This window comes from Argentina silus, assembly GCF_951799395.1.
Source record: "Argentina silus genome assembly, chromosome: 10".
NCBI classification, from domain to species: Eukaryota; Metazoa; Chordata; class Actinopteri; order Argentiniformes; family Argentinidae; genus Argentina; species Argentina silus.
Window position 1 is genome coordinate 17,367,037 of NC_139664.1, and position 125,000 is coordinate 17,492,036.

Here is a 125,000-nt window from a genome sequence, read left to right on the forward strand (position 1 = left end):
ATCCATCCTGTCCACGTCTCTCTCTCTCTCCCTCAGTGATCGAGCAAACCCTCAGATTTGGGACCACAATGCTACAGGTATACTTACCAGGGCTGAGATGACAGTCTTTATCATGGTTATTATCATCGTACCTGCACCCGGAGGAATCCCCATAGAATAGCCCACATAACACACACACACACACACACACACACACACACACACACACACGTAAGTATAACTGAAGGGAGAATCGCAGAGAGGCTCTCGCTGCTGTGCTAACATTCTTGACGTCCATTTTCAACATTTCAACATTTTATGAAAAAAAAACAGGGGTTTCCTGTGTGTATACTGTACACCAATCCTACAGGAAAAAAACCCATCTGTAAGGTGGATACACACGTTTTTTTTATTCTTACTCAATAAAATGGAATTGCCTGGTGTGCACAATACTGTACTATACAAGAGTTGTTGACATCCAGAGTGCTCTGTGTTTTATGAGGACATTGAGTCACAGTTGCCGGTCTTCTGTAGGTCAGCGGTCAGGCCAGCTCACGCAGCGTCCTCCGTATGAGGCTGTTGTTCCTGGACCAAGCAGAGCTGGACGCTGCCTGTCAACATCTGAGGAGGGGGAGGAGAGGGAGAGGGAGAGGGAGAGGGGGGTGGGAGAGGGAGAGGAAGGGAAGTGAAGGGGGCCTGGGTGGGGGGTGGGGGAGAAGGAGAGAGTGAGAGAGAGTGAGATGGACAGAAAGAGCAAGAGTGAGTGTGAGTGTGAGAGAATGAAAGAGGGAGAGGGAGGGAGGGAGGGAGGGAGGGAGAGGGAACCAGCGCTGTCGAAATACCGTCCAAACTTCTGTGGTCGTCATGCCAAGAGCCTAACAAGCGTTTTGTCGGCTTCTGGGGCTCCAGATTTATTCTGGTGTTGTGAGTTTCTGTGCCGTAAATCCTGGGTGTGTTAGCAGGCCTGAGGAGAGGCCTGCCAGCCAGCCTGCCAGCCAGCCAGGCAGACAGGCAGGCACGCAGGCACGCAGGCAGGCAGACAAGCAGACAGGCAGACAGGCAGACAGGCAGACAGGCAGACAAACAGGCAGACAGGCAGACAGACCGACAGACCGACAAACAGGCAGACAGGCAGGCACGCAGGCAGGCAGGCACGCAGGCAGGCAGACAAGCAGACAGGCAGACAGGCAGACAGACCGACAGACCGCCAAACAGGCAGACAGGCAGACAGGCAGGCACGCAGGCAGGCAGACAAGCAGACAGGCAGACAGGCAGACAAACAGGCAGACAGGCAGGCACACAGGTAGGCAGACAGGCAGGCAGGCAGACAGACAGGCAGGCAGGCAGACAGGCAGACAGACAGGCAGGCAGGCAGGCAGACAGGCAGGCAGGCAGGCAGGCAGGCAGGCAGGCAGGCAGACAGACAGACAGACAGACAGACAGACAGACAGACAGGCAGGCAGGCAGGCAGGCAGGCAGGCAGGCAGACAGACAGACAGACAGACAAACAGACAGACAGACAAACAGACAGGCAGGCAGGCAGGCAGGCAGGCAGGCAGGCAGGCAGGCAGGCAGGCAGGCAGGCAGGCAAGGCAAGGCAAGGCAAGGCAAGTGTCAGCAAGCAAAGTTTACAAAGGTTCACACTCCACTACATGACGTCTAGTACTATGCGTGGCCCATCCACATCTCCAGGTCAAACAGTCAGCTTGGACTGCAGTAGAATAGAAACCACTCTGCCGTGGGAACAGGCGTCGTCAGGCTGTCTCCCACTACGCTGGTGATACCGCCCGACCGGCCGCAGAAACATCTAACAATGGATGTTTGTCGCTTTGCATTGACCGCTTCTGACATGTGTAGCTACACAGTATGCAGTATGATGTCTATAATTGTACAGTCGCTTTTGGATAAAGGCTTCTGCTAAATGCCATAAATGTAAATGTAAATGTAAATGTACACACTTAGCAAAGCCACAAAGGCTAGGTTGAAGGCGTCTCTGGCAATGGAGATTCCTCCTCAGCTGAAGCAATACGGAAATCAACGCGCCTCGTCTTGCATCTCCTCACAACGCCACGCTGTGCCACGCCAATATTCTGTCCAGGGCCTGGCGGTGTTTTGTTTTCCTCTCCTCCTCTTCCTCCTCCTCCTCCTCCTCCTCCTCCTCCTCTTCTCTCTCTCTATTGTGTCAGTCGCTCCACATGTGTTTGGGCTCCAGATGAGTTCTGAGGAAATTAGCTCTGTTTCTTGGTGACCGGAGCGGAAGTGACCCCCATGTCGCACCGCAGCCAACCGTTCAACCCCCCTCCAAACCATCCAGAAGATGACCAAGGCAATAAAATCACTTTCAATTAGTCAATACATGATCTTGGGTCTCGACTAACTCAAGACATGGACATTTTTGCGTTTGTGTTATTACTGATAATTGTGTGTTTTTTTAAGAAGTCAACCGTGAGCGAGCAGCGGTGAACCTGACCACAACTGTTCTGACTGCGTCTCGATCTCTTTTCTCTGCTTCTCTCTTTATCTCATCAAAAGAAATCACGGTACAGTACATCAATCGCAACTCCAATGGCACTGATTGTGAATGATAGTCTTTTTAACTGTGAGTGGGAGCTGCTCTCTTTTCTCGTGCCTCTAGACACACACACACACACACACACACACACACACACACACACACACACACACACACACACACACATGCACAGACGCACAAAAGCACCTACAGTACAGCCAACCTGAATGCACAAGCGGAGACCCATAGGCAAGACCCATAGGTAACTATAACTACATTACTATTCTGTATAAGACTATATATACTGTATATAACTATATATAACTATACTGTACCTGTCCTACATTGTCGTAATACTGAGCAGGGTACTGAACCGCAGTCTAGGGTAAGTGTGAATTGACTGTGTATTTTGAATGAAAGTTAGAGACGGGCAAAGACTAGCCCCTGCTGATTTATAGCAGAAGCTTTCCTCTGCTCCCGTTCCAAGCATCGTAAAATCACATCAATGTGTCTACATGAGGACGGAAAAGTCTCTCTGCAGAACTAATACTCCTGAAATAATTAAGTTTGTCACCTCAAAACAAAAGGCGCTGATAAGACAGAACATTAGTCAAGGGAAAGCATAAACTCCCTCTCAAATCAACACACCATTACAACAACAACTCCCTGAAGTTACCAGTAAGTTTAAGCGTCTGATCAGTATCTTATCGCAGAATTCCAGTAAATATGGGAACCTCCCTCCTTCAGTGTGACTTTCAGGACCTAAAAGGCATGTACTCCTACACCCCAAACCACAGTGGTAAAGGGATAGTTCACCCAAATTACACAATAAACACATATTTGGTTCCTTACCCTGAAAGGAGTCTATGGACAAGGACAGACTTCAATCTTCACACTTTAGTTCTGTTTGTCTGAGCACTGTCACTAACTGCTAACTGATAACATTTTTAACCCCAAAATAGTCAATGTACCCTAAAATGAGCATCATCTGAATCATCTGAACATCATTTAAAACGAGCCATTGAGTCTCTTTTCAGAGAATTTGAAATGAATTGGAATTGAAATTCAAACATGCAATCTTTCTCTTTAATATGTGAGTGAGACATTTTGACGTACGATCCCTTTAGGTGAATGCGATGGCTAGCCTCCTCATATGTGTGAAATTGACACTGACATTCAAAGCAGTGTGTGATAGCGTGCAATGAGCTACTGCCTGTCCCTGTTACATTCGCAATGCTAGGGTACCACCTCCATACTAATGACCTTCACTCACGCATTCACGCAACTGTGTATTCCCCTGTCTCTGTGCCAGTTCGTCTTTGTACTTTTGTCAATGCGTTCCAGTGTTTATTCCTAGTGTTTAGCTTTCCTGGTTTACGATCCCTGATAGTTTATTCTGACTTAGCTTTTTGCCTACTCTTCATCGGATTATCTGCCTACCCATTGACTGCCTACCTGTGTACCAACTCCTGCTTTTTGGAATTAAAGACTATTCTTTTGGATTTTAGTTGTTGTCCTCTCAGGTTGTGCATTTGAGTCCTCTGCCTGCGTACTACAGCCATTACACAAGATAAATGTGACTGGCAAAAGATTAAGATGGATTAAGCAGAGGACACTGAGGACTTGTACAAATAAATACATATACGGTACAAGATACACAAGGCGAAACACTGACCACTCACACTGATCACCCTGAACACCGACAAAACCCCTCTATGCCTAAATCTACGGCAGGGGAGGTTGGTGGAGGTAGAAATTGGAGGACGGGCTCCATGCACTACAATTGCTACCTCTGCCAGCCTCCCCTGGTATGACCCTAGATTGTGTGTGTGTGTGTCCCCTTGTGAGTGTATGAGTCTATTTCAGCTTGCATGGGCCTGCCCTGGAATCTCCCCAGGTTTCATCCTCTGCCCGGGTCATTCAGCCCTGTTACAGCCGCACAACTCAAGGACTATACTTGTACACTTGAGCCGAAGCCCCGAGGTAGAGAAGTCCAGCTGTCTCCCAGTTAAAAGGGAGACGAGGGGAAGAGGAGGAGGAGGGAGAAGAGACTGTTTTTTCCAGGACGCTATAAATGAGGCAAGCTATGTGGCGTGTCGAGACATGGAGGAGAGTCAACCGGCATGAAACAACCAATTTATGAATGGAACAGGAGAGGTTTTGTTCACTTTATTTCCACCGGAACATGTCTCTATGTCTCTTGGTGTCTTTCTCCTCTTCCTCTTTCTGGGGGCAGAACGTCCACGGCCTGTCTTCCCTTGGCTTCCCAGGTCCGCCTGTGGCGGCCTGTTTCTACTGCACACTGACTCTGTACATAAGAAATGTTCTCCTCCAGTTTCTTGTCAGTCACGGCGGTCATATAGTCTGCCACTGTGTCTCTTTCGGGCCAACTAGAATTTCAAGTTGACTTTGTTTCTTTCTTTGATGTCTCATTCCAATACAGTGTGTGATATATCTTTTCTTTTTGTTTTGTATTTTTTCCATTCGGTTGGGCCAGATTGTCTGAGTCCTGTTCTGAGGTTTAGAAGGGTTGGAAGGATTAGATCAACAGAGCTTTATAGGGCTTCTTTATGGTGTGTTTGGGGGTCATTTTATTAAGGGGTGGTGAATTTGGATTGCTCTTATTTGAGTCTTAATTAGCAGGGGGTACTGGCTCTACATGCATTATTTGGTGTTTTGCTTTGGCCATGCAGAACTGTTGGGGTTTCAATAGGGTGTTTGTCCCATTTGGGGAACTCCTGATTAGTGAGTGGAGCCCATACTTCACTACTGTATAGAGCAATGGGCTCAACCATGGATTCAAATATTTAGCTTATATATGCCATTTAGCTGACACTTTTATCCAAAGTGACTTACATTGTAGTAAGTGCATACATTTTTCAGTATATATGGTCCCAGCAGGAATCGAACCCACAACCTAAGCATTGTTAGCGCCATGCTCCACCAGCTGAGCCACAGGGGCCACAGTTAGTTCACAGTCAAGCAGAAGTTTCCTGTGCTGCTGATATTTATGCCTAAATACTGTATGTATAATTCTTTGTGTGTTCTACGACCACTGTGTCTAAATAGAATTTGTGGTCTTGGCATACAGACTTTTTCTGGAATGTCTCTCTCTCTCTCTCTCTCTCTCTCTCTCTCTCTCTCTCAGTGACCCATGACCTCTTTGTGGTAGCAGACTTCTGAATTATAAAATGAATGTACTACTCTACACGGTTGGATACTCATGCTGGTCTTTTCATCTGCTACAGTCTCTCATAAATCTTGCAGAGAGAGAGACTAAACTGCTTACGTTAGCCAAGCATGCATTTTGTGGGAAATTACTAGTTTTAGACATGTTGCAATAAAAACATTAATGGTTCTCTGTTGATATAAAGAACAGTTTATTGCTATTCAATATGAAGGCCAGACAATCTTATATTGAATTTAAAAAGACACATGTGATACATGCCCTCTTCCAAGGAACAGGATAGAGAGGGAGCTTCAAAGGCCTTTATGGGAGAGACATTCCTTGGTATTGGGCTAATATTTGGCCAGCAATGCTGGGAGAATACAGACCCTAGAGAAGATGGCAGAATACACAGAAAGGAAATCCAGGAAGAAGTGATGAATGATTCTGTCCTCTCCTGACCATGTCCTCCTCCATATCCTCCTCCACCTCTCCTGACCATGGCATCCCCCATATCCTCCTCCACCTCCGATTTCTACCTCCACTAGCATCCCCTCTCAACAATCAATTCCAAGGAAAGATTTGATATGCCATTCACAATACTGAAGAACGCCTGGGGGAATATTGAAATAAATCTGTGGAAAGTAATCTGTTAAAAAAAAAAGGGTTATTTCACCTCCTCTCCCCGTTCTCCCTTCCCTGAAGCACGGAAGAGATGAAGAGATGATCTACAGCTCCCAGCTCCACGCTTGTTATCCATAGTGTTATTACAACCATCAGCAGGTCAGCTCAGCAGTGTTAAGTCTCTCTGTGGATTGTCCGGCACCAGAGTCCGGTCCAGCGGATGACTCTCTCTCTTTATCTCTCTCTCTATCTCTCTCTCTCTCTCCCTGGAGGGGCGGCGGACTGAGTGATGTTACCGTGGAAACAAGGGCTCTCCCCCAGGCAATGAGCCAGTCGACAGGAAGAGAGAGTATTTCCCAGGATCCGTCAACCCTCACCCCCGCCCCCCCCCCACCCCCCACCCACCCCAACCCCCTCCCGCCCCCCCGCCACCCCCCCCCCCTCCGCCTAACACACACACATACTCACTCACACACACACACACACACACACACACACACACACACACACACACACACACACACACACACACACACACACTAACGCTCGATTCACTGGAGCCCCCCCCCTCTTCCTAGTGAGCCTGTGAACCCTCACCCCCCCCCCAACCCCCCCGCCTAACACACACACATACACACACACACACACACACACACACACACACACACACTAACGCTCGATTCACTGGAGCCCCCCCCTCCCTCTTCCTAGTGAGCCTGTGTGTGTGTGTGTGCATGTGTGTGTGCCCGTGCGTGTGCGTGTGTGTATGTCTGTGTCTGTGTGAGGGTGTGTGTGGTGCGTGGGGAGATCATTTATGACTCAGACATTAACTTTTGCGATTTCACACCTCTCGACAGTAATTTCTAATCATTACCCGTCTTTGAGAGTCTGAGTCATAGGCCACCAAGGAGAGTTAAAGTGTTAGAACTCCAGCACAGGAGTGTGCAGGGACCACATTATATTATCCCCTGATGAGTACAGGAGGCTAGAGAGAGAGAGAGAGAGAGAGAGAGAGAGAGAGAGAGAGACATAAAAGAGAGAGGGAGGAAGAGAGAGAGAGAAGAAGGGAGAGAGAGGGAGGAAGAGAGAGGAAGAATGAACGAAAAGCAAACTAGAGGTGTTCATCTTAAAGACCCAGGGGGTTATTTGTGAGACAAGTGGAAGAAGGTAAAAAGGAGACAGCCGTTGTAGAGGGGAACGGAACTAAGTATGAGCTTTTGACCCTCCAGCAGAAGAATGAACCTGGGCAGGGAAACGATTAGTCTAAACACAAAATGGTGTGGTTCATTTGAAACAAAAGAACAAAAGCTTCAAGCTCCTGTTATTGTAATGACTCTTGGTCTATAGACAGAAGATAGGCAAGTGTTATCAGGGTGTGTGTGTGTGTGTGTGTCTGTGTGTGTGTGTGTGTGTGTGTGTGTGTGTACAGTAGGCAAGCATAAGCATCTGTGTGTGTGTGTGTGTGTGTGTGTGTGTGTGTGTGTCACCTAGGTGATGTTTATGACTGTCGCTAACGCCCTCCACGACTCGTGACAGTGCGTATCCCCCTTGGCATCTCAGCATCACTTCACACACACACACACGTTGGCGCTCCCCAAACTCATGGTCTGTGTCACTGTCACAGAGCACGCAGACACACACATCAAACACACACACCCACACCCACACCCACACCCATACCCATACCCACACCCATACCCACACCCACACACACACACTTCACTGAGCTCTAAACAGATCTGGCCCAAGGTCGGCCTCTTGACGTCAGCCTCTGTTTCAGCCCTTCGCTGCTGCTTAGTAACACACTCAAACACACACAGACACACAGACACACACAGACACACAGACACGCAGACACACACACACACACACACACACACACACACACACACACACACACACACACACACACACACACACACACCATGAGAGGAGCACCAACATTTTGGTCCTTATCTTTGGGGATGTGGGGGTGCAGGAGGTTACCATAGCGATAGATAGACATAAGGCTTGAATGAGCTGGCTCCAGTGGACCGTGCAGCTGAATAGGACTGACATAAAAGCTGTACTTACTTGGAAGCAAGTCACACTAGAACTGAGGCCAATAACAGGAAATGGTTTCTCTGAAATAGTCTGTATGTTTGTCTGTTGGGAGTGTTCTTAGTGTTACACTAACTCCAGATGCACGAAGTAAAAATGGATGATATATGAAGGTCTATAAAGTTCTATGAAAGTACGATGATTTCTTGCAGCTCACTCTTCGGAGAAATGCTCATTGATAAGTGGATTATCAGATAAAGTTGTCAGTGTTTTATCTTGAATTGAATTGTGTTGTGTTGTGTTGTATTGTATTGTGTTGTCCAGCTGTAACATCAGCCAAGCACTTGGTTCCTCAAGGCCAGATGTGGTTAGTCATCAACCCAAGAACCAGGGGTTCTAACCAGGAAGGTCAGAGGTCACAGGTCAGAGGTCAGGAGGTAGCCAAGCAGGGGGTAAAATGGGTAGAGACCAGGAGAGGTTCACTGACTTTTACTATGTTGGCAGTGAGTCTGTTTGAAATGCGCTGACTTCAACAGCATTCAATCATCCGGTCTGTAGGTTTCTCTAGGAGTCCAGCCTGAAGCTGGCAACAACCCACCAGCTCAGCTGTAGGGTTCAATGACTTAATCAACATTAGTCAAGGTCGAAATGTTTTCTATTTTCATAGTTTTTATTTAACCTCTTTAAACATCTGCTTGCCACGTTGCAGTCGAGTAAAGCTGTGGGTATGTTCTTTTTTTGTGCAGTGCCTTCTTGCTCTGTTTGTAATGACAACCTGATCCACACAGTGTGCAATTGATTCCGATGAAAATCAGAGACCCTGTAAAAACAAAGATGTTAATTCCAAAATTACATGAACTATTATCCTAACTATTATAAAACGTGTTTTTGCTTTGTCATTCTGGGGTATTGTGTGTGGATTGATGACAAATTCTTTGAATATAATCCATTTTAAATTGAATTTATAACATAACAAAGTGTGGAAAAAGTGAAGGGGTCTGGTCTAAATACTTTCCAAAGACATTGTATTTATAAATATCGAAGGACATATTAAATTAATTAATATTAAGGCTGTTGACGTGAGACGAACCCTGACCTCAGCGAATAAACATATGAGCTGAAATTGAGCAGAACCATACACACAGACTTGCTGCAGTCTCTTAATCACTTTCAGATTCTGTCCAATATTACGTAAAGCGGATATCTGAGAACCGATTCTTCCTGGCCGACGTTTTCATTGGCCTGTCGATTGTCACTATTTGTGGTCTCGTGGTTTGTGAGTCAATCCATTTGGACTGATATGATGTGGAACGACTTCTTCCAGTGGTAACACCAAAACAACAGTTAAAGCAACAGAGAACACAATGATACGCTGAAAGGAGGATTGCTAAAGACAGTGGGGACTGAGGAGCATGGATGCACAACAGGGAAACCAAATGAAAAGCAGCTTTCCACCAACATGCCTGAGTTATCAATTCTGCCCAGACTTAACAGTTAGCATTACACATCTCAAGACCGTCATCCACACTGATCATTATAAAGCACACTGTCATCTGGTGTACCGCAGCACAGCAGGTCAGGGAATATTCTAGAACAGAATAGCTTAGCATAGCATTTAAATCGATTTAGATGGAATAGAACACAATAGAACAAAACAGAATAGAAAATATGCCCACTTCCTCTGGTTGTGAACACTGATGCTATCTGGCAACTGATATATCAACAACTCACAAACAGTTCTTGGATTGGGTTTTATTGGACTTACCAATAAGGAAAAGAATATATAAACAACAACCAAGCCTTCGTACAACAACCCAAAAGAGTCCCAAAACAAAACACAACTTCAGAAACCCTCTCCAGATGTGCAGTACCACACTATGACGTGTGAGAGCAGAATTAATATGGCGTCTCTCTCTAACCTCATTGTGGTCATTCTGCCCTTCAGGATACAGACATGATGTCTACATTGTAGTTCTGATCATCCTTTCTGATGGCACAAGTCATAAAAGAAAACAAGATGGTGCATCTGAAAGGGTTTAATCCTGTCACCACAATTTTAAATAAATGGATGAATGAAAAGTGATTCAGTAAAAAATAATGTGTCCAGTCTACATTATGCCTGATCAACACATTAAGATGAGTGGCCAAGGTTCAATGCTTTGGCTTCTGTAGATGTCTGTAGACTTCCTGGCTGACCTTCAGTGGTCAGTGACCAGGTACTGTAGTAAGTACCTGTGTGGGCTTGTCTTACCAGGAAGTGGAAGTGGCCTTGCCTCACCGTGCCTGGATCAATGAGTCACACTGCCTTTCGGTCTTGATCCTCACCATGTCACCATGCCTCGCTCTCTCTTTAATCTCTCCATCCCTCTCACTCTCCCTCTCTCACTCCCCCCCCCCCCCCATTCCCCCTTTCTCTTTCTCCCTATCAGTGTCAGACGGAGAGAAATTACAGGATGTACCTCACATCATGTCACCTTGTCCCAGCCTTGAACAAAGTCTGAACAGCCACCGGATAAAAAGAAGAAAAGGTAAAAGGAAAAACTTTACGAAGGAGAGAATGTTCAACCTGTCATCCTTTCACGGTCATTTTAGTGAGTGCTCAGGGTGTTCAGGGTTGACAAATCTCCCAAACCTTGCAAGCTTTAATATCCCAAGCTATTATTGTTGTTGTTGTTGTTGTTGTTGTGATGGTGTAGTCAGGTCACCCAGGAACAAATTATCTTAATACTGTATCCACATGCAAAGGGTAAGGCAGCAAAGCACTGTGACTGAATTGGGGATTAGCTTAACAAAGGGAGGTATCCTTGGTGCCTGTGCAGGAGAAAAGTGAGATAAAGAGAGAGAGAAAGAGAGAGAGAAGGAGAGAGAGGGGGGGGTTGGGGTTTCAGGGTTGTCAAAATGTCACAAAATGTCAGTGTATACGTACATGCAAAATAACATTATATGAACAACACTTCTCATCACTGGTCCACACACAGATACCAAAGACGCAAATAATGTGAATGTGTTTGATTGAATTGTTGTGCCACGTCAAGCATGACAGCAAACCTCGCTCTCATGTTATCTCAGCCTCAGAGAGAATAGGGGGACTGCAGCTCTCTCTCTGTTTGAATAGATGAACAGGTTAGGTTGCCAGACTGTGGCTGTAACTGAAAGCACACTTAGTTTGGCCTCAGCTCAGCATGTCATCCCTGCCTTTGAAGCACAGCTGTGGATAGAGTGTTAGGCAGAGAGGGAGGGAGGGAGGGAGGGAGGGAGGGAGGAGGGAGGGGGAGGTTAGGGAGGGATGTTGGACTTTGAGGCCCATTCGGGGGAAATCATACCTTGCCCTACTACTGTACTGTACATACTTCTACTTGCAGTGTGGAATGTCAACATCACCAATTGCATAGAATAGACATTCTTACTGGTCATCTCACTTTCACAAACAAACCTATCCTATCCCCAGCCTAAACATTTGAGGCTGCAGTTATACATCAAACAGCCCCATAAAGGCAGAATGCAGGGTTGTCCACCTTCCCCCCTCTTCTTTGCCCTGACAGTCGTGCTGTGTGGTGGGGAGAGAGGATGACAGAGCCCAGGCAGTGTGGGATTGGCTGTACCACAGGGCGAGGTTTACAGTAAGGTAAGGTATGGGAGGGTAATACATACCTTCACTGACAGTAAATGTTTTTAGATCTGAAGCAGGCAGAGAGAGGCTCTAGTGTAATTACACAGCCTGTGAAAACTAAAGAGGATGTTCCCCACAAGAGGGGAACTGTAAGGTCAGTGCAAAGTGGAAACCAGACTGTGAAAATGGGAAATTGTAATGGTCTGTGTGTGTGTGTGTGTGTGTGTGTGTGTGTGCGTGTGTCTGTGTGTGCATGACTGACTGACTGCCTGCGTGTGTGTGCGTGTGCGTGCGTGCGTGTGCCTTCTCTGTGATAGATTGGGAGCAAAAGGTGATACCGCTGTCTGTTTGTTGGAGTTGGAAATGAGACCTAAAGTTCAGTTTCTTCACAGATCTTCTTTGGATCTAAAACTGCCCTTAATTTCAGTCAGCTGTTTTATGAGCGTCCTCGTGCTATACTGTTCTATTTAGCTTTGTCTATTGCTGCCTTTTATTTCAATACTAATAAAAAGTGTCTTGGTTCATCAGGAAAATTCCATCAAAGCTGTATTTCTGTTGGGTGATCTTCAACCAGCTGTTTAGATTACACATTCCCCAAGCTACATGATGCTGGTACTTTAGGGGTTTGCCAAGCAAGCTATTTGTAAGCAGTACAGGAACTCTACTGATCATTATCTGATGAATCACAACAGATTGTAGGCCTAAATTATATTAAGCTAAATTTGTATAAAAACACATCACATTTCATTGAAACAATATGGGGTCCTGAATATGAAGCATGTGTTTTCTTGCCATTGCCTTTGCCTTTGACCACAATAAATGTCAGCAGGGATTAAGTTCTGCAGGTCATCGGGTGTTTGACATATCATTTGTCATATAAGACATGGAGACAAACACACCTGAACTTGAGTAATATGATGTGACAGGAGGACAGAGGATACAAGGATAGAATAGGATTTGGGGATAAAGCCAAGCGATTTAAACAGTGAATCCTTTCAGCAAGGTATGCTGAAAGAATGCAGTAATGCCATATTGTAAAGCAATATTTCAGAGGAGGAGAGTTTATGGGCATTTAACTGCAGGCTATGTTTTTCAAGTTTCAATGAAATACCCATTTAATTCTAGGATTCTAACAGCTTTACAAGAGTACGGAAGGACAGCTCTTGTTTAATTAGTTGAAAGTGATCTCCAGACACTTAAAACACTGCAAGACATTATTACTCATCAATACACATTAATCATCTCTTCAAACAAAAACCCCAAAAGGGGAATCAGCACCATATCCACAAGGGAAGGACAAAATGATTAAGTGCCATAGCCCTTGCAGGTGCACCTACAAATGAATACGACTGAATGCAAGGGCTTTCTAGAAGAATCCGATTGTGCTGTGCTCAGATGCCTTGATGGGCATTGAAATATACAGTTTTTTTGTGTACAGTAATTGCTTAGAACTGTTATGGATTTCACGTTTTGTCAACAGGGGGACAACATTAAAGACATAGTCATGTTCTAAGTATCCCACACAACCACTTTAAAAGCTTTTTTTTATTGCGATGCCCCGGGGAGGCAAGCAAAGACGACTGTTTTTTCCCCTCAGTCAAATCTGTACCACATTGTTGTGACGGTTGGAAATATGTTGTTTCATGGTTGGTTAGGGTGTGCTTGATGGGGACCGCATGGAGGATCAGGACTTGGGAAACAACATCCATCTTCTACCCACATCTTCAGAAGCAAGAGGAGAGGGGGAGTGAGGAGAAGGTGGAGGAGAGGGTGGGGGGGGGGTGAGGAGGTGGTGGTGGTGGTGATAGTGGGGTGGGCGGGCGGGCGGGGGGGGGGGGGGGGGGGGCTATAGGGAGGTGGATGCTGGTGCTTTTTAATTAGGTGAGCAGAGAAGACGGTGATCAATGGAAGAACGTTTGCCATGTTGACAGCACAGGGAAAACGTGTAATTATCCTGACACAGCCTCTCTCTCTCTCGCTCTCTCTCTCTCTCTTTGTCTTACACAGGCTCTGTACTAACGTATACTCAACACACACACACCCCACAGACAGGCCCTGAAGCCAGACCTCATGTACACCCACCTTTCAAAGTGGGTGTAGAAAGGCTAATCAGAACACACACACTCTGCACCTTTCTGCATCAACAAGCAGGGCTGAGATGCACTCAACACCCTCATACGACGTGCAGATAGACTTATCACCAGTCTGTAGGGGGTTTAAATGACATGAGCATCAAAGTGCTGTGTTTGTGGTGTGTGTGTGTGTGTGTGTGTGTGTGTGTGTGTGTGTGTGTGTGTGTGTGTGTGTGTGTGTGTGTGTGTGTGTGTGTGTGTGTTACATTTACATTTACATTTATGGCATTGAGCAGACGCCTTTATCCAGAGCGACTTACAACAAATACATTTGTTTAAGTAAGTGAATCATCTATCCATCAGTCATCATAAGAAAAAGTAATCTATGGTAGGACCAGGGGCTATTGGCAGTCACAATGCTAGATTACTTTTTTTTTTTAAATTTATTTATTATTGTTATTTTATTTTTTTTACAGGAGAGAAACTTGTACAGGGGGGTAGTGGGGATGAAGAGGTCTTTAGGAGGGACAGTTAAGATGTAGCCTGAAGAGATGGGTCTTCAATCTATGGCGGAATATAGGTAGTGACTCTGCAGTCATGACAGCAGTGGGAAGCTCGTTCCACCAGCGGGGCGCCAGGACAGTGAAAAGCCGTGCCTGAGTCGTGCGGCTGCTGCATCCACGTAGAGACGGCGGTGCAAGGTGTGTGTGAGTGTGTGTGTGTGTGTGTGTGTGTGTGTGTGAGAGAGAGAAAATGTGTGAGGGTGTGTGAGAGATGTGTGCACATGCCAAGGTTTCAATATCCTGGTGAGGTAGAAATCGGAGGACAGGGGTTATTGGAATGCATGGAATGGAATCAAACACACGTTCCTCAAGCCTCACACCATTCCTCATTCCGTTCCATGCATTGCAATGAGCCCGTCCTCCGATTTCTACCCCAACCATCCCCCACTGATGGAGTCTGGTGTAACGAAAACCATGTGGGGGGGAAGCAGACAGAGAAACAAGATAAAGATCATACTCCACCATAGATCATACTGGTAAGATATAACGCCAAACATGTCTGCATTTGATTCTTCTGCACCGAGATCACATCATAAATTTACTTTCATATCGCTGCCATCAATAATTTGTGCTGACAAATCTTCCCTCTAAGCGCACGACATTAGTCAAACTGTCCAGTGTGTTCGGAGGTCTTAACTCATTGTTTTCACACTGACACAAACGGGTACTGGGTGATGTTTAGTCAACGCTGGCACTCTGACTTAGATGATCACCTAAGAGAGAGCGAGAGAGAGGGAAAGAGAGAGAGAAAAAGAGAGAGAGAGCCAGAGGGAGAGGGAGAGGGAGAGAGAGACAGAGGTCAAAGCAGCTGACAGGTTTCATCATACTGTATCTGCTGTGACAAAACCCTGCTGTGTTTGGCACCTGACGCTCCATGACTCTCCATGGCTCTGGTTTCTCCAAGGGGACAACCAACGGTCATCCTTTGTAAGTAGAACAAGCTGTATCCCAGCCTCCTCTGCCCAGTCCATCGCATCTCCTCATTGGCTGTCCCATGTGTATCACATCTGTCCTCTGGCCTCACCGTGTGTGTGTGTGTGTGTGTGTGTGTGTGTGTGTATGTGTGTATGTTGTCTCTCAAGAGTTTGCATATTCAAAGATATTCCTCATATTGGAACATCCACATTCATCAGTATCTTGATCAACCAAACCCATCCACTTCATAGTGTATTAATGCATTTGTTTTGACTGAAATGAGTGTTGTGTATGTAGAATACTGACATACAGGAATATTCTGTTCTATTCTATTCTATTCTATTCTATTCTATTCCATTCCAAGGTGCTCTCTGAGTGTTGGTCAAAGTGACCAGAGCACAATAGGACAACATCAAATTGCTTTATCTAGCTGTGTCCAGCTCCATCTGTGTCATCCTGGCACAGACTCTGCATCTGAGAGGGAGAATGTCACCTCACATTAGTCTGTTTAGGCTTGAAACACCAGAATGCAATTAGATCACACTGTGAGAAAGTTACTGCAATCAAAATATTGAATATCAACATCAAAAAAGAGGAAGATTCTATCAAAAATGTAATATCTTCGAGGTAGGAGAGGGAAAGAGGGATGCTTGGCATCACAACAATGTTTACAAAAGGGTAGAATGGAGAGGATACACGCAAACATAAAAGGCAGACAGACATAAAAGGTAAAGGGCCTGTTTCCTGTACCTTGTGGTCTGTAATCCATGTGGCAGAAACCAAGACCATGTGAAAGGATATGAAATGGAGAGAAGGAGACAATAAAGCATTGCTCTTTTTCATGTCTCCTCAGTCATACTGTAGATTCCCACATGTAAACCAAGTCTGTGTTGGGTTAGGGTTAGGGTTAGGGTTAGGGTTAGGTCACTCAGTGTTATTGTTTTGATAACCCCCCCAAAGGGACATTGGACCAATATACAAAGTCAATGTATTTCTCATGTTCATCCTGACGACATCAATGATCACGAGGGACGTATTTTTTGTCATTTTGTCTAATCTCTCATACAAGAGATGCTGAAATAGGATAGGAATCTGGCTTTTATGAATCATCATTTGTCTGTCACACATTCTTAAAAAGAGAAATGCATAGACGCTGTCACCAGTCAAAGAAATTGAGTTCTCCCTCACAATTTTTGAAAAAAGAAAAAAAGAAAAAAAGTGACGCACAAGCCGTCGTGGCTGAGAAGACAATGTTCTTGTTCTGACTCATCCCACACGTCACGGCTGAGACGTTGTGCCTGTGATGATCCTGTCAGTCCATGAACACCGTGCCACACCGTCACACACCGTCAAAGACTCTCACAGGGAGTGAGGACAGAAGACGTCAACCGGGGTCGAAGGTCAAGCATGCCCTGGAGTGGACTAATACTAGTGCCACTCCAGCGCCACCTCAGAGAGCAGCAGTGTGTGTGTGTGTGTGTGTGTGTGTGTGTGTGAGCGTGTGAGTGAGTGCATGTGTGTGTGTCTGAGTGAGTGCCAGTGTGTATGTGTGTGTGCGCGTGAGTGTGTGCTTGTGCGTGTGTGTATCTGTGTGTGTGTGTTTGTGTGTGTGTGTGTGTGTGTGTGTGCACGCGCATGAGTGTGTACTTGTGCGTGTGTGTGTGTGTGTGTGTGTGTGTGCGTGTGTGTGTGTGTGTGTCTGCCAGTGAGCAATCCTACTGTTTATAGGCCTGATTCACACAGTGCCACGTCATGTACATCTCCCCTCCAGATCGTCAGGGAACCTTCTGTTGTGGTTGGTTGGGACTGGTTGGGGCTGCCGTCTGCTGATAGGAGCTGGCATCAATCAACTCTAGCTCCATGTTTACGGATGAGTCACCTCTCAGTGGCATGACCTGGTTTCTACTGGGCCTGTTATGGTGCTGAGGGCATCGTTCTCATAACCTATGACTATGTTAAACACATAGCACTGGGTCGCATTGAGATTTGTTCCCTAGAAGACTCTGTGACCTCATGTATAACCAGGCCATAGAAAAAAACGGATCGGGATACATTCGCGGGGACAAATTTGTCATCCCTCATCCACATACACCCATAAAGACATGGGCCAACGTTGCAGTGTAACATTTTGGTTTTTACCCAGGGCAAACATTTTGGTTTCTTACCCATCAATGGTAATGAGGGGTTACATCACAGCATGGTGCTGCGGATATGTTTTTCCCCTTGACATGGGGACACATTCATGGGAGACCACTCTGGGAGGCTTAAATCACGCAGAGAGTGAGAAGACGGTTGTCTGGACTAATTCAAACGGTATGGTACAGCAGGAACCGGGGCTGAAATCACAGGGAGGTACTGTCAGTCAGAGAGCTCACAGGGAGGTACAATGAGAGTCTAAGGTTCGCTAGAAGGTTCTGGCACAGCTGCATTCAGGCGAAGCCTTAAAGCCATTGGGACGGGACTCTGGTAGTCAGTGGCTGGGGTGGTATGATGCTCTCATGGAAAAACCCCTCTCCTCTTCCTTTCCTCCTCTCCTCCACTCTGCCTTCCTCATCATCTCTCTTCTCCATATTCTCAATTGAGGTCTGGGAAGATGCTGGTGGTTGATAGCAGGGTGTGGCAGCATGACAAGAACATTTACCCCCTATGGTGCTACTGGCAGATGGGGAGGGGAGCAGAGGCGGGAGGATGAGGAACAAAGGGTTTAGTTTGGAGGAATTTGCCTCTCATCTTGTTTTAGAAAAACACAGGCATTACGTGCGCAAAACAACTTACACGATGGGCCATACAATTACAGATTACAAACAACAGATGTGTTGAACTATGAGTGCCATTATGGGGACGGGGTTGGATTCAAGCATTGATGGGTGGGGTTGTCCCAACAGGTTTGCAGTGGGGAGAGGACGATGTGAAATTCCCTATTTATTTAAGAAAACACTTAAGTTTTAAGTTGTAAGTGTCATACATGCTTTTATTCATCCCTTGAACTTTCTGGGACAGAAATTCGTCCCAAATGAGCGTCATCCAAGCCAAAGACGGAAAGTCAAGACATTTTTATCGTTATAGGTCTCCGGCGGAAGACAAATACGGGGGGGGGGGGGGGGGGGTTGTTCTCGAATGTCAGCTGTTTTCATTGTAACCCAGTGGCTTCCCAGCCCTACCCCATCAACCACCACCACCCCCGCACATCAACATTCAAGACTGCCCTCCCAGGTACAAGAGTCAAACATCTTCACGATTCACGACATGATTATTTTTGAAGGGACTGAGTCAATATTGTAGATGGCAGAGAGGATATGGAATGGGAGAACAGAAGAACAACAGATGGATGGAACCCAAGGGAGATCAGCAATTATGACATCAGTGGTCTGCTCTTTAGGAGCCCCATGGCATGTTGCCATTATCTGAAGTGACCCTGTCTCCAGGACGGGTTGGGGTTGGGGTTGGGGTTGGGGGACTGGTGGGGGTATTGTAGTTCTAAGGAAAAGCCACTGGATTAGGAGGAAGTCAGAAAATGAGGTTGAAACAAAGAGCTATGGCCAATGTATCCAGGGGAAATCCAATGAAAATAAAGCATATGCCATATTACATTTATAAATTGTCATCACAGTATGTGGTTGTCCAAGGCCAGAAAACGTTATTTGTCTTTCTCTCTTCTTACCCAGAAAGTTCTCAAATTCTATAATGAGAGTCGTTTATTACTGGGAATACATTGGTATTCCTCCTGAAATTCCGTCTAAATCCCTGACATGGAGCGATCAATCACTCCGTATGTGTGTACTTTATGTAAGAGCGTGTGTGGTCTTAGTATTTATGAACTTATGTATTTGTGTGTGTGTGTGTGTATGTGTATGTGTGTGTGTGTGTGTGTGTGTGTGTCTCAGAATGAGAGATTGAGAGTGAAGTAAATGAATGTGTTTTGTAAATATTAGTGTGTACAGTATAATACTGTGCAGAGCAGTGAACACTCACATGTCGAGGTGATGAGTGGAATGTAGGTACAGAGAGGTCTTGATCAATGGTCCTCTACCAAACTCTCTCTCTCTCTCTCTCTCTCTCTCTCTCTCTCTATATATATATATATATATATATATATATGCCTAGAAGGGGGTACGGTATCTGGAAATTGAGGGAAAACAGTACATGTTTGTCCCAGCTGTATTTGCTGATATGTCAAACAGGGTCCGTTATGATGCGAACCTGCTCTCTGAGCTGGAAACAGTGAATAAACAAAGAAAAAGACAGACAAACAGAGGGATAAGAAAGGAGATGTAGGGATGACAGGAGGAAGGACATGAACTGAGGTAAAAGGGGGGGGGGGGGTGCAACTCAATAATCTAAAGAGGCTTCCTCTCCTTGTCGCCTCTTCTCCATCTTCTCAAATCTGAGAGCAGAACAATATGGCGGAATTCTGTTATGTCATTTGCTTTGACCTGTCTAGTTCCTGTCACATCAGTGCAGATTAAGCAAAAAAAAAGAAAAAAAAAAGAGGAAGCCAGTTGATATACATGTCACAGTAGGTGCAAACAGAGGAGAGAGAACATATCAAAACTATAAAAAAAACTATATATAAATAATAATAAAAAAATTAAAAAATCCATGCAACACTGCTAACTTGCAAAAAATCACTGTGTTTAACAATCACTGACGTTTCGGTCAAGAGACCTCCGTCAAAGCGTAAAATTGAGATACACCCAGAGATAGAGGAAGATGAATGTGTACAGTCTGAGAACAGGAGTGAGAGAGATGACAGAGGTGTTGAAAGGGTTGAGTCAATCCTCTCATTCTTCTTGGTCTGCTCCAGCAACACACCTGGATCGTACCAGCAGCTGTTTCCCCCCCATCCAGGATTGCACCGTGTGTGTGTGTGTGTGTGTGTGTGTGTGTGTGTGTGTTCGAGAGCAGATAAAGAACAATAGAAAGGGGGGGGGGGGGGGGGTTGTTTACGAGTCAGGGACAGGGGGGGGTAATGGTGTGTTAGTGACTAAGTGGTTAACACTGTCCCCTCACCCAGCTGCCTGCTCCACAAACCCCACACTGCCTCTTAGAAGCACAGCATTCCATGAATAACTCCCTACAGAGCCAAGGGGAAACAAGCCATCCCCCTAAATATTTACCCTGGGAGAAGGACCAGTCAGGGCCCAGGGCCAGGGTCGAGGCTGGGGTGTTGGGCCAGGGTGTTGACGAGGCTGGGTGGGGGGGCTGTGTGATGGAGGACGAGGAGGAGGAGGAGGAGGAGGAGGAGGGCGTGACCGCTCGGTGTCTGGCCCTTGTGTAAATACCGAGCGAAGATCAGAGGCCACGGCGGCACTAATTACAAGCATGTTTATGCCTAAACATCTGGGCAGCTCTGCCAGGCGCTGAGCGAGGGCTTACGTTGGGACTTGATTATGGGAACAGACTGTCATCACCACCGCTGAGTACAGTGAAGCACCGCATCGTGCCGTCGAGGGAACAGTACACCGCCACTCAGAGCTGAGAGGCGAGGGGAACTCATATAAACTGCTGTGTGTGAATGCGATCAGGGAGTCAGTGACATCCTAATTGCATAGTCGCTGCATTAAAAAGTGAAATCTAAGAACTTGTCTGGGTCGAGGGGTATCATTTCGAATGCCTCCAGGCTCATCGGAAATTAAAACGATGTAAATTAAACAGAGTAATTCCCCCCCAATTACAGTGCAGACGAGTTCTCTTCTGCTTTCTAATTTGGCACTGGGACCGCAGTCTGTGTGTGTGTGTGTGTGTGTGTGTGTGTGTGTGTGTGTGCGTGTGTGTGGAGAAAGGAGACATCCATCTATCTCCATGTGCTTGTAAAGGGAGTCTGCAAAGGGAAATGTCTGTAGGGCTCACTCACACTTCCTGTACAAGCCTGCTTCCAGAAAATACAAACCCCAAACACTTCTCAAAATTAAGACACAGTTTCCTCTAGTCAACACCACTGAGCGATTACTACAGCCCCTCAGTTCTCTTCCAGAATTCTCGTTATGAGACAATAAATCAGCCTCTCATGTTCCTGATGAGAGGGGGGGGGAGGGGGGGATTTACTTGTTACATGAGTATTAACGTCTATCTTATGATGACTGATGGATAGATAATTTACTGACTTAAACAAATTTGTATTTGTTGTAGGTTGCTTTGGATAAAGGCATCTGCTAAATGCCATAAATGTAAATGTAAATGTAAAGTAATGTGGCAATATACATGTTGCGAGACAAATAACCGTGACGACTGCAATCCATTTCTCTCAGAAGAAGTTGCTTTGTTCTGTACAGTAGGCCTGCAGTGGGTTCATTACTCTTCCATGGACATCTGTATGAGACAAGCAGTCTCATCTGTACTGTCCACAGTCAAAGCCTGGATCGACTTTGTTTAAAGTCGAAATATCTTCTGCCGGCATTGTAATTGTTTCCCTCATTGTTCTCCCATCTGACTTAAATAAAGAGTTTCTCAAAAAGCCACACCACTCTAAATATGTAGTCCTCCTGTTCTAATTAGAGGCTCTCTCTCTCCCTGAGCCGGGCAACGAGCCCAGCTTCAGGATGGGATAAATATACCAGAACGAAAACAAAAACTTCTACAAATGAAAATTATAAACATTCTGACATGAAATCACAGACGAAAACCCCAAATAAAACAAGATCAGAATTATTTTGAGATTGTAGGTTTAGAAAACATTTCACGTTTATGTCTTAATGTGTGTGTGTGTGTGTGTGTGTGTGTGTGTGTGTGTGTGTAAGACAATGTTCGATCTGTGTTCATGACACTGGGTGGGTTGTCATGGGGAAATAACAATTGGTTAGGTGTGCTTGGCAGAGGGGATGGGTGTAACCATATCTACTGTCACGTCATCTTGATGTATGTCCCGTGCAACAGTATGGCCTTGAATGAACTGTAAACTAAAGTGTAATCTAGAAAACATTTCCCGTTTATGTCTTAATGTGTGTGTGTGTGTGTGCGCGTGTGCGTGTGTGTGTGTGTGTGTGTGTGTGTATGTAAGACAATGTTCGATCTGTGTTCATGGGGAAATAACAATTGTTTAGGTGTGCTTGGCAGAGGGGATGGGTGTAACCATATCTACTGTCACGTCATCTTGATGTTTGTCCCGTGCAACCGTATGGCCTTGAATGAACTGTAAACTAAAGTGTAATCTCTTGAACCCCATTACTGTCCCACTCAACAAAGAGTCTAATTCTTTCACATGGCACGCTCCTGCTATCTTATTGAACACTATCAAATATTGTATTTCCTGACATAATGTGCAACACATACTGCATAAGTACGACACATTTCAGTCTAGAGTTATTTTGTAAAAGGCTGACTCAAACATTGATCTCTCAGGAAAATCTCTGTCTAAGAAACAAATGGTGTGTGTCTTTTTTGATCTAAACTCAAATCACTGCCCCTAAATTGATCTTCTTCTTTTAATTGTTTGGAAGATGTTTTTAAAGTGATGCTTTGAAATTTTTGGACGATTAATATGTTTTTCGGTTTGAACCTGTAAACTGTCTTGTGGATATCCATTATCGTCTTAAACTTGAACTTGAACAACCACAAGGGGCCAAGACAAATTGCTGGCAACATTATGACCTACTGGTTCACTAGAAATTTGCTGGAGGTTTTCTCGAACTCGCATTGAATTCCCAAACAGATTATATACATGGCAGTCAACTGATAACTTCTGATCTCAATAATCCTCAGTAATCCTACAACCACTCGTCACATTCCATAGGACAAGAGTTAGATTTGTCATCATCTATGTAAACAGCAGCTGTACATGTCAACATATTTCACATTTTAGGGCTTTTCACATAATATGTTTTTTTTTTTTTGTATGATTCCAATTGCAGTAAAATGGATGGACATTAGCAAGGGGGGGGGGGGGGGGGGGTACTACAGCTTGTAATATAATCAACTCCTCCTCTCTCACAACAATATCAACTCTTGTCTCGGGTCAATCCGTTCCCAGCGTCCCCAGCTGTACAGTATTTACCGGGTCTCTCTCTTCTCTCTGCCAGGCGTTGATACAAGTGGCTGTATGATTCAGCCTCCAGGAATGTGGAATGGTTTTTCTGTTCACACATTTCCCTCACTGACCTCAAATCACTCCTCTTCCCTCCTCGCATAAACAGGTCTCCTTAGGATCCTTCAGCACCACCACCGCCACCGCCGGCACGATCGGACTGATCTGGGTCATACAGGAATGGATTCATCTGTGTCTACACGTGTGTGTTTGTGAGAGTGAACTGCACAGTAAGTGTGCCAGGAGGATAGAAAGCCGTTCCACAAGCCTGGGCTGGCACGTTATGCCCACTGGAAGTACAGTATGTGATCAGGCAAACAAAAGTGTCCGGTACACAACAAGTGAAGCTGGGTTGACATGGTTTCTTTGAGGGGATAAGTGGTGTCCTGTCGAGGTTAAAGTGTATCAAGTTGAAGATTAAAAAGGAGCGGCCTCATTTTCCAGTAAATTGTTACATATGGGTAGTCATGCTGCCTTGGGAACAGCTTTGTACAGTATAAACACACAGATTAACGGAATGTAACAAATAGATATCGTATGACCATCATTTGAAACGGATCAGAAATTCTCCTACTCATTCTTCCAATCATGTTGTTTCCTCTGGAGTTGATAAATTGTGTGTGTGTTTCCTGTAGGAAGCTCTTAATCTCTTGGCCGTCCTTCTAGAAGTGTGAAGACACATCTGTGATTATAAATCAATAAACCCTAAATCAAAACAGCAGTCATGAGGAGTGATTCAGGTTCTTTGGCGTGTGCAGGACTCTGTTGAACATGTTCTACCAGTCAGTGGTGGCCAGCGCAGGGCAGCATCAGGGAAGGTGACACCAAGAGGCTGAACAAGCTTATTAGGAAGGCTGGTTCTATCCTCGGTGTCACACTGGACACTGCGGAGGAGGTGGCCAATAGGAGGATGAGGACCAAACTCCTGGCCATCATGGACAATCCCTCCCATCCCCTACATGACACTGTGGCAGAGCAGAGAAGCTTCTTTAGCAACAGATTATTACAACCACGTTGTAAGGAGCACTAAGGAGCGCTATAGGAGATCTTTTCTGTCTGCCACAATAAGACTGTACAACTATCTATCTATCTATCTATCTATCCATCTATCCATCCATCTATCCATCTATCAGTCCTCTGTTCAGCGTGAGCTCAGCTTGGAGAGAGATTACATAGAACTCATCACACGTCTCACTGATGATCACTCGCAACCTCTGAACCCTGAGCACTTGGCCACCCAAAAAAACTCTCCCAGCTGTTGGAGAGAAGCAGCACTGACCACGCACACATGTCACAGAGAGACACACAGACACACTTATGCACGCACCCACATACACACACACGCACGCACGCACGCACGCACGCACGCACGCACACACACACACACACACACACACACACACACACACACACACACACACACACACACACACACACACACACACACACACACACACACACACACACACACACACACACACACACACACACACACACACACACACACACACACACACACACACACACACACACACAGAACACACACACAGAACACACAAGCAAGCACAATCTGCACACATCTGGTGAAAGTGACCAATAGCCAGCTTTCCACAGCACAGCTTGTGCTTTGTGTGCCAGTCAAATTGCTTTTCCACAGTCAGTCCCGGCCTTCAATGGTGCTTACTCCAGGCCTATTCCATGCTTACAACTCCTCCACCCCCCTGGTCCTTATGAAGCCAAACAGAGCGAGGGGTGCGGTTGAGAGCTAGGGTGGGTTATTCTTATCATCCAAGAGCTTTAGTTGGCTTGCGAACATCATCTAAGTTAGCTCGTAATGGAATGGATTTGAATAGCGCTTTTTACAAATAAAATTGTCATAAAGTGCTTAAGTTACCAGAACCTGTTGAGAAACGGGAGAACTTGAGTCTCCATCATTGGCCACCTTACATAATGTAAACAAACTGGAGATCATACAAGAAAGCCCAACTGTGGAAATTCAACCAGGCTTGTTCACTAGGCTCAAAGCATCGGGCTTTGACCACTAGTTGCTAGTCAGCCTTGACTCGCACCGGCACCACTGTCAAAAAGGAGCTATTGTTGTTTTATCATCACCAATTTCCCCATGTTATGAAGTCACCTTCCCGCTAAATTTGTTCATGTACTAAACACATGAATTGTTTAGACTGAACTCAATGGCAAAGCTTATGGCTAAGTCTGTACAAACACTATGTTCCCGCTGTGCGCAGATGGTAGACATTTAGGTTGTATCAGTTGTCATAGACAATACCATACTTGCTCCAAGCAAGGATGGAATAAAAGTTGTCCTTGGTGAAGAAAGATTTTCCGGTGGTTTAGACACACACACACAAACACACTCGCCACTACCTAAGCGCGACTCGAAACCATGCTTTCCTTGTTTGCCATGGGGCTTAAGTGTGGAGCATTACATGCAAGGGTCCATCAATTGGAAATGGAAATTATTCCGTTGCCCCGCAAATTAATGTCACTTACGTCACACACAAGACTGAGCCTACCCTCTGTCTTAAACAGGATGTCATTGGTATATAAACAATCGCCCTGTCAGAATGCCAGCCAAGCCAAATTACCTCTGCCGGCCAGAGTGTTTTTGTGCCTCCCCATAGCAACCATTCGTTAGCATGGGTCCGGCGACACGCAAACAGACATGATTCAGGAAGAGACAGGGAAACCTACAGTATGAGTCTCAGCTTCACCTGTGGTCAACTGTTTTCACTCAGTGCGTGTGTATGTGTGTGTGTGTGTGTGTGTGTGTGTGTATGTGTGTGAGTGGGGGGGGGCATATGTGAGAGAGAGTGGTCATGTCAGAGAGAGTGGTCATGGTCAGTGTGTGTGAGTGTATTCAGTTGGAGTTTGAAGGTCGCAATACGCTGCTGCTAGGAAACCAGTGTACCCACCAAACCCTCTCCACTGATCTGTAAGCTTTACCATCAGTGCCCTAATGGGTGGAAAGCAGTGTGTGTGTGTGTGTGTGTGTGTGATCTCAGGTAAATGTTTGATAGAGTAATGGAAGTTTAAATAAAGGGGATGAGGACAGAGTATTCTCCAGCAGTCCCCTGTGACTGTGTGTCAACAAATAGACAGAGTGTGTGTGTGTGTGTGTTTTTGTCTGAGAGTGAGATCAGATGTTGCTTGTTGGTCGGCTCCTGTCAATTCTATTTTCACTGAATTATGTGAATTTGCAAAAACATTGACACTCAATTTTCACTGAATTATGTTAATTTGCAAAAACATTGACACAAGTGGTTTCTGTGTTGAATTTGTACCACTCTCTAAGGGTAAGATTTCTATCAAAACACAGATTTGGTATCTGGGTTGTGAATATAATACTAGTGGTTTCAGACAATAAGGGCACTGGATCTTTATAAGTAAAACCTTCTATTACAATAAAAATCATGTTGATCTGTAACTCATGAGTTGACCACAAAAAAAGGTCCAAATTCAAAGTTCAAATTCCTTTTTTCTTCTATCCAAAAAACACACCAACATTCTTCCATGACAAGGAAGTCATAACAATAAATAACATGTTTTCCATTAACATCCCATATGTGTGTTCTTGGATATCGACTTCAGTGTTCCCAAATCTGAGACGGACAGAGACACAGGAAGGATGAGGATTACGATTGGAGCTGAAGGTCATGGTTGAAGGACATCTTGGTGTGACTGTGTGAGAGGTTTGATGAATCAGGACCATGTCTGGCATCTGTCTTAAATTGTCTTTGTCCTCACTGTACCTGATTCCAGCTGCTAGATAATCTGTGTGCATTAACAAGTCATGGGTCTGGAAAATGAGTATAATCAGGATGACTAAGGAGACTTGCTGTGGCTGTACCGCTCTGTGTGTTGTGACTTTGGAGAAGTTCAAACACCTAAAGTGATCCAGATTATAAGATTTCTCAGTAGATGAATGCTCATGTTATAATTGATTGTTGTCTGTACAAATTCTATACATTGCCTGTGTGAATTAATTTACCCTTGACAGGATTCTGTTTCAATGTATCAATGTTTCAATGAATCTCAATGTAACAATAGCGATGTGCTTATATTTTCTGTAATCAGGGCACCCTTGAAAGGGACTCCCCTGAATAAATAGGGGTACACCAAAAAAAACGATACATAAAATAGATTATCAACTGACACCGTTAAACTATTTTCATTGGAGTGGCCGTTTAAGAGTACACAAGTCATTTGAGGATACTGCTAAGACAAATATTGGAAGCAATGTGGTCCGAGTGAGTGTTGGCCACCACATCCTTTATTATCAATTCTGACAAATTAGCTTTTTAGGAATTGGAATAGTCGACAGCTACATACACAAGAGAAGATAACATCTATAGAGCTTTGGACATGTTTTTTTGTATCAAAGGAGAAGAGCATCTTTCTTGGGGATGAGTTCACCAAATGCAATTAGCATGTTAACGCTAGACTGGCTTCACAAGGAACACTGATATCCACAAACCTGTTTTTTTGCGGCACAATCCCAATGTCTTTGGGCTAATTCAGTTAAATCTTAAGCATATCCAGAGCTTTTGTTTTTTTAAATTTTATTTAACATGTATTTAACCAGGTAAGACCCTTGAGGTTAGAAACCACTTTTTTGAGGGCGACCTAGCATTCTATTTGTGAAGAAAAATATGTGCATTTTTTGTGACCATACGCAATTTTTCAGGGATACAGCAGTCCTCCTCCTTTTATAGCACACTGTATCTTCTGACACACACTATAAACTACATCTCTTAAAACGCTTGATGTTCCTTTTTTCCCCTCAATAACCACCAATTAGACTTGAACAGAGAGAAAAGAGAATCCTTACCCCCTGCAGCTTGAATTGTGACCTACTGGGTTAGTGCTCCATGTAAATATAGAGCCTAATGACATAGCATAGATGCTCAGTCAGTGCATAGATGCTATTATCCCCTCCCAACCCAACCAGAGGTCATCTCTGCTGCCACACCCCAGGGAGGGGCCGCCTCCCCACCGCGGTTAGAGGGCCCTGCTTTGGCCCTGACCAAAATGACAGACATTACTTTATCTTTACATTTTGTCCGGTGGTTTGCGGTCGGTAGCTCTGAGAATCTTCTCCGAAGCTTAACATGGGGTTGGCTGATACTTGTTGATTAGTGGCATTGTTGTAATGGTTTAGCGTTCGTGCTGCTGTGTCTGTTTATTTGGTTCCCTTTTGATGCTCCAAGCCGCAGCTTCCCCTTGCTGTGGACCACAGGAACTTCATGATAGGTCATGTTAAACTGGATGAGGCTGTGGTACTATGTTAGTTCTTAGTAATAGTGAGGGCAGTGAGTGTTTGTCATGAAGACAAAAGCAGCACAAGCTATTGTTTTCCAGACTACAGACAAGGATAGATTTAGCAGTACATTTCTCTTTGAAGGTTCTTCAATAGAGAAGATGATACAGTATTTCCTTAGTTCAATGTTAGTCCAAAGTTCTGTGAGGCATACATCAATTAATTTCAAAACCAGCTTTACTGTACTGATTTACTATAATCTGTACTTTAATTCCCAATCACATCTGTTGACCAGATCTGACTATACTGTATACAGAAGAATTAACTTACATACAGTGCCTTCAGAAAGTATTCAGACCCCTTCACTTTTTCCACATGTTGTTGTTATAAACTCAATTTAAAATGGATTAAATTAAAATAATTTGCCATCAATCCACACACAATACCCCAGAATGACAAAGCGAAAACAGTTTTTTTTTTAGAAATGTCAGTAAATGTATTACATTTGAAATACAGAAATACCTCATGCAAGTATTCAGACCTTTACTATGACACTCTTAAATGAGCTAAAATGCAAAAATGTCATCAACAAATCACTTAGTAAGTTAAAGTGAGTCCATCTTAATGCAAGCATAATAGTTAATGTAATTTTGGAATTAATATCTTTGTTTTTATAGGGTCTCTGATTTGCATAGGAATCAATTACACACTGTGTGGATCAGGTTGTCATTATGAACAGAGCAAATGGAGAGGAACAAAACTGCTCAGGAATGCGACCCTGAGGCCTGGGGAGACTTACAAAAATCTACAAAGTTGAATGGTGGAGAGGAAAAAACACAGTCGATGGGACATCATCTCAGTCACTCTCAAAATTGATCTATAACCAAGTGGCCAAAAAGAATCCCGTAATGGAAAATAAACCATCTCATATCCATAATTGTGTTTGCAATAAGTTGAATTAATTAAGTTTGGTGAAAATCCAGCACATGCAATGCAGTTTCCGCACCATCTCTCGTGTGAAGAATAGTGGCAGCTGCATCAAGTTATGGGTATGTTTGTTACCAGCAGGGACTGGGGAGTTTGTCAGGATCAAGAGAAAATTCAGAAATTTGCTGAGTTGGTGGTGACATCCTAATCGACGCAGGGTGTAATTGATTCCTATGCAAATCAGAGACCCTATAAAAACAAAGATATTAATTCCGAAATGACATGAACTATTATCTTTGCATTAAGGCACACAACATATTGAAATAGCACATTCGCCAAATGTACATCTCTCCATGGGTCCATCTGTCCATTGCTCCATCTCTTCTATTTGATCTCATATGGTGCTGGTCATGCCATGAGGGATGCATTAAGTTCAGTGCTGGTAAATGCTGCTTTGAAATGCTGCTCCACCTTTCCAGAAGTGTTCTGATGGTTTAGGGTTTTACACTTTGAGAGCAAATAAAACTTGACAACCTCCAAGCAAGAGGTCGTACGATGTATGTGGTCCAGGCTGCTGCTTTCACTTTCACACGCACACGCACACACATACCATTCTAACCTCTAAAAAGGGCTATATTCTTATCTCATCATGGCAGGATGTTACATACAGTAAACTTCCACTAAACAAGCATGTGACTTTCCTGAAAATCTATACTGTAGATGTGTTTTAGATCTGCAGACTGCCTTCTTGTCCTGATCCATTCATAGACTTATCCTATACACATAGGGGTAGCTTATCCCTTTATAAGAGCTATACACACCATACTGCACTGTACATGAAACTGGATAGACAGGGCAGGGGAGGCTGGTGGAGGTAGAAATCGGAGGACAGGATCATTGTAATGCATGGAATTGAATGAGCAACGGTATCCAACATGTGCCTCCATCAGCCTCTCCTAAGACAGAGATATGCTTATGAAACCTCTGTGTGAGCCCCACCCTGGCCTGTACTGTCAATCACACACTAACACATTATAAGTCAACTTGCGAACGTTAATTAAACACACCCAGCCTACGCTTGGAGCATTCACCACGTCACCCTTCGACTAGCTCATCTCTTTCTCATCAAATCTCATTTGAGATTGATCAAATCTCATTATGAGAAATGCTGCAGCAAGGTAAGGTGCTGTTACAGCATGCTGTTCTAATGAGAGAGAGAGAGAGAGAGAGAGAGAGAGAGAGAGGTTGAAAACCAATTGAAGCTGTGAGGGAGTTGACTGCAGAAGTCAGTGGTCTGTGTGTGTGTGTGTGTGTGTATGGAGAAGTGCTTAAACGAGTATGCGCCGTGGTTACAGATTTTTCAGGCTCTTTCCAGGGAAACCTTTAAGTATAACTCACACTCTCCCATATAGCTACACCCTACAGAAGATGCCTAAATCAAACTATGAGATAACTTGAGGGTCAACTCAACCGCAAAATCACACACACCACAACTGAACTCAGAAAGGGTTTATTGAACCTTGTTCATCCCCTAGCCTGGCTCCGGATCTGTGTGTGTGCTAGCCAACTGCTAAAGTGCCCCCCCGACTAAGATTCATCTCTTGTCTATGGGCCAGAGACGTGGTTGGAGATCTTTGATCAGGGAGGGTCAGAGCAAGCTGTCTCTGGGCTGTAGTAAGCTTCTATTCCCAGCCATCTTTTCATGTGTGTGTGCATCTGGTTGGGCCAGGCCTTGTTGTGTGTGCGTGATAGAGCACTCCCAGGCCTTGGAGGACATGTGGAGAGAGACACACACACTCACCAGCAACACAGCGGTCCTCCTGAAGCATCCCGTCTTCATCACTCAGTTGCGGAGTGTTCGACCCCAGTCTGGGGTCATGGGTAGTCTCCTATATCAGATGGCAGATTCGTAAACAGGTCTGGTAAAAAGGTATCTTAAAGGTGCAATCTGTAATTAAACCAACAACAAAGTGGGCTGGCTCCCCACCATTTGATCAGCTGAGGGATGGGGCTGGAGAAACGAACCACTCTCAATTTCATAGACTAGATGAGCTATGGATGTAAGGACTGACCCTTCATGAGATCAACATTATAGTTTTAACCATATTTTAAAGCTATACAGTGTTTGTTTATACTTGTATGTATGAGTAATTCAAGCTTATATTTGGGTTCTGATGGGGTAAGACAATTAAACTAAGCTCATGAGGCATTTATAAGTTATATTCTTCAATAATCAATGGCTGTATATAACTAATTTAAAAGTCCCAAAATTGATGTACCAATTACAGATTGCCCCTTTAAATCTGATTCACTTCCCTTGTTGGTCACTTCTTGTACTCTCCAATGGCCAATAGTTTACAATTGAAATAAGTATATACAAAAAGCAGCACCCAACAGTTAATTGATAGTAAAGTTACTACTGCTGGTGTCCTGGAAGTGGAATACACTAGAATAATCTGTGTGGGGTCCACATTGTTCATCAGCAATCGTTTACCTTTATAATATCAACTGTCACACACGCCCATCAACACATGGAACAAAAAAGGCTAATGTACCACAGCAATATTTATTGTATAATTTCCTCAAAAACAGGTCCATTATTTTTTAGTACAGTAAAGTCCATATGTCAAACAAAATACAGATTAAAAAGGCAAGAACACACATTTCAATCTGAGAGTCGTAGCTAACAGAGAGACATTCAATCTGTTAACGGTACAAATAGAATTCTCATTCTATCATTCTAACAGAGCACCCATACGATACCAATATAATCTACACAATATTAGTGTGAAAGTGGAACTGTGTTGACAAATATTGACTAATGGAAGCCCAGGGGAGCATATAGAATAGATCAAAAAGGACAGTCACAGGACATTCTTGGCCCTGTTTGAATACTCTTAACATATATTCTTCATTTCTCTCTTCCTTGAAAAAAATCACTGATCTGACATGACTGGATTGGTGCAAGCAGTGAAGTGGAAAAGCTTGCTCTGACCAATCCAATCATGTTTGGTCAGTGATTACAGTAACATTATATATTTTTTTTTTCTTTTTTTTTTTTAAGTATTCGAACAGGGGCATCGATCCCTCCATGTATACAATAGGCTCACTAAACCAGGAGTAACAGTCTGTGCTTGCCACACGGAGAGGACAGGAGAGCATGGGGGTTACCGGTCCCTGATTGGCTGGTGGACTGTGTCTTTTCCTAGATGCTGTCCAATGGTGAGCTGGATAGCCAGAGAGGGTTCAGGTCCACCAAGAGATGGCTCTCTGATGAAGAGGAGAGTTTAGTATGTCAGTTCAGCAGAGGGGGAGGGAGGGGCGAGCACAAACTGGATGGAGGGAAGGGGAGAAGAGAAAGTTCAGTATGTCAGTCCAGATCTTGCTTGGGGGGGGTAGAAGGTGTGAGCAAGAGGAGAGAGAAGAGAGGGGAGGAAGTAGAGGGGAGGAATGTCTGCAGCATTCCCGCCTTCCTTTCAGTCCTTTTTTTTGTTTATTTTTATTTTTTTTACAACTAGTGCTCAAACTGACACAGGCAGTTAATCCCGGAATAAACATAGTCGACTGAGACAAATCTCATTTCACAGTGAGTTTTACTCATCAATTCTGCCACACAGCAAATCTAATTATGTGCAATCCAAAACAATAAAACATAAATAAATAAATAAGAGCGTGAGGTTAGAGAAATATGTTTGAATTCATGAAGCTCATCCGTAACTTCTGAATGCGGTTGTTGACAGTGACAACGTTGTTTGAGGGCAACGCAAACAGTATTGGATAAAATAATGGTTCTGAGAGTAAGACTTACAATGTATTTAAATCAAGCTACAAATAGCAAATAAACATCTAATACAAGTACTTGAAGACTGAAGTCATTGTACTGTCCTATATGAATCCATGTAAAAAAAAAACACAACAATGCCTGGCAGTGGGGGCAGACAGACCTCTCACCTGGGGATCAGAAGTTGATCAACTTCTTGATGGCCTCGAAACACTTCCACTTGTCGGGGATGTAGAAGGGTTCAAAGATATGAGGGAAGGGCGTGTCATAGCCACACACCCTGGCAATGGGGGCCTCCAGGTTCAAGAAGCACTCCTCCTGTGGACGGGGAGAGAGGGAGGTAGAGGGAGAGAGAGAGACAGAGAAAAAATAAATTCAGGGGTGTTGTCAGCGGTGAGACATCACTCCAACCCCCCCCCCCCCCCCCGACATGACAGCACTGCCTCAGCAGACGTTCAGTCACTCACAGCAGTTAACCCTAAACATTTACTTTGTGTTGTATGCCTCACTGGGAGAGGGGGGATTCAGTCAGTAGACACTTTATTAGGTACACCTGTTCAACTGCATTAACGCAAATATCTAATGGTGTGGGGGATATTTTCCTTAGTATCAATTGAGCATTGTTTAAACGCCACAGCCTACCTGAGTATTATTGCTGACCATGTCCATCCCTTTATGACCACAGTGTACCCATCTTCTGATGGCTACTTCCGGCAGGATAACGTGCCATGTCACAAAGCTCAAATCATCTCAAACTGGTTGCTTGAACATGACAATGGGTTCACTGTACTCCAATGGCCTCTACAGTCACCAGATCTCAATCCAATAGAGCACCTTTGGGATGTGGTGGAATGGGAGATTCGCATCATGGATGTGCAGCCGACAAATCTGCAGCAATGATGCTATCATGTCAATATGGACCAACATCTCTGAGGAATGTTTCCAGCACCTTGTTGAATCTATGCCACAAAGAATTAAGGCAGTTCTGAAGGCAAAAGGGGGTCCAACCCGGCACTAGCAAGGTGTACCTAATAAAGTGGCCGGTGAGTGTACAACAGCATTGCTGGAGGGAGCCACCGTAACACTTGAAATGAATGATAGCTATAAATCGGACCAAGCTAAAAGCTAGGCAATGGATTTGAGCTTGAGGATTTGAGCTCGGGGGCCTTTGAAATCGAGGCCAACCTGGCTCATTCAATCTGTTCGGGTCTAGCCAACGCACCACAGGACAGCTGGCCATTGCACAGACCATTTGGCTGAAATGTAAAACAAGCCATCAGTCATGTCTCCTTTGGTTTTTGACCGCCTCCCACTGTGTCTGAGCAGGATGGAGTCGGCCACACTCCGCGGGGGGGGGGTTACAGAGAGACACACAGACAGAGAGACACACAGACCGAGACACACACAGACGCACACATGAACAGATTAAATGAGATCTTCTCGCAGCCCTCCCATCAAAAACAAGCTCAAACAAAAAAAAAAAACGAGTCATTCGACTTGAGAACTCCAAACACAAAAGCGTTGGTCTTTTCGCAGGTCCATTTCCATGTCAGCCTCTTTTCACAGATGATCTTTGACCTGTATTACCTACAGCAGCAGCAGACAGGACGGATAGACCTCTGATGACTTGTATGTACACCCTCCCAGATTACAAACAGGTTCAGCGCTGGGGCAGCATTTGCATGTTACTCAGTGTGTTTTAAATCTCCTACAAAACATCTGGCAGAGGTTGTTAGAGTACATCAGGCTTGATGAGAACGCCTTTGAGCGTCGCCTTATTTCATGGGCTGTAAAAACACAACAGAGAGAGGGGGGGAGGGAGAGGGGGAGGGGGGGGGAGAGAGACAGATATATAGATATATGGATGGATGGATAGAGATAGAGAGAGAGATAGAGAGAGGGGGAAGAGATAGATAGATATATGGATGGATAGATGTGAAGTGGGAGAATTATTTGCCTTGTAATAGATGTATAAGTATACAGTATTATTAAAGCCTCATTTGATTCATTATTTCTTGCACTAAATAAGCTATCAACTAAATATAGCCAAAAGTCTCTGCCAAACACTCATGTGGAAAATATTATTATGCTCTACAGATGGATGGATGGACAGAGAGAAAGAGAGAGACAGAGAGAGAAGTGGCTACAGACGCGAGTCGAGATCTGTTCCGCCTCCCGGGACTGTGCCAGGCCCGCCAGGACTCTACAGCTACAGGTCTCAGGATACGCTGGTTTGCATGAGGGATTATACAGACAGACAAGGTAGCCTACACTCCAGGTCATAAAAGGATTTACAGTACCAGGATACAGGCATACATTTACGTGATTACTACTCCTGTAAAATGTTGGTTGTAAATGGTTCTTTAAATCGTTTTACTAGCGTTTTTACAGGTTTACAAGTAAGTTGGGGCACGGATATGGGATGTAGAGGTCTGTAGGGGATTAGCGGTGTGTGTGTGTGTGTTTAGGTGCGTGTGTGTCTACCTCACTCTGTCTATCTATGGGAGTGAATGAAAACCAACCAGGGGAGAGACAGGAACCTCAAGAGGATCCAGAGAGCTGCCTGCCCTGGACCCATGCTTGGCTTCCCTTACGTACGCTATCTTCTTGGCAGCTGGGGGCCATTACTCACTCACCCCCACCACTGGCAGCCTGCTTCGCTTGGTTAATTAGCACTGATTAGGCTTAATGGATGTCTGTCGTTTAGTACCAGTGTCTTCCCCCCCCCCGGCCAAGTGGGCCAAAATGTTCCCAGGTGAACTCCTCTGTTCTAACAGGCCATGGGAGAGCTGAGAGAGAGCAACCTGCCGGGTGTAGGGGTATGCTGTGTATCTGAGTTCATGTATACAGCGTCCTTTATACCACATACATTCGTCCAAAATACATCAATCTAATCCTATTCATCATCCATTGCACCAACTTGGGGTGCCGATGACCTCATGAATGAGGTATCAATTAAGCCTTCCTAAGGTTTAAATTAAAACCTTACAAGCCCATAGTTACACTATACTCTCACTCTTAAAGATTGGTAATAACGCTGAAGCACATTTTTAGAGGATACACATGCAATTTCTGGTACGAATGCCACAAATGTAAGAAAAACATTTGAAGTTGTCTTCTTCAGATGAGTTAGTGTTTTCTTTGATCAGGTAGCCAATGGAAGGCTTCTCCTACGGGCATGGTAAAAGAAGACAACAGGTGTACACTTGTGTAGAGAGGCCTTGAAGCGAAGATGCCTGGCTGCTTCTTGGACCTGATTGACAGTTAGAAGCCTATAAAGGACACATCAGGATGGACGGTTTAAGGATCTGTCCATTCAGGTCTGCATTTTTGTAGAGTGATGTACAAAGTGGGGTATAAATCATACAAACGGCCCTTTACCGTTCTCTCTGTATATTCTACCCTGAGGCAATATTATTCGTAAGCATGGTGTACATTTTCACTGTTATGCAGATGACACTCAACTTTATATTTCAATGAAACTCGGTTCCACGGCTGGTCGTAGAAGTACAACGGCTGGACGCCTTAGAAGCTTGCGTTTCGAACATAAAGTGGATGGTAGGCAACGTCATACTACTCAACTCGGACAAGACCGAGATGCTCATCCTTGGGCCAAAGAAAGGGAAACCGACTATCCGATCTCACACTCTGTCTCTACACCTGCATGATGACTTCGAAGGAGGCTGTAAAAAATCTTGGCGTTACTATTGACCCTGATCTTTCATGTGATACACATCAAAACCATCTTGAGAATCGCGTTCTTTCATCTCTGTAACATATCTAAGATTAGGCACTTCCTATCATTTAGTGATGCAGAAAAGTTGATTCATGCGTTTGTATTCTCGTGACTTGATTACAGTAATACGCTATTATCTGGCTGTCCAAACTCCTCGCTGAAAAATCTCCAACTGTTACAAAATACAGCGGCTAGAATCCTTACTAGATCCAACAAGTATGTATGCCTGACAGATATAGCGGACCATCGGCTTTTACAGAAATATCTGTATTGGCACATATTCCACCAATGCAACGAAAATGTGTGTCAGCCTTATATTCCGAAATGATAGAAAAATCTGTGTAATATACCATATACATACATGAATTTTTATGAATGAAAAAACTTGTTTATTGACGTTTGTTGTTACTGGAGTGCCTATTGAAATGGCTGTAACATTAGCTCTTTGGACTGCAAATGTTGCTCCTCTTTCTGCTTATCTGTCTGAGCCCCTCAAAACTAGACTCAAGTTCATGAAATATTACAGTGAGTCTGAGTCTTCCACCACCCCCCCTCCTAAATTAAGACCATCTACAGTAGAACAAGTAACAAGCTTTTTAGCACCAAAGAACCCTCTACACTCAGCTCACCAGTGACCAGAACACCTTGTCCAGTTCCCAAGTCCACATTTACTGTCATTTCATCCTCCTGATGGAAGACCATCAGTGTGTGTCCAGGACCAAAGCGACAGTCCCAAACTCTCTCTATAGGCTACAGACAGTAGGCCTAAATCCCAACTGTCATCTCCTCTAAACACACTTACTGGAAAAGGAGAGAGAGAGACACATGGTGAGAAAGATGGAGACAGAGAGAGGGAGAGACAGACAGAGATTGAGACCAAAAGACAGAGATAAAAAAGAGTGTGTGTAGGAGGGAGAGGTACGGGAGGAAAGTACAGTGCAGTTTTTCACCAACACGGCTGGACAGAGACAGAGAGCGGCCAAACAACTCAGATTTCACTCAAATCGCTGTTTATCTTTCTGCAAGTGCATCATTATAGGCAATATAGTTAAATGTCAGAATAACAATATGGCAACATGGCACGACAACTGCGGGGACTCGACTGTGTCTTGGAACGAGGCACAATGTAAAAATACGGTCAGACGGGGGCTTAAGATTTGCAGTTGCGTGTATTTTGCTTCCTGTCACACGGAAACACTTTGTCAAGCGACAGCCACTGATTGGGGAGTGCAGTCACTCCAGGCTAGTGACAAGGAAATGCCAATATCACAGGCCAACGCCGGCTAAAAAGGACAATCACATAGTGGCCTAGAAGGGCCAATCACTCTAGCCTAGAAGGGCCGCTGCTAAACGAGGACAAGGCAGTGAGGACTAGTCTAAGAGGACTAGTCTGAGAGGACTAGTCTGAGAGGACTAGTCTGAGAGGACTAGTCTGAGAGGACTAGTCTAAGAGGACTAGTCTAGGAGGACTAGTCTAGGAGGACTAGTCTGAGAGGAGTAGTCTGAGAGGACTAGTCTAAGAGGACTAGTCTAAGAGGACTAGTCTGAGAGGACTAGTCTAGGAGGACTAGTCTAAGAGGACTAGTCTGAGAGGACTAGTCTGAGAGGACTAGTCTAGGAGGACTAGTCTGAGAGGAGTAGTCTAGGAGGACTAGTCTAGGAGGACTAGTCTAAGAGGACTAGTCTAGGAGGACTAGTCTGAGAGGACTAGTCTGAGAGGAGTAGTCTAGGAGGACTAGTCTGAGAGGACTAGTCTAGGAGGACTAGTCTGAGAGGAGTAGTCTAGGAGGACTAGTCTAGGAGGACTAGTCTAGGAGGACTAGTCTAGGAGGACTAGTCTAGGAGGACTAGTCTGAGAGGACTAGTCTAGGAGGACTAGTCTGAGAGGAGTAGTCTAGGAGGACTAGTCTAAGAGGACTAGTCTAGGAGGACTAGTCTGAGAGGAGTAGTCTAGGAGGACTAGTCTAAGAGGACTAGTCTAGGAGGCCAATGTTAAACAACAACAAGCCAGAGAGACTAACGTAGCAGTCTGATTGGTTTTCATACATGATGCATAAAGATATGGGTTGATTGGCTGAGATGTAGCTAGGAGACCAATGTCAATTATACACCGGTTAGATCCGGCAACTCTGATTGGCACAACCTGATTTGTAAAAAGGTGCAATCCAGCCCTGCTCAAATAATGACAAGACAACGGCAAAACCTCTTTACTATTCTTTTTTGAATGATCACTTGCGCACAATGTGACGAATAAGAAGAATTTCTCCCTTCCCAGGCTTATCTCCCAAAAAATGCACTTGACTTGGCTTGATCCATCAGCTGCATGATTCGTGATTTGTGAACTGCGTCAGCGCAGCGAACCCATTTCCCAGCTGCGCCTTTCGTGCCTTTGACTGCAGCACAGCCGTGCTCAAACCACGATATAGCACACCCTCTCGTGTGTCGTTTAGCGAGGACAAGCCACATAATAGTCTTACTGGGTTTCATATGCGACACCAAGATATCGGTTGCTTGGCCAAGTTGTAGCTAGCATGACATATGGCATAAGAAAAAGCAATGTAAAAAAAAAGAAACCAAATCCGCTGTTTGATCTTTCATCACAGTTTAATCGGAATCTTCTCTGCCTAACTTTCGGCTCTCCAACGGCCTGATTATGAACAAACACACAAGTCAAATTCTGCTCTGAAGTTGTGTCAGCAGTGGGCTATAGATCTATTGTATCAGAACTCTTATTTGACTGGATTTAACAAACAATTAACGAGTCATTGACTTGATGTCATGCTGGGAACTCGGCTTGGTTTTGATGTTGAGTGTTTAATGTGTTTCCTTCCCCTGTGACAGACGCAGAGGAAGACATCAGACAGGCAACTTTTGGGGACAACAGTTGAGAAGAATCAGCTGGTTTCAGGATAAGGATCCAAAATCTACCTCTTGGCCTCTCTTCTGAGAACATCTAATCCAAATGTATGTGATCCTATGTTTAAATAAAAGTCTGTTCTGGACCTCTTTAGATTAAGACCAGTCCTTCTTTGTCTTGAAACAAATCCAAACCATCTATTATATGGTTACCATATCCTACTTCATTTTCTGAACAGAGAACCGGAAGTAATGGGACAACAAACAGAGGATTATTCTGATCTGGATTAAATTTTTAGAAAAAATTGCCCTTGATGTGAACTTCAAACTTGAATGTATTTAATTTTAATCAGATTCAAAAGATACGCCTGCAGAACATATGCATGGGTGCATAGCAACAGTGACCAATGACAAAGTCTGTTTTTTCGAGGCCAGGGTCACTTGACCAATCAACTAGCAGGAAGATGACATAAGCTCAGAGCAATACCCTCTCTTGGTCCCAGCCAAGTCTCCACAACTAATACTCACTCTAGGCTAACTCCACCAGTCTGCATCCAATTTCTATCAGTCCCTCAGCCTGTAACCGGTTCTTCCATAAACAGGCCTTTGAAGAGGGCTTTGTGTAGCGTCTGATGGAGGGAGACAGGGGGGGGGGCAGCCATGGTTTAACAGTGGAAGAGCGAGGAAACAACATCAACACACACACACACACACAACACACACACTTCTTCAAAACAGCCTGCCAGGCAACCAGAGTTCTGGTTCTGATTCCAAATGCATTTATGGCAGAGAAACGCGAGCCTTCATCCTCGACCAACACCAACTGGGCCAGAATGGAGCCAGTGGGGCTTTGATGTAGGGCCCGGAGTAGAGCAGTACCACAGCTCAGTGGGTTGTACATAGATTCTGGATTTTGCTTGAATCAAATGACACACTAATAAAGTAAAGCCCTACTTGGGGTAGGAGGAGGAGGAGGAGGAGGAGGAGGGTGAACCAGGATCAGGCATTCCAATGCGGCTGACAACTGCGGTAGGTCTCCAGCAAAGGTTACGAGACAAGAAGCACTATATAATCTGGGTCTGGGTGTACACGCAGTGGGAAGGATGCGTTACGCAGTATGAACCGTACAAGACTTGAGCGTGCTGTATCGAATGGAACCATGTTAAAATGTTTAAAAACATCTTGTGAATAATGGGTTTTTTGGATTGTTGTTTTCCAGGCTCCAGGGGTACACAAACAGCTTGCTGGTGTGTGGTAGCGATGTCTGCCTGCATTGTGTATGTATTGTGCATTGCAGTACGGGAGAGAGGCAGTGGTTCACCGCAACACTCTTGTGTATCCCTGAGGACCATTCAGACAGATAATGGGACGTCCCTCAGTCCCCTTATTGCTAAGACGGCACCGGAGATCTGAGGAGAGGTCAGCCAATGACACGTCACCATGTTCCACGGCAAAAACGATGATGCAGCACCTCCGCAGCCAATCCAGAAAATGGATGAACTTGTATCCTATCCAACCAAACTCCCTCTTTCTCCAAACAAAGCGAACAGTAAATCTAAATACATCAGTGGAAGCGGATACTCTCTCACAGCCCTGAGGCAGTTGGACTTGACCTGGTAGTCCCTTAGTTGTGGGCCTTCGTGTCCAGTAATAATAGGCTGTCTAATAGACTAACCTCACAGTGGCTATCAGACTATGCTATCAGACTGCTCTAATCAGAGGTCTCCCTTCTCCCCCAGCCACGCCCTAGCCTGGGCCCCTGAGAGAGATATTCCAGGGCAGTGGTGCGATTCTCAACCATTACCCAAAGAGTGCACTTGTTCTCATTCCCTCTCTACCCTCTCCCCTTAATGATTTCAAAAGGAAAGGGCTGGTCTAAGAAGTATGATCAAATCTCCCTCTGGCCCATAAATAAACCAGCTATAAAATGCAGGGGGGGGGGGTTAACAAGTGCTCACCCCGGGGAGGAAATTGGAACGTAGCCCTGACCTAGCCCTTTTACTGTATTCTGGGTTGGTGCTAACCAGGGTCTGACTCTCTGATCTAGATAGTGTTGTTCCCCATGTTGTTGTTATTGTCATTGTAGTTCCCGGCAGTGTTGACCCACAGAGGTTCAACACCTTCCTTCTAAAAGCTCTATTTTTAGACCCTTTTTTCCCCTGTTCCGTTGCCGTTATCAGCACGGAACCCACGCCACATCCCCGGTATTTTCCGTGTCAGTCACCATGGTGACCATGGCGGCCTCGACCTCGCCACCCCCTCTGCCATCTGGACCGGAGGGCAACAGGAGGCCTCCAGAGTCAGCGGCATTATCACGTTTCCGCGGGAACCTGGCCGAGAGAGCGTGAGTCGTGCTCTTGAGTGCGGGGGGGGGGGGGGGTGGGCACGACAACATGACGCAGAGAGGTTTGTGCACCTGGAAAGACTTGAGCCATGGGACTGTTTATGCATTATAGAAATTGCATTTTTACCGAGAGGAAAGCCTTTCTAGTCAACAGTGTTTTACAGTTCACAATGTTAGGGACCTCTGTAGCCTGCCAAACCATGAATATCATCCAATACTGACTTCATTCAATACTGATTTCAATTAAAATCACACTAGCCAAATATAAAAGTCTACAAGATCAACTACACATAATACAATCTAGATACGATATATACCGACAGTACTGCTCTCAACACTAAAACCGTAATATCACCAATCGATTCACAGTCTAGTTGGCGGTCCATCTGCAGCCATCAGGATGGCTGCAATAAGATGACATGCTCCGTCAAATCACACATAAAACATGTGAAAACAAGGCACATGACTCAAATGCATGCAGGCCATTAAACCCTTCAGCACACATCTGTGCTGGCCGAGAGACAACAGCGGATGAGTGACAGCCGGGGGGGGTGGGGTAGAGAGGAGAATGAGTCATCCTCAAACCTCATCTCGGCATTCCACTGTTGACACAGACGCACAGGCCTCCACTTGAGGTAACGCAAACAGCACATACCATTATAGCTGGATGTCTTTGGCTTTCTAGAACCAAGTAGGGGTATGGGAGAGCCATGAGTGACCCCTCCCCATGAGGTCATAGGTCATACAGTAACCACACATGAATAGCCCAGAGAGAGGAGAGACTGACTGTGGTCGACAGCTCACGCCTCGCTCACACCCTAACAAGGGAAAATAACGGCAGCACATACTTTTCATCATCTCCTCACCAGCTCAGAGACACCAGGCCTCATTAGGACAAAGGCAGGGGGAAGGAGAAAGGGGACGTGTATCACAAGTGGACGTGTATCACAAGTGTATCACACAAATCATGTTGTGTGACTCATGCCAACCACTGTCATATCTCACCTCTGGTACCGCATTTCCCCGGTTACGCTGCAGTTCCTGCGTACGACCACCAGGACGTCAGATCATTTTTAGATATTTGCATCCCAATGGGTTTTAATCTTAGTCACTGGAATTTTAAATACATTTCCACTAAATGATCTCATTTGGCTGCCATGGTCATGATCACAGCCCCAAATGGGTTCCCTTCCAGCTGGGTCTCTTCACAGCATCAAACCATGAGTCTGGGAAGCTAGACTACCTCCACTTTAACCCTATGTGCCTAAGACCCCAAATGAATGCTGTACTTTCATTAAAGGGACACTTCACCATTGCTGTTTTCACATACAGTCGAAGTCGGAAGTTTACATACACCTTAGCCAAATACATTTAAACTCAGTTTCTCACAATTCCTGACATTTAATCCTAGTAACCATTCCCTGTCTTAGGTCAGTTAGGATCCCTAGTATATTTTAAGAATGTGAAATGTCAGAATAATAGTAGAGAGAATTATTTATTTTCACATTCCCAGTGGGTCAGAAGTTTACATACACTTAGTTAGTATTTGGTAGCATTGCCTTTAAATTGTTTAACTTGGGTCAAATGTTTTGGGTAGCCGCTTTTTCAGTTCTGCCCACAAATCTTCTGGAGGATTGAGGTCAGGGCTTTGTGATGGCCACTCCAATACCTTGACCTTGTTGTCCTTAAGCCATTTTGCCACACATTTGGAAATATGCTTGAGGTCATTGTCCATTTGGAAGACCTATTTGCGACCAAGCTTTAACTTTCTGGCTGATTTCTTGAAATATTGCTTCAATATATCCACATAATTTTCCTTCCTCATGATGTCATCTATTTTGTGAAGTGAACCAGTCCCTCCTGCAGCAAAGCACCCCCACAACATGATGCTGCCACCCCCATGGGATGGTGTTCTTTGGCTTGCAATCCTCCCCCTTTTTCTGGAAAACATAATGATGGTCATTATGGCCAAACAGTTAAATTTTTGTTTCATCAGACCAGAGGATATTTCTCCAAAAAGTAAGATCTTTGTCCCCATGTGCAGTAGCAAACCGTAGTCTGGCTTTTTCATGGCGGTTTTTGGGCAGTGGCTTCTTCTTTGCTGAGTGGCCTTTTAGGTTATGTCAATATAGTACTCGTTTTACTGTGGATATAGATACTTTAGCACCGGTTTCCTCCAGCATCTTCACAAGGTCCTTTGTTGTTGTTCTGGGATTGATTTGCACTTTTCGCGCCAAAGTGCGTTCATCTCTAGGAGACAGAACGCGTCTCTTTCCTGAGCGGTATGACGGCTGCGTGGTCCCATGGTGTTTATACTTGTGTACTGTAGTTTGTACAGATGAACTTGGTACCTTCAGGCGTTTGGAAATTGCTCCCAAGGATGAACCAGACTTGTGGAGGTCCACAACTTTTTTTTTCTGAGGTCTTGGCTGATTTCCCCATGATGTCAAGCAAAGAGGCACTGAGTTTGAAGGTAGGCCTTAAAATACATCCACAGGTACACCTCCAATTGACTCAAATTATGTCAATTAGCCTGTCAGAAGCTTCTAAAGCCATGACATCATTTTCTGGAATTTTCCAAGCTGTTTAAAGGCACAGTCAACTTAGTGTATGTAAACGTCTGACCCACTGGAATTGTGATATAGTGAATTATAAGTGAAATAATCTGTCTGTAAACAATTGTTGGAAAAATGACTTGTGTCATGCACAAAGTAGATGTCCTAACCGACTTGCCAAAACTATAGTTTGTTAACATGAAATCTGTGGAGTGGTTAAAGAATGAGTTTTAATGACTTCAACCTAAGTGTAAACTTCCGACTTCAACTGTATGTAGACACTGGTATGGTACTGGATAATATGAATGTGAGGTTAAAACATGGTGAAGGGTCCCTTTAATTGTAACTCTAGCAGCTTACTGTGAAGCACAAGTGAAGTAATGTGCCTAACTATGAACCTCATTGTTCCTGTTAATCCTATGAGTCATTCTGAGTCTCTTATGAGTATGATTGACAAATCTGTGAGTGCCCGTTAAGCTCTCACTTATTGCCTCTTACCTGGACATGTATCAGTTACATTAGGAAGTGAGAAAGCCTAACCCATCACCTTCCACACACCCCTCCTCTCCTAGCGCAGTCCATCCACATTCCCAAACCTCTGAGGGGCCCCTGGCTTCCCAACATACACCCCCCTATGGAGATGGACACGGACAGACACACACACTCTCTTACCTGCACCGTTGAGCTGATTTCAGAAGCAAACCCTCCAGTAATCGGAGCCTCGTGACTGATAAGCAGACGTCCGGTTTTCACCACCGACTGAAAAAGAAGAACACACACACACACACACACACACACTCTGATCAATACAGGCCACTCAGCACTCCATCTAAGTGCTCAATGCTTACTGTACATCATGTAGCTCTAGAGCTGGGACTGGGTAGCCTGAGGTTTCCAGGAGAGACATGTGGCAGTACCCTATATTACAGTAGCACCGTGATGAATGCAGAGAGGTAAGAGGATGAGGAAGATGAAACTGATATGAGTACATTTTCCAACATGTTCCAACAGAAAGTCATCAGGAATGGCACATGCTATCTATGTGTGTCAGTATGAGAGCATGGATCTCCAATCATTCGATTGATACAAGCATGGGTTAAGAAGGAGCTGTCCCCCCCATGTCTCTTCCACCATGTCTCCGTCCGTTCATGTCGAGTCTGTGAGGCGGAAAATATACGAGTGCACACGTCAGTGAAAAGTGGGTGAAAGTGAACTAGGCTTCAGACAAGTGGACCTAAGGGTGTTGAGGAGTGGGATGACATAACTAAGTGCAGACCTTGACATGAAAACAGGGCCTAGCCCGAAGGTTATCCTCTCGTGTTCAAGAACGTGGTTTTGAAAATGGGATTAACTTCTCTGTAAAAACCCGATACTCTCTTTTTCTTGGACAGAACCCGTGATGTGGGGGGTAGTGAAGTGAATGTCAGGACGGCTAGGGTGATGATCATGGACATCAAAACCCCCCCCAGAGATCAGGCTTCTCTTCTGGCTTTACTGTAACCATGCATTACAGGAGGGAGAGGAGGAGGAAAATGAAGAGGAGAAAGAATAGGGGGAGGATGAGGAGGAGGAGGTGGTTGCTCCTCCCGCAATAGGCCCATACCACAGCGTATAACCACGACTATCGTATATTCTGATTTCATATGCACCCCCGCTGGCTGTCTATCCTCAACTCCTCCTCCTCATGTGTGTCCTCTCCTCACATCGTTGCCCCTTCATGACTCTTGGCCCTAGTCGAAGTCAGGCGACCTATGCCATTTATGTGACAAAAGCACAATAAACTGTTCCAAGCCAGCTGTAAATACCTGCTTTCACGGCTGTGTTTGTGTGGCTTGCATTGGCTACACTGCAGAAAGGGATTCTACTGGAATGTGAAGGAGCTTGGCTGTGAGTGGAATGGAGTGACATTCCTGCTGCAGGTTGGAATGGGAATACAGTTTCCACTGAGATAATGGACAGAACAGACCAGCAGAGATTCCCTCTTCCATGAGGACACAGAGGCCTACTTCTGCACACATGACACACACGCATGCACACCCACACCACCTGCCTACCCCATATACCACAAAATCACAAGGCAAGTCAAGCCATGACCAAGGAATTTAAACAAACGTTGGACATATGCCACACAGTCATATAGGAGTACGAATTTTCCAAAACCACGACGCCACAGATTTTACAACACATACAGGCTCTGGGCGTCTCTGATGCTGGAGAGGCGAATATTTACATTGCTGAGGTCCCCAGTTTGGCTGTGACACACAGATGAGGTTGGAGATTGAAGTTCCCCACACTTATAAGGAGACTTGGAACCTCACTACAACTGTCAGTGGTATGGTATGAACCTGAGGGTCGAGCATACGTAGACACTTGACATCGGTGGCATTTCCTGGAAGGGGCACTTACTGGGCGGAACGGTCTTCTCAGTTCTAGTGGGTGATAGAGAAATTGGCATGCAACAGATTCTTCTCTTTCGACCACGTTTGGGGAAAAAAACCATCACATCCACCAGACTTGGATGTTTATGACAGTAAACTGGGTCTGAATAAGGAGGTACGGGTACCAGGTGGAAGGAACGCCTGATCACCTGGCTATATCCATCAGGTATCCAAGTTGAGGAATGTTAGGAGAAAATGGAAGACAATAACAGTTCTGTTACCTGGCTGACAGGTAACAGTATCAGGGTTAAGAGGGGAAATATCATGGCGCGACATGTTCCAGCTTACGGCTCATGACGCACAGGTAAAGATAATAAATCAGCATACCGCCCCAATCAACGACCCCACCCTAACACTGACCCCATTCTCTCATCCCCGTCATACAACCAGAAAGTGTTTTACATAAGCCTTCCACTTAACCCATGATACTAGCACCCTACCTCCATACAGGCCAGGAGAGAGGGACACACACATTAGAATGCAACACCAGCGCATTCTTCAGATGCTTCCGACACAAAGGATCCAGCGCTGTTATTACAATATCGTGGGATAGAATGTCAGACCCTGGGGGCCTCGGGAAGCCAACGACCCAGTTAGGGATCACACTCGACATGCCTGGTCAGAGTCTAAAACACTAAGAGGTGGGGCAGCCGTTGGTGAAAGCCTTTTCTACCTCACGAAAGGGTATTTTATTTCCCTGTGGTGTGTGGTTACAGTGACAATGGCAGTACCAGGGTTGAGGTCGATTGGAATTTCAATTCACTCAATGGGATAGGTGAACGTCCAATCGAGTATCCGACCGTGGACAATGGCAGACGGTAAATGGTAAAACGCGGTATCGTAAGGACCACAGGGGTAAGCCGACCGAGAGTGCTAGTCAATGTCCTTTTAAGGTTACGTGAAGTCACTTCCATTTCAGTCACAAAAACTATAGAATAAAATAAACACATTGTGAAATTCAAACGGTGAAGTTCCTTTTAACCTCTCTGGCTTCGAACACTACCCAGTAATCTTCAGCTACGAGGCCGATAATCATAATTTATGGCGCGCTCGTCCGTTTATGGCTGTAACCAGTGCTTAAGCTTTGGATGGTGATTTTATTGCTGGTATCTGTTATGCGTTGCGGGACCGACTCCAAAACAAAGAAACAATGCAGACGGGATGGAATCAAACAGGCTTTTAAATGTCCAGTCTGATTTCCACATCTTTCCCACTGTCTCTATTCATCTGCACTCGTATTTCGGTCTGTCTCTCCGTTTTTCTGTCTATTTCAGTATCTGTCTGGCATTCACTGCCTTTAGAAAGGGCAACTCCGATGCCTGCTGCTGTCAGACCACAGCTTATTCACTGCTGCCCTCAACACTACCACTGTCCAACTCACTCAGTTCAACTTACTGCCTCACCCAAGGGAAGGCAAAGACCAGTGACTTTTCTTGGACAATGTATAGGCACGTACACACACACACACAGAGTCTCACACACTGTCACACACACTCTCTTTCCTCCCCCCCCAGTAGACTGGCAGTAGTGGTGTACTCGTACATAGTGATTGCGGCTGGCCCTTTAACCCTGCTCCTTCCGGAGTTGAAGGAGACTTCGGCGTTCTTAGAAGCAACCCGAGGCTTCCACTCTTGACCGCGTGGCTTGACCCTTCTCTCCAGAGTCACACAGTCCTCTTTTATTCGCCCTTCAGCACCACTCATTTCATGTCTGGAAACTCAGACCCAGGGTTCATAATGTGAATATGCCATATAGACAGTGGTGGAGCCCGCATATGAAGATGAGCAGCAGGCTATATTCACGAGGAAATTATACGCTCCGAAAACGAAGACAGAGAGCGAGCAAACAGACGTGAAGCCATGAATCTTACAGCAGGAGCCCAGCCAGACTGAGACAAAAGGCACGTTGGCTGAAGGCCCTCACATTGTTGCCCTTTTACTACTTGGAGTGGGGCCTAATGAATGCATCACTGTGCGAGTCGTGTGTCTAGGAGACTCCTAGTGGAAGATAGACTTCGGGAGGAGCGATGAAGCTGGGTCAACGGGTACGAGAAACTGAGTTCACTTCTTCTCCTCCTCCTCCTCCTCCTCCTCCTCCATGAAAGAGTGTGGAGAATATGAAATGCAAAAATGTAAAAAAGGCCAGAGGAAGCCTGAAGAGCCAAGAGAGCGATCAAAGGGGAGAGATGAAATGAGGAGGAATAAGGAGAGCTGGAAGAAGGGAAGGCAGCAGAGGTTTGAGATCGATTAGCATTTTTATTCACTCCTTTACTAATTCCCAATGGAATACAATGGGCAACTTTCAATTCATGAATTGAATTTCAATTCACTGCATGGGATTGAGTGAGTTGAAGTTCACAGTGACCCCCAGCCCTCAAGGGCAGAGAGAAGTGGAGGACAGAGAGAGTCATAGTCGTGTGGATGGAGTGGTCCAAAGAGGAAGATGGGTTATGGTATTGTGTAGTAGTAGGTCTTGGTCCTGGGAGGCCGGTCATGGGCCTGGGTGCTGGTCTTGGGGCTGGGCGGCTGGTCATGGGGCTGGGCGGCTGGTCATGGGCCTGGGCGGCTGGTCTTGGGCCTGGGTGGCTGGTCATGGGCCTGGCATGCTGGTCTTTTTTCTTTCTTTTTTTTGCGGTGGCTGAGTTTTACTGCTCATTGTACTGCAGGGCTGTCATTACCATACGCCGCTCTCTCTCCCTCTTCCTCCATCCCTCCCTCCCTCTACTTGCTCTCTGTCTCTCCCCACTCTCTTTCTGTGCCTGCCCCCGGCTGCCCGCTGGATCTGGAAGTTGGAGGGGAACCATGAAATGTTTACTGCCATTCCCATACACACCCAACATAATGAGCAGCACTCAACCTCTGCCTCCCAGAGTCCCAGCCTACGCTCTACGGTCCCCACCACCAGTGACTGACAGACAGACACCACCACAGCCTTCAGAAAGACGGACTTAGCCTGGCTCGGGATCAGACTTCAGGGTCACAGCGGACATTCGCATGCAGGCATGGATGGATGGGATGTATAGTTGTTTTTTTTTTTCTTTGTTTTTTTTAAATATAAAACAGCAGATGCGGCACCATACATCATCCAAATCCATGGAATATTTATGGTTTCGTAGATGCCCACCCATCTCCAGACGAAAAGTAGTAGTTTCACAGGTAGTTTTATTGCAGCTTTGAAAAAAATGCTGTCATGGTGCATATCAGCGAGAAAAACCCCTAGCAGAGGCACTTCAGAAGGAGTGATTGTAGAGTGTGAAAGAGGTATGAGAGACAGTACACCCACACACAAATACAGACAACCACAACCACTTCACGGTTGCTTATTCATATAGGAAAGTGTTTGTAGTCTCAGAGACGGAAACAAATACAGGATTCATTCATATCGCTGTAAAAGACTGTGGTTGCCTATAGGCAATGTTTGTCATGGTTTTCAAAAGTTTTATGTATGCAGCTACAAAAGGGTATCTATATTGAGATACGTTTACTTTTGACACTGCCTTGTTGGAAAAAAAACAAAATAGAACATAAAATAGCAGAGATGACAAAAACAAAATCTCACACGAACGCGAAAACACACACACACACACACAAATATAAAAGTGGCTCCCAGCGTTTTCCTAACCGTCCTGTTCCACAGGGCAGTCCATCAAATCTGAGTGTGACAGGAAGTGAAAGTTTAGAACCCTGCCGTCGGTGCGGAGCTGTCCTCGCCGCGGCCCTGCTGGCTCGCAAGCGCTTGCCCGGCCCTGTAATCGTGCGGCCGCCGCGGGGTCCTAACTCATGCGCCGCCATGTGATCTCCGTGACAAATGAGAGTCGCGGCGCAGCTTGACTTCTTACTCAGTCCTTTCAAGTGACGCTGTGCGATTAAGCGAGAGGAGCGAGAGCGCGGTGAACGGGAGGCCTGTTAAAGTATGGTCTCAGAGAGAGAGAGAGAGAGAGAGAGGAAACACACACGCACACAGTCTCTTTCTCACACACACACACCGCCTCAGCACTGGGCCCGTGGCCAAGCCTGCCTACACTGGAGCCAGGACGCCAGGGGAGACCTCAGACAGAAATAACTCCAAACATCCCATAAAAGCCAATTCAACACACACACACACACACACACACACACACACACACACATATATATTTTGCCCTGAAACCATACCACCATCAACGAATTGAGAAAAAAAACACAGAACTTGACTAGAGCTCTGTTGGTGCATCTCAGGGACTGCTCTGGGCACAGAGAGAGAGTAAAAACAATCAACGTTCCCCTTAAAGGGCCTATAAAAGTGAAAACATAAACAAGGGGAGTTTCCCTGTTAACTCAGCGTGTCTATGAGACGAGGGGGGGGTGATGTTTGACAAGGGCTTGTAATGTTCTATGTCAGGGATGTCTCATAAAACGGTAGAAGCACTCCGTAGGCAACACAAGGGACATAACAGACAGTAAGAGACGATGAGATTCATATGAGCCGAGCCAACTGTGAGCAACAAGGCGGCTCCGAATCTTTTGCCACAACTCTTCCGTGACAAGGTGAAGGATTCATTATCGGGGGGGGGGGGGGGTTTAGAGTTCCCCCCCTCTGCTGCCAAGTAGCCTGTGCCTGGGACGGATGGTTGAGCATTTCATCTGTTCTGATTCCAAGAGTCAAAGTCAGAGACAGGTCACAGTCTGCACAATCACAACACCATCTCTCACCGGTTTAGAGCCAGCTGTCAATCGCACAGCCAGTCATCTGAAACGCCTCAGAATTGGCTTCTAGATTCCTGTGTGCAACCCTCCAGGTGTGGGACAAACTAAGGGGACACCGGTTGACCAGCGCACTGATGTTGAAATTCCCCAAATCGGGTTAAAATTTGTGACGGTTAGGGTCAGTTTTCGGTTCTGACCTAGCCGGGTTGCCAATGGCATGCTGGTCAGAAAAAGTCCATTTAGTCTCTCTCCCCAGGTACAGCCTAAGCAGAGATCTCACCTCGGATGACATGACGGCACCGGGCCAGCAAATAGGCTCTTAAAAGGCAGCTGAGAAGGTTCTGTGAGGCCGCCCTGGACCTCGGTACCATCCTCATGAATCACCTCACCTTAATGACCTGGAGATGCCAACAGTTGACAGGAGAAAAACTAAAAAAGTACACGAAGTTCAGATCAATAATAATAATAATAAAAAGCCATTTGAACACAAAGCCAGTTTTTGGCTTTTGTCTGGGTTTCGCCTCGCCTGTTACATCAGAATTGGCCCTGAACAAGACCGCCTGGCTCGCCTGGCCTCTTCCACATCTCCTCTCCTCACCTCTCCTCTCCTCTCCTCTCCTATCGGCGTGCCGGCTGACCTCGATGATCTCAATCTGCCCGGACCCCAGGCCAAGACTGAGCCTGCACTGCTGAGCCGAGAGGAGACGGGGAGAAAACCGCCGACGCAGGCAGCCTATCAAATCTAAGTGGGATCGACCTCAGAGGAACACCACCATCCCCTGCTGTAAAGGCCTAGTGGAGCCAAGGCCTGGGAAAACAACACAGAGGAAAATAATGAACAGCAAAACACAACTTAATAATGGAGGCGGGGGGGGGGGGGGGGGGGGAATCCTGCCTCGGTCTCCATCACTCTCCTCACTGTGGCGAAAGCTAAGGGGACAGACCGTATTCTCATGAGAGCGAGCGAGTGAGAGTGAGTGTGTGACTATAGTAGCTGGCTCTCAAGTGTGAGGTCACTTCCCCGGCGAAGTAGACCACTGTGGCCAATAGACCAATGAGAGTCACAGAGCACACGTCCCCACATCCCTCCAGGAAAGAAAGTGGCCTCCAAAGCTGGGATAAAGAGCCCCTTGTTATTCCCTCTCTCTCTCTCTTATGCCTCTGTGTGGCTCTGGCCTCTCCTCTCCTCTCCTCCGGCCGGTGACACACAGAGGAATTCTAGAAATCTCCTTTGCCGAGCTGAAGAATGTCTACACTGGCTGCAGCCTGGAGAGTGAATGGAAAAGCAGTCAGAGAGGGGGGGGGTGGGGGGAAAGAGAGAGAGGGGAGGAAGAGGGATAGAGGGGGAAAGACAGACAGAGAGAGAGAGAGAGAGAGGGAGAGAAAGGTAGAGGGAATGAAATATGAGGGAGAGCCCAGAGGGACAATGGGTGGCTAGAAGAATACTGAAGAGACAGTCATAAAACAAAATAAAGAACAGGCGAAACTGCTAGTCGTTAAACTACAGTCAGTGTGTGTGTGTGTGTGTGTGTGATATTGCCTAACTGTATCCCACACGAGTGGTGTAGTCAAAAAAAGGCTCGAGTGCAGGCAGGCCTTTGGCAGCGTCAGGTTACGACCATACTTTTCACCATCGACACTAAGAAGAGAAGCTGGATCCACCAGCGAAAAAACAACCATGAGTAATTTTCCACTGATATAACTGCAGAAACACAGCCACATGACAGAGTTGTGGCACCACTGGCCAATAGGCACACGATATCACACACACACACACAGAGAAAGAGAGAGACACAGAGAGAGAGACACACACACGACCCCACTGTGTGTTAATATTGTAATTACAGACATAGACCTCAGTAATAAATATGCAGGAGCAGGTCCAAACCTCTGGCCTTTCTTCCTGTGCCATTTTTCGACTGCCCGATGGTTTCCAGTGACAACGGGCCAAAGATATTAGGAGAAGTGCGCCTCAGTCCCAGGCCCCTTAAGCAGATACAGCCTCTGACCTTGAGGCTGCCAGGGAAACACGTCTGCTAATCATTACCAGTCAGCCCCCCGTCTCATCCCTGGCCCCGCTCCATGGATACACACAGCCTACTGCTGCTGCTCTGAGGGGCGAGGTATCACATGACTGGAGTGGAACGAAATGCGCACCCAACCACCACACACACACACACACACAGCTCTAGGGGTGGAGTTGACCCTATGAGCTGATCCTCCCCAGATCCATTGTCAGGAATCATAAAAAAAATAAAATAAAAAAGATGTGGAGATCTGACTTAAGGTCAGCACTTAGGGAAGACTTCACCCACTACATGGCAAATAGTTGTTATACACTTACGAACTATTTGGCCACAGCATGTACTGAAGATATCCCGCAAAATCTGTACGCAACTCATCTGGACACCACCTGGCCGGGTTCTGATTTAGTATACCATAAATAAGAAGACGCGTTCAGAGAGTTTATTATTCCAGTGGGGAAATAGTGTAACAAAAACAAAAAGTACAGTATATCCTTCACCTGCTTTTTTATTTTTACTTTTTATGGATGCTGCAGTTCATACTTGAACTCCCACAGTGGTCTGGAAGGCACAGGTCGTCCTGTCAAAGCAGGCTCGCCGTCAATTATTTTAATTGAAAAGTGATGTCTGTGACAACAGTTGGGGCCAGGTTCTTGTTTGTTTACGTCTGTTTGAAGTAGTAATCTGTCCATATCTGAGCTAACGAGAGGTGGAGAGCGGCCAGCCAATGGGAGAGATGCTGAGACACGTCGACAGCTAGGCTGCATCAGCATCCCCTCACACGCTGGCCAACCGCCTAACTCAAACCTGCTGTGTTCCAGGATCCCTGTTCTCCACTTTGTGTATCTGGCGCGCTCACGCGCACGCACGCACGTACATTCATCATCCCTGTCACCTTGGAACTCTATAACAGCTCATTTAATTAATTAAGTTAGTGTGTTCTGCGGCTGTGTTTGCCAGATGACTCGCTCCAACACATTTCCACGTGGCCTTCCAAAGACCTGATGTTTGGACAGGGTCCACGCTCGCTGTGTTCACAGAATCTCTGTCCACAACTGTGTTCCAGGGTTTGGGTCAATACCATTTTAATTGAGGAAGTGAAATTCCAATTTCTAAATGTTTTCTTATGCTTATCGATGAAGAAGATTTGGAATTGGGCTTTCTCCGCCGAAACATGGCTGTTGACTGGGGCATGAGTGGCAGGGTGGAAGGGGTCAGGGCAGGGCGGAAGGGGTCAAGTCAGGGCAGGGCAAGGCTTCATGGTTGCCTGCTTAACATAAGTGGTACTCCGGTTCCAAATCCAACAACTTGGCTTTTCTTCTCCAACTCGAGGCTACATGTTGAAAGTTGTTGGGCAGTTAGAAGAAGCCATTAGTTACGAAACATCAGTGCCACTTAAAATAGAAGTAGCTTCAGTGCTCGCCTGTACATGTTACTCAAAACATCCCAGTCAGAAAAAAGAAAGCACCCATATCGAACTACACACACAAACAAGCGCCTATTAAAAAGACAACATTTAGGCAAACAAGGTAAAGTAGGGCCCAAATGTGGCCATCTATGAGCAAGAGGGGGAAAAAAAACAAAAAAAAAACAATCAGTCCATTAACATTCTGATGCATGACAATTGAGAAGGGAGAGAGTAGAAAAAAGGGAAAAAGATGGTGCCAGTTCTGCTCGGTTGGTCTGAGTGTGGGTCTCTACTGAACACTGAGGTTATTAATCAGAAATGATGGGGTTATGGTCTAGAGGAGGTCTGAAGCCAAGCAGAGCTGCTGTTTGTTTATCTCACTATCATAACATGGTTTCCATCTAATCTGCCCAGGATTAAAGTTGCATAAACAATCAAAAAATCAGATGATTATAAGACTTAAAAACCAATCTTATCTTTTAATGATCAGTTTCCGTTTCATGGTGGTCAGTGGAGATGGCAGGAAATATGTTCCGTGTGGCGTATTGCGGCAAAAACGGTTTCCGAATCAACTTCTGATGTTTTTAAAAGATTGAGATTTAAAAAAAAAAAAGGTAAAGTGTTTCCTGTTGTAGTGTAAAGACAAAACACTGCATAGAAAACAACTAAAAAGTGTCCAAACTTTCCCCATATACCCATATAATTACAGTAGATATCGCAAAAAACAACACAAACAACCGTAGCCAACGGCGGAGTACAGTATGTTAAACTTGACATTGTGCCCAAAAAAAAATAATTTAAAAAAAAAAAATGGCTCTGAACAAAATGTTTGCTTCCCGCATTGTTTCCGTCTCGTTTCGTGACAAACAAACACTCTCTGTCCTGGTCCTGGACAGTATTTACCAGCTCTCTTTGACTAAGACACACATTATGCCTCGGGAGCACTTAGTGGGGAAAGGTGGGCAGGTGGATGAGTGGGTCTTATCTACAGCTAGTCCACCCGCTCCGGTGCTCTCAGCACAGTGAGCAGTGAGCAGCATCGCTTCCAAGAATCACAGCACGGCCTTACAGGTTAACGAGTACACCTATGCCCCCTTCCTCTCTCCCTCTCCCCCCCCCCCCCCTTCCTCTTCTTCTCCCTCCTTCTTCCTCCTCCTCCTTCTCCCTCCTTCTTTTTATCTATCCATCTCTCTCCGTCACTGGCTCGCACGCACTTCGTCCTGATATGCTCCCGCCTCTGTGGAGTTGAGCAGGTTCAGCCAAGCGTGTTGCGTCACCAGGAGGGACGAGGCCCAGCATTCTGTCTCTGACGCCAAGACAGAGACTATTCGATTTACAGGGACTGTCTTCGAAACCCAGTGTACACACTCTTAAACTATAACAACAGAAGTTGGCGTGGAGGGGCAGGCAGCTCAGACTCATCACCGCCCTGAGGGCACGTGCTTGTTTGCACGCACGCACGCACGCACTCACACCTCTCTCCAATTCAGAGAGAGAAGGCCGAGACTGGCCAAACAAAAGCATATAGCATCATTCATTAGACTGGCTACATTACAAACATAACAACTCAAGCTGATATTCAGCTTCCCTAGAGGAGACCGCACCTTCAATACATCCTCACTTGGCCTAAATATCCCAAAAACAATGCGATGGGTCTTTGAGTACGATTCTCCACTCCCAGTGAACTTGAATAACCCTTGATGATCCGGGGCACAGCCGACACCTGCTGCCAGTCTCTGTGTCTTGCCAACACACCCGCTGTCTGATAGACGGTTACCATGGCGAACAGCAGCCCTGTCAGGGCCTCGGGGTACCCGAGAGCACCCTCCACAATCACGCCATCACCGCGCCAACAGAACTCAAATCACGACAGGTTGACATGTCACTCGACACACCAACAGGACTCGATCACTGTTCATCATCGGAGCAGTGCTCATATCAACCAGGAGGGGGTGCAGTAGAGCACACTACACTGCATACCATGGGAGGCTGGTAGAGGTAAAAATCGGAGGGGGGGGGGGGTCATTGAAATGCATGGAATGAGGAATGGTATCAAACACACTGTCAGACTTCTCCTTCTCTTCCTGCTTTGGATGGTCACTTCTCATTTGGCACCTAACGTGGCCATATTTCAGGAAAGAAGGCAAGGCGCGCACACACACGTGCAGTGGTTGGCACTTCAGAAATATTGTGTTGGAGTGATTACATGTTGACTGGAGACTAGTCAGCGTTCATGATGGGTGTAAAGAGCTAGTTAATGGTCTTCCTCTGGTAGACATCACACGCATGCACGCACGCACACAGACACACGTCTGTGTCTGTGTCATTCAGGGACACCATGGTGAACGGAATGTTCACTGGATTGGAAAGAAGAAAAATGTGTTTTAAAAAGGTGGAGACAGGACTTGCACAATCACAAACTAGAATGGACTTGCTGCACAAATAAATAAACTCAATCCTTCTGGGTGAAATATACGGTTTGCAATGACAGTTATATAAAACATTGAGAGAGGGGGTGAACAGGTGAGAAAGTGCAAGGCAGAGAGGTAACGGGGTAGAGCGAGAGAGAGAGAGAGAGAGAGAGAGAGATAAGCATCTGGAGAGAGATAGGGATCTAGTGTAAACCATCAATCAAGGAATTCTAAAACAGGGTTTCCCAGCCAAGATCCAGGGGGGTGTACTACTGCCTATCACAGTGTCAGCTCCTTGGTCCCCTGAGGCAGCGCCATCTGAGATCACAATGAGGTTCATCTTGACAGATATATACACGTATACAGATGTGGGTACTTTGCGAATTGGTTCACTGCATCTGAACTCTGCAGAAAGGTAACTGGAGAACAGATCCAGAACAGATTATATGAACCCTGTATTAGAGTTCCTGAGACCCTACCACACAGACTAGGGTGGAGACGAAAGGCCCTTCCAGTCCCTCCGCAAGTCTTCCGTAAAAATCCAACATACATCATTTACCGTGAACTTTCTCTCCAATGCATTTTTATTGGGGACACGCGCTTGGAGCCTCCAAAGACTGGAGCCACATCTTGATTGTGTTAGCCAGTTGGGGGCCAGGACGTTTGCTTTGGCCTGGCTAAACTCTGGCAGTGTTTTGTCTGATTGAGGATGAAGCAGTCAAAACAGCTTTTGAGTAGAGCACGCACACACGGGCGCACACACACAGACACACACACACACACAGAATCACACACACACACAGACACAGACACACACAGACGTTGGTAGAGAATAAGGAGTAAAACAAGCGGTCCATTGTGGAGAGTTCTGAACTCCTCCAGTACCCGGGCTTGCTGGTTGACAGGCCCTGTGTGCGGCATCATGGGAAATGCCATCTCCAATCAGGGGCTGGCGTAACGAAGGCTGCATGACTGGGTGTACAGTAGACGCTCAGCGGTTTCACACTGGCCGGATCTGGGGGAAAACTGGAAAGCTAAGGCTGGAAACCAGTCTGAATCACAAGAGCGCGCTCTAATAATAATACGAAAGCCTGGCCCCCCCGAGTAATGGATGACAGACCGGCCAACGCAAACTGCCTGTTAACAGAGAACGGTGGAAATATCGGATCAAACTGAAATACGACACGCTGGCGCAGTGTGAAAAACATTTGGGCCGAGTCAGAACAATGGGGTACAGGGAGGGAGGGAGAAGTCAGTCAAGTCGTAAAAGAATCAAAAAAGGGTCACCGGTACTCGGTATAACAGAAGGATTTATGCTCCGACTCATCCTATCCCTGTCTTCGACTTAGTAGCACAGCCAGGCAGACTTTCCACATGATATCATCTGAGCCACTGGTCTGGCAAGGGCAAACCAGCCATTTGATTTAAATCCCTTTAAATGAACGGCTATTACATTTACCGGCCTGTTCCAGACAGCGGGACTAAATACACTTTTTCTCCATTTCACAGCAATTTCTGCCCGATCCCTTTTGTCAACAAGACGCTGGCGTATATTTAGAAAACCTATGCCGCTGCTTACCGCCGGAGTGGATCATCCAGAAGCGGGAGGGACACAGGAAACGGAGAGAGACGTCATGTTGCAGCAGAGTACCATGTTAATGATCTCACGCACTGAGAGAGCCACGCGGACGCCCTCACACACACACACACACACACGTGACTCTCAACAAGAGATAAAAACCAACCGCTCATCTGCTAACGTGGGCACGGCTCTTGTTCAAAGACGTAGGTAGATGGGGAAGAGAGATACAGCAACAAACTATGACTCATGCCCCTCTACAGATTTTAATTGGCCATGGTCTCGATGTGCGTCTGTGGCCGAACATGCGAAGGAGCGAGCGCACACACACACACACACACACTGCTAATCAACCTACTCAATGATGGACAACGTAGGCACGCTGGAAATGTGCTGGATGGTCAACCTTTGAATTAAAAAGCGGGTTTGGAGTCTGACGTACACTTCAGGGCTAAGAATAGCATAATAAGCATAATCTATTCAGTTGAGGAAAAAAAATAAAATAAACGTTCACAACTAGCATCTGTGCTAGAAAAGGCAGTCACAATGGAGAGGTTTCTTCAGCATGTACTGGGACACACTGACCCCTCACTTACACAATGGAGTCTGACAAAGCGATGGCACGCCAGGTACAGACAGGCCTAGCTACTGTCTGTCGGCCGAATCCACAGACAGCAATGACTACGACTGAATGAACCCTGCTTCCCAATGCCGTGAGCTATCCTTTGATGAGGAGGATTTCACATCAGCTCCATAGGATAGAAGCATCTGAGAAGCTGGGTGAAGGGAGGGTAGGCTGTGAGTGTGACTTGAGGAACCCTGCCCACAGTCTTCCTGTTCAATCCAAAATAACTAGAAGACTACTAGAAGGCTCTGAGGGAGGGAGGGGTCAGGGAGGGAGAGATTTGTGACAATGGTGACCCAGTAGAGGACAAACACATTTATATATATATATATAAATACAATGTACAATGTATTACAATGTAAAGGTCTATAAAATGTTAAATAGTATGTATTGACTTGTGGACATTCTCGCCATAGTTCTGCATGGAGGCCATACATTCGTACCTGAACCCACAGCATCTGCAGTGTTGCAGCCACAAAGCCCACAACCAAGAGATGCACCAAAGCGGTGAATCTCAAAAGTCTCTCCTTGATTCCTCACACCAGTCTCCCCTCCTTCTCAAAATGCATTTAGAGGAGACGGTCTGAGGGGAGGAACCTCAGATCTACTCCTCCAATGCGTTTTTTGAGAAGGAAGCGAGGAGAGAGGATGCAAGGAAGCAAGGAGGAAAGACATTTGAGATTCACCCCCGAGGCCAGGGGTAGAGCTGACTGTCGTGGACTGCTGTTCTGTGTATCGTGTGACCAAAAAAGGGAATGCTCTGACCCTCGTATTCCAAAGCACAGAACATCTCTAGAACCATTCCTGGAACTAAAAAAACTAAAAACATGTCTGCATTCTCTACCACACCTTTACTGCATCAAAAGGAACACGCACTTCTTCATACGTCTGTCCTTTGTTCTTCTCAGGGCTGTTTTCATTTGCTCAAAACATTAAACTACGAGTCCCTCTGCTTTCACTTGGCAGTCCTACGCAAGCTTTTAACAGTCAGGCAGAGACCCGCCGCGCTGCAAAATGCGTTTTGTAGTGGGGCGGAAACATTTGTTTCCAGTTTGACCCGAAACTCACATCTGGACCATAGAAGGTTTTTTTTTTTTTTATCAGATATTAAAAAACATTAAAACAAAAGACCTCTTCTTAACTGATGCGTTCATACGGAGCAGCCTAGGTCTGGTCTGGTACAAACAAGTCTGAATTACACCTCACTGGCCAATTTATTAGGTACAACCAATTTATTGGTTCAACTGCTTGGTAACACAAATATCTAATCAGCCAAATCACATGGCAGCAACTCAATGCATTTAGGCATGTAGACATGGTCAAGACGACCTGCTGAAGTTCAAACCGAGCATCAGAATGGGGAAGAAAGGTGATTTAAGTGACTTGGAACGTGGCATGGTTGTTGGTGCCAGACGGGCTGGTCTGAGTATTTCAGAAACTGCTGATCTACTGGGATTTTCACGTACAATCATCTCTAGGGTTTACAGAGAATGGTCCGAAAAAGAGAAAATATCCAGTGAGCGGCAGTTCTCTGGGCGAAAATGCCTTGTTAATGTCAGAGGAGAATGGCCAGACTGGTTCGAGATGACAGAAAGGCAACAGTAACTCAAATAACCACTCGTTACAACCAAGGTATGCAGAAGACCATCTCTGAACGCACAACACGTCGAACCTTGAAGCAGATGGGCTACAAAAGGGGGTCCAACCCAGTACTAGCAAGGTGTAATAAAGTGGCCGGTGAGTGTATATATATCGTGTCATTCATTCATCCCCCTCTACAGCTAATAGCTTGATTAGAGTCTTTTTCCGCTCTCAGCCACCAAATACCCTGATGCCTCATCGGTCTTAAAGGGCACACACCACACGGAGACTGAGGGATGGCAGCACCACAGCACATTCCCTGGCAGGCTGGCATCAGCTTTAATACACACAATAAACAGGAGAGAACAAGTGAGGCACACAGAAGGATATACAATGTATTCATATCCTGGGCCTAATTCTGCGGTGCAAAGCCAATAACTACAGAAGGGCATAGGGGAGCTATGAGTTGGCAGAACTGGGGGTTTACGATTAGGCTGCGTGTGATGATGGATATAATGTATTCGTATTGAATTGAGTGAGACATTATCAAGACCAAAAGCTCTTCGAAGGGGGATAGAGATGCGAGGCTGTAACGCCACAGGAGTGAAGGAATATGCCTGTGTGTAAGGAATGGGATGGCTAGCTACCCTGGAGAAAACATTTAGGAGAAGGAAAATGACAGATAGAGAAGCAGGAGTTGTTGACACGGTAAAGACTGCCGGCAGCCTTTCCCCCTGGGAGCACTAAGTGGCGTATCAACCCACTATTCAATTTCACGGAGCCGCTTTAAATGGGGCCGACGCTGTCTCCGAAAATCACATTTTATTTGAGAAGTCGTCTCTGAACAAACAACCCCGTAACACACTGTCGCTCACTGCCTTTTTCAAAATGGCCCCCCGAGCCAAGACGACAATAATGTATGCCATCGATTCCAATTGGGCTGCCTATTAAATTACTACCTTGCGACCGCAATTTCATCTTGTGCCTTAACTGTCGGTTCTAAGATTTACTTGGCAGCAAGACGCCCCACAGTGCTTACCGACTGTGTCATGTGCTTTACCAGAGGGACTTTAAAATTGCACGATAAAACGGCAATATAAAAATTCATCCAGCACTTTTTGCCAGACAGTGTCCCCAATGGCTTGCCATGTTCACAGCACAACAGTGTGTGCCACAGTTTACGATGCCATGGAACATCTCGCCAGTCATGTGTGGACAAGATGTGCAGGGTTCACTTGCCGGTGTCAACACCCCTGGGCTTGCCTGAAAACAGCCCATGACTGTTATCTAAAAAACAAGTCTACAGATGTGTGTGTGTGTGTGTGTGTGTTACAGATTCTGCGCTGGTCTGCCCAGAATATCACATCCTATTATCATCAATTTGATAGGACAAATGTTTCTCTGTCTAAACATTGTGAAACAGATCTCTAATCTGTGAATCTCAGACACACAGAGTACTTCAAAACAGCCACCAGCAGCTTTCTCTCTTGTATACCATAACACCCTATGAGTGAGACTGTGTCAAAGTGATCCAGCATGCAGTGCTAGTGAAGTCATACCAGCTGTGGAAGACTGGAGAAAGAATTCAATCAATCGCCCACATCAGAAAACCACACTGCAGAGGAAAACAACATTGCTTCTGCGCCACATTAAAGCATATAGCAGTGACACGATTAGTTGAATTAATTGTAGGCTTTTAGGTGAAACAGCTACTTTCGCTGCCAGTGACATTTTCCCATGCTGAAGGTTCAAACACTGGCCCAGAGGTCCTTGTAAATAACCACCACAATGTGCAAATAAAAAGTGATTTTCCAAATCAAAAACATTCCAACAGGTGGGCTTCGAACATTAATTCATAACAAACAATTACTGACTAAACTTCGTTCCCAAAACAATTTGTCAAGTCAAACGAGGCCAATGTGAACAAATTGTAACTCCGACATATTGGGAGTTACCCATCTTTCATTAGGGTGATTTATTTGTGTTTGTGCATGTGAGTGTATCTGTTTATTACCTTACAGATTGTGTCCGAGTCCCAAGGCAAGATGGTCTGTAGATCGATGAGTTCACAGGACACACCCAGTTTCTCCTGGGCCATGTTGGCCACCTCCCTCATCACATGGACCTGGAAGTAAGAGGTCAGAGGTGATGCATGGGTGTATTCTACTCTAAGGTCACACAACAGATATTAGCTATAACAGCTGCAACACTTTGGGTCCAGTTAACACTTTAGTTTAACTGACACTTGGGGACTTAAATGCATCTTTGAATGAAGATTATCAGTTGAAATTCTCCATTGCAATTGAGTCAGGGATTTGGTTTAATTCATGTCTGGGAAACTGGCCCTTTGGAACCACCCTTAAAATATATACAAACTGACATGCGATAACAATAGAAATACAAAAACATCCATCCCTTATTAGGTTATTGTTTCTTATTCAAGTCATCTTCAACTAATAGACAGCACTGTTTTGATAATTAAGTCAATGTTTATTGGCAGACAATGCTGGCTGTTTCCAGATATAAATCTTTGACAATCGAACAGCTGGAAACCCTCCGTTAGAATTACTGTGTCCACTAACTGTGCAATTCTAAACTCACTGTGAAACGCATACCCATCAACATTGAGTGTCTGACTGATACAGATGATGTTGACAACTATAAAGAATACAGAAACTCCTCCATTTCTCATTTAAAAAGGGACATATTAGTCATAAACCAAAAAAAGTCAGTTCATTCAATTATGTTGTATGTACATTACACAATGATCCGGTGATTAGGATTAAGCCTCGATGTGAACAGAACTACACTGGGCTCTCTCTGAATCATCACACACAGTAGGGTCTCCAACGCTAGAGAAGTAGCCTTTCTGTTTCTCTCATTAGCAGTCTTTACTGCAGGGCTTTGAGCTCAGCCAGGTTCCTACTGCACCGCTCCACTCCGTAGAGGAAGAAGCTGTTTTCTTTGCTCTCGTCCGAGCAGGGCTGATGGTTGGAGGGAGTAATGGGGTGCGGAAAAGACGAGTGGCATTTCCACTCCTCGACTGGATTCTTGTGACAGAAAAAAAAAACACGGCTTTGATGGAGCCGATTCCCCCTCCTCCACCCCGCCCTCCCCCCAACCCCTCCGGCCCCCCCACCGCTCCAGGTACATTAGAGCTCCTCTCCCTGGGTAGCATAAGCCTGTTTAAGTGGCCAGGCAGAATCTTTGTGGAAGGCGACTCCCATGGAGAGCTAGACAGGCCATAATCCTGGCCAGAGAACATCACATCAAGGGGATGAGAGGGGGAGACAATAGAAGGCATGGACTACGGAGCAGACGTATGTAACTATTATTAACATTGAGGAGGGGATTCGGGCTGATGTCTGGGACAAATAAGGGGAGGTACAGGTACGACCACCAGCCCCTGCTGGGAAACCCCCTACCGTGTAGACGGACGTTTGTAATGGAGGGAGGGATAATCCACCGGGAGGGGGTAGTGGTGGTGGTGGGCAAAAAAAAAAGGAAGAAGGATAATCCATCACTCTGCTAGCCTTACCGGCTTAAAATGTCAAAGAACGAAGGTGGAGATGTAAAATTGGTCTTGTTTGCCCCCAGCACCACACCGTCCATAGAAACTGTGACAACAACTTATGACTGCTTACAATCAGGCTTGTAGAATCAACCAATGATGACTCCCTCCACGTGTCTTACCTGCGTTCCCCAGGCAACCAGTGTGACATCACTTCCTTCCTGTAGGATCTCCGCCTGTGAGAGAGGGATGGTGTATGGCTCCACAGGTACCTGTTCCACTGTAAATACAGAGACAAAGACGTCAACACTGGCCAAGTCTTCCATCAGTGTGCACACACACACACACACACACACACAGACACAGTAATGTATAGGTCATTCCCAAAACACATTAATTAAATCACTTGGTTATGGCAACTGCGGTTTGCCAAACGATAAGGTTCCAAACCGCCCATACATCTCCATGATGGATTACATGACTGAGGGAATTACCACAAAAACAAACACTAAAAAATAAAAGTACAGTATCTGGCCTGTTTCAAATGCTTATTCCAAACTTCATCAATCACTAAAGGCCTTGTGTGTGCCCCCATCATACACTGGGCGCCGCTCACCCTGATCAATGCTGACTACAAACCATTTGTGGGATGGGAAATAGGCCTAGTTCAAAATTGGGGGGGGGAAATGACGACGGACATTACTCTTAATAGGGTGCTGCTGAGAGGTCCATCCCTTTGAAAACGGATCCAACACAATGTGCTTATTAGTGCTGGACTGAAGCATGGTTGTAATCTTTTGGAACTCATTACAGTGGTCTTGGACTTCTTAGCAACGGTCAAACTACAAGGTTTTTACCTTTCAAACACTTAAACTGAAAACTTATGGCACAGAACACACAGCACATACTTCAATGACCATGCGGTAATAACATTACACAGGTCTTGGGCGCTTTTTTAAGCGCCAACAGCTTTTGACCCTGACAGCAACAACATCTTTAGAAGGTGTGTGCGCGATTGGGGTGATTTGTGCTGTTGAAAACATTCCTGCATTGTAACGCATGAACTCCCAACTGTAATTGGGCGCAGTATTGATACTCGGGGGGGATAGACTTGGGTCGCAACCCCACTCTTGGCTTCCCGGAACTGTCTGGATGACTTCCATACTCTCCCCTCCTCTAGAGGTAAGGAAAAAAGGCAGTTCAAAAGAGCTAGCTTTGGTTGCAGTGGATTTCAGTAACTGTTGCATGCAAAAGTCCACTAGTCACTATGAAAAGTCACCTGACAGTTGTAATGTATTATATAGTCTTTAAGAAATTTGCCTTTTTAATAAGGGGAATCTCTGCCCATGACTTCCATTTAACGACAGTCCTCTTGAAGCCAACGTGTTGTGGTTTCATCCTCTCTTGCTGAAGAAAATTACTTAAATAAAAAGAATGACCTCATCGTCCAAATAAGAATCCATCAGAGCCATGAAGACTCTGCACGAGAGGTAGAGGCGCTGTGTGCTGCTCTTGGGAAATTGAAGTAATTCCCTAAATGCCGTTTGGAGTTCCCAGTAGGAAACTGAAGACCGAAACAGAAGAGCGGTTGTTGACAGAATAGAAAGACAAATATCTACTTATGGGAATTACGGGAAAACTAGACTTGAGGCGGAAAGAGAAATATCCAATAATGAAGGTGGCGTCCCATACCTACTATTTTAGCTGGACAAAAAAACAAACACACCATCTCTCACTCGGTGGTTGCCAGTGTCTTGTGAATAAGAGCACTGTGTCCACAATGTGATGACAACCACCCTCAAAGTTGGCACTTAACTCGATTTTTTTAACTGGTATTAAAAGGCTGCAACATGTGACTAAAAAAAAGAGATTGTGACATGTGACATTTACCGAGGGAGGATATTTTATTCGATGGAGCCGATGTGCTAGCCCTAAGTGCCAGCCCCTCTCTAAGTGCCCCTTGCCCAAGAGTCAGCCCAAGTGCCCGCTGCCAAAGTGCCAACCTGCTCCCGAGCCCACTGCATAGCACAAATTGACACACAGGCCTATTCCTTAATACATACACATATTCCAACTATTCCCCCTAATATGTGTGCTTACCCCCTCTACTGGCAAGAATAAGTAAACCTATTTTGGGATGGTGAGACAGCAGCATGAAGCATCTGTCACTGATAAACTGAGAGATAGTGCTACATTTGAAACATCAAAATCATTATAGAACTATGGCCCGCATTACTCCCCATTTTGAGCGGCCCACTCTGGCCTAAGAACGGATCTGACCACCGGGAATTCATCCAAATCACCAGATGGCCAGCTGTTTGTTTTCTTGCTTCACATATATAAAACCACCCCTCATACACACACTCTGGTCTGACTCATATACACACAAGATACAAAACCACATTTGTTTTCAATCTGTCACCAAGGAAACAGATGGAGGGTCCAGGAATGAGGATGCTTGAGGCAAGTGCACATGGACGGACGGACACACACACACACAATCTTCTCTCACCTGCTGCTCTGTACAGGATCTTGGGCTCAAAGAATATGCAGGGGTTCTGATCAGCGATGCAAGCCAGCAGCAGTCCCTTAGCTTGGACCGGACTCCTGGGGATCACAACCTGTGGAAGGAAAAACACACACACACACCATCAAAATCCTTATACCTGAGCAATAATCAAAAGTAGTTCAACGTGTCTAAGTGGGTGAAGGTGTTTGTTTTCTCTACACGTGGATAGGGCGGTGTGGTTCAGTCGAGCCGTTTCTCCAGCCCCCCAGACCCCTGGCTCTACAGCTATCAGTCAGAGCGTAGGAAGATAACATTTATTAGCTTGACCTTTCGCAAAGAGGACGGAACGGAGGATGTTTCCTCTATTGACTGTAGACGCTGATGAGCCACGGCCATAAACCTGCTAACTGGATCCGCTCGGCAGTGTTTGGCGTAGGAGTCACATCGGACTCCCATTCCTCCCTTTCACGATAGGGCGGATATTTGACATTTTTGACAGATGCTTGTTTCCTTGGAGCGTGTGCATTAAATGCCAGCTCAATGACACACACAGACGCACACAGAGCATCATGTCTGCTCCCCAGCTGAATCACACAGTGAGACACATATTGATTGGTGGGTGTGCTTCATTACACTGAATACAGGGACAAAGGCTATGGACAACAGCATTGCTGTTGCCAGGTCAAGAGCAATAGCAACAATCTATGTCTGCATGTGGCTTCCCTCCTACACCGGGGGTGGATGGATGAGAGAGAGAGAGAGGTGTGGCGGTCTAACCTTGATGCCCGGGCAGTGGGCAAAGAAGGCCTCCGGGCTCTGGGAGTGGTAGAGGGAGCCATGCCCCACACAGCCCCACGGCGCACGGATGGTCAGGTTCCCACAGTCAAACAGGTTGCCAGAGCGATACCGGTACTTGGCTGCCTCATTTACAATCTGATGACAGACAGACACACACACACACACACAGGCAGGGAAACAGACAGACAGGATGGGTGGAGAGATAGGGAGAGATAAGACAATAAATCACTAAGCACAACAGTCCCAGGAAGACTAATCCTCAGCAGCAAATTAAAGACTACAACCTAAAAAAAAAAAGTGCCATATTCAAAATACATTTGAAGATAACCATTTTCATATGAACAGGCTAAGAACTCCAAGGAATTTGGTTTGGTCTAGGCTATTCTTGGTATTGGCAGAAAGAGAGAGAGTGAGAGGGAAGCAGTTAGCGCCATTATGTGCTGTTTTCTGTTGCCTTGACGAGGGAGGGGAAACTCATTCATCTTGAGCAGGGCGAGGACACGCCGAAGTGACGTGAGGTAAAGCGAGAGGTAAAGCGGCGCGTGGAGACAAGTCGATGGAGCAAATGTGCCCTGTGCTCCAGCTCAGAATACGCATGCTTCATTAATCTTCTGGGAGGTGAATATCAATGCAAAAGGGAAATCCAGGGAATATACACATGAAGGAGCCAGTGTTTTATGCTGAGCAGAACTTTCCAAGGTGTTGGCTTGGTTTCTTGGGGCCTATTTTTGACTGAGGCGATTTCAGGTCTTCCTAAGCTAACTCAGGAACACCTGTGCTATGACTAGGAGAGTATGAGAGAAACACACATCAGGAGATATTGTTAACACTAGCGCCTGGTTGGTCGCTTGGTTGGTTCTTTGGTTGGTTGGCACCTGTCCAGGATGCATCTCAATTGGGTTTGTTATTTTTTAGGGAGGTGGGAGGGATGGGGTGGGGGGTTTGACGATGTTTAATTATACCGCCATTGTGTGGGAGCCTAATCACTCACGAACAGTGAACTCGCAAGGGGATGAGGCATGATTATGTTTTCTACTCATTACTAAAGATTGACAAGGGATGCAAATGTGGCAGGTGTTGGTGGATGAACATGTCCGCAGTGTGCGTGACTGAAGCTGACGTGGGAAGTATACAGACACAGAGTCTTGTCAGCAGGGACCCAGTATTTCCAAACTTTTAATCTGGATAAGAACCAGTCCGGATTCTTTTTTTTGCTATTCGGGATCAGATCGAGCTACATGATATTTTTTACCACTAAAAAAATCTGCCAGATACTGTAGATCTGGATACCTGGATCGCAAACAAATGATCTGTATCATTCTGACCGGGATTAAAACGTGTTGAAATACCACAGACAGACACATAATCCCTGATCAAATCTGGATGCGTCCGTCTCACAGTAGGATGAACTCTATAACGTCAAAACAACTTACCTGTATAATCAACCAATCAGGCAAACCAGTGCATTCAAAAATGATGTTTATTAAAAAGAAATAAATAAATGGGACGAGTGGGATGGGACAAACTTGCCCACCTGGTCGAAGGCAGGGTAGATGTAGTCAGCAAACTGGATCTCAGCGATGGCGGTGGCACCAGCAACAGCAGCGCCGATCCCAAAGCCCACGATGCCTTGTTCACACAGAGGAGTGTTGAAGACCCGGTCTTTACCTGGAGAGAGAGAAAAGCAAGAGAGAAGAAGAAGAGGAGAGAACAGGAGAGGAGAAGAAGAGAGAAGGAGAGGAAGCGAGGAAAGAAGAGAAGAGGACAGGCAAGGAGAGGAGAGAAGAGGACACACACAGAGGAGAGAAAATAACAGTGATAGACCAGTCACTCAATTGTTCTATAACCGGGGAGCTGAACATAGCAGATAAGACCCACATTTACCAGGGCCAAAATTGAAACACATCCACTCATCGGATATAAAATGTCAGAGAGGCAGGGCACATGAGGAATGACAGGATTTATCACAACAACCCATCCCCCCCCCTTCCCTTTTTACCAACACTACCCCACAGTTGCTTGATGGCTGTGTATAAATGCACTACTCTTAAAATACCACACTGCCAAACAAGTGAAGTGACAAAAAAGCAAGAGAACTCCTCCTCAAACTACAGAGCGAATCGAGCTTTTAGCTGCCTGTGACGCACCAAAAACCCCTCGGAATAATAACAGAAAAACTATTTTTCCGTCCTCCAACCCTATAATCTGACAATGAGGCCGCAGGACGAGGGCTCTAAATTTGGTGGGGAATGTTATTTTGGTTCTCGCTCTTTCTCTCTGTTGCTTTGTGTAATTGCCAAGCAAGTCTTTTCCCGGCTTTGATCTCAACCTTGTTTCTGTCCAGCGAGCCTTGGCCTCAAGTGCCCTCTCTTTCTCTCTGACCACAAAGACCTGACTGTAGAATCACCACATGCCTTCAGAGAAATGGACGGTTGCCAATTAGGCCGAGGCCCTAAATCAGCACTTTAAAAACAAAAAAAATAACTCAGCAAAATGTAGGCTAGTGGTCAATTAGCAATTCTTAGGGACAGTTTGTACCTCGTTAATGCTTCTCTGGAGTGGCCACTGAAGCTATTTTCATGCCATTTCAGGCCAATGTGAAAATCCTGTAGATATATCCGGCCTTTTTTTTTCTTCTTCTTTTTCTTCTTTTTTTAAAGGGCATTCATCTCTCTCTGAGATGCTCAATTACAGCTGGACTTCACACAAATACAGAGGAGAGCTTTTCTCCTTTTATGTTGTGACCTTCAGTAAACTATATGTATGACAACGCGTTGGTCGCCGCTGACGTTGGACTGGCCATTTAACCCAGAGAAATGATGGGACGGTAGCGGTAGTGTGGTGGAACGTTCCCCAGCTTGCCCTCTTCTCCCCTCTCTCCCCCGATCCTCCTTAACTGGTTGATAAAGAACAAATACAAAAAGGAGAGTGGATGGCCCACCCTCCTGAAATGGATGGGATGGGAGATGGAGGAAGAGCAGGGAGCTCCACCTTCAGGTGAACAACTCTCAACTGTAGAGACTAGAGAGTCTATTGCTCAATGGAGAGAATATCACCGGAGTGAATGCGTCAGCCTTCCACCGAAGAAAGAAAAAAAAAAAAAAATGATTTGCATGCCGTCCAACAACATTAAGCCTAACCTGCGTGTCGTACAATAGCGCCTGGTGGCAGAGGGTTACATCGCTCCTGTCAACGAACCGAGAGAGAGAGCTAGGGATTACAAAAACAAAACAAAAAAACTAAAACGTACGATTCTCCTCTCTAGCGTCTGCATCTGACATGGAAAACAATGATGCCTCCCAGAAGGTCAACACCTCTGACGTCAATGAAAACAAAAGGCAGCACAGAAAAAGGCAGATTTGTATGGCCTTCTCAAAAACCTAATCACATATCTCCTCCAGCAGGCTGAGGCTGGGGGTGAATGAATCATGACCGGGCTGAGCTCTGTCAACTATGACGAACACGGAGGGGATGAGTAGCCTCGGCTGGAGCACACAATAGACACTACTGGCATCCATTTCAAAATGCGAAGGGCTGGATAACGTTAAAGGAACAGGGAGTAAGATTGGTGGAAATACGGTACCTCTTCAGTTCCAAGTTCCAAACAACACCATCCTGCCTTCTAATAATATAAAGCCCCTGAAACAGACCTGCAGTTGTGTTTAGCTGTTGTGTTTCTACATGCGCGCACGATTCCAAGAGACAGCCAGGAGAGACAGAAAGGCAATTCATAAATGAAGTAACTAATCATGGGATCTCATTGTCTGATCTCTGCCGATTAAACATAGCCATTACCACCATTAGGAAGCATTTAGACAGCTTGAATGTTCCATATTGGTCCTTTGATGAATCACATTACCCACAATTTAAATCACCTCTTAAAATTACCTTCCAAGCTGAGCGATATTAAAGGACATAAGGATAACATAATCCATAATCAAGTGCATGTAGCCTATAAAGATTACAATATTGCAATTAGGTTAACAGCTCTATAAAAAAAGATCTGTGACCAATTATCAGATATCTGAATACAGATGTAACTCCCCCTTTAAACCTTGCATGCAAAGAGTATCAGCACACAGCTATTAGCTTTCTAGCCGATTGGTTCATTTACAGTGATGTGTTAACTGAAATGTTGATTGATAAGCACAGAGACAAATCAAACTTTGAAGTTATTAGGCCAATACTGAACTGTCAAACTACAGCAAACAGGTCAACACTGAATTCAAACAACATTGTCAATTGGTGCCAATTGTGTTAAAGGGGCAATCTGGGATTGGTACATCCATTATTTAACTTCGACAATTCATGATATCTAGCCATTAATTCTTGAAGAATATAACTAAGATATACTATAAATATAATATAATTATTGAAGAAAATACCCCATTAGATCCCAAAATACAAGCTTTCTTTACTCATATTTAATTGTAAACAAACACTGTATAGCTTCAAACATGATTAAAACTATCATTTAAATCTCATGGATGGTCAGTCCTTGCTTCTTATTGTTTGAATACCAGATTGCCCCTTTACATGTACATGTTGCACATTACCATTTCATGAGTTAACATAATCTAAGGTCTACGGAACAAACAGACCCTGTTGGACATTGTGGAGAGTATGAACACCAAACACATTGCTAAAATCTCTCTCTCTCCTCTGCTGCCACCTAGTGGTACTAAGATGTCAGCAGTCAGGACATCAGTCAGACAGCAGGTTGGCCCAAAAGATCTACAGCAGCATTTTTTTTTAACAGCTCTACTCTAGCATATCTTATTCTCGCTACAACGTGTATGTTGGAATGGTCCCGGGACTACATTGATAACCTCTGTAGTTTTCATCTAAACAGTCATTCGTGCAGAGGAATCAAACTCTTACCATACTTGTCTCTCAGGCCCACTGTGCAGCGAAACACTCCACCAAAGGCTACGTCCTCTCCAAAGATGACTGAGGGAGACACACAGGGTATGACGAGTATCTACTGCTATTACTTCATTCTTATTACATGTAGAGTTTGGCAAGATTTTAGCTTTAATAAATATCAAAATAGAAAAGCAAGCTAAATAATTTATCTTACCTGCTGTGGGGTCGCTAGCAAGGGTGTTGTCCAAGGCACTGGTCACAGACTGGAAGAGGTTCATCTTCTGAGTGGGCCCTACAACAAGTTTGGATAATTTGACACTTGAAGAGAGAATGGTTTTACATTTCAATCGGTCTATATAAAATAAGTGATATTTGGTGACACCAGATATGCTGGGTAATTTAAAATAGCAGGACACTCGGTGAAAGTATACACTCTAGCGGTGAAAAGTAACTGATAGTGAAACTACTTCAGATGGTTTGCTACTGTTTGCAAACCGGTTATTTTGGCATTATGCATTCCAGGATTAAAAGCTGCACCGACATGCATCAAATCTTTCACTGATAACAATATGTGACAGCTGTCAAACACCGCAAAGAAATGGTTATGGCATCAAACAAACTTGCTAACAACACACACAGTAAGTCTGGCAGATGCTGAAATTCAAATGAATGGTTACTAGAAAGCTAATGCTAGCCGTGGGTTGCTCATTTGGAATGTTCACACACGCTTGCCACCACAATGCATTATCTAAGAAATCCTTGATAGGAAAGTCAAGGTTTAAGATCTTGCAAGCTAACGTTAAAAAAAAAAAAAAAAAAAACTTTTACAGCGCACAACGCAAGGGCATTTAGCTAACCGCTAGCTAGCCTAGCCTAGTAGCTTACCATATTGTGTGGGGACAGGGTCAGGCTGGAAGGTGAAGTGTGCTGCATGCCTTCGCTGTGTTTTTACTTGGGAGGTGCAACCCGGGGACAGTTTCAAGAGACTGATCCCAAGAGAACTCTGAGCCCCGCTGTTTACATTGGTGATCGCGACTTTAGAGCCTGAACGCCGAAGCAGAAACCGTGCAGAGGCCGCCATTGCTGTTGTGATCCAACAGGAAGCAGAAAGACAGATCTCCCATGTGGAACTCCTGTGCTGTATTTGTATTGGCTGAAACAGTGGGTGGTGTCAGTAGGTTCAACCGCTCCTCTGCCAACTCAAGTCAACCTAATTATCCTATTACTTTGAAGTTTGACTTTGACGTTATTCCCCAATAATATAATAGATGGCTCCCTATGTGTAAAATAGATTATCTGGGGGGAAAATGTGTGGAATGCAGGTATGCCACCTTGATCATAGGGTACCATTATTCTGTGATATCATTCACATGGATCAATCTCATCAAGTGTGTAAATCCAGAGCAGAGGCACTTGCTCTTATGACATATATATATATATATATAACAACAATATATATATATATATATATATATATATACTTTGCAGTGCTCATTTCAAATCAGTTAAGTTAGGCTAAGTCAGCCTAGTCATCACTGTTTAACAACATAAATTATTGAGTTTTATGCATATCTAACTTACAATATGTTTGTAAGTTACAGAATAATAATTATGTCCATGCACCAAGTCAATTTCCTGTATGTGCAAATATACTTGGCCAAATAAAATAATTCTGATTCTGATAATTCTGATATATGGCAGAGTGAATATATATGGTGGAGAGTGGCAGAGATGAACACGTGAAAGTTGAAAAAATTCACCACATTCAAACATGGAGTAAGTTTATTTCTTACATTTGTTGACAGACAAGTAAACAAGAGGAAAGAAAGTGACACAATAAGGAAACAGACAAATAGTATACAAAAATGCTGTTAGGCTGGAAGTAATCACCTGAGGTACAGTTACTGCTGCCAAGTGGTTAGTAAAAAAAAAAAAAAAAGATTGAAAAAAAAATAATAATAATAATAAAAGAAGAAAAAGTGTCTCATACTTTTTCCTTCAGGATAAGAACCAGGAGAAGACCAAAGGCGTTAAACTACAAATATTGCAATGACATGGCAGAAGTCTGTAGAGCTATGTGTCATTATGGGGTTGAGCAGCGTGCAAAGCCTGGGCAGTGAGTCTCCTCTTTGTGGTGCTTGGTTTAGGATAACAGCAGAGTCTATTTAGCTGACTGTCATGGGGCTTCAGGGCATCAGTAGAGCATCTGATTTAACCAGACTTCATCACCATCTCCTCACATCTTCCAGGAGGGCTGGCTGGATGACTTCACACAATCTGCGGCATCCAGTTTCCTACCACTGTTGGCCATTTTCGCCAAGTTCTGTAAAGCAGAGACAGGGTGACAGTAGATAGGATAGAAACAGTTAGGATAAAAAACATTTCCCAATGTTTGACAGAAGTGGCAAATAATATAATCATAATAATAATAATATATGCGCCATTTAACTGATGCTTTTATCCAAAGCGACTTACATTGCAGTGAGTGCATACATTTCAGTATATATGGTCCCAGCAAGAATCAAACCCACAACCTAAGCGTTGTTAGTGCCATGCTCAACCAACTGAGCCACAGAAGACCACATATATCACCCCCCCCCCCCAGAGAAAAAACATTTCCCAATGTCTGGCAGAAGTGGCATGATTTCCCCATTGGTTTATTTGACCTGGCATTCCACAGTTGTGTTTATGTTTGTGCTCACATTGGCAGCTCTCGCGATGCTGTTGGGAGACTGCAGGGCGGCGAGCTCGTTGAGGATCCTCCTCAGGTCATTATTGTAGGAAGGTTCTGAGAATAGAGCGGGAGAGACTAAATGAAATAAGTTACAAAACAATAATTTTCAAACTGTTGTGACACACGTATTATGGCACATGAGATGTACCAAATGTGCGTCTCTTGCAAGTGTGTGTGTGTGTGTGTGTGTGTGTGTGTGTGTGTACCTGGTTCAGGCGATGGTTGACGCTGCAGCTGTAGGTATGAATGCTCCAGAAGCTCTGCGATGGAGATGCGATCTCTGGGGTTTCGTACTAGACATCTCTTTGGGTAGAGAGAATACAACAACCGATCAGATACCTCCCATCTGTCATTCCCTCGCTAAATCAACACTCAGCCACAGAGCCAGTGAAAAGCACAAAATGAACCTGCTCGCTCACCTTCAACACATCCAGCAGATCCTTCTCTGCGATGTCAGGGAAGTCAATCTCGTGGGACGGGTCGGTGATGGCGTGCAGCTTCGTGATCTGGTTGGTGATGGTCTGGAACGGGGTCTTGCCGTAGGTCATGCAGTAGAGGATACACCCCAGGGACCACACATCTCCTTTGGGACTGATCTAGGGATTAAAAACAAACACAAACCACACCCATCAAACATCAGTGTGCTCAGATTTTCTATCACATTGGCATGTGTGTTGTTGTCGTTGTCATCAAGAAAGACTATGAGTGTAATGTACTACAAGTCAATTGGACATCAAAAGCAGGGACGTCATGAATGAATGAGAATGTTCTTGGATATAGATCTACCTTGGAGCTGGCTTTCCCTGAATTGGATGTGTATTTGATGGCTTCAGGGGGCATGTAGTTCAAGGTCCCCACCTGTGTTTATGGAAAAGAAGTATTTACATACAAGTATTTAGTCTCTGTCTATGTTTAAAGGCATTGAAGCAGAATTGGGGGGGGGGGGGGGGGTTGGGTTCTTGCTGTACCTGGGAGTCTTTCATGATGCTCGTCACATCCGGTTGGATGCGGTTAGCGATGCCAAAGTCGATCAGTTTCAGCGAGGCGTTTACTATCACAAAATTGGCCGGCTTCAAGTCGCTGTGGACGATTCCTGCACACACAACAATAACCAAGGAAAAAGACATGCTATGGAGTTAGATGCTGCAAAGGTTTGTCATCACCTGGATAAATAATACAGGTCAATGGTTGAGACAGACAGACAGACCGAGAGAGACTCTAACCATGTTTGTGGATGGTGTGGACTGCCTCCAGCATGTTCTTCCAGTAGAACTTCCTCTCCAGTGGGTTGACAGACTTGCGGTTCCTCAGCCAGGTATTAAGGTCCAGGTTCCCACATTCCATCACCATAAAGATGGAGCTGTGGGTGATCTCACTAGAACCAATCAAAAAACAACGACACACTTGATTAGTACCCGACTTAGAATTAAATGACGCCCTCCCTTTTAAAATCATGATGCCATGTAAAAAAAAAATCTTCATATGCCTTGGTCTACGTCCTGTGATTCTTCGATGTCTGTTCATGTAACTACTTATTTTCAAATAAACTGAAATATGAAATGAAATATTTTCATTTTCAAAATGTCTTATTTTAAGGGAATGGGACAGGATATGGAAATAGTTAGCCCCCTAGTTGAATAAGCCTAAGGCGGGGAACAGCAGTGAACAACCCCCTTACTAGTCAAACAGCTTGATGATCTGGTCGCTGTACTGCTGCAGGTGGTTCAGGTGCTCAATCTCGTTCTTGTAGCTCTCCACCGTCTGGGCGTCGGCCTCCTCCAGGTTAACGTGCTTCACGGCAAACAGCTGCTTCCGGTGGTCCAGGACCTGGTACACCTGATAAAACAAAGGAAGGAACCAGCGCTGTGATCACATGACAGAAGAGAAACATATATATATATTTATTTTTTTAAATAATAAATAATAAAAACACTTCCATGACTTCATAACAAAAAACATGAAGTCACGTGACACGACTAGGTTCCCACCTTGCTCGATCCTCCTCGGCCAATCATCTTCAGGACGAAGAACTGTTTCCCCTTGATGGTGATGGAGTCGTTTGAGAGAGCAGTCATGGAGCTCTGAGGAAAGACAGTGAGACACACATGCATTCAACCATCTTAAATGTCTGCATTTCATCTGACACAAACCTACATAGAACATAATAATGACAGATGGTGATGCGCGCGCGTGTGTCTGTAGGTGCGCGGGTACCTGGGGGGTCTGCTGGACATAGGACACCTGGCTGAGGGGGGTACAGGGCTGCTGGGCAGGGACAGGCCTGTGAGCTGCCGAGGGAGGGGCTGCCAACATTGGGTTACTCTTCACCACGGGGGTGATGAAACTGTGAGGAACGGAAGAGGAGAAACAGGGAGATGTCAATATGGACCTGACCGTACCTCAACAACCGAAAGAGTCATCATCCACAACAGGTCAAGTAGTCAAGTCAGGCTTCATCTGAAGTGCACTCGTCTCAGCGCACACAAATCGATACAATTGAAATATGAAACGTATAAAATCGAAATACGGAACATATATACAGTCTATAGCCTATATATCATGATCATGAATAGGGATCGAATTTGTACTGTGAGCAGCTTGTCAGCCGTATTAGTACAAGGCCATCATCCCAGGCCTCACCCGTTAGCGCAGGGGTCTTTGTAGTTGGGTGTCTGGCAGAAGGGGGGGTTGAGTCTGGACGGGAGAGGGAGGGACGGGGTGGGCAGTGAGCCCAGCAGACGAGGTATGGGCCTGGGGTCAGGAGGGGTGGATTTCTCCTGGTCAGGACCACACATGGATGATTAAAACCCCAGGTTGAAAGGAAGAGATATCCAGACTCAAATAGATCATTAGAAACAGTCATAAGACCAAAGAAATGATGAAGAACAATTCAAAAACCACAAAACAATAGGAGATGATAACATAGTAGTTAGTGACTAATATCATTTTGTATTATTAACCCAAATAATCATATCATATCATAACAACACACCTCTGGAGACACGAGTCGGTTGATGCGGCCAGGCAACTTCCACCCTAAAGACGGCTCCTTGCTGGGGGGTTTAGGTTGCCCCTGGCCCTGGGTCACAGACACCCTAGAGGGAAGTTCCTGCTCCCTCTCTCCTCTGTGACTGGACCAACTCACCGGGCCATGGGACTGGGGCTCTAAAAAGAGATTTTTGTTTGTTTGTATTCAAACGCCGAAACTTCCACCAGGTTTGAGTTTACCACCACTTAAGACAGGATATACAGGACCGTCTTCCACAGGCACAACAACATAGCAGAACGTTTTGACCACGGAAATATTAAATAAATGAATAAATCTGTGGACAAATCAAGGTAATACCCTCCCTGTTTCCAAACGTTTTTCTTTCCAGTGTTGTGCCTACTGAACATGACCCTTATCAGATGTGCAAACACTGACACTAGTAAACCAATAGCCACCTGGAAGACTCTCTCTGTCCTCTGTGGGGAGGAGCTGGCTTCTCCCAGCCTTCAGGTTCCTCATGGCGGCCTCCAGGTGCTCCGTGGGCCTGGCGTCTAACCCCAGGGCTTTCTGGAGGATAGAAGAGCCTTTCTTCACATTACCTGGTGGGAGAACAGGGAGACACCATCCGTTAGTGTCTGAAGGTAACCTCCAATTGATTTAATATCGTATATTATATTGGGAAATCCTACCTTGAGAAACCTCAAACTGAGCATATGCTATATGGACAAAGGCAAAGGCTTTGCTGTTGGATCTGGCAGTGATGAAGTGGTCCCGACCTTCTTCTGGGTCCTCAATCCTATAGAATACAGAAAAGAAAAACAATGTATAAAAGAATAAAAGAACATAGAATAGTGTAAGACAAAGAAAACTTTATTGTCCACTACATTTTCATCAAATTGACATTTTTCTTTGGCACACCGGCGAAAAGAGAAACTTTCTAAATAAAACACACATCCCAATTCAGATCACACAGGGTTCCAGAGACGTCGTTTACTGAGGTAAGCAATCTAGGGCATTTTTTCTGTTTCCATCGTCTTACACGCTCACCCCATGAGTTCGGCGAATCTGACCAGCATCCGGGCGTAGCTCTCGTGTTTGCCGTGCTGACCCAGTGGGAGTCTGGAGAAGACTTTGGAGTAGCAGTTCTTCAGCTTGAAGAGGAGGTTGGGGTCTGTGTGAGGGTTGCCCCTCTTCTCCAGGTTCATCAGATACGCTCGGCACGTCTCAGCCGAGTTGCAGCTGATAATCTGGTTGAGGTTGTCAGTGGTGTCTACTTGAGAAAGACAATGACATATCAATGAACTAGCTCTTTGCACCCATCATGAACACTGACTAGACTACAGTCAACATGGAATCACTCCAACGCGTTATGTTGCTGGCAACACTATTGGTGCCAACCATTTACATTTACATTTATGGCATTTAGCAGACGCCTTTATCCAAAGCGACGTACAACAAATACATTTGTTTAAGTAATTGAATCATCTATCCAACAGTCATCATAAGAGAAAATAATCAATGCTCATCACACCAGGGGCCATTGGCAACTGCCTGTGTGTGTGTGTGTGTGAGACAATACCTTCCCTCCTAGTGGGGTCCCTCTTGTCTTGGCTGTGCAGGAGAGTAGTGGTGGAGTCCACCATTGCCATCATGTCTTCCCATGGGCGGGGCTCAGGACTGATGATGGGCGGCTGAGAGAGCGAATCAATGACCAAGGACATCAACCAACGACATTACTGCCAACAGGGAAAAAGCTGGGAAAGTCCCCAAACTTCTAGCAGTGGCGTTAACTAACCTGTTTGCCAATGATCAGATCATTCTCTGAGCTTTGCAATGAAATTACATAAGAAATCACATTGTTATAGTAATTATTCTCTCAAATCTAGATCTTATTCTATTTCTTAAGTATTAACTTAGAACTGCAATTTGGTTATCACACACACCTTTAGATTTAAGAAGTCCCCATCTCCAAACGTTTTCTTGGCAGAGGATAAGGTAAACAAGGCACTGGTGCCAGATGTTTGCCTAAAACAAATCCATTCATCATATTCAGGTCATCCTTGTACAAACAGTAATAGCAAAGATACAATAGCAACTTTCATGACTAGAATCATAAATGCATTCAATGTGCGAGTGTGCCTCTGAAAGCTAAACAAGGCTTACCTGGACATGCTGCTACTTGGGATGAAAGCTTCACTCTTCTTCACTGGCCTCTCATTGCTCCCATCATCATCATCATCCATCTCTGGGATAGAGAGGGGGACTATGGGCACTCTCCCTGACTGGAGGGCAGGAGAAAGAATTATATACCAGTTAAAACCAGTTATGCATACAGTTAAAACCAGAGCAGTGATGAAACTTGACATGCACTCGTTTGTGGCAATCACATCCATGCACAAGCATAACGCTTTGACTACACGAGTTGTTCACTTTAAACAAATGCACTTTCAGCGCAGAGCACTGAGGTAAACAAAGACACAAAAGGAAAGGTGTTTCTCATCAAGGATCATAACAAACTCTACCATGCCAACGGCTCTAACTCGTTGAGGCCCTGACCTCCAGGCGGGGACCTGGTCCTCTGCTGGTGCATTCCGTGGGTCTGTCCTGAGAGCGATAAGGCAGAGTTAGCAACAAACTCTGGGAGAACACAAAGCAAACAGTAAAGCTGAATAGGAATTGATGTAGAAGCAGTCAGAGCACTACTGTGAAAGATAACTTGTCTCTTACCCTGACCGGAAAATACTGGAGAGCGGCAAGTCGCCTGTCCCGTCTGAATTTCTCGAGACTTTGCGAAATTCTGTATAATGTTTTGCAAAATATTGCGAATTTCAGGCAACACACACAATATATATATAAATGTGTTCAAATTAAACACATTTCAAAAACAAGCCCATAAACAGAATAGCAGTTTCTTAATCTCATTCAAACTATTACAGAGAGGGAAAACCCAGAGCAATAATGTTTGGTGTTTACGGACACATTCCCAAAGTATGAAAAATGTATTCAAACTGACCTTGGATGTTTTCCTTATCCTCCTCGGGGGAGAGGAGCCGTACCTTGCCTGACTGAAGCTTCTGCATGGCAGCCTCAAGCAATTCTTTGGGCTTGGCATTCAACTCAATAGCCCTCTGCAGTATGTAAGTGCTTTTCTTGGTGTTGCCTGTGAAGACAGATTAGCAGAGAAAACTCAACAACCCCAACCTGGAACATACAATAAGACTGTACAATGTGAGGACATGTGTATCGTAATAATGTAGAAATAGTTCATTCTTGCAAACAAAAAGATTATTGTGCATCTCTACCTTGAGACAGTTCAAACTGAGCATGTGCAATGTGTACAAAAGCAAAATCCTTGTTGAGAGATCTTGCCACGTTGAAGTTACCCTCTGCTTCATTTGGATCTTGGATTCTGAGAGGAGAGAGAGGGAGGGAGGATTTACTCCGCTGACTCCAAGATGTCTTAAACATTTGTTATACATTTTCAACTGATTTAACCCAACCTACAGATAAAGGGAAGCAAGAGAAAACTGGACAGACCACCAAGGCCCATCATGGTTATTTTCACTCACCCTCTCAGTTCTGCAAATCTGACCATCATCCTAGCGTAGCTCTCATTTTGACGTTGTTTCTCCAGTGGCATGTTAGAGAATACTCTGGTGTAGGAGTCCATGAGCTTTGTGAGATGAATATGATCCGAGTGAGGGTCACCTTTCTTCTCCAAGTCCATCAGATATGTGAGACATGTTTCAGGGCATTTTGAACCAATGATCTGGTTGATATTATCAGTGTCATCTGTGTGAAAATGGTATGGAAAAAGTCAGAACTGACATATTTTACAATGATACAGTACAGTCAAATTAATCACAGTTAAGCGTGAGGGCAGTTTATTTAATACTGGCATGTAGATAGGTTACGTTATGCATAGAACGATTGGTATCTTGTCCTGGAAAAAAATCAGCTAATGGTGTCATTACCTTCGTTGAGAGCTCTTTTGATCTTGTTGAGCTTTTGACACAGCATGGCAAGTTGCTGCTTCCTATCAGTATGCTCCTCCTCCTCCATCTCTGAAATGAAAATAGTTAATTCAGCTACATTTAGCTTGCAGTTAGACAGAATCATCACTAACATTAGATAGTTGTTCGCCATTTACTGCCATTATTAGACGTTAGATATACATCATTATATATCTGGCTATACTAGCTACATACGAATGTAGTCTAGCCAGCTAGCTAGCTAGCAAGCAATAGCTAGCTACAGCTTGGACAAACTAGACAGAAGACTGTCAAATCTGCTTGGGTCGGAGCTGTCAAATCTACAATCTATATTACTCGTTGTTATTATTATGATAGTGTACGAGGTTTCATACCGTGTCGTAAAAAAAAGTATAATCGCTTGCAAAATACTCAAGTAATGTTGTCGACCGTCTGTCTGTTTATCGCACTTTCAAATATACCACGTCCATGGACTTCGTGAGCTCATTGGTCAGAATCCACTGTTAACTACGCCCCGTTCGAGATTTCGCCTATCAGTGAAAAATGAGAACAATCTCCCAGTCTTTCATCGAGGAAAGTATTTTATGATGTTTTTGTGATGTGAATAAATGCACTTACATAGTAAACACAGTAATTGCCCGTCATGCAGAGTGGACCGCTGACAATAACGAGCTGTCTTGATAATTAAAAAAAAAAAAAAAAAAAAAAAGGATTGTGTGGGTTGTACAATGCAATGATTCTATGTACTCCAGCATAAGACGATGATGCATTCATAGATGAAAGTCATACAACAAAGCATTCACAGTTATTATAAGCTTTATATAGGTTACTGGGCTTTCTGACAGTTGCAGGGGGGGGGGGGAAGGGGGGTAATGACTGTAGGTGGTGGCGGCGGCGGCAGTATTCTGTTCTGCACAATCTTTGGTTCTACATCCGCCTATCTTTTTTTGGGTTCTGCACAATCTTTGGCCCAACATCCGCCCAACTCAAAGATGGCAGCCGTGGGTCAATGAAAAAGCAACGACAGTTTTATGGGTTAATCATGAATACAGTTACTGGGCATCAGCTGTTAGTGAAATGCTTACGATATGATCTATACAGTGATTGCAAGTGTGATGTTTTATAGTGAAATATAAAAGGGAATATACGTTTCATATGCGCGTTCCTTGCAACTAAGCTAGCGAGCGATCTCTCCGTAAATGAATTCTTGACCGCCCGCATCTGACTCACATTGGAAGGCATAGCTTCTAGCTAGGTAGCTAGCTATATCTAAGAGAAGAGACAGCTGTTCAGCGTTACTGATCTGTCGGTGAGTATCTGTCATATCAGGACAAAGAAGTCTAGCTTGCCATATCGTTTGGGACTAAAAGACTCCTTTGTCATTTATTACTTTTGCAATAGTGTGTTACTTGAAGCGCTAGACGTGTTCATGTTGAACCAGGAAGAAAATGGCATGGCCTGCTTGCTGGCAAGCTAACTGAGCTCGCTACCCCGCAGGTCGAACTGTGAAATGTCAGACTGTGGTTCCAAGTAGACACGTCAAAGGCTAACAAAGACGTGACCCAAGCATAGACTAGTAGGGGTGATAATGGTAATGTCATAGCAGGTAGCTAGCAGGTTATCTGGTGAACACTTGGGTTATTGTTGTTATCAGTAGGGCCATTGTAAAGGCATAGCAGACCGCTGATTATTTTCCTCATCATGGTGCAAGCAGTCACTTAAGTAAACTGGGGATAGGTGTCATTCTCAGAATCATCAGTTTCCTCATTTGATCCTATTCGACCTCGTCTGTCTGTGTAAATAATCAAATACATGTAAGAGTGTATGGTGAGGAAATCCTTGAATCAAGTAACCCGAGTGAATTGGTGGATCATCTGGTGGAAAAGCACGACTTTTAGGAGAAGCATGACTTGTAGGTCATGTGTGGGCAATTTGCAATGAGAAAGAAACACATGTTGATGGAGGTTAGCCAATACTCAATTGTCAAGATACTTTTTTTAGTGACACCATTTCATATTGGCTAGCTGATGGACAGTACAGCATGAAAGGTTTCTTGTAAATTATGATTATATGCATCCATGTCGTGCTATTTTACTAAATATTTTATTCTCATCAGCTCAATTCCGCCATGGCCATCTCCCAGTTTCGCCTTTTCAAGATTTGCACATGCCTGGCAACCTTGCTTTCGTTCTTCAAAAGGTTGATATGCAGGTAAGAGACAGCTACCTGAGTCAATACTGTCTCCAATTTTACGATGGTTGATATTTGACCATACTCTTTGCTAGTATTTATTTGTATTGATCATTGTGTTTTGTTTATTTACTTGTTTTCTTGCACGCTTATTCATTTGCTATAGATCCGGAAGGTTGCGGAAGCTAAGCGGTGATCAGATAACTCTTCCAACAACGGTAGATTTTTCGTCAGTGCCGAAACAGGTCAGTGATGTCAAACTTTATAACAAGCTTTATAACCTTTTGGTCTAACATTGACTTTTTAAAGGACATGGCTTTTTATTTTCCTTGCAACCCTGCTTCCCCCTTTTGTTTTTTAAGACATCACCAAACACATACAATGCACTGGTCTTGAAATTGCATAAGTGAAGGCATGGAAACTGAAAGACAAACATACAATGTTTACTTTGTTACTGAATGTTTACTTTGTTAGACACTTGAAACCTGAATTCTAATTCCACGTTGTCTAAATCTGCAGCCGGAAATTGAAGAATGGAGCTCGTGGGATGAAGATGGGCCCACCAGTATCAAGATCGAGGGTGGTAACGGTAATGTACCACCGCCGGCAAACAGTGAAGAGGAGGAGGAGCCAGACTACTTCAAAGACATGGCACCCACCATCAGGAAATCACAGAAAGTATGTTTGCCTTCACTTAACCGCCTCTCTCAACTTCAACAGTAATGAGCTCAAACATGAGAAAACCCCACATCCAAAGTAGGTTATTTGCAGATCTGAAATGTTGGAAAGTAGAGAAAAGCCCCCCCCTCCCCCTAACCCTAACGCCCCCCCCCCCACACACACACACACACTGTGCTTGCAAAGCACCAATTGATGTGTTTGGTCAACTTTTTCGATCAAACAACCTTTGTATTAAAGCAATGGCTTGAGTAGTTAACTCCAATTATAGTGACCAACTCCATAACCGTACCTTTTCTTTTCCCTCTGTCCCCTCCTCAGATTGTGCTGAAGAAGAGGGAGCGGGAGCCACTCAACTACCTGGTTCCTGACGGTTCGGGAGGGTTCTCCAGCAGACTAGCAGCCACTCAGGACGTGTCCTTTATCCAGCCATCTGTGAGTTACTGTGCAGCACCCAGACTCAGACAGTGAGCCAGGCGTACTGTCTTTATGTACTTGTTCCATCCGGCTTTGAATACTATCTATGAAAATAACTTTCCAGATAAAGATATCGTTATCAGAGGTTACAAGATCCACAGACTGAGATTGTCTTAGACAAATACTAGGGAGTTAAATTATTACGCAAATGCGTACGATACAAGAACCAGAGGTAATAGGACTGTAAAATAAAGCATTACCGAGATCCTGTTGCTACCTTTTACTGTCTCAGTGTCCTGACCTAGCTAAGCACGGTCCTCCCCCCTGCTTTCTGTGTCCCACAGTCTGAGCTTGGAGACATGGATGCCTGGCAGGAGGACCCCAACGCTTGGGAAGATGAGTCGTCGGAAGCTGCCTGGGCGGCTGACGCGGTCCTCAGGTACTCACCCAGCCCTTGCTCTCTAACTTTGGTTTTCACATACAGCATGGCAGTCAGCATTTGTCTGTGTGATAGATTTGCCTTTTTGTCCAGCAGGTGGCAGTAATGGTCAACTTTTCACCATTTCATCCAAATAAAACAAAGGCATTTGAAAATTCTGGCCAAGCCTCTGTCAAAGAGCTTAGTATCGACAAATGACGTTTATTTCAGCCCCTCAAAAAACGGCACCTCCTAATTAGTTTGATCTCTTTTTCTAACAGACAACAGAAGATGGTGGAGAGAGAAAAGCGCTCCATGGAGCAGCAGAGGAAGAAGATAGAGAAGGATGCTCAGAGGATGATGAAGAAGGAGCAGAAGATTGCCGTCAAGCTCTCGTAACATTTTAGGAGCGCTCACTTTGAGCCTGAGAGAGAAAAAAAAAAAGAAACACTGAATCAAACATCACACTATCCTCCTCTAGCCATCACACCAGGATCGTCTCTCCACACAACGGTCATTTTGAAAATGTCTTTCTCCACCAGTGACCATTTTAGAGGTTGCTCAGCCAGAACAGTGTTTGGTGCTTTATCTCTGACTTTGGCATACAAAGGTTAGGATGTTCAGCTCATAACAATGTCAAGCATAACACAGCATAACACAGATCTAGCCGCTCTGTGATTTTAACTGGTGTACATGCTGTCCTTTGGACGATGTTTTGTTCAATCTTGGCTCTGACAAGTATAATATTCTTCCAGTGCCCAGAGGACGTTGAATGTGAATGTGAAAGTCAGAGACATAGCATCATACTATATGTCTCATTGGCTAGGCCTGGTTCCAGTTTCAGTAATTAGATAAAGGAGATATTAGAATACCACAAAACGTTCCATTTTGTTATCCCAGGAATAACTGTTAATATACTGGAGCCTGAATAAGTACAAGTGGAATCTCAAAAGAGCTCGAATCTTGTTACTCGTTGTCTTATTTATAACATTAAGGACAAGTTAAGTAATTGTAGGCCTCACTGTATATCAGTGACATCTTATCCCTTTGTTGGCTTGATAATTGTGCTTTTTAATTTAAATTTTCCTCATTGTTTCAAAACAAATGTCCATATTGATGTTGCTTGATATTCCATGCACATACATGTACTGTAAAAGCCCTTGATACACTGGAATTCTGGGTAGAGGGGAATGCCGATGAAGATTTTCCAAATTATAGTGGATGAACAGTGAAAGGGATTGGAACGAATGAACCGAGCCTTAGCTAAGAGTGACCCATGGATTCCTATGGTAATCCTATGGCTACTGATCTGCCTGGCTCCATCTTTGACACCCTCTTTAATCAAATGATCCTACCTGAGCTTGTCCCTGCTTTTTAATACACCAAAATACTAGCGCCACATCCCCCATGTCTTATGTCTTTGTTATATTGTCCAATGTGGGGAATTGTTTTGTTGTTGTTGTTGTTTTTTTTTTACACATTCAATGTAGCATATACTTCACTCACGTAGTCTTATGTGTTCCCAATAGCTTTCTCAATGGCTATCTCTGACTACTTGACGATCAGACTTGGATGGCCAGGGTACAGTCTTGATAAGTGTACATAGCAAATTTAGAAGACCGAAGCATCGCGCTCTCCTCCTCCATCCTAAGTGGAAATCTCAACTGAAGCGGTCAATACGTTCAATACCAGATATTGTTTTGCATTAAGTGGATCACAATGGGACTAGACCAGCAGCCTACTATGCATCAATGAGATTAGACTGTTGGACAGTATTGAATGAAGCGGAGGTTTTTGTGTGGGGAGGGGAGATGAAGGGAGTGTGGCCAAAGAGGGAGGGGAATGATTAGGAGTCTGGAGTGTCAAGCGGCAATGTCCAGTTGTCATGGAAACATTGAGCGATTTGTGCTTGTGCAGAAAAGGAGTTGTAAGAACTGACGTGCATATGCATATGCAATTAAACAAACCTTTTGAATGGAAATGATACCATTGTATGGTCCTTCCCACCACCTTTAGGTATTGGCCTTGTACCATAACTGAGGCATAGTCACGCGGAGGGCAATTTTTTTATTGAATGTTTCAATTGGGGAAGCCTTTTGGAGCAATGGGGTGTTTTCATGGTGATATTAGGCTGGGCTTTTTGGTACAGCATAAGGAATTCATTTCTGGTTACAGAGATTTTGGGGGCAAAGGTTTTGTTTGAATATTGATAATAGTATATTGCCCATTGCATGATTTGTACAAGAACTTATTGTTATACCAAGGAAGAGGTTGTTAGCTACATGGAATTAACGTCCCTCAAGTTTCTGTCCTATTTGTTTTTCTTTGCAAGTACTCAATGGCCAATTGGTATCACAGTTAGAATGATGATGAGGAAAGTTGCATGATCATTTTTGTTTGTTTTGTCAATAAAGGCTGTTTTATTTTTGCATATTCCTTCATTTTCAATAATAAATCCATGGATCCCTTTTCTTATGCGTCTGAATGAGTGTGATGTTGACTAATATAAGATATGATTCAAAACCAATAATTGAAGAAGACAAGCACACAAACAGCATCAAAGAATTAATGTAGCCCTAGACTAGTGGTTTTGAGAATGACTGCCATATTGGTTAATATACACTCACGTACAGTACATTTGATACACAGTTCTCCTAGAACCTGGCCATGTCCCTGAATCTTATTCTGAGTCTTATTATAATGAAAAAAAGCTTGTGTACTGTAGGGGAGAGCACAGAATATAATACGTTTGCTTTTTTTTTTCCAACAGCAAAATAATAGAATATATATACCATATATACCATAGCATATGGTCTATGCATGTGTCACGTCATTCAAACCCAAGGTCAGACTGTCCTGATAGTCTCTTCAATTCCAGCCTAAACATGTAACACCATCATCATCCCCATCTGTCTGAACAACACCCACACTACAAAACCACTCAGAGGCTGATAGTGTTTGACCCAGTTTCAGAGCGGAACTGTCTCGCTCATCAGTTTTTTTTTGGGAACAGTGAGCAGGACTAGATATCTCTAAGGGATAATCTGCTCTCTTTCTATAGAAATTATATTATTGTATTTTTCCGTTTCAAAATGAGATTGTCTCATCTCTCTGTCTACTGTAGGTAACGAATACAAGCCATCTATGTTTACGTAAAAAAATAAAGCATACACATAAGTTATCATCTAGCCTCTCTTTAACGAATAGAAATTCAGCGGCAGTGCCCTTTTCACATTTTTAGTCAAAATTAGATTGCATCATCAGTCTGCAGAATGATAGGCTAAGCCATGCATGTGGATCATACATCCATACAGTACACATTATTATTTTATTTTATTTTAAATTTGAATCTAATGTTACAGATGTGGTGTTGTTATATGTCATATACGTGTGATGTTTGTCAGCTTTCACAACATCTATTCCTATGGATGTTCAGGCTTTGTTTCAATGGAAGAAGTTATCAACGAGGGAACACAGCAGAATCAACCATCCATGCAGTCAGCCATCAATGACAATCAACCACTAGGTGGCGAGCAGAACAACGTATGGAAAAAGATATTAAACCTGTTACCTGTAGTCAAAGGGCAAAATAAATCGTTTACGACAGAATTGTTGTGCTACAAGAACGTTTCTAACTTCCAAAAGTCAACAATAACATTATGATAATGTTAAAATGTGTTTGTCTTCGGAAGTGTCATTTTTTGATAGGTTAACTATTAATTTCCTTGAAAGGCCAAGGCACGAACACGCATAACCCAAATCTAAGTTTATTCATCATATACACAGGATACAGTGGGGTGTAAACAGTGCAATGAAATTGCAAGCTACCTCTCAACAGTGCAAAACAAACCTACTATAGTACAATAATACAATAATACACAATACAATAACAACACAATAAGGCAATATGTGTAAATATGGCAAAAGTGTAAAGACAAATGAGCAGTACAATAAATAGTATAAATACCTGAGTGAGCGTGTCAGTATGTGAGTGTGTGTAGAGAATTAGTGCAAATTGTCTCTTAAGGTGCAGGTGAACAGCAGGTTTGTGCATATGTCAGCTAGGGAGTATGGCTTGTTGTATGACCTGGAGGTAGGAGCTATGTCTGAACCTGTTGGTCCGAGACCGGATGCTGAGGGTAGCAGAGAGAACAGGCCATGGCTGAGGTGGCTGATCTTCCAGACCTGACTCAGACACCACCTGGTGTAGATGTCCTGTAGTGCTTCAGCTGCCTGAGGAATGACACTGTTGGTGTGATGGGTCCATGTTAGGTACTCTGTGATTTGTACACAGAGGAACTTTAAGCTACTGACCCTCTCCACTTCCAAATCAGGGGTCACCAATCATTGATTGTGCCTGCCTCAAAGCCTCAATGTCCAGCCCAAAGCTATCACTTGTCAGAAATGTGTCAATGGTGTCTCTAAGCTATGCATCGATTGCATCTCATAGTGCAGTCAGAGCTTCTTGGGTAGTCACAGGAACATCAAGATCAGCAAGAGGTCCCCCCTAGTCAATATCCAAGGTGGTGACATCACCTCGAAAACAACACAACACATCTGAATTAGCTCCATTTGCAGTACTGGTAACAATGGTTCAGTAAGTAGTAGTTCATACTTTTAATATTAGCACAAACTAACCCTAACCCTAAAGTGTAGTCTATAGGATTGTAATGCTATTCATGTCTGATGGAATCTAGTTGTTTTGCCTGTCTGTAGTTGTTTTTTTTCATTGGCAGCGCCCTTCATGTCTACTGCTATTTATGACCTATAGTTGCCAATGACTTACCTATTGATTTAGCATGCAGTATGGATACCATAAAAAGATTGTGACCTATATTAACATCAATATGTATGACATCATGATTATTCTGTATTTGGAACACATGCCCATGGTTTATATGTATATGTATATATATATGTATGTATGTATGTATGTATGTACATTATGTTGGTGTGCTATCAGCTAGCCAAACCCCTCTTAAGCTACTGTAAGCTCATCAGAACCCCCTCTGTTACCTCCTGTGTGCTACCAGGCCAGACGGTAGAGATTACAGCAGCTGTAGTGATTCATCAGTATGCTTCCACTTTAATGAACAGAGAGAGATAGAGAACAAGAGAATGCGAGAGAGAGAGAGAGAGAGAGAGAGAGAGAGAGAGAGAGGTCATGGTTATGCAACAGCAGATCCCCAGATGGCAGCAGTGCATGAATGCAGTCTTTAGCATATCCAGGGTTCCCAGTCCGGTCTTATTGCCGTACCAGTCTTCTGGCAGATTGACTCACACTTAGTAATGATGATATGTGACGTGAAGAAAACATTGCATCCGTTTGTGTGTGTAAACAGTAAACCAGAGGTTTCCTACCGTTTCTGATGCAGCTGGTCTGGGCTCTGGCCCCTATGTGAAAGGTGAGGGGACGCACTCGACCAGCATCTCATTAATCCTAACCCTAATACTAAACCCTAACCAAACGTTAACTAATTTGGAAATTCAACATCGGTTGTGTCCCCTTGGTACTTTCCATGTGAGAGTCTGATTTCTTTAGAGGGTCTAATGCACTTCCATTGTCAGCTCTACCCAGGGGTCCTTTAACACTGCCAGAAAAAGACTATAAACTTGAAAGGGTTTTATGTAAGATGCCCTGTGATGAGAAAGGCATACTCGCTTTCAGACTTGATATGTTTTCTGCTTATTAATTCATGTGAATTTGTTCCTTAAGAGCGGTTGTGCAGATGCGGAAACACATGCCCTGATGTTCAGGAGCGGTTGGGACAGAATGTACTCCAGTCCTCAGGAAGTTGGCCCCTTTCAGACATGGATGGCTTTGCAATTAAGGATCACCTCTAATCTGAGATTAATGTAAACTCTGAGATTACGCTGTCTTTGATTACACTGTCTTTTTAGTTGGATTTGTTCACTTAAATATCCTTCAGAAAAACTAACTTTTTTTTCCCCTGACTGAAATAACCTTTAAATGTATGAAGATCACTGTGATAGGCCTCAGTTTGCTGTACTAAAATTAGTCCTCTGATAATTGCTGCAGTTTATGCATTTCAAAACAAGTCCCAACCAAAAATGCACCAAGGAGAGTCAGAGACATGGATGGGATTATCATGCTTTAATAATAAATATATTAGGACATTTGATGTAAACAAACAGTATTGCACATAGCTCAGGCACATAACCATAACAAGTGTCGGTTGTTTTGAAGCGTCACTATTGTACTCTTATGAACAATACGCACATACACATGTAAAAAGCTCTATTCTCAGGGGAAAAATACATCTTCACTAAACATTAACAGTGAACGGACATTAAAGCTTTGGCTGAAGGATTAAGGTTATTTTCCCAGAACATATCAAACTTATCAAACTAGTACAAACTCTTGTTCAAACTAACATTCAATCTCATCCCCACCTCTCAAACGTCATAATACTTCCAGAGACACATGATAGCTTTTTTTTAATTATTTTTTTTAAGTAGGTTACTAATGCCAGCACAGGACAATGATACAATATAACCACCTACCCAGTATGTACACAATTGTGAGGACACATAAGTAAACCAAGGAAAACAAATAAATAATAAATAAATCCCTTTCATTTCACCTTTTTTTGCCTAAACTCATCATGGCAACTGTACACAGTGCAAAGTAACAGTGTGGGAACTAAAAAGTATATGGAACTGTATTAATATTCACAAGTGTAGAAAAACTAAAGAAATTTCACAAACACTGTACTTGTTGAAAACAATGTTGAAGTGCTTTTAGTTGAACGCTCGGCATGTGCATGCGGGATGGAGGCCGTTACACATCTGGCCCGTGACTGACATGGCGGAGAGAGTGCAGTCCCATGATGCAACAGCCGCGGATCAGCGATGCGATGTTGTACACTGGTGCTCCGCCATCCACACCGTGCCGGGAGTAGAGCCAGGCCACCGTTGGTAAAACTGGCGCTGCCACGGCAACCAGATCAACCAGGAAGCTGCTGCTCCAGTAGCGTTTACCAACCACGGCCATCCCAGGTGGCGCCCCGCACGGCTCCTCCGTACTCACGTCGAAGTCCAACTCGTCCATGCACCTAGGGACCACCGCGGGCTCCAGGCAACACATCCCAGAATCAATGGACGTGTCAGGGCTGACTGGGAGAGGGGCAGGAGAGGACAGGCTGAGGCTGGGGTCAGTCAGCTGGGCAGCAGGATCAGGACCGAGCAGGGCTGGGAGTTGGAGGAGGCCACTGGAGGATGGGAGGAGGGAGTCTCCGACTGTAGACCCAGCTCCATGGAGCTTGAGCAGCTGGAGCAGGAGAGCCTGGACATCAGGAGGGAAGGACATCACCTCCGTCTGGACTGCCTTCTCCTCTGGGATGAGCTGCTCTGCAAGAGACGGTGTGATGAAGGTGATGGAGGAGCAGGCGGTGTTGGACGGGGCCTTGGGTAATGGGATGGTTTCCTCCCCCTCACTGTGGAGCAGGGTGGACACCCCTGGCCCAGGCTCGGCCTCTCGCCTCAGCTTCCCACTCGAGTCCTGGCTGGAGTCAACCACCGTGGACATCAGAACGTGCTCCAGGAGCTGGTTGGCCATCTCGTCATTGATCAGCAGCCCACTGTCCGCCATCTCCTCGGCCCCCTGGCCCTCCTCACCCTCCATCTTCCCCAGGGAGGCCTCCTCCTTGCTGGGGGAGTCGTCACAGAGGAAGTCCAGGGTAGGTTCATCCTGGAGGGTGAAGCCACTCTGGGCCAGCTCCATGCTGTGGAGGAGGGACTCCAGCTTCCTGTTCTGGATGTTGATGTCGATAAAGTACTTCTGGATTCCCTTGTCCTTCAAATAAAAATCAAATAGAAAGCTTTATTTGAAATGCATCTAAACAGCGCACAACACACTTCACATAACAATGGAAAAACACACTTTACATACAATTAAATCCAGAAATATTTATATTAAACATTGAGGAAGAATAAGAAAATAAATAAATAAACAATAATAAAAACATACAACTTGCAATCTAAACAGAAGAAACTAAAAGCCAACCTTCTCCATCAGGCTACTCTTCATGGTCTCCACCACCTGCCGCAGCTGTTTGATCTCCTTGCGCGCCTCCTTCAGGGACAGCTGCGCCTCCACACGGTGGCACTCCTCCTCGATCCAGTCCTCCCTCATCCTCCCCAGCTGGGACTTCAGCTCCCCGATCTCAGACTCCCTGGGGAACAAAACCACAGGATTAGAGACAACTGATTTCATACGAGTATGTATTCAAAATGATAATGTTATGTTGATTTAACCAACTTGTAGAACATCTCTTGTATATACGTCCAACATAGTATACAAAAAAAAAAAAACACGAAGCCATGAGATTGTGAAAGCACCCACCTGTCATGGACGATGTTCTCAGACTCCCTCAGCTTGCTCCTCAGATGGCGGATGGACACCTCCTTCTGCTGCAGGGGGGTGAGGTACTGCTCAGGGTTGGGGGGTCTGATGCCATGGTTGTCAATGCAGGAGTGGTATCGCCCTAAGTTCACCCTTCTGGAGGATGGAAGCAGGAGATTAAATATTAACCTCGAGTTACACTCAGATGGATGTAGCATCAGATCGTTGCTGCTAGTAAAAATACATGTAGAGAGCCAAGAGATATGTGAAACCGGTGGGATTTCAACAGGACACCTCTTGCATGGATGACCCATCACCTCCATGACAAGGAAGAACGTCTGTTCTACACAATACATTAGTTCCTGAATGTTCTGCAACGTTCCACCTCTCTAAGTATGAGTTCCTGTTATCCTGGGGGGTTGCCATTTTCACCCCAGGGTTCCAGCAGTGAGATATTCATCACATCCTGAACATGGATATTGAGGAGGACCCCCCATCTATACAATATCCTGTGCTGCACAATGTCAACCCCTCATCAGAGTGATTCTTCAGTTCTTTAGTGAAAGAATTAGGCCATGAAAACGAGGTTACTTGAACAATGCATAGCTCAAAATAGTTTTCTAAGTGAGGAAAACTACCGCTGGGTGAGGTTATTACTTTGTCAGTGCAGTCTGACTGGGATAGTGCTGTCTGGGCAGAGGCTCAGCGAAGCCTGGAATTACTGTCTGACTGAGGATTACCAGCTTGCAGACTAAATGCGAAAAAGCTAAAATGCTAGGTTGTTCAAACGTTGGCAGGGTTGGATAGGAAAACAATTAACTTGGAGGGAAAGCCCAAATTACATTTAGTTGGCCCTAAAAAGGGAACAGGGTTCTCTGCTCAGTATTCCCAGGGACACCTTTAATAGACATCCAAGTTCATTAACATTACAACCACTGCATTAACCTTCGGTTGTACTTTAGCTTCTCCGGAAAAACCCCCCGTGATCCCGCTTTTATGATCCCGTTCAAAGAGGATTGAGAAAACGCGTGTTTCTCTGTGTCTGAGGAGGAGAGGCTAGATTTTGACTAATCATATGCAGAGCAGCTCCTATGAAGACAGCTTCACAGTCAGCTAGCACAAAATCCTAGCAACCTGGGACTTTGAAGTGAGCGCTGCATCCCTGCCAGGAATAGAACAGGCTGGCAGAAGGTAGAGACTAGCAAACAAGGGCATCACATGACACCCCGCCAGGCATAGCAGACAAGGAGAGAGTAGAGAGGGGAAACATCCTGTAGCAATGTCCTTAGAAATGATGATAATTATGCAATTAAGGACATTGTTATGCTTTAAATGCATAGAGAAGGATTGTGCTGCTTGCTGCATAGAGAATGACTCATAAGCCGTGGGCTGTGTTCAGGAGTTTAGTCGGCTTTTCGCTCCCGACTATAAAACAACCAAGGTTGAGTTGACTGTTTGCTCATGCGACGCTGCATTAGCTGCATGTTAGCCATCTGAAGCAGTGGAGGTAGAAATCGGAGGATGGGCTCATTGTAATGCATAGAACAGAATGAGGAATGGTGACAAACACACAAGCTCATCCTCAGATTCCTGCCTCCACCAGCCTCCCAGGTGAATACTCAACATGAGAACCCAGCCCCGCCACAGAAATATGAGACGGTAAGAAAAAAAACGCAGGCAAGCTAGTCAGGCTATCGACAGAGTTATAATGAAATATTCATGACACCAATCCTCTCCTTCAAACCAAGGGTCTGAAAGACACACGCACAGGCCTGCATTTGAAAGCATTTAGACTTTGAGCAGTAACAAAGGACGTTTTCTGGGTAACAAAACATAGACATTTGTTTTTCAAATCCTTTCCGTAATCTCAGCATAGCCCAATCATGACATAATCCCGGTCTCTCAGAAAAGTAGGGGAAATTATAAAAACAGATCAAAAACTTCGCTCCAAGCCTAATCCGTCCACCCACACCGGATGTAATGCCCATGGGCGCCACTGTGCCCTTGTCTCATGTCCCTGCCTTCCAGTGCCCATCCTCCCCAGAGCAGACAGAGGACGGGGAGGGATTGTGTTCAGTAGACAAGAAACTGGATAAAACCTCTTCAAAACAGGAAGGGTGGATGCATCTAATAAAAACCGCTATTTTTCAGTTCTTCTCGCACGATACATTTTTGTTCTGTGCCAACTCAACATGATGTGTGCGTGTCTGTATCTGTGCATACATCTGTGTCTCTGTGTGTGTGGTTCTGTACCTGGTGGTGGGGCTGGAGTTGCTGCTGCTGTTGGTGGAGGAGGGGGCTTTGAGGGGTGGTGTTCTGTAGGGGGCGTAGAGGTCTGCATCATGGGTTGTGGGGCTCCCCGCTGGCTTGAACACAGGCAGGCTTCTGATGTGGGGGGCACCTCGACTATCGGGGGACAGAGAACTGTATCGTTAAAGCCGAATCACAGCAATAACATTGCAAATACTATCGGTAGATGCCTGGGTTTGGGGAGCAGGAGACCCAGGTTTGATTCCCCAGCGGTGACACTGCAGTCGAAAGACAGCACAGATACTAGAGCCTTGCCTGCGTGAGGTTTTCTTCCCTGTGGAGCTGGCAGCCAGGCCCTCTCTGGTCTTCAGGCTGCCTGTGCTACTGGAGGAGCTGAAGTCTGCCTCGCTACCTGCAGAGACATGGATACACCAGTGACTGATCAGTGGACATGAAACACACACACATACACACAGACACACTTACATTCTGGATCTCCATAACTACACATCAGACAGTAGTGATCCATGTCTCTATTTCCAGTCATCACATTTCATCCCAGCTTCTCCACACGGTCAAGTCAAAAACCTGAGCCTGAACTTCCACAACGCTACGCAAACCGCTTAAACTGGGAGCAAACTGTGACGAGCTTGGTCCTGCTGCCTGTATGTGCGGTTAGCATAGCAGCAGGCCAGTAGCCAGATCAAAGTGGAGGCTCTCAGATTACAGTCTCCATCGGGCGGACCTCCCCAACCTCACACTTAGTGGGAGACAACCTGGAGAACACAGAACCTTTAGCCTGTAGGAGCAACAGTGAGACTTCTCTCTCGCTCAACACCTCTCTGACAGCAGCAGGACCACTGGGGTATCAGTTTCACTTCATTGCCTCCCACCCTCCCTCCCCACACACCACTACAGTCATATTCAAACGCTACTGCTCCTAGGATGCACATAGGCAGATCTGATAGTTGATATAATTTGCGCAAAATGGCTAACCTTAAACCCTAAAATTCCAGAAAAGCTAGCTAACAAAAAAACCCTGACGTTCATCATCTTCCTGGCATATCTTCACTATGTAGCACTCAATCAAGTCAAATTTAAGTTACCAGTAATCCCCTAAAATATTTCTTACAAAGCTGTGATTGGGTTGCAAAATATGTAGTGAAAAAATATTCCAATACCACTCTCAACATTGAATCAAACTCTACAGGACTACATTTGACTATGAGAATAAGCCAGCATGGTCCTTACAATGTAGACAGACCATGAATCAAGTCTAATTACCTTTGAGGGAAGACATTGAGCACTCTACTGGTGTATGTTTCAGAGAAAAGGCATACCTGAATAGAATCTCTTTCCATTAGATAAAACCATAGTTAAATGCTCACTTTGTGACTATTGTGAATGTGACAATACTACACAAAAGAAGTGTGAAACTATCTGATCCTTTAACACTGGGCAAGTGAGTCAACTGATGGTCTGTGCGCACAACCAATGAAGGAAGTCAAGTCCTGCCAATCAGTCTAATTGGTAAACCTTGGGTCCCTTTCATCATCAACCAATCAGGATACCACATCTCAGTGTTTGAATCTTGATCAAACATTTCCCTCATTTACTGAATCCCATATCATTTGAGTTGAACATGCACAGTAAAAAGACAAGAACAGAGAGCCATGTGGAGATGAATGTGAATCTGAAGTTGTTTCAGAAGAGATGAGGGTTTTGCCATGATTCTGTTAACACAGAACAGATGCACAGGCAATTAATCTCAGCAAAGTCATTACTCTCTCATTCAACCAGCTGCTTGTTCCCCAACTAGAGGCTCTTTAACTGGGAATGTCTGTCTGGGAATCCGTTAGCTGCTGACATCTCACAAATACCAGGTTATTGTACTTTGATCTACTGGGAGATACCGGCATGTGTAACACGTGGGAAACCTACATAAACAGTGTGTGTGTGTACATACTAGCCCACAGCATGCAAATACACTAGGAACCATGTTGCCTGCATGTTAATAACAAAACAAATTGAATTGGACAATCTTGAACGGCAAAGAATTCGATCTGATCTGAATAAAACAAAAGGACATTTTATTTAGCGTGGTTGTTTCTATTGACAATCAACAGTATTGAAACGAAAAAAATCCAAGATCAGTGTATCAGCCTCTTCTTTTACTACATCAACCCCCCCCCTGTGAAGATGCTACTTCCTGGATCCTTACCTCTGGGCAGCGTGGTGGAGCGCTGCTCCCTCTTGTGCCTCGGTGGGGGGGCGTGCCACTCCGCCATCACCCTCACCCTCTTCACCTTGGCCTTATTGCGCTCGGGGGGCGCGGGGGACCCGTGGGGACTGTTGTCTGAGCCTGACGGGGTTTTGGAGGGGGACACAGACTGACTACTGGGACAGCCGGTGTCATCTATGTAGACAGGTACACAGACAGTAGCCAAGAATATGCAGGCGGGCGGGAGACACAGCAGTCAATCACAGCTCAAGGTTCATTTCAGGGGCTCTTATCTGCCATCATAAGTCAGCCAACCAACAGCTTCATCATCGTAAACACGGCAGTTTGTTATTAGAGCTGACCTATCGTAATGATTTAATGTTCTTCAACACACCCTGTTATTTTGTGATCTTTTTCTCTGATCTAATATTGGATCATCAATCTACTGTATGAATAAGGTTAATCTTATCCAAATAAAGGCTAACATTACTATGTCATTTCTGTGTTAAATGCATGAGGTAACAGCCTTGCCTAACCCATTATTGTATGACATCACACACCAAAAGTAGCCATCTGGTCGATTTTATGAAACAAAAATTATCTAAGTGCTTCCAATTATTGTAACATAAGGACTTATGTTGACATAATTTTTACTTGGCAAGACCACTCACAAGGCCCCCGAGTGTATTATTATGTAATCAGTCTGACTGTTGTAGGCTTTGTGGGAAGATGTGAATTAGATACCTAATGATTTCAGACATGTTCAACTTATGAACCTTTTCATTGGCAATGTGACTAAGTCATATGGTGACAGGCTGAAGCAAATTCCTGATCTCGGTTTTCAGATCGGTATTTGAAGGAAAGGAGACGAGGAAATGAAACAAGTAGAGGAAGCCACTCTAAACTTTTGGGATGCACTCTGTTGAAAACACGTGGGAACTACCAACCTGAGCAAAAGCTGTTGGTGCTTATGGTCCGTTTGGATTGGTCAGAGCTTTCGCCGCAGTCCTTCCCCTCCTCTTCTGAAAATGGTGATTCGGCGGATCCTTTCTCCTTGGGGAGGAATGGATGGAGTACCAAGCGTGGGATGCGGCTGCGGGGACTCCCCTTCTCCGGTGACTTCTTTTCCTGAACACCATTAAAAACATTATCACCAAATAATCAATGTTCGTGGTAAAACGCATTTAAACGAGTAGAGTTAGTGCGCACGAAAAACTTTGTGCCTCAATTGCAATTGGCGCGCTCTCCTGGCTAAATCGTGAACAGCGCATCATTGGTAAAGCCATAAGAGAGGTGCTGATGAAATCAAACCAATACATTGTAGTCGACGGTACAATAGACACAATAGACAATTAAAATGTAATATTTAGACACAAATCGCCGAACAAAAAACAAAAACAATACATGGCAAGAATAAGCGACTAATATAATCCAAAAGATCCTTGAAATGATACGCATACCTCATATTCTTGGAACGGTCCCATTGTGTTCCACGTAGCGTCCTCCTCTGTGGATCTGTGAGGAGAGAGAAACTAGGTGAGACGGATTTCTGTGTGCATCATCCTGACGTGGCACCCAAACCCTTCAGTAACAAGGGCGACTCTGTCCTAAATCGGTTACGCCACTGATGACACCCGCCCCCGCACCCGACTGGCACAGATGGCACAGGAACGGACCGTCGTCATGAAACCTTGCTTTAATTAGGTCCAAAGCGAATGTGTGCCTCCATAGTGAAACACATATTTGTATTGCTACATGTATTGCTGACAGAGTGAAAATACCTATTAAACTTATCAACCTTATACGTTTAGCTCAAAAGCTCTCACATTTATAACTGGATCATGAAATCTATTCCCCAATGATACTTGGACTTGCTTGAGATGAGTGTAAAAATACTGTAGTGAATATCCAATGGTATGAATAACATTATGAACAAGATTCAGGTCCTTGGTCTGCCTCTGTCTTTTTTGGTAAGGATTATCCACAACAGACATATCTCCTAAAAAAATGTCAGGGGATGAGAGAGGAGTTTGTGCCATGGCCATGTGTCATTGTGCCAATAAATACCCCACAGAAATATGCCATCCTGTGCCAAAGAGCCCTATCTGTTCCTGCCAATGGGAGAGAAGATGAACCCAGCAAATAGTTTTCTAATTGCTGAGATAATGAAGATGGTGCACTACAGGGGAGGCTGTTTGGAGGCAGAAATAGGAGAACGGGCTCATTGTTTGATACCATTCCTCATTCCATTCCATGCATTACAATGAGCCCGTCCTCCGATTTCTACCTCCACCAGCCTCCCCTGGTCCACAATCATAACAGTGTCATGATGTTGCATTGTCTGCGCTTTTCTCAGATCCAAAGTACTTAACATATCCATGATAAAATACGGAAAACATATGAGTTGACAAAGCAAACATGGACAAAGACATTGTGGAACCAATACTTTCACCCACCCTATTTTGACATGCACATACATGTGCAGAAGTGGTATGTTTTATTCATGTGTGATGGCTGAATAATTCACAGGTTCACGTCATGCTTGACTGCATCTCTTGCCATGTTTCCGTTGCCTCTCTCCTGACTCCTGTTGAATGTTTGAGCCTCTTAGCATCCCTGGTTAAAAGGGATGGTTATGTAAGTGCGTACGTGTTTTGGGTTTCTCTTTTTTTTATTTTATTACAGAATGACGTAATTGACCCCTAAGGTCTGTCTTGTCATCGCTCCAGTGAATCCGAATTTCGGTTTTTTTCCCTCCTCGGCCCAGATGGTATATTTTTTTTATTGTGACTGGCACTCTCGATGTTGGTAAATATAGACCCAGCTCAGAACATCCCCAGCAAGCTGCTGTAAGCAATCACGTCATGTATAAACACATACTCTATCTTGTCTTCTATACAACAGGTATATTTCCGCCGGAAAGGCTAAGGTCAAACCGCCGTTGAAATAACAAAACAGTGAGTATTTGAGGCCAAGCTTTAAACCAAAATGTAATCTGCGGATGTCCTTTATGCCATGACACCCAGCCATGATGCTCTATATTTGAGACTACCCCAAAGTTAACCTGATATCAGTACATCTTCCACACAGCTTTTAGCACTATTTTTAAAAGCATACTGAGAAGAGTATCTGTCTGTCTGCCTGTCTGCCTGCCTGCCTGCCTGCCTGCCTGCCTGCCTGTCTGTCTGTGTGTCTGTCTGTGTGTCTGTCTGTCATCACAATAAAACATCAGCATGATAAGCTTTCCATTTTGTCTCTGCCCGCCTCCCATGGTTCAGTAGCTGGTAGACTGGCACACAGCTTCAAAGTGGAATCAGATTAAGCAGTAGGCACAGCCGAGCATTCAAACCATGCCCTAGCAACAGACTTAGCAACAGAGGAGAGAAGTGCACGAACAACATTGGCTAGATGGGACCAATTAAATTTGCAGACAGTTTGTATTGCAGGGTTTGTGCATTCTGTATCCTGAGAGTGCACTGCTGGGGAGGGACGGGGGGGGTATTGGTTCCCGCAATATAACAAAGGTCAATGTTGTTTAAATTGGGTCCAGGGAGGCTGGTTGAGGAAGACATCGGAGGATCCTTGTAATGCACGGAATGGAATGAGGGATGGGATCAAACACGTGTGATCTTTCCCCAGCCTGTGTATAGTGTCTGCCTGCTCTAAATAGATAAGATGCTCAACGTGAGAAACTCCAGAGGGAGCTGTCTATCACTTTAGCTGTTGTTCACATTATTCCAGTCTGAACAGGCCCCCCCTCGCAAAAGCCCTACAACGTGGGCTTACGCAATCAGCCGGGTATCAAACCCGCGTCTTATCTGCGCACATAAGACTATGTTAGCCCACTGAACTAAAGCCATAGGCGTCAACTCTGGGGCTAGGGGCTAAAAAGAAGAGTTTTGAAGTTATGCACAAATACTGTATTTAATCAAATCCACTTACACTTGCGGTACACCACTTCAACTCCATTACTGGACATTAACATAAGCTGCCATGTCTTCTGGATATAGTAGATCATATAGATAAGACTTATAATGTGTGGTTTAAGTGTTTTTTAATGTCATTTTGTTCTGTGATGTTACAATCATCAAGTCATCTAAAGCTGTTGACTGCTGTAAGCAGGGCATTACCTCATGCTATTCCATCCTGCTGTCTGTTCAATCTGTTTTTCGTTTGCATGCTTGGCTTGAGTGTGCACTTAAGGGTAGTGAACTGAATGGTATGGATAGTTACATAACTCCATGCTTCCTCTAAGCTGGATGACATATGGGCACATCATCGATAACTGAAAACAATATACTGTATGTGTATGTGTGTGTCTGTGTGTGCGTGTGTGTGTTTACTTTGTTGTGTTTTCTAGCTATTTTTGTGACAGAAACGGATGTTCATTATCTGTTACAGACCGACAAGTATTGCTACTGAGGTGACACAATTCTTTATTCACAGTCATTTCAGTTCACAAGTCAATCTCAGTGCCATATGGTGCTACGACACACTGCATTTTCCTCACATCCATCATGTAGGCTACATTTATGAACCTGAAGGCAATATATGGAGTATGTAAGGCTGAATACAGTTGCAAGATGATACAAGCGGATGCTCTCTGCGTTATTGCAGGTCGATAAGTGTCACTTTCAGTGCACTCTAAGTCGACTAATCAATGTGTGAGAGACATGTTGTTCAGGCTCACATCAGCCCTGTGGAAACTGTCTATGAAGGCTGAATGTTCCTCTTTAATTCCCTCTGTCATTGATTCCGAGAAGGTTATCTGTTGAAATACAGTAAAATACAGTAGGCTTGACGATAGCCTCTACCGTGATTGAGCTTTGTGGTCGGCTTCCTTTCGACTTCATCAGATAAATGTGCACTCTATTGGTATACAACCAAAGGTGAGGCTATTAGGTTACGCTGTGCAAAAAACATATTTCAGAATGAAAGCTTTCCATTTTCTCGTATTTTTTTGTTGTTGATGATATGTTTGTTATGCGTTAGACTCGAAAGAACGTTATAATCCACAACTCTGGCTACAATACAACGAAAGCGTGAGAGATTATAGGAGATATGGGGATGGTCGAGGGGGGATTGTTGTTGTTGTCAGCTACGCAGCTGAAATCAGTCGGGTGCTGTCCAATGACTCCTAGTGCTGACATGGGCATTAGCCGTGTTTAAACTTCACCTGACCTGCTTTTCAACCAGCCCCACCTCACCCATTTGGTTGGTGCGCAGCATCTCAACCAAACGAAATATCTTTACAGGAATTCATTGACAACACAAATATTTATAATGCTATGAAGGATATAACAAATTGTGACAATAAGCGGGTTTAGATTGAAACATACGACTAGGCGTGACTAGACGTGTTACGAAAGTAAACAAGACACATTCTCGCAAGAAAACGGACTTAAATCGCATCCTTTTCTATACAACAATTCGTAATCAAGTCATTTTCATGAAACAAAACACGCTTGCCTGGATGTAAGGTGTTGATTCCTCCAATCGCAAAGGATGCGCGTGTAAATCACTGAGACACAAAGGGTAGCACCACGCGCGTCTCTCCAGCCTTCCTTCCTGACGAGTCTGATCCACGAGCCACCCCTCTCGGTATGTTGATGTCGCTGTTATGAGGACGTGCATACTCGATTGGACAAGGATGATGCTGCCAATGTACACCAATGACGGTGCGCGGCCGACGTAGAATATGACTAGGCTATGTTCCAAGTGGGTTACATAACGCAGCCCATGTTTAACCCTTAATGCGCCTTCTTGGAATTGTTGACTCATACAATTTACTGTTGACCGTGACATATGCCATTTTGGCTATAACGATGCGTAGTGTATGTTACCTCCGTGCATGGGGTAAAATGAGACTTGGAGTAGGCCTGTGTTGTCGCCCGAATTGCACAAATCACTTGCTCCACAAAGTTGCACCGATAGGCTATAACTTAGTCCTGGAGGTGTGCCAACAAACGCAAGGAATGACATCTGACAGGCTGTCAAAAAAAATCAACCGCACAGGCGAAGTCAGTAGGGGACGAGGGCGTTGGCTCTCCATGGTCCTGAAGTTAGCGAGGTCAGGAGTAGGGTGCAATCTTATTCGCATGCCTATACATTCCTTTATTTAAATGTCAGTCTAAATATATAAATTCCAGTCGTATAGACCTATTATTGTTGAACACATATTCGACTATGTTATTAGCCATTGACGTAAAGGGCGACCTACGGGCCTATGGAGTGCATTTACGCACAGGTATAGACATCCTGGGGTTCCCTTCTGACGTTCTCTAGAGACAAGGCCGGGGTATAGACTACCCTACCTGTCACCTGTAGCTGACCTGTAGCGTATTATCGTGGAGGAACCGTAAAATAAATTTGTTTTAATGAGGAAATGGCGTTTGGGCCCCTGCCGTGCCGCTCATGCATCAAATACTGCTCTATGTCCAGAATAGTCGAGGTTAAATATTTAGTGTGCAGTAAATTCTAGTAGAGATTCTGTAAAGTCCGCTGGGCTTTGGGAAACCTTCTGGGTAGAGGCCAGGCCTTCTGGGTAGAATAACTCAAGATCAAACGCTCCCCACTGCCGAGGTAATGGGGTGATGACTAACTACCGCCCTCTGCTGGAAACATATACAATGGAACGGTAAATAATGTAGGCCTATGCTAATTATGGACTGTGAACTGATGTAACCCTCCGAACACTTACATGTTTACCCATAGCAGATGTAGGAAATAATATAGAAATGGATTCAGTGGAACAGTAGGAGGCCTATTATAAAGTGTTTAAGATATTCTGTTTGAGAATTCTAACCTGTATACAATAATAATAATAATAATGTAAATATCATTATAAATAATAAATACATATAACATAAATATCTATCTAGTGTCTTAAATATATGCCGTTCTGCTACTCGTGTCGATAGACCTAAAAACAATGGCACCCACGCTGATACCAAATAGGCTACGTACAGAGCCCCAGATCTATGACAGTTCAACACCTGCATGCGTCACACGTCACTGCTCAGTCTGTTTCCTGTCTCAAACAATGTTCAATCTTATCACTGTGAAAAATCTTGTCGGTGTTTTGACCTGCAAACACAACAGTTAGTTAATATGTTACTGCCATGGCCTCCGCACACTTCTTATCTATGACCAAATCTATCAAGAGTAGAAATGTTCATAAGGGATATTTTCAGGTTGTGTTATATTTTGAAGCGGGATGGCTAAATGAATATAACAATCAAAGGAGAAAATAGTTGTATTGTAGGTTTATTGTACAGTTAACTCTTAATAACAAGCATGTGGGCTCGTTGAGAGGCATAGGGGCACAATAATTAGAAACCTGACGTGCAGTTCACGACAATACCACTGGAGGACGGTAGAGTCCAGCATAAAGAAAGTCTGTAGTGGCCATGCGTAAAAGTGTCTTTACCGTTTATTTTCTTGAATGAAACAAAACTCTTACATGGATCCGATGTTGATTTATGGTAAAATGAATAAAACATAAACAAATAAACAAAAGCTATAATATTGAGGTCCGTCATAATGCTTGAGGTAGCATGAGTCTTAAAAGTATCTACCTTTAAATTATATATATATATAAAAAAACAACATCTAGCCTGAAAAGTTGTAGACTATCATATATGTTTGTTTATTCATTTTGCAGTCTGAATCATATATTTCTCATCCATAAAATAAAGCGAAACATGATAAGGATTTTAAGTGTAACACTTTGAATTAAATAGACACATCCAATATGGTCACCTATATATCTGTGTTTATGTGGCTGTTTATCGAATGTATGACCTCCTAAATAATTTGGCCTATAAAATAATAAAATAAATAATAATATAATAATATAATAATAATTCATGAATATCCGAGCCTGTTTGGAACGTTCTCATCGGAATGGTTTCATGACCTGCACTCTGTTGAAATCTTAGTCGACCTATTGACCTTTGTCAACATGTTATTGTACCTTTAAACTTGGCATCCTGTGGCGTTACTTATGGCGCTGAGAAACGACCCCTCGCCCGTCAGAAATGCCTCCTCCGTCTCAACGTCTATAGAAAGCACTGGGAAAAGTTCTCCAATAAGTAGGCTACATGAGCGTCTGGGAGTGTGGGCGTGTTTCTCCCGTTGACTCAACAGTCTCCGCTCTTGTGTGAAGTCGAGAGCGCGAACGCACTTTTCTGGTGAGACGGGGAACGCAGAAGTCTATCTCTGACGTGCTGTCTAGTCTATCTTTGGCTATTAGCAGTCCAAAATCGGCTTCATTGTGGAGAGGGCTTCGAGACATCTTTGGGACACTACCACCATGGACGCATTTCGGGCACTAACTTTATATTTTCTACTCATCTTTCTTTGGAATATACCATGTTTTCAGTCAGCTGCTATCATATCTCCCTCCGTGCCAAGGAGGAACAAGGGAGGCAGGATCTCTCATGACGGACAAAGGTCAACCAAATATCTCAAAGAGATCTTCGCATCTTCTCCTGTCTTAAGCCACCATCGAGAAGATTTTAAGGACGCTGTTGTGCCCCACGATTACATGCTGTCTATTTACAGGACGTACTCTGCTGCCGAGAGGCTTGGACTAAACGCAAGTTTTTTCCGCTCTTCCAAATCTGCAAACACCATAACAAGTTTTGTGGACAGAGGAAAAGGTTGGTTTCAGCTAAAATGAGTTATCTAATAATACATGATAATCATGGTACATTTGTAATAGATTTGCACACATTGATGGCATGCATTTTGTAAATGAAAAAAAAGCCCCTTTCATAAAAGTAGAGGTTATTAATTTATGGGGTAAATGCTGAGGTTCCAAATTGAAATTAAGGAAATTATGTTCTTGTTTCCGTAGCATCCCATGGTCCTAAATCTGAGTGACCAAAAATAAATAAAAAACTAATCAAAGAGTGTGGTGGCCTATTGCGCTCGCTTTGAGTTGAGCCTAAATTCATAGGAAGGAATATGCATTATCAGAATATTGTATAATTAATGCATAATAAAAACTACATATATCACAAGCAAAGATGTAATTATCTCGTCGGCTCCAAATGGTGTGTATTTAGTTGCGCTGGAACTTTATCGTTCTTTATGAGGGACGCATTAACTTTAGTTGTCGCATTCAAATCCCTTTGAACCCTTGGGACACATTTTAAAGAGCCATAGGAGTACGTCAGTTTTGCGAAGTATAAAGTTATATTAGACTTGCATTGACCCCCAGGTAACACGACAATAAAACACTAATTGAGGCGCTCTCTAAATGAAGGTAGTAAATCATTCCCCTGGGTCTCCGCGTGCACCACCACATCCATCCTGCTCCCAGCCTCGAAGTGTCTGCAGATTATCACAATACATTGTCAGTTGAAATGCTCAGTGGCAGAAGTTCTAATATTTGTGCATTTAGCTCCAAATGAAATCACAAGGCTTTTCTGTGAAAGACATCTAAACAACAAATGAGTTGGCAACATTATAGATATAGGAATAGATAGGAATTCATATAGGCGTGTTGTTTTTAGTGATCATGCCATCAGTGCAATATGGATGGACTACTCTGCAGTTTCTAAACGAAGACACATGAATGTGTTAGGGTGATCTGCAGGTTGTTGGGATCAGTTATAACTGTGTAACCAAGTGATTTGACGTAACTGAGTGGACAAACAAAGGCAGATAAACACAAACAAACCGAACACCCAGACAAAAAGCGCTGGCGAGTCGAGGAGAAATACATGGCCTCGTTGGCATTGTCCCCTGTCTGTAACGAAGAGCTTCAGCTTTAAGGGATAGCTTGTAAACTGATTTGATGAAAAACGCCTCACTTTCCCCGCTTTGATTTTGATTTGATGTGTCACTGGCTCTGACCCCTCGCTGGACTCTCTGAGGGTTGCTTAGCATCGAACCGCTGATTGGAGTATTTGAACTCGGTGATCTAATTGAGTGTTCGTGTCATAACATATCAAACACTGTCTATTCTCACATAATGACCCAGCTCAGCCAATGGCACATCACCAAAAAAAGACGAGGAAAAAAAAATTAAAGAGCACTTCCTTCGCTAAGAAGTGGTTACTATTTTACTGCGTACCTCCCTGTGCGACTGCCACTTTAATTGCGGAAAATTATTTTTCTTCCGTTCTCTCTGCTCAGTGGTCCTTTCTGTTAAGGTACTATAGCAAGACCCTGAGTGTTGAGTTGCATGGTAGAATAGCTGAATACAACAGAGGTTATTTTTTTCACCTTTGCAGGTCCAAAAAGAAAGACCCAGGAGACAACTTTCATGCGCAAAGTACGAACGCTGCGCCTTTTTAACTTTTACGCATGGCTCTTATTGGAGTCAGTATAATCGCGCATCACTCTTTGAATGCACTTACATGGCACTTTAGTTTTAAAATGTAATGTTATCTACCCTGAATATGATATGTCTAGGCTTTCCCCCGCTGCATGTCAAATGAAAACATGTTATGCAAAACAGATTAGGAAACTTCCTAGGTTCGTTATGGTCGCAAGATCAGACAAGAACAAACCGAATGTATGAAAATTACTTTTGGCACTTGAAGTAACTCATTAAAACGCAGATGGTGCTCGCTGGCCTCGGAAGCAACAGCAGAAGTCTCTCTCTCTCTCTCTCTCTCTCTCTCTCTCTCTCTCTCTCTCTCTCTCTCTCTCTCTCTCTCTTTCTCTCTCTCTCTCTCTCTCTCTCTCCCTCGCTCTCTCTCTCCCTCTATTTCTTTCTAGTTGTAATACATAGACAGCGGAAGGCCAATGTTTTGCAGTTGTCCATAACTTTAGATGTAGGCTACTACCAGGAGGCCCAATAAAAGTGGATGGCGCGTTATTACTGATATTGTGGTCAGATTAACATTTCAATTACGCATATGTTTCATATATCCACATGCAAGCACATATGCGAATCAAACCCTTTATTCTCTAATGTTATTAGTTTAATCATATATTTCAAAACGAGCCAACAGCAATGCTTACGTTTTATGAAAGAGATTCCCGCTATAACTTAAAGTCAGCGTAATCAGACCGAGCACTTTTGAACCGGGAATGTTGTCGTTGGCAAGAGGGGATGAAATATAAGCGGGGGAGTATTTTAATGAGGAAGAGGGGAATTCAGAACTGTTAATTATTTGGTGACCTTGTATTCGATTTGTTTGAGGTCTTATAAAAAAACCTAATGCAGACCATACGTGCAAAGTTACTGAAACAAACACAAGGTTTCAATCTACTTTTACTATTAAACTCTGCAGGGTTCACAGAGGGGGAAAATAACTGGCAACCAGATTCAAATATCTATTTCCAATGATATTAGAAATCATAATAGATGTAAGGGTTCAATAGGCCTATCGTTGGTTCCAACAAACCTGTCATTATTTGTGTAATTAAATATGTTGATTAAATCTAATTTGACTGACTAATGGAAAATTGCATTTGTTGGATAATACAGAGCAATATTTGTATATTAGTGAATGGCATACGATACAATATATTACCCGAAATGGAATGACGCAATTTGAAAAAATCGAATCTTATTTGGCGATAACTGTTTTTCCTGTTAAGGGCTATCTGAAAACTGAAAACGTTTTTCGTTTTTAATCGTGTCACTTTTTTCACGATTATGTAGGCCCATTGCGACAGTCAGGGGAAGACGAATGTCATACGAATATCTGAAAATCAAATCAAACATAAATCATCGAAAAGACTAAAATGTTTTTTTAATGAAACCTTTTATCAGAGGTGAAATAGCCTTTAACATGCCATTCTTATACATTTAATAACATTTAATTTATTACATCAGAAATATTCAATCTTCCAACTCATATGAGAGCATATTGATTCGGCGTGATGAAATATTTGTAGGCCTCCTGGTCTCGAGCAGGGAATAATGCATTAATTGTGCATTGTTCAGTTGAGTGTACACTAGTCGCCTTCGGTCCGTTGTGTCTGGCATCATTCAAGCCCGTCTTCACACTAGGCCCCTTGTTTCTGGGATTCACAACTTTGATCATGGTTTCAGAAAATATTTTTCCAAACCAAAAAAAATAACCTAACTGTAATTTCTGGAAGGTAAAATATCTCTAGGCCTACTCCCCAGTTGATTATGAGAAAGAAAGCAAGGAACGCAACTGTTTCTTTGTCTATGATTGCGTATAATGATATAAAGATGGACATTAATAATCGATTTCTCATAACCTCAAATTGGCTGAACGAGTCAAATTAATTATATCCAGGTTGAAAAATGACTGGATATTGCTTAAATGTGGTGTTATGAAACCAAACTACAACATTCAAATGTTAATTTGATGATAATAATGTGGCAATTCAAAACTTCAGTATCCTTTTGTGGGGATATGATAGATATGGCTCACGGCCATTAGGCAACTGTTGAAAGTTTTCTTCCTATTTATTAGATATTGCGAGCCTGTTGCAAGTAGTCTATAAAACGTTACAAAATATCACTTAGGCCTGTAAGGGAATCAAAACGAGCTGTGGAATAGACACATATTTGCCCATTAAAATTATTTATCATTTACAAGAACCAAAGATAAATCCCAAGCGAGAGCTGTAGCCAACTGCCAAAGGTTGTCTCGACTAAGATCATGTTTTCGGGCTATATCTGTAAACAAGATTATCTCAACAGTTATCTTAGATACTTATCTTATACGTCATGAATTGGATGGAGTAATACAGACGACACATCAACTAATTTGAGACCAAATGTGAAAATCTAATAAATCATCAAGTAGATTGCTTAAACTTTGAATTGTTATGATAATGGTTGTATTAGTAGGTTATCAACATTAAGCATGAAGATGGTTAGAACAGCGCCAATGAGTTTTCCCCCATGATATCAAGCATGTTGTTAATATGATATCAAGCATGTTGTTAATCATAAGATATTTTTGTATCTAATTTGACGACGTGTCAGTCGCAGTTTGGCTCAGCTCAAGTTTGGAGTGGGCACTGAAAAACAAGAGAGAAGGCCAGCAGCTCTGGCCTCTGTGTGAGAATGTGAACCCCCCCTCCTCCCTCTCTCTCCTGAACACTGTACACCCTAAGTGAATCTGACTGCAATTATTTCTTTTTATCTTGCAGACGATCTCTTGCACTCTCCTTTGCGAAGACAAAAGTATCTGTTTGATGTCTCAACCCTTTCAGACAAAGAGGAGCTGGTTGGAGCTGAATTAAGGATATTTAGAAAAGTGCCCGGGGATTTCCAAACGTCCCCGACAGGTCTCTATGACATTCAATTACTCTCCTGTCGATCAGACAGGCTACTGGATTCCAGATCCCTTGATCCTGTGGATTCTAGAAAAGCAGGATGGGAGGTTATGGACGTGTGGGAAATGTTTAAAACCCAGCATCACTCTGCCCAGGGGAGCCAGCTTTGTCTCCAGCTCAAGGTCACTCTTGGTAAATCAGAAACGGAAATCGACCTAAAACAGTTGGGATTTGACAGAAACGGCCGAACCCAGCAAGAGAAGGCCATCTTAGTGGTCTACACGAGGTCGAAGAAAAGGGAGAACCTGTTCAACGAAATGAAAGAGAAGATAAAGTCGCGCGGCTCTGGGAGGTCGGAGGAGGAGAGAGGGCTTCAGTTTAAAGCCCGGCGCAGACGAAGGACAACACTGACCAATAGACACGGGAAGAGACATGGCAAAAAGTCCAAATCTAGATGCAGCAAAAAGGCCCTGCACGTTAATTTCAAGGAGCTAGGGTGGGACGACTGGATCATTGCGCCGTTGGATTACGAGGCGTATCACTGCGAGGGCGTGTGTGACTTCCCCTTGAGGTCGCACTTAGAGCCAACAAACCACGCCATCATTCAGACTCTCATGAATTCTATGGACCCCAACAGCACACCGCCTAGCTGTTGTGTTCCCACCAAACTCAGTCCTATCAGCATACTATACATTGACTCGGGCAATAACGTCGTGTACAAACAATACGAGGACATGGTGGTAGAACAGTGTGGCTGCAGGTAGCGTCCTGTAATCATCTTCGACACTTGAAAGTATTTTTTTTATAAAACCCTGTAAAATCAAAGACAAGACAGTCAGTCGGTCCAGGAGGAAATATAAGAAGTTTGGCTACAACTGTAGCTCGTCTGAAGCATAACATACAGACCCATGCGTATTTGCCATATCCATGGTGCGCCTATTCTTCACTCAAAAGGGATCCGCGAGAGGCATTATTTGCAATATATGCGAGCATATTTATTTTCTATCAATTTAAACTCAGTACAATCTCACATAACCTTGACATTAACTGTCTACTTATTTGTGTTAAATTAAATTTCAACCACCTAACAAGTTACTGATCAATAGGCTATTGTTTTGCCTGGCCCCGAGGTAGCCATAAAGTTTAAACCATCAGTCCACAGGAGTTGATACCAACAACATGTTATATGGCGCATCCATACAGGCCTACATCTTCTTGTCGATAGGACTGCTCATAAAGAGGACATTATGGCTAGCCTATTAATCCATCACTAGACTATGTTCGGAGAGAGTAGGCAACAGGGATGCACCTGTTGAAGGCCGTGGAAACGGGGTTGCCTTGCTACATTGTTCCAACTCGAGGACTCATTTATCCAGGCGAGTTGCCAGTGTCCAGCTGGACTATTGCGTTCTTCTGATGCGTTATCAATAGGCCCTAGGCCCCCCTCCTCTCTGCCTCTCTCCCTCTCTCTCCCTCTCTCTCTCTCTCTCTCGAAAAGGTGAATGTAATCTACCAAACACACAATGGGGTCTGAGGAAAAGAGATAGCGTGGTGTGGTATGCCTACAAGAGATTTCCCCCGCGCGACCTGTTTCCTCGGAATGGCGAGTGCGCACCCGCGTCACCACAGCGGGGGGAAACGAATGCAAGACGTGTCGTGTGCGCTGTGTACTGTAGGCCTATGCACAGACGACTAAAACATTGAATCTATGGACATAGGCCGTGTTGTGCCTGCCCTTGAAAGCTGACTGTCTCTTCGGTGACCTGCGGAAGGCACACAGGCAGTTGAAAGACAACTTGGACACTGTTGCACATGCAGAGCACGCGGGGACACGGGAGGCCACGTTAAATAATGAAGAGAAACTTTTTGCTCAACGTCTACATCTTTACGAAATGCACTTCCACAGCTGACTGCGCCAATGTCATGTAGTCAGGAAGAGAAAGTTGTTTTTGTTCCACGATAAATCGACTGACAAGGAAAGACTCGCAAACGAGATGATATTTAAATGCACATTAGCTTTGAATGCACTGCTGTTCATTATTTGAGCTGTAAATATTTGTATAGTTAAAACTTTACAAGTGCAACGAATGGAGAAATGAGAAAAAAAACATTTCTTTGTAAATGTACATACCTTAAATGCACTCAAATCGTTATAATTTCTATTCTATAATTATTTTATTATTTGTGATGTACAGAGTTTCATGATAATCATATATTTCTTACATTGATAAGAGTAATTTAAGCTGTATTCAATATTTTGCTGAGGGTGGAAATACCATTATTGATGTCTACCTCATAATTCCATATAGGTTCCGAGTTCTGAGGTGCATTCAACTAGAGTGTTAAGTTCTTTTTCAATGATATATAAAATTATACGTTTATATACATATATATTAATGGATAATATTCCACTCCATTACTGTACTAATAAAATGCAAACAAATCCACTTCTCTTGTACTTCCAATTACTCAACCATCCATAATTCCCCAGACATTTATGAGTTCAAGCCTCTGTCACTGAAGAGCAACATATTCCTGTGTGATTTAAACATGTGCATGTTTTCAGTGAAGGTACAGATAGAGTATGGGCCACATACATATTGATGGTAATGAAAGTATCATCATTGCTTTACAAGCAAGTTGGCTACACAGAGATTATTTATTGGGAAAATTCACAATTCAATTCGGTCTTTGTGCATTGTCTTTCATAATGCAGTGAAATAAGAAGTTAAGAATGTTCCCTTTGACCTTTGGATTATATGGAAAATAATCACTTGTTGTTTTCCATTTTTCTCAAAGCCTGTACATAACTGAGATAAGAGATCCTGTTTGTATATTGTTCTGTTTCTCAATCCCACAGTATCTATGCATATGTAATACCAGTCTTAACAGATCACAATGAATCCATGATACATTTCCAAATCTTAACCATTAAATGCGCTTTTATTGCAAAATAGCTTTTAGCAAAACATAGTGTTTTATTTTTCCTATCCGTTTTGGTTGTTTGGGGAATTGTGCTTTAGCATTTTAGAGGCAAATTCTTTAGAACTGCAGGGGCCAGCTTCCAGAACACAGATTAAGCCAATTCCGGGTCTAAATCACATTTGGATGGAGATTCTCCATTGCTTTTAAGCAGTGGGCTGAAAGTACTGTTATTGCTCCGCTGGGTACAACAGAGAACCTCTTGAATCTGATGAATCTGATTGGCTCACGGAGCGCCAGCTTGGTGACAAACGCAACCACATCCCTTTGTGCACTGCGGGGTACGACCATAGACAAGTTAGATGTTCGTTGGGTACTACCTACCTTGATGTGTTTCACAAGATCACTTTAAGAGATTATTCAATGTAAACATTATGGATTCATTTGAGTTTATGGCTGGAGCTGAAACGTGACTGATCTATTCATACTGTTCTAGTCCATATATGAAGTCATTTTAAATCACAGGGGTCCTCTGCCTTCAGGCACAGGATAATTGAGTGTTCTTACCAGCATGTAAACAGTTCAATCTCCCATCACAGACAATGAGTGTTATTGTTCAGTGCATGGCTGGCTCACTACACTGTTGTAGAACTATCTCAAAACATATGGTGACCATCCAAGTATAAGGAAATGCATTTTGACTGTCACCGATATGTTTCTGAATGTATGAACCACAACTATTTCCCAATGAATTAGCCAGCCCTGGGTCAAGTTTACTTAACACTTTAATGTTTCCCAATCTGCGGATGAAAAAAAGTTTGAAAGCAGGGATTGCTTCCATATAGGCTATCGACCTTGGCCTGGAAACAATTAGGAAATTGCTTTGAAATGTTATATGTTGTACAGGCCCTTGTACAGTATCATGTCACTCCCCACATGTTTGCTGGGGGAAAACGAGGATGCTAAGTGCACTCTTTAGCAGCCCCTGCAAATGACTGACACAGCAACCACTCCCCTGAGCATAACCAAATGGCCCCTCAGGCTACAATATGTCCTTGTGGCAGCATGAGCTGTAGCCTACCAGGATGCTAGGCTAGGCTAGGCTAAGCTAGGCTAGGCTAGGCTAGGCTACCAGATAATTCCTTCAAGTGTAGCTTACCTTGTGTGATAGCTTTCTATCAGACCTAGGGTGTCTTTCCCCAAAGCCTTGTAGCACTAAAATCACCTTAAATCCATTGTAGGCTACCAAGCTTTCATGACACTAACCTGTGTGCAGAGAGACAGAGAGCCTCAAGGTATAGGCCTACACAGTGTGTGTGTGTGTGTGTGTGTGTGTGTGTGTGTGTGTGTGTGTGTGTGTGTGTGTGTGTGTGTGTGTGTGACAGGTTGACGGCTATTAGTCATAGTCTTTTATATTCTTGGTCTGGCTCTGTGGGTTCGCTTTTTGGAAGGAGGAATTTAATTCCACACAAAATTCCCTATTGTTGACGTCTGTGTCTGTGTCTGTGTCTGTGTCTGTGTCTGTGTCTTTGATTTGATTTTGTTTTATTTGACAATGTCCTTGGTCCTTTGTATGCTGGATTGAAAGAGGAACACAGAGAGCAGTTGAATGCTGATGAAAATTAAGGAATGCTTTGTTTACCCGTCCCAATCCCTCACTCTGAAGTGAAATGTACTTATCAAGAACAGCATGCTCGCCTGCGCTATTACGTAGTGTAGTGAACTCCCCCGATGTGGGAAGCCATTCTGTTTGTTTGAAATGTCCTCCTAATGTATTTATTTGACCAAAACTTGCATTGGCAAAGGGACAACCTCCTTTCATCAGAAATGTGGAGAATGTTTAACACAAATAGTCTTGACACCTCACATCTGTGCGCACTGCTCTGAGTTTCCTTTCTCGCATTGGGCCGGGATGATGCATGGATACATCGTCAAGATCTACAGTGTGTTTCTCACAGCAGAGAGCACCGGGAGCCTCTCCAAAGAGCAAAAAATGCAAGTTGGCTCATATGGAGACAGAAATGTTCCCCATACTTAACCCCGCTGTTATCAGTGAGGTCCTCATCAACGGCAGGAAGGAGATCAATCAAACTAAGCTTTCTGACAGCGAGCACATTTCAGGGAGCAAAAAAAAAAAAATAGAAAGTCAAACGGGCATTGAGATGTTAGGCGATTTATTGCACGGTACTGTATGAGCTTGTCCTATTGCGATTTCGCTGAATGGCCGAGACTGGGGATGGAAGGGGAAAGGCTTGGACTGGACACTACTTCTAAAGGCCCGCACTTGAACTGGTCATGACATTATTGATGACATCGAATCGGAATTTCTTTATCAAGGATTCTTTGACTGTCTGTTTCTCCTCTCTGAGGTTTTAGTGCATCTCTGGAGAGAGATCCCTCGTTCTTCCCTTCTTCACTTCCTTACATCTTGTACCCTGGCTGGATTGTGGTTTGTTCCCCCTCTCTCAAGAGTGTGTGTGTGTGTGTGTGTGTGTGTGTGTGTGTGTGTGTGTGCGTGTGTGTGTGTGCGTGTGTGTGTGTGTATGCGTATGTGTGTGCGTGTGTGTGTGCGTGTGTGTGTGTGTGCGTGTGTGTGTGCGTGTGTGTATGAGTGTGTGTGTGTGTTGGGAGACAGAAGGACAGCAGCATACACAGATGGGCAGATGAGTGGTGCAGAGGAGCAGCAGATGCCTGGACTGACCCCCACTGCCGTCCTGCATTGAACCACTGGCCTGCACACAAAGGCAGGGGCGGATCCAAACATTAAATACACTTGCTTGTGCCTTGATGCCAGAGGTCACATTTCTCTCCATACACCTCCTCCTTTTTTCTCTTTCTGGAGCAGACAGAGTTGAGTAGGAAAATGTTTTGAAGAAAAAGCTTTTTTATGTACTTATGTATTTTTAAATCAAGATTTGGTAAACTTGTTAATCTGATTGGTTCACTTGAGAGAGTGATGCAATAAAAGAGGGTTGCCCTTGGCAGCTGCTGGCTAAGTCAAAACAACCCAGGAAGAAACAGCAGCAGCAGAAGCAGCATAACAAAAGGCCATGGTGTTCCTTCTAATGGGGCATCTGGTGGTCTCTGTCTCCTCTCCTCTCCTCTCCTCTCCTCTCCTCTCCTCTCCTCTCCTCTGTCTCCTCTCCTCTCCTCTCCTCTCCTCTCCACCCTCTGTGGCTCTACAACAGCCCACCCCACCCCACTGCACCCCAACCCACCCTCCCATCAGGCCATACGGGGGACTGGCAGACACGTCCACTTCCCTATCCAGATCACCTGTTTAATCACATTAAACCACAACCCCCTTAGGCCTTTGAAAAACGAGTCCCTGCTTTTAGCTAATGTTAACGATATCCCAAATGAAATTGGACAGAGATATTTCTGTGGGGTGCTGTAAACGGGGGAGGGTGGGATTTTTTTGACACTTGATCTCTGGGAAGGGCTTAAGAACAAATTCATTGAAGATTCCTACAAGACATAAGATTTAGTAAGGTTGATGGATCTGTACGGGGCACCTGTTGAGAGAAACCGTTTTTTTTTCTCTGTTTATTTTCTCTAGGAATGTCCGAGGGCACCCTTTCACCTCCATCCATCTATTTGCTACTATCCTGGTCTCTGTCTCGCATGGTGAACTGTCTTAGTACCTTAGTGTACTTAACCACTCACCAATAGACTCACACTCATTCACTCAGAGGAAGGAGAGATTGTCTGCGGTGTGTGCATATTGATCTTTTCTATTCTATGGGCATGTGTCCGAGTGAGTGTTTGTGTGTATCTAACTAGTTTGTGTGTGTTTGTCTGTGTGTGTGTGTGTGTGTGTGTGTGTGTATGTGTGTGTGAGAGAGAGAGTCTGAATGGGGCTGAGGACTAGGGTAAATTTGCTCAGTTTATGTTGACAATGCGTCTGTTAGGGGGCAAGGCTGGGACATGACCTCCCTGTCAATTCCCATCTGTGATGACAACTGGAATGCTGGGAGGATGATTGGTCGGTTGGAATGCCATTCATTGGTCCGGACCAACAGTAGGCCTTACATACCGTGCGGGGGGGGGGGGGCTTGACTGGCAGCTTAGCTTGGCTTTGAAACCAAACCATGCACCAGACTCAACCACAAACCACAATACCACCAACTCAGAGAAGCCAAGAATTCTCCGGAAGAAGGTCTCAGGAAGGTACTGACATCGCTGTGCTATGCGAAACATAGCCATTCACTACCGAGCCATAGCAGAGCTAGAATACGTAGAATAGAATAAACACAGAATATATGTCCTCGATTAAACGAACGATCCAGGTGGGAAAGACAGAGGAGGTGTCGGCTCTGTACCGTTAAATGACACGTTGAGGTAATCCAACATGGATCAGGGCCAGTGGGCCAGGAACCCCTGACTGAAGAGAGAGAAAGAGAGAGAGAGAGAGAGAGAGAGAAGGAGAGAAGGAGAAAAAGGAGAGAAGGGAGGAGGGGAAGAGAGACAGGACAGCCTGGAAGACTTGATGGACAACTCCACAGCTCTGCGAAGGCAAGAGCTTTCACTTAAAAATGGTGCATCTGGGGTATCTCAAAAGGTCAGCGCCCAGAACACTAGAACACTACATTAATCATGGGAGGCTCCGGCTTACCTGTCTAGCGTTTCAGCCACGGCGTACAGTTAACCTCAATTACGCTTGATTACGAGGTGTGGAAGACGCAGGGACCAGGGCCAGGCCCAGCCAGCCTTCTGAAGAAGAAAAGATCAGACATCAATAATGCAATTTCAGATTGGATGAAGCTGTCTGTCATCAAACAGGGTGGAGAGAGATCAGGGGATACACTGGAGCGAGGCAGGTTGTCTTTGAGGGTTTGCTTAGGTGCATGCGAAGGTGAGGTGTGACATTGTCTTCATTGAACCCCGATATTGTTTCATTAAACCGTATTAAAACATTGGAATGTTTTGGGTTTTATGAGACCTTCAAGGAGCAGGGCTGGTTGCTGTGTGTCTTTCTGGATCAGGCTCAGTCAGGGAGCAGTCGGATGTGGAATCTCCGGCTTCTTCATGTGTCCGTTTTATAGCCGTTGTGTCATGTGGTGGCGGGTTAGTAGAGCGAGCGCACAGAGACACACACACACACACACACACACACACACACACACACACACACAGGCACATGTACGCACAAGCACGCACAAGCACGCACATGCACGTGCACACACACACACACACTCACACACACACACACACACACACACACACACACACACACACACACACACACACACACACACACACACACACACACACACACACACACACTCTCCCACACACATTGCATGGTGTACAAAAGAGAGTAAAAGGCTTCACGCTGTCCCAGCCCCCTCTTGGTAATTACCCCATTACGCGTTGGTGGCGGATGGAACTGTTACAGATGTTTTATGACGGGGGCCCTTTTCATTTTGTCTTCCCGATGAGGGACAGATTTACGGTGTAACTCAGTCTCCTATTCAGGAATGCTATTCCCTCCTCTCTCTCTCTCTCACACACACACACACACACACACACACACACACACCCACACGCACACAGGAGACAGGAACGGATGAGAGGTTCCGGAGGTGTTACATTTTTGTAGGCTTCTGTGTTTCAGTAAAATGTTTCATTTAACAGTTTGTTTGCACCGTGTCGGAGCCATGCTTTTTTTGTCACATTGTCTGGTCCAGTTTGCTTCACTTACCAGGCTTAGAGCTCACTGCACTGCCGGCACTGTCACTGCGGCTCTTGGCAGCAGACTATGAGATTAATAAATGTTTGATGGCCCCATGGAATAGGCACGCTTCCAGGCTGGCCCACAGAATCCCTTCCTCATGAGCCCCTGGTCTGTAGAGGGATAACAGGCCGAGAATCAAACCGGGTGTGACACTTTTTCGCCAACTGTTATTCTACAGAAAAGCAACTAGTATAAAAGGGGGCACGCAGCTAAAGACCGGCTTCGCTTTTCAAAACGAATCTCTCTCAGTTCGCCAGGAAGTGTTTGATGTGCTCAGCTCTCTTGCTGTGGTTTCTTTCCAGAGGCTGTTTTGGTGTGGGTTCCCCCCAAAGCTCGCCTGCATGCGAATCGAATATACAGTTCAGTAGCTTTTATGCTTTAGAAAAATATCGGTCATAAATCGGTAGATGAACAGCAGTATAATTATAGGGCTTTCCAGTGAAAAGTTCCCCTCTGAGACATGGCGGCAATTATTAAAGGCAACAAAAGAGACTTTAGGGCAGACAGGAACCAAAAAAGCTTCAATGTGCTAAGCTTATTTTACGACTCATTTAACAGACACAAGGAGACATTTCTGAAATAGGAGAGAGGTTGGTGAGTGTGTCACAAACACAGTTCTCTTTAGAGCCCCAGACTGTGGAGAGTTGTCAGGTACAAGTCTTTACAAACAAGGTCGGGCAGAGGAGCAGTCAGCATTAATCATTCACTAGGGCAACACAAAAAGGCTGGGTGAGACCAGATAGCCCTAGAGGACCCAACGGAGGCTCTGTGACCTGAACACAGGCTCATCGTGTTACACATAAAGACCGGAGTGACATTTCTGACACCCCCGCCCACCGCTGCTGCTCCGATCAATCCAGATCTTCTTCTTTTTTTTTTTTTTTTGATGGATTGATTGATTTTCCTATTGTGACAGATATCTGAGATGTGAGGGAACCTTGTGTTTTTTTTTAAATTTTATTGTTGCTGAAAATGTCACTCGTTGATATTTTATTGACTAGAGACTCTGGCTGCTGTTCTTTGTTCTATACCTTCCAGACTGAATGTAGCTCTGTTTTTCTTTGTGCTTTATTTCATATAAAGTCCACTGTGGCTAAAACAGATGTGCATGTTTTTGTAGTTGAATAAAGGATATGTGGTTGTCCTTGTTTCAGGATTTGTTTCTATCGATTCTGTGAAATACCATTTTTTATTTAGAGCAACATAAATTCTCTTTTCTGGCATGAGGAATGGAGTGAGGTTTGTTTGACCAGATGTAACTTTATCAGCTACTCTCTTTTCCCCCCTTTTCTTGTGTCTCTCACATCTCTTAGCTTAAGCACCAAAAAGTGAGCTCTCACACAATATTTCTGTTTGCTGTAGCCTGACCTCTTTCTGAACTGCGGTTAAGTGAAAGGCACTTTCAGCCGGGGAATCAAATGGCGGTAACCATATGCCTTTCAACTGATACAAAGGTGGGAAAGAGGGGGGGGGGGGGGGGGGGGGGGGGGGGGGCAGGGAGGGGGGGGGTTGCATGCTAGGGTGAAAAGGAAAGTGCCATGCTGCATCTTTTTGTGAGGGTAAAGTGGTGGTGGTTAAGGGAGGGTGGAGGGTGGAGGGGGGGGGGGGGGGGCAGTGTTGGCTGGACGTGCTGTGGAACACAAGAGAACACAAGAGAATGTCCGACTGACTGTTGAGATGGAGGTTTTTCATGGATGAGTGCAATGAGCAAACAGCATTCCTTTCTCTCTCTCACTCTCTCTCTCTCTCTCTCTGTGTCAGTGTGTGTGTGTGTGTGTGTGTGTGTGTGTGGGTGTGTGTGTGTGTGTGTGTGTGTGTGTGTGGGTGCGTGTGGGTGCGTGTGGGTGTGTGTGTGTGTGTGTGTGTGCCTGTGTGTGCCTGTGTGTCCATGAATGGTGTGTGTCTGTGAACTGTGTGTGTGTGTGTGTGTGTGTGTGTGTTTGTGACTGTCAGTATCTGTGTGTGTGTCTGTGAATGGTGTTTGTTTGTGAACGGTGTGTGTGTCTGTGAACGGTGTGTGTGTGTGTGTCTGTGAACGGTGTGTGTGTGTGTGTGTGTGTGTATCTGAAGAAGCTCCAGGTCTGTATCTGATGTCTGATGTGCTCCACTTGACCCTGCGCTCATTGAAGCCTGACAGACACATCTTCTCCTCCTGCTCTGAGACTCTGTCTGTCCCACACACTGAGCCAACCAGCCGTCAACCTACACCTTAGACCTACCTGGGTGAAAGCAGTATTTGAAAGACTTCTCAAATACTACTTTAGATCTGTATCATTTAGCTCGCCTGACACAATGGAGCCAACGGAATCCTGAAAAGTCATACGGTTACGTGTATACATTGCATTTCTGCATTTACCGAGGTAAACCAGTTGCACAGTATTTCAAAGTATTTCACACACTTCACATACAGGTCTGCTCCACATAAGGTAATGGCACGGTACAGAGCCGAGGATTATAACAATGACGGTAGTGTATCTCTCTTGGTGAATGAGTGTGAAGGAGGGGAAAGAGTTGATGTGGATGTGGTGCACCTTTTGGTGTGGCGTGCTTGGCTTAGATGCATGTTTAAGCACGCCGAACGACGTATGGCGCATATTGTGGAAATAGATAAAAGATGCGAATGCGGTACGGGAACGTGATCGTCTTCAAGGACGAGATCAATAACGGCGAGTTGATAAACACGCCAGATCCAAATGATTTGCTGCCCCCATTCCGATCCAGTCTGTAATTTGTCTGTACGTTTCATTAGAAACCGGGATCCAATCTGTTCTCTCGAGGGGGGGATCGGGAGGACAGGAAGTAGGTTTGTACAGAAGCAACATTAATTCATTTCTCTCCGCGCTCTTTGAAGAGCAGCAGCAGCTATGACAGCCTAAATGTTTCCAGAGATGTCACATTTCCACAAAATCTAAAAAGGCTCTTGTGAGCACTCATCCTTTCATGTTTGATCCTGTGTTGGAGATTATATGATAAACAGACTGGGGATGGTGGTGGTGGAGGGGGGGGGGGTGGGGGGGGGGGGGTGGTGGAGTGGATATGGGAACATTCACCAAGGCCTGCCTGCCTGCCTGCCTGCCTGCCTTGCCTGCCTGGTTACCCTGCCTGCCTGGTTTCCCTGTCTGCCTGCCTGCTTGATTTCTCTGCCTGCTTGCCTGTCTGTCTGTCTGTCTGCTTGTCTGCCTCTTCCCCTGCCTGCCTGCCTGCCTGATTTCCCTGCCTCCCTGCCTGCCTGCCTGCCTGCCTGCCTGCCTCCCTGCCTGTCTGTCTACCTGCCTGTCTGCCTGCCTGTCTACCTGCCTCTCTGTCTGTCTACCTGCCTGCCTACCTGCCTGCCTGTCACGGGATCCAGATGCCTGCGCGAATTAGCTCTTTGTCTACTTCAGAGGGGTTTGAAACGCAAGTCTGAATTAAGATCTGGAGTTTCTCTTCAACCTTCTAGGATTGCAGGGA

At 44.5% G+C, this 125,000-nt stretch overlaps 5 protein-coding genes across 7 annotated transcripts; 2 read left to right on the forward strand and 3 right to left on the reverse strand.

Moving 5' to 3' along the window:
- Nucleotides 1–32,253: 32,253 nt before the first annotated feature.
- Nucleotides 32,254–74,505, reverse strand: bckdhb (branched chain keto acid dehydrogenase E1 subunit beta). 2 transcript variants are annotated; one of them, XM_083678103.1, is made up of 11 exons: nucleotides 74,299–74,505; nucleotides 73,628–73,705; nucleotides 73,429–73,497; nucleotides 70,082–70,215; nucleotides 68,527–68,682; nucleotides 67,753–67,861; nucleotides 65,423–65,520; nucleotides 63,744–63,854; nucleotides 45,651–45,737; nucleotides 33,658–33,805; nucleotides 32,254–32,976 (listed from the first exon to the last, which is right to left on the reverse strand). In XM_083678103.1, the coding sequence occupies exons 1-10, from the start codon at nucleotides 74,492–74,494 to the stop codon at nucleotides 33,665–33,667; spliced, it is 1,179 nt and encodes a 392-aa protein (XP_083534229.1). In that variant the 5' UTR covers nucleotides 74,495–74,505; the 3' UTR covers nucleotides 32,254–32,976; nucleotides 33,658–33,664. The 2 variants fall into 2 exon arrangements, with proteins under 2 accessions (XP_083534229.1, XP_083534228.1); XM_083678102.1 differs by having other exon boundaries at nucleotides 32,254–33,038.
- A 713-nt stretch (nucleotides 74,506–75,218) lies between these two features.
- ttk (ttk protein kinase) lies at nucleotides 75,219–83,567 on the reverse strand. 2 transcript variants are annotated; one of them, XM_083679505.1, is made up of 25 exons: nucleotides 83,503–83,567; nucleotides 83,111–83,200; nucleotides 82,706–82,928; nucleotides 82,439–82,545; nucleotides 82,150–82,296; nucleotides 81,864–81,933; nucleotides 81,659–81,740; nucleotides 81,300–81,418; nucleotides 81,080–81,161; nucleotides 80,716–80,827; nucleotides 80,184–80,406; nucleotides 79,826–79,932; nucleotides 79,592–79,735; nucleotides 79,140–79,312; nucleotides 78,788–78,924; nucleotides 78,362–78,491; nucleotides 78,136–78,228; nucleotides 77,826–77,983; nucleotides 77,371–77,522; nucleotides 77,116–77,240; nucleotides 76,934–77,005; nucleotides 76,567–76,743; nucleotides 76,354–76,450; nucleotides 76,116–76,201; nucleotides 75,219–75,736 (listed from the first exon to the last, which is right to left on the reverse strand). In XM_083679505.1, the coding sequence occupies exons 2-25, from the start codon at nucleotides 83,196–83,198 to the stop codon at nucleotides 75,650–75,652; spliced, it is 2,991 nt and encodes a 996-aa protein (XP_083535631.1). In that variant the 5' UTR covers nucleotides 83,199–83,200; nucleotides 83,503–83,567; the 3' UTR covers nucleotides 75,219–75,649. The 2 variants fall into 2 exon arrangements, with proteins under 2 accessions (XP_083535631.1, XP_083535630.1); XM_083679504.1 differs by having other exon boundaries at nucleotides 80,184–80,409.
- A 554-nt stretch (nucleotides 83,568–84,121) lies between these two features.
- On the forward strand, nucleotides 84,122–89,302 carry ebag9 (estrogen receptor binding site associated antigen 9). Its single transcript, XM_083679070.1, has 7 exons — nucleotides 84,122–84,437; nucleotides 85,245–85,339; nucleotides 85,485–85,563; nucleotides 85,838–85,996; nucleotides 86,318–86,431; nucleotides 86,758–86,852; nucleotides 87,113–89,302. The coding sequence occupies exons 2-7, from the start codon at nucleotides 85,257–85,259 to the stop codon at nucleotides 87,228–87,230; spliced, it is 648 nt and encodes a 215-aa protein (XP_083535196.1). The 5' UTR covers nucleotides 84,122–84,437; nucleotides 85,245–85,256; the 3' UTR covers nucleotides 87,231–89,302.
- A 4,331-nt stretch (nucleotides 89,303–93,633) lies between these two features.
- On the reverse strand, nucleotides 93,634–101,151 carry sybu (syntabulin (syntaxin-interacting); the record flags this gene model as incomplete). Its single annotated transcript, XM_083679599.1, has 8 exons — nucleotides 93,634–94,647; nucleotides 94,858–95,026; nucleotides 95,197–95,352; nucleotides 97,450–97,581; nucleotides 97,726–97,858; nucleotides 99,668–99,808; nucleotides 100,615–100,795; nucleotides 101,128–101,151. 8 exons carry the CDS (start codon nucleotides 101,149–101,151, stop codon nucleotides 93,634–93,636), a joined length of 1,950 nt encoding a protein of 649 aa, XP_083535725.1.
- Nucleotides 101,152–107,981: 6,830 nt separating this feature from the next.
- gdf6a (growth differentiation factor 6a) lies at nucleotides 107,982–113,655 on the forward strand (the record flags this gene model as incomplete). The annotated part of the gene is made up of 2 exons (XM_083679262.1): nucleotides 107,982–108,330; nucleotides 112,766–113,655. 2 exons carry the CDS (start codon nucleotides 107,982–107,984, stop codon nucleotides 113,653–113,655), a joined length of 1,239 nt encoding a protein of 412 aa, XP_083535388.1.
- Nucleotides 113,656–125,000: the final 11,345 nt, after the last annotated feature.

Bases quoted from the DNA above. Each gene is read 5' to 3' on its own strand.
- bckdhb (XM_083678103.1), bottom strand. From the start codon at position 74,494: ATGGCGGCCTCTGCACGGTTTCTGCTTCGGCGTTCAGGCTCTAAAGTC. The intron at 73,498-73,627 runs GTAAGATAAATT...TGTCTCCCTCAG, and splicing joins TGCTAGCGACCCCACAGCAG to TCATCTTTGGAGAGGACGTA. The intron at 70,216-73,428 runs GTAAGAGTTTGA...CTCTCTCTCCAG, and splicing joins GGGCCTGAGAGACAAGTATG to GTAAAGACCGGGTCTTCAAC.
- ttk (XM_083679504.1), bottom strand. From the start codon at position 83,198: ATGGAGGAGGAGGAGCATACTGATAGGAAGCAGCAACTTGCCATGCTG. The intron at 81,741-81,863 runs GTAAGAGACAAG...TATCGCTCTCAG, and splicing joins TCCAGTATTTTCCGGTCAGG to GACAGACCCACGGAATGCAC. The intron at 79,313-79,591 runs GTGGCTATTGGT...ATCTCTTTTTAG, and splicing joins GGACAGAGAGAGTCTTCCAG to AGCCCCAGTCCCATGGCCCG.
- ebag9 (XM_083679070.1), top strand. From the start codon at position 85,257: ATGGCCATCTCCCAGTTTCGCCTTTTCAAGATTTGCACATGCCTGGCA. The intron at 85,997-86,317 runs GTATGTTTGCCT...TCCCCTCCTCAG, and splicing joins CCATCAGGAAATCACAGAAA to ATTGTGCTGAAGAAGAGGGA. The intron at 86,853-87,112 runs GTACTCACCCAG...TTTTTCTAACAG, and splicing joins GCGGCTGACGCGGTCCTCAG to ACAACAGAAGATGGTGGAGA.